The 144,179-nt window shown below is 35.7% G+C and overlaps 5 protein-coding genes and 4 non-coding genes across 14 annotated transcripts in view; 7 read left to right on the top strand and 2 right to left on the bottom strand.

Moving 5' to 3' along the window:
* The window catches only part of LOC131160556 (uncharacterized), an 18,682-nt gene extending 15,683 nt beyond the window's left edge, over positions 1 to 2,999 (top strand). Inside the window, exons 3-6 of one of the 2 annotated variants that reach the window (XM_058116368.1) lie at positions 473 to 599; positions 782 to 855; positions 2,245 to 2,348; positions 2,689 to 2,999. In XM_058116368.1, coding sequence (XP_057972351.1) covers positions 473 to 599; positions 782 to 855; positions 2,245 to 2,348; positions 2,689 to 2,727 — 344 coding nt within the window. In that variant the 3' untranslated portion in view covers positions 2,728 to 2,999. Of the gene's footprint in view, positions 1 to 472; positions 600 to 781; positions 856 to 2,244; positions 2,349 to 2,453 lie in introns of both variants that reach the window. The other variant, XM_058116369.1, reaches the window with a different exon arrangement.
* A 45,823-nt stretch (positions 3,000 to 48,822) lies between these two features.
* LOC131160555 (cytochrome P450 94B3-like) lies at positions 48,823 to 50,686 on the top strand. The gene has a single exon (XM_058116367.1). It carries the CDS (start codon positions 48,913 to 48,915, stop codon positions 50,449 to 50,451), a length of 1,539 nt encoding a protein of 512 aa, XP_057972350.1. The 5' UTR covers positions 48,823 to 48,912; the 3' UTR covers positions 50,452 to 50,686.
* A 10,548-nt stretch (positions 50,687 to 61,234) lies between these two features.
* On the bottom strand, positions 61,235 to 80,674 carry LOC131160554 (SWI/SNF complex component SNF12 homolog). Of its 4 annotated transcripts, none has more exons than XM_058116365.1 (4): positions 80,503 to 80,652; positions 78,618 to 80,286; positions 77,782 to 77,850; positions 61,235 to 61,570 (listed from the first exon to the last, which is right to left on the bottom strand). In XM_058116365.1, the coding sequence occupies exons 2-4, from the start codon at positions 80,186 to 80,188 to the stop codon at positions 61,561 to 61,563; spliced, it is 1,650 nt and encodes a 549-aa protein (XP_057972348.1). In that variant the 5' UTR covers positions 80,189 to 80,286; positions 80,503 to 80,652; the 3' UTR covers positions 61,235 to 61,560. The 4 variants fall into 4 exon arrangements, with proteins under 4 accessions (XP_057972348.1, XP_057972347.1, XP_057972346.1 ...); XM_058116364.1 differs by lacking the exon at positions 61,235 to 61,570 and adding an exon at positions 65,308 to 65,484 and having other exon boundaries at positions 80,503 to 80,674; XM_058116363.1 differs by lacking the exon at positions 61,235 to 61,570 and adding an exon at positions 65,319 to 65,484 and having other exon boundaries at positions 78,618 to 80,330; positions 80,503 to 80,574.
* Positions 80,675 to 99,332: 18,658 nt separating this feature from the next.
* LOC131160553 (large ribosomal subunit protein uL22y) lies at positions 99,333 to 103,448 on the top strand. Its single transcript, XM_058116362.1, has 7 exons — positions 99,333 to 99,558; positions 99,708 to 99,744; positions 100,169 to 100,209; positions 102,518 to 102,748; positions 102,840 to 102,942; positions 103,019 to 103,086; positions 103,223 to 103,448. The coding sequence occupies exons 1-7, from the start codon at positions 99,556 to 99,558 to the stop codon at positions 103,289 to 103,291; spliced, it is 552 nt and encodes a 183-aa protein (XP_057972345.1). The 5' UTR covers positions 99,333 to 99,555; the 3' UTR covers positions 103,292 to 103,448.
* LOC131161167 (small nucleolar RNA snoR74) lies at positions 100,412 to 100,542 on the top strand. The gene has a single exon (XR_009138324.1). It is a non-coding gene; the product is annotated as a small nucleolar RNA snoR74 (small nucleolar RNA).
* On the top strand, positions 101,138 to 101,270 carry LOC131161165 (small nucleolar RNA snoR74). Its single transcript, XR_009138322.1, has one exon. It is a non-coding gene; the product is annotated as a small nucleolar RNA snoR74 (small nucleolar RNA).
* On the top strand, positions 101,742 to 101,873 carry LOC131161168 (small nucleolar RNA snoR74). Its single transcript, XR_009138325.1, has one exon. It is a non-coding gene; the product is annotated as a small nucleolar RNA snoR74 (small nucleolar RNA).
* LOC131161166 (small nucleolar RNA snoR74) lies at positions 102,167 to 102,295 on the top strand. The gene has a single exon (XR_009138323.1). It is a non-coding gene; the product is annotated as a small nucleolar RNA snoR74 (small nucleolar RNA).
* A 1,194-nt stretch (positions 103,449 to 104,642) lies between the features above and the next one.
* On the bottom strand, positions 104,643 to 114,618 carry LOC131160552 (UPF0235 protein At5g63440). 2 transcript variants are annotated; one of them, XM_058116359.1, is made up of 7 exons: positions 114,378 to 114,618; positions 113,519 to 113,633; positions 112,063 to 112,216; positions 111,598 to 111,694; positions 107,365 to 107,453; positions 107,190 to 107,258; positions 104,643 to 104,917 (listed from the first exon to the last, which is right to left on the bottom strand). In XM_058116359.1, the coding sequence occupies exons 1-7, from the start codon at positions 114,490 to 114,492 to the stop codon at positions 104,858 to 104,860; spliced, it is 699 nt and encodes a 232-aa protein (XP_057972342.1). In that variant the 5' UTR covers positions 114,493 to 114,618; the 3' UTR covers positions 104,643 to 104,857. The 2 variants fall into 2 exon arrangements, with proteins under 2 accessions (XP_057972342.1, XP_057972343.1); XM_058116360.1 differs by having other exon boundaries at positions 113,519 to 113,619; positions 114,378 to 114,577.
* Positions 114,619 to 144,179: the final 29,561 nt, after the last annotated feature.

The raw sequence follows: 144,179 nt of genomic DNA, 5'->3' as shown, positions 1-144,179 counted from the left end.
TTTCCCAGTTTTTTTTGGATATATTATTAATTTTTATCTTTAAAAAGTTATCGTGAAGGTTTGTTTTAGACTTTTCTTTTGGATGAATGTGTAACCTTTTGATGCTTTTCTTTATCATCCGTAATTTTTTGTTTTTTTGGTTTACATGTAAATAAGGTTCATTTAATTTTATGATGAACAACTTCCCTGCTTGTACTCCCTTTAGCTTTATATTGTTGACTTCTCTGACCGTGTTGGAACATATTGGCCTTCAGTTTTTATTTTTAGCTTACTGTAAACTCTACTTGTGATTTAAAATTTTGAGGCATTCAATGTGCATGCACACATGCATGCATGCATGAAATATGCTATTCCTGTTGGTCCACTAAGCATTTTAATTTTTGGCCGATTGGAGCACAAGCATGTGGAAGTTGGTTTGGAGGATTCCTTTGATTGTGAAATTGGAACGTCTGACATTGCCCTGTTTATCCAGGGGACCAGCAAATACAGACAGACAAAATGAACATTCTGATTAGAGCTCTCACTCTTAAGAAGAAAAAGGGTGAGTCAGGTGTGAAGGATGCAAAGGCTATAACCACAACTGATGGTGCAAAGAAAAGGTATTTGTGCCATCTATTATCAATTGAATGATGTTTGAACTATCCTAGTATGATTTTTGGGGACATGCTTTATCTAAATTTTTAAGATTGCGTTGTACATTTATTTCGAGGGATAGAAATGTATGTTGTTTGTTGTATTCTTTTACAGTGTTATTTATGCCTCCTATCTTGTATTCCTTCAGGGCTGCCGATAAATCGTTGGATGGCAGGGCTTCAGCTAAGAGAGCTATGACTAATGCTCAAAGTAGTTCTCAAGGTAAGCCAGAGAGTTTTTCTTGAGTGAGTGGTTGGTTAGAGGTGCATGATGAAGAAAATCAATTTTTCAGGAAACTGTCTTCCTTGAATATGTTCTGATTTTTGGGCAAATGCCTGTCAGCATAGTAGCTATCTAAAAAACTCTTGTCCATTCTCATCAGTGTCGTTATATATTTTGATCTTACGAGCTAGTAGTTGGGTGTCCTGGAATTTTTATTCAGGTTTCATGATATACTTGCAATTTATCCAATCTGATTCCTTCTGGTCAGTTCATAATAGATCCTGATCGGATCAGTCATGGTACCATATCTTTGCAGCTGAAAATTGGTTTAATGAGATTTTGTGAATATGCTCATGTTATGTCAGTGCAGTGTTCTTATAGTTTGCTGGGAAAAACAGCTCAATTCAAGTAAACTTGACTAAGCCTTAATCTCGATGGTAAAACCATCCAAATTGTCCTCTTTAACTTGTGCTCGATATGTGACAACCCCTGCCTTAAATAACTTCATTACATAATCATCTCTCTTCTTGCATGACCTCACGTCCATATGAAGATCCTCATTTCAAGTGTGCTTGTTATGACATTGTTGTCCTCTATTCCCCATGCACAGGATCAGAACTAGTCTTATGGGCCACATTTCTTTTCATCTAAAAAAAATTACCTGAACTATTTTAAATATTTTATTGGATCATTGTCTTGCAGCTGTTTTGTGAATTTTTTTTTGACTTCCTTGAATTACATGGTACCCTGGTTACGCTTTCATTACATCTTAATATGCATGTGCCTATGTAAGCATGTTCTGTGCATCTAGATTTGTGTGTGATTCTGCCCACTCTTTTCATCCTAAACCTTTTCAACAAATGTGGCTTATCTTTTTGTTATTAAATCCCAAATCAAACACAATGGTAAAAGAGAAGCAAGAAAAACGGTGAACCAACATGCAACACACCTAAATTTTATGCATTTTGCTTTGAAGTGTGGGAGAGAATTTTCATGAATTAAACAGAAGGTGCAGTGAGAGTCACTAACAGTTGAATCCTTACTCCAAATACACCCAACCTCATGTTGATGAAGAGCCTAGGAGCATAACAGATGAGTATGTATATAAAGTATAAACCGGCAAACAAAAATCAAATTGTCTGTTTGGGTCGTGTTCATACTCCTGGAGGCTCCTCCTGGCACCCCGGAACTCTGTAGCAGCAAACATAAGTGAGTGAAACATGATGGGTTTTGCTCCTTGGGAAAGAATGGTCCAGATTTGAGAGGCTCTGGAAAGGAATTTAAGACATGCTGTAACAGTTTAATTGAGTGTTTTCTATGCATCCAAATTTTATAGAACTATGTTACAGTGTATTTTTGTATCTCTCTAACAGCTTTTTGATAATGCAGATGGGGCAAGCACTCGCACATCAGATAGGGATTTCAGCAGTTTGACTGTAGAGAGGCTCCGTGTCCTTCTAAAGGAGCGAGGTCTTTCCCTCAGAGGAAAAAAGGCTAGTACTAAAACACCTTTTTTTTTTTAAAAAAAATTTTTATTGATTAGTTTCCTTCCCCTTTGACCCATTTGATGATATTCTTATGTCATGTTTGGTTTGCAGAATGAAATGGATTAGGAATAGAATGGATTGAAAATTTGCATAGAGAGACATATGATGAAATCAATTGATAAATTCAATTTAATTCTGTCCGACTCCATTCCAATTCTACACACCAAAAATGTAGTTAGTGGTTCCTGTAATGGTTCACTGGAGCTTCACAGAGTCTTCCAACTGCATCTCATATGCGATTCATGGAAGTTTCTTTCTCATTCCTTCCCCTCATATTTGCGTGCAGGATGAACTCATTGCTCGATTGAGAGGTGTAAATGGTTGACTTTAGTTTGGGAGGTGGGAGGAAGGCAGGAAATTAGATGGTACCTTCACCCCTTTTGATGTCCCCTAAACATGAAATTATGTTCTTGAACTAGTTTGAGTTGTATGTTGACTGCTAGTTATTTAATATTAGTACCAAATATTTTTGAAGATAAACTCAAATCCTTTTCGTTGTTTTGAATTGACCCAAATATCTTTTCTGTTGTCAATGAGGATAATGAATTTGTAATGGCGCATGCCTCCCTATCCTTACTTATTAAAGCTTTTTGACCACTGATTGTTCACAATTGTATAGTTGAAATTGAATTCTTAAATAGTAGTTATTTATTAAAGCTTTGACCACACTGCTTTTTGACAATTGTATGGATGAATTGAATTCTCATATAGTAGCCTACTCATTGGAAAGGTCATCACATTGAATCTATCAGCGCAGTTCATTCTTTGAAGTAGCTTTGGCAGCTTTCTCCCAAAAATAAAAAATAAAAAATTATGATGGTGCTAAAGTGGTTTTTAGAGCCTTTGCCAAAGAGGGAGTAGTTATAATTTATCCATTTTGTTTTCCTTCTCTCCAAACAAATTCGTTTTAGGCCATGGAACTGTAGTTTCTCAACATGTATAACTATTACTGCGACGGTTTAAAATTTGTCTTTAGTAGGTCAAGGGTTTAAAGTTCAAACTCAAATTGGGTACGAGTAGCTTTTTCTTTTTTGGTTTTGCTTTTGTTTCAGCGTTCCTACGATCCATCAGTTGTGCTATATAATATGGGCATGTGATAACAGAGTTCGTGTTGTTTAAGTATATTTTTTTGATTTATATCTTCTTGAGCATAAATTACTCTCATTACTCCTATTACCATTTTTTAAAGAAAAAAAAGGGATGAAAGGACTTTTAAAAGATTGAAGGCTTCAGGAGGAAAAATCTCTTTATTGAGCAATTGTGATCGCCTTTAACCTAAATTTTTGCTATTCTTTAGGTTAAAAATATGATAATGTAGGATGAAATAGTCTTAGCTCACAAGAAGATGAATATCAAAAGTAAAGGATAGAGGAGATGAGTGTACAATCTATGATTGAGTTGAAATATCTTTTTGTTTTTATATCTTACATTATCATTTTTTTTTCATAAAAAGACGAACATAGAAAATTAAAAATGAAAGGGGTTGAGTCTTCACTCTTTCAAATAAATCATGTTATGTAATGCGGTCAGGTGATCATATAAGTTTTTAATCTATGAATGAGTAGAAATATATTTTTTGTTTCTATGCCTTACATTATCATTTTCTCGTAAGGAGCTGAGTCTACACATTTTCAAATGAATCATGCTCTGTGAGGTGGACCCATGATCATTTTTACATTTCATCATTCTTTCCTCACGAGAAGATTAGTATCAAAAATTAAAGATGAAAGAAGATGAGTATGCAATCTGTGATCGAGTTGAAATATCTTTTTATTCCTATACCTTACAACATCATTTTCTCTTCATAAAAAGACCAACATAGAAAATTAAAAATTAAAGGATCCGAGTTTGAATTTTTTCAAATGATTCATGCTATGTATTGGATCATTTTTACGTCTCATTATTCTTTACTTATAAGAAGAAAAGTATCAAAAATTAAAATAAAAGAAAATTTTCAAATGTTTATTCATCTATATATATATATATATATATATATATATATATTTGTATATATATTTTTTGTTTTATTTTCAAATCGGTATTATTAAAACCTAATTAAACAATAAGACAACATATTTTTAAAGTACTTTTCAAAAGTCAAAATCCAGATATTGTTTTTCTTATGGCCAACAACCTTGAAAAATCAAACCTAACAATATTATATTTATAAATTTATTATAAAGTTCATTGATTTAGAGAATCTCTAGAAAATGAGACCATAAAAATTTCTAAACATATATTATTTAAAAAGTCAACAGAAAATAAACAATACAAAAAAGTGCGCACGCATGCATGTGTGTGAGAGAGAGAGAGAGAGAGAGAGGATGTAGTTTTTAGTTGGGGAAGACAAATTAAATGAGGAATGGAAGCAAAGGGCATGGATTAAAGTAATGCATGGTATGGTTAGCTTGTATTCTAGTTACTAATTGTGCTGTTTATTGATATAGTAACTTTTACCATTTTGATTCGATTTGGGCTTAAATTTGATGAGTATATTGGTAATTAACATATAATGTTGCGTTGCAATATAACTTTATTTCATGTTTTGTCTCAATCTAATACAAATATAAATTCAAAACATCTCCAAACATAAATTAAGTTATATTTCTAATCCTATATAAGTGATCCTATTCTATGGTCTTGCACCAATACTTTAAATGCTTGCTCATATAAGAAGATATGGACATGATGTAATAGTTTCAGGTCATTTCTACGTGATAATAATGTCCACTTTTGACCCGTCGAGCCTTTCGGTTCTATCATAAAAGATATCTTTTAAGGTTGATATCTAATCTGTCCTTACAAGCTAAATTATCCACTTCTTAACAACTAACATGAGATCATGATGGACTTGTCCACCTAATCTCTAATACCTTCATTAAAATGACTCAAACAACTTAGATTTTTGGAGAAACCAAAATCGATCATAGTTAGTAAATCCTACAAGCACCTGGCCTGAACTTGTCTCTAGTTATTTAACGTTGCCATTCGCATCATCGAGTCATCATTGGCCATCTTCAACTCTCTCTCTCTCTCTCTCTAAAATAAAGGAGCACTTTATTTGGCCTAATTGTCACCACAATTTTAGCTCATAAAAGGTGATCAGCTTGTATATATAAAAGACACTGATAGAAAGGAAGGCTTTTGTATGTTTTTAAAAACTCAAAAAAAGCCTCTGAATTTTTGAAATTTCAGATTCCTAAAACTTTTAAAATCTATTTGTACCAAATTTCAGGAGAGTAAATATATATATATATTGCCCTGTAGAAATATTAATGTATATAATATATAACCTACCATATATAAGTTTGTGTGGGCGCATGCGGGACTCAATCCCATATGCTGGAATGCATGCATGGGCCGTGGGCCGTGGGCCCAGGGCCCCTACCCATATCTCGCGCAATGAAGTTGACAACGACTGACGGACGAGTCCACGCTACTCGCGTGGTTTAATGGGTCACTCTCAACTGGAGGTGGGCCTGAGGCCCATCTTATGAGTAGTTGATTAAGCATATGTGAAAAAAATAAAAATAAATCATTGCGCATGATGAGCAATAAGGGCAAAATGTTGGATCTGTCAATCAGATGGGCCCCCAAATTCCATCCCTCTTTAACGGACTCCTTCGCACAAATTATGAAGAGGGCCAACAAGTCTTTAGGTATGTTAAATATTTTTGGATTTGAATTTTAAAAATAGTGTGAAAGAGAATTAATCCTTTATTAGTAGGTATTTGTTATTCGAATTTTGTAATTCAAAATTAATTCATTTTCTAGATTCCTTTAAAATTTGAAAAATATCAGAAAAATAAAAGTGAATCAAATTTTTTTGGTTTGTTTGGTTATTAAGAAAAAGGAGAAAGAAAATCAAAAAATGCATCAAATCAATGAATAAAAAGATAATTTTATATATCATCAATGTTTTCTTTTTCTCAATGTTTTTATCAAAGTAGAATAATTTTTTTTTTTAATAACATTTGTACAGAGAGTGTCATAACGTCATGGAGGAGGGTTTTGAAAGCGAGAAATAATAATAATAAAATTTCGATAGAGTCACCACTAACCTATTTACTTAGGTGCAATTATTTCACCTAATTACTACTGGTTGATTGGTCTCTAAACTAATCTTAAGGTCAAGGAACCAGTAGTCTTGATTTGTATTTATTAGAATTGAGATCAGAAATTCAGTTATGCAAGAGAAGGTACTAGTACCCCCAATACACCCGTTCTACAAATGAGACCTAATTAATTTTGAATTATTCTTGTCGTGACGATCCGGACCCGGCCAGATGACCAACTCTGGCAAATATGGGATGTGGTTGCGAATTAGGAAAAATGGATGTGTGATTTTGAAAAAAAGATATTTTCGTAAAAAATAATGTGTGATGAAGTCGCCACTAACCTTTTGAAGTCGCTACCCTGTTAGGGGTATTTAAAACAATCCTTATTAGATTTAAAACAATTTTAAAACAATGGTTAAAATTGGGGTGACAATCCTTAAATTAAATCTAATGGTATTTAATTAACTCCTAAAATAAAAATAAAAAAATACTAAATTTTTTTTTTTTTTAAAAAAAGAAATGTAAAATAAGGTGCGATTTTAAAATGCCTAATAAAACCTTCAAAGAAGGGGATCTTATTAGATAAATTAAACCATTCTCAGAACTAATATGGTTAAGATTTAAAATACCTCTTTACCCTTTATTTAATCATTAGGATGCACATACAGTAAAATAGAATATACACATATGATAATCAAACAAATTTATCAAATTTGTTTAAAAAAGAGTTTTTAAAATATTCTTCAGATTTTTCCAATTTTTTTTTTTACAATTTTATGAAAATTTTTCAACATTTTTATTCAATTTTCTAAGACTTTTAAAGACCATTTTCCTTCATGTTTGATAATTTCATTTTCCCAGTTTTTGTTATCCGAGTAAAAATAATTCAAATAGTTTTCTTTATTTATTCTAATTTTAAAATATTTTTTTTTTGATTTTTTATACTATTTTCCCAATTTCAAAAAAATTTAAAATTAATGAAAAATAATTTTTAAAATTAAATAAATGAAGGTTGGCTGGCCATGCGTCAGCCAGTGATAGTGACACGTGGCATTGTTTTTTTTTTTTTTAAAATTATTATATTATATTATATTTTAAATTTTCTGTAGTAGGGTGACGTCAGCATGAATATTCCAAATAAAGTTAAATACCTGAATCCTATTTGGTATATTCTTTGAAAATAAATTATTTTCTATTCTATTTAAATGATAACTATAAAATTTGAAACTCAGCATCTGCTATAAATTTTAAAAGAAAATAGTGCAAATTTAACTACTAACCTATTTTGAATTCTCTACTCTGCAGTTTTTTCCTTTTATCCAAGCCTCTAGAGTTCCCTTTTGCCAATATTTCACCTCCTGCAATTGAAGCCTATGAATTCTCGATTTTTCCTCCTTCTCAATTCCAAATCTTCAGACCTTTCTTTCTAATCCTCACAATTATTTTTCAAAACTCTCAATGAATAATTTACTCTTCTTACTCTTCGGATCTCAATCTTTGTGCCTTTGTCTGTGTCCTTTTGAAGTTCTCTATTTATAAGCCTGAGGAGTAACTGGATTTAAATTTGATTGATTAATCAATTTTAAATTGATATCAAACTCAAAACTAATTGACTAATTATACTGATTAATAAATTTAAATTATTCAATCACATTTAAAAAAAATCAATAAACCTTTATTATAATTTCTTAATTGACATTCTTTTGTGTGTGTGCGGGTGCAAGCATGGAGAATCTGACCCATCTTTTTATTTCATTTTTTCTTTCTATTTTTTTTTAATTTTCAATGTAAAAATTCAATTTTCCTTGTATTTTTATTTTTCATGTATTTTCTCACCTTATTGCATTAAAAATTTTGCCCTATTTATGTTATATAAGCCTCAGATAAAATGGGGTGTATACAATTATCTTTCTTTATAGGTTTGTTACTTAGGACAATATAAAGACTCTCTTGACATTCTGTAATAATAAATCTATAAAGACAAGAGACATAAATTTTGGACTGGTCTTATATAACAAAATCCTAACAAAAGAAAATATATGGATTTACATATATGCATGAAATCTAAGTCAACTCAACAAACTTATAGAATAAGGTGTAAATTGTCCTAATTTATGAAAAATCACTACCACGGTTTTGGGATCTATGCCACATACCACTAAGGTAGATAAATCATTACAATTTTGAAAACAATTGCTTAGATTTGGGAACTAATGTCACGCGACAACTTGAAAGTAACTACTCAGATTTGAGAACTAATGCCACACGCCTCTGAGACAACCGAAACAACTTGGAAGTGAACTACCGCCACATGCCTTTGAGATATCCATGACAATTTGGAAGGGTCTTCTTGGATTTGGGATGCCACATGCCTCCGAGGTAGCCAAAACAACTTGGAAGGGACTTCTTGAATTTGGGAACTAATGCCACATGTCTCCGGGATAGCCAAAACAACTTGGAAGGGACTTCTCAGATTTAAACTAATGCCACATGCCCCTAAGATAGCCAAAACAACTTGGAAGAGACTACTCAGATTTGGGAACTAATGGCACACACCTCCGAGATAGCCAAAACAATTTGGAAGTGACTACTCAGATTTGAGAACTATTGCCAAATGCCTCTGAGACAACCAAGACAACTTGGAAGGGACTTCTCAAATTTGGGGAATGAATGCCACATGCCTCTAAGATATCCAAAACAACTTGGACACGACTACTTAGATTTGGGAACTAATGTCACATGTCTCTGAGAGATGGCCAAAATAACTTGAAAGCGACTATTCGAATTTGGGAACTAATGTCATATGCCTCTGAGATAGCCAAAACAACTTGGAAGGGACTTCTTGGATTTGGGGAACTAATGCCACATGCCTCCAAGATAGTAAAAATAACTTGGAAGATACTACTTAGATTTGGGAACTATTACCTCAAGTATCCAAAGTAGACATAACAACTTGGAAGTGACTACTTGAATTTGGAAATTAATGTCTCAAATATCTAAATTACACAAAATAATTTGAAAGTGACTATTTGGATTTAGGAACTAATATCACAAGTATTCGAAGTAGATAAAACAATTTAGATGTGACTACTCGGATTTGGGAACTAATGTCCTAAGTATTTGAAGTAGACAAAACAACTTGGAAGGAACTACTTGGATTTGGGTACTAATGCCCTCCATACCCTAAGTAGAACACAAATTCCAATTTATGGAAAACAATGAATTGAAATGTGAGAAGTGGAATGAACACTATTTATAAAATCTATGAAAGAAATTTATATAATATGAACATTATAATGCGTGACATGAGGACACATCCAAACTTTACTAATGCAATGATTTTTACAAAATGCATATGGATTGCTTCCTATCACTATTGATGCTATGCATGCATGCATGAAAATGCACAACTTTCCTCTTCTGGTATGCTTGTGAACCAATGTCTATCCAGTTAACAGACAAGATTCTACAAACAATTTTCAATTTCGCTCATCATTTTTTCAAATTTCAATATGTGGAAAAGAAAGTTCATGTTTTTCCAATGATGCCTCTTCAAGAAATTATAATCTTGAGTAGAAAATACTACTCGCGTTGTTTGATGTGAGTGTCCTTAGAACTTGGCATGACATTTGCCCTAGACCCTCTCAAGGACTACACTTTTAATGTTTAAATATTTTGAAGTTAAATGAATAAGTATACAATCAGATAATACAATCTCATTAGGGATACAAATGAATGCTCAAACCTGTCTATTTTCCTGGTTTTCATACTTGTTTAATAGGAAGTGACTTTACCAGTACTCTATCGCTGTGCGACCTTGATGTTAACTTCGAGAATCAAATCAATGAGCAAACACCTTAGACTTTAATTCACCCCTAGACTTGCTTTTTTTTTTTTTTTATACCCGAAACTTGCTTTCCTTATGGGAAAAAAGTAAAACCGACACTGCCTACCTTATGCATCCACTTCATCACTATTCCATTGTAAATTTGATGTCAACTTCCAATAGTACCATCTCGATTTGTGTTCCATAGGCCATTTTAGTATTTCCATCCTAAATTACAACAAATGTTTTATCGGGTATTTTGATTAAGATTCCAATCTTAGGGTGGATTTTAAGACACATGACAAAACGTATGCTAGGATATAGGTTTCGAGAAGAACAGGGAAACTAAGGCTCAAAAAACCCTTCCCAAAATGACATTTATGCCTGTTAATCGTCCTAGCCCCTGGAGTCTATAGTCTAGGGGGGGGGGTGAATAGACTCTTTTCGCGGAATGCGTATTTATCTACAAAATAAAAACTCTTGGCAAGATATAAGAAATTATATCACAATAAAAGTAGATGTAAATCATGCACAAGACAAATAAAATGAAGAGAAGGGTATAGAAAATTAACAACTGTATTTTTACGTGGTTTGGCACCAAGCCTACGTCCACGCCTTGGGACCAACCCAAGGATTCCACAATCCACTAAGGAACTCCTTCACCGGCGGAGAAGCTTTACAACTCCTGATCAAATCCCTACCACACTCACAAAGAGCCTTCACTCGGGAAAAAATCCCTACCTGCTCGCAAAGAGCCTCTTCGGTTTACAAAGAACTTTCACCAAACGGTTCACAAAAAACCTTTACAAGAAGATGATGGAAATACAGTATGATGCTCCTTAAATGAGCAAATATTAAATACAAAGTGAACCTCACACTATCTCTCAAGTAATGAATTAAACACAATTAAAGAGTAATAGAAAATGAGCACTTGTGAATGAAGAACAACAATATAAAGTGCTAGGTGCATAGGTTTTGGTATAAAAAAATGTTTTTCACTAAGAATGATCAAAAGCCTTCAAAATCATATTAATACAAGTCTAATAGCTTGTATTTATAGTCCAAGAGCCAAAGGAGCTGTTAACTAGTTGTTGGGGGGAAGAAAATATATTTTATTTGGTAAACTAGCCGTTTTCCGCTCGTTAGCGTCATTGTGCCCGTTGGATTCGTTGACTAGTCCCTTGCACTCGTCGACTAATCACACACTGCAACTCGTCGACAAATCCCTTGTGTTCGTCGATGAGTAACCTGAATTAGAAAAAGTCATCAACATGAAAGTTGTGTAATTTTGTCTTAACTTTTTAGGGACCCAAAGATCATCCTTTGTGGACTTTTCTAACAAAATTGATGCCCAAAATATCGAAAGGTCTTCAGGACTCAAGGCTACACTACGGTAGTGACGATTGCTTTGTTTTTCCTTATCAAAAAGCATTTTAATGGCTCAAAACATTCTTGGACAAAAATATATGAAATATATTAAGTATAATGAAGATTAAAACTTGTCCAAATGAGTTTTCTTTTGAATATAAGTTATCTTGATTAATAAAACACGTTTGAAAACCCATTTTGATATCTTATATGCTTAGTATGTCCTTTTATAAATATACTTGACTTTCTTTGAACCTTTAGGACATAAGACTAATTTTGATAAAATCGGGACTAGGTATGAAGATGTTCAAAATACCAAGTTGTTTGAAAATTTGTCTCTTTAGAAAACATATTTGAGTTTAGAATTCATTTAACAAACTCTTTAAGTTTAACTTTGAAAGCCATGAAAGGTGAGTTTGTGTTTATGTCTCTAGTACAATCCTATAAACTCATGTGTGTAAAGCCCCGAACCCTTAACCCTGGATCCGGTGTGTTATACCTGATAATCCATAAGTCAACATATACACAGCGGAAAACATGAACAAAATCTCCATACAACATAATCCCATAATACCATAATTTCATAATACCAGAGTTTACTAATCTTATCTAAATTTCACAATATCTATCCAACACTTGCATTTCCATAAATACACAAATCTCCAAAACATTTCAGTATGTTCACAACCATCCGTTTCTCAAAAGACTTAAAACATAAAACATGAAACATAAAATATTTACATCCCAAAATATTATCAAAAATTATACCCTTTATCTCAAAAGTGCTATAACAGTTCGAGCTCTCTAAGCTTGATCTCGTGGAGGTCCTGAAAAAGATGAATTCATATTCGGGCGAGACACATCTCAGTAAGGGAAGAAACATACATATTAAAATAACGTGTGGCTAACATGAGGTATATAGATATCATTTTAAATAAATTTGCAAATCATTATCATAACATTAAAACCATTTTCTGAACCTAACAATCACATGCAAAGATTTACCCATGAGATTACCCAAGGATAGGGCTGATTACTCGCTCATACAAGTAGCACCCCTCTGCTCTGATACTTAGGTAACCCTAAGGTCACAATTAAAACATACCAGAACACTCACCTTACTCAGTAAGCCCTCAAGTATAAGATTAATCTCGTACTCACACAATTCAACAATAGTTTACCGGCAAAATTCTAAGGATAGGGAAATCTACCTGCCCATACAAGTAGGTTCCCTTTGCCCTAGTACATTATGTGGCTGCTGCCACATCTGTAGCTACTAGTGCACTCGTCTTACTCGACAAGCCCTCAGGCGAAAGGTACGCCTCGCCCAATCGTAACATGTTCTACGTACATACATACTTCTAATATCATAATACATCATACTTTCTATCATTATTCAATCATACACATATATTCATATTCATAGCTTAACATTACATTTCATTTCACTTTAAGTGATTCTTTCCCATTTATATCATTCACGTTTCACGTTTCATTTCATTGCATTGTCATTCCATTGTCATTCCATTCCTTTTTATTACAGCTGGTCTTTAGCCATCATTTGTTAGTCCACATCGCTAGAATCTACTACAGTTAGTTCACATAGAAATGCGCTAGAATCTGCTAACATGGCTGTCTTTCAGCTGTCTTACATTTACATGGTTGCATTTAACATACACAGGCAACGTAATCCATATCATATTTTGTTCATAGTATTTTACTTATTTAACCTGCATCTCATACATTTAACATATATATGCAAAGAATCTCATGCCACACAATTTAATAATAAAATTTATATACATTCCTTACAAAATAAGCCAACCCATAATTAATATTTATACACTGTAAATACATTTCATTTCTTATTTAATTCATTAGAAAATTCTTTTCACTTTCATTCGTTTACTTTCACATATACATAACTATATCGATAATCCTAGGCTTAGAAAACATCAATTTCATGGTTGGCATTTTAAACCCACATAAAAACATATATACATAATTAACACATAATCATTTTTAATTCATAAAAACCTGATTTAATACATAAATTTTCCCCTTACCTGGTTTCTTGAACTACGCCAACAAGGACTCCGAAAAATACCTGCGGCGCTCACCCGGACCCTGAATCCAAAATCCTAATTCCATGTAATTAATCCTGAATAAAATATTATTTTAATATTTCCTAAACCTATAAATTCTAAATAAATAAATATACCCGTAAATATAGCCAAATTACCAAATTTTCCAAATTAATTAATTCATTTCCCCAAAATACTATCCATCTAGCCTTCCCTAGGCTCCACATACCTCAAATTAACATTTAAACTAATATTTAACACCTTCACTTAATTTTTTGAATTTTGCATGCGGGTCCCAAAATTACACCTGCGACGCTCACCTGGGCCCTAAATTCTGAAAATTCTACTTCAATTCCCGATGCTCAACATTTTAACATTTCTAAATTAATCCTAATTAATTAAAAATAAGCCCCTTAATAACTCCCATACCTCAAATTTGGGGTTTTACCCACGATGGTCCCACGAGAATTTCATCTCGCTAGACTTGTAGAGAATCACTCCTAGATTCTCGTGGTGGTGTTCGTTCGTCAATCAGACTTATAATTTGCAAGAAATTAAAGAAAAAAAAAAGAAATTGGCTTACCCCAAGGGATACGCCTATGCTGCTGCTACCACCGATCCGCTCTGGTAGATATGACGGCAGCGGAGAATGAAGTTCAGCGATATCTTCCGATTTTTAATTGGGTAAAAATTCATCACGAAATCGAGGAGAGAGGGAGAGAGAATGAGATGAGAGAGAGAGAGTTCAGAGAACTTTGGGGGGGGGGGGTTTGGCGCTACAGAAGGAATTAAAATTCCTTTCCTTTCCTTCTCTGATCCTTCTTTCAGGAAGGATCCTGAAGGTTAGATAATAATAATAATAATAATAATAATAATAATAATAATAATAATATTATTATTATTATTATTATTATTATTATTTAATTAATATTAATTATAATATATTTTTTTAATAAAAATTAAAAATAAAATTTAAATTTTTTTTTTTTTTTTAGAATCACTACAATGTGTCCTAGTATGCATGTGCTTTGCTCAACTCTTGCTCAAAAATCATATAGGAATAAAACACAAGAGTTACAAACTGAACCTACCACTCACACAACCCTTATTACAAATAATTCAACAATTATAAAACATTTGGTTGTGCTTGGGTCCTTCCGAGTATGTGTACATTTGATCTTTCCTTCTTGATGCCTACTCGGTCCGATCATTGCCTCTCACTTGGTACTTCAAGCATTTTCCACTTGTACCTCTACTAACCATAACTGCAAAGATAGGAAAACACTAGGAACACACAAATAGGTTAATATCATCAAAACACTTGAAATATGATATTGCAGCTAATAAGGCTAACATTCTCCCCCCTTTTGATGATATCTAACCTATTATTAATTTACTTAATCTTTACATTTGAGTTTGACTTACCATAGCTTATATGCAAAGATAAGCTAACCTAAAACCACTAAATGAGTTGTTATCATCAAAATTATGCAATTAAGTTCTCATAACCTCTAAGGCTAACATTCTCCCCCTTTTTTATGTTGACAAACCATTGGTGTTCTCCTAAAGGGTATATATATTAAAACTCCCCCTAAAAATATGCATATTGTTAAATGATTAACATTTGCTCCCCCTTACTATATGCATATAAGGCACAATAAAAACATTTCATATTCATGGAGCTTTAACGTGCAATTCACAAGATAGAAAGTTCATGTAAGATAAGACAAGTAATAAGCAAGTTGAAGTTTTCATGCAACCATATGCATTCTACCCCAAATGCATTTCACTTCTCCCCCTCAACCTCATATAACACCACACATCATTCTTTTAACAAAGAGGACACCAAATATCTTCTCCCCCTTTGATCATCATAAAAAAGAGAGGTACAATATATTTAACTAAAATTTCTCTCCCTTAAGATATGATTCCATGGTGGTGAGGCGAGTGTGTGCAAAACACATATGCCAAAAAAAAAAAAAAAAAAAATTTGGTGCTAAACCATAATATTGGAAATGCGAAGAAGGACTTCCTTCAAAACTCATGAATGATGATCATTAAGAAAAATACCATATGATGTTGGATCAAGCATTCAATGCAAATTTTCAAAATGTTGTTATGATTAGCTTTCACTAAAGCTTAAATCCATGAATAGGATATGATATACAATGCTTAGCATATATCATCAAAACAAATCATAGCATGTGTAACAACCCAAAAAGTACGCCACTTTTTTTATATATAATTTACTCTGATACCCTTGTAATACCTACTATAACATCTCAGGGCCTAGATGGCACTAAGGTATCCTTGTACATATTCTATGTAGCGGAAAACATAAAGTCATACATCCATATTTACAATACCAGAATTTAGTGTTTCCAAACTATGCATACATGTTTACACGTCACCCTGGTTTCATCTACTCCACAAATACATTCTCCTAAACACATTTACCCCTTAAAATAAGGCAGTACAAAAGATCTCTTTATCTGCGAGCCTGATCTGCTCGCCTAACTAGATCACCTGAAAAATGCTAAATCACTGAGATGAGACAACGGTCAGTAAAAGGAAATGTGCTATTACTAGTGTGTGACAAATGAGTTTACATAAATAATTTACTGATAAATAACTGTACCGAGATACCATGTAAAATATAACACTGTGTAACTCACACCTATGTGACTTAAAATACACTTGTAAAATTTGAGTTTTTTATTTTATCATACTGCTAGTATTATAATATATCTACCGATATTCTGTAAATCTATAATAAATAACCGTGAGAACTACCCTGAAAATCTATACGTCATGATTTAACCCCTCATAATAGGGTTGTGGCAGAACTTAATCCTGGTTGGCCTACTAGGTAAGTCATATGTATTCTACCAATCCTCAGTCCGGCCAAACTACAACCTCTCATAGGCTCAGAATTGGTAACTATCTTATCAAACCGGCCTCCTCAACCCATAATACCGAGAAGACTGCAATCTCTCCATAGGCACAGTTGACGGAATTCATATACTATCTGAGATATGTGGTTGCACTTTAATATGAAAATAGCAACGATACCATACTCTGCTAACTGAACATAATTGAATTCATCAGGGTTTGATACTGTATATACTATTTCTATAGATATTCTACTATTTTCATCATGATTCCAAAATAATCGTAACACTATAAATTTGATTTGAAAATACTATAATATCTTATTAAAATAACTATGACATCTGACTGTAATAACTGTAATATCTGACTGTAATGTCTGATTGGATAATCTGTAACATCAGAGTGTTATGGTTTTGAAAAGCATGATATTCTGTAAATACTGTAAAATTCTCGTCTGTATAAATTTGTAAAATATCTGTCTGGTAGATATTTGTCTGGTAAATATGTGTCTATAAAATATATCAGGTCACACAATTAATAAAACTCATGTTCTGAAATCTGTAAAACTATATAAGTTACACCCTGTACCTTAATAAACAAATGCTATAATTGTAATGACCTGAATTTAGAATGGTATTTAAATAATAAAGAGACAGAAATGGAGACTGGAAATAGAAGGGGGCCGTCGACTTCGTCGACGACATTGAACTTTGGGAGGAAAAAATAAAAAAAGGGGATCAGCAGGACTTCGTCGACGAATACAGGGGATTCGTTGATGAAGGCTTCAGAGAATTCGTCGACGAACACAGGGGGCTCGTCGACGAGAAAATACCGAGAGGGGTTTTTGAGCCGACTGAATTTCGTCGACGAGGGGTGGATTTCGTCGACGAAATTTATGAAGGACTCGTTGACGAAGGACGGGCTCGTCGACGAAATTCCCTGTTCTATAAATATGGGAAAATCCAGATTTTTAAAGCTTCATTAAGAAGCTTACTCAAACTCTCTCTCTCCCCTTCGGTTCTCCCTCTTTCTTTCATTGATTTCGGGCTAGATCTTCGCCGGATCGACAATCCAAAGTCACTATGACGCTCCTAGGGAAGTTCTCTCCAAGTTTGCCGGAGCGGATCGTCGGTGGAGTCAAGTTGGAAATCATCCCAAATCCAGGGTAAGACTTTCTACTCAATATATGGAGTTGTGACAGTTGAGAAAAGTGTTATACACGTAGAAATATTGAAGTTTAATATTAGGAGTTTCATTTTCATGGGTGTTGATTGTGGATGTCGGGAATCATCCCTAAGTTGAGGTAAGACTTTTTAAGCCGAATTTGACTTAATGGTAGTTATAAGAAATGTTACACACGTAGAAATACTAAAGTTTATTACTGGGGTTTTTCATTTTCAGGGTGTTGAGTTAGGAACTCTACGGGTGTGGGGAAGATTTTCTTAGGGGCTTTTCAGGAATCAGGTAAGGGGATAAACTAAGCTAGTTGTTTTGAGAAAATGTATGTATATATATATATATATTTAGCATCTGCTTTACGGAAAATGTATATATTTATATATATGTTATATATTTGCAAAATATAGTGAAAATGATTGTATGGTCGAATATGTGAAAATCCGTTTGTGTGGCATGAGTATAAAATGTTTTGAAATACTGTTTTCTGTGAATGTGGATGATATGGATTTGTATGATGGAAAACCGGTGTACGGGCCGAGATTTTTACATGTTTTGCCTGCATACGGGTCGTGCTATGTGACTGTGATTTGCCAACGTATGGACTGTGCTATGATTTGCCGACGTACGGGCCATGCTATGTGGATGTGATTTGCTAGCGTACAGGCTGTGCTATGATTTACCAGCGTACGGGCCAAGTTATGATAAAATGTGTAATACCGACATACGGGCCGATGATTTTCATGATATATGTGTATGTGCAAATTGATATGATTGGTTTGGTAATTAATGATATGAGATATTTATGTATCACGGTTTTAGTATATGTATATGATATCAGAACCTGGTTGGCTTGGTTTAGGCTAGCACTTGCACGATACCGTTGCTATGTGTCCATGGTTTTCGTGATTATGATATTTGTGTTAACGCCGCTGTATGAAGTGGTGTGATATTGGATGGTCGATGTGGTTATTTTTCAAGAAGTGTGCTGTTATCGCCCCTAGTGTACGGACTAGGTCTGGCAGACCCATCGGACTTACAAACTAAACTATTGACTTGGCAGTGGTCGGCCAACCATTGTCGGGTCCCGCCTTCAGGTCACACAATCCAGTCATGTGGGGGTAATACATGACAATAGTCAGCTAACCTACCAGGATTGTTTTATGTTATTATTATGATATGAGATGAGATATGCTCATGAAATGCAGTATGTTCTGCCATGTTTTGATATACATGTTTTCCTAGATTTGATAAACAATACTGAATATGATATGTATGGTATATGTTGAACACGGTAAACTCATGTTGCTACACACTGGTATATTATGATATATGAAATGATGAGATGCATGTTATTGTATGTTTTCTGCTGCTAGGGCTTCTGCTGTATGTTCTGATATATCCCTGGTACCCACGGGTCCAGGTGGATTGTGACCTACTGAGTTGGGATATGAGATGTGTGGTAGTGATTTTATTATTATGAAAATGAAAAAAAAATGTGGAAAATGAGCTAGTCGTGACAATAATTTATTAATAATATTTCTAAATTTACTAGCATAACATATTTTCCTTACCTAACTGGCTGGGAGGCTCGCCTCCAACTTTATCCTTACTCTCATTGTGTACTATCCCCAAAATCCTGAAATAATACATATATACATATTTCAAATAAATCAACCATATTTTTCTGAACCTACATACTCGTAAATTTTTCAAATTATAATTTACCTAGGCTCCTGAAAATATTTTCTGGGTCCTTAACTCATACTTGCAGGGTCCCAAAAACACTCTAGTCCTGAAATCATAACATCCTAATTTATTCCACAAAACTATAGTATATTCCCATATAACTTAAAATCTAAACTCAAATAAGCTTGATAAAACTGAAAATACCCAAATATTCAACTTACCCAAATTTTGGGATGGTACCCAAGTTGCCCAAACCAACAATTTATTCCAACAGACTTGTAGAGAATCTCCCCAGGCTCAACGTAGCGAGTTCGGATTGTCGAAACGAGGAGAGATGGAGCGAGAAATGTGAAGAGAAGTGAGAGGAACCGAGTAGGAGAGAGAGGAATGAGAGAAAATGATTTTCTCTCGCTGAATCTTGATTTTTTGTTACTTATAGACCTTTCACCACATGATCTCGTCGACGAGTCACGTCACCTCATCAACAAGTTTAAGAAAGGAGTTCGTTGACGAGCACCTAACCCTCGTCGACGAGTTTCAGGCCCTGAAACAGTCCCTTGGTAACCTTCGGTCGATCGACGCAGAATTTTTGGGACTATCTCAAAGCAGCCCTTGAAAAGACCTTAGTGAGACTTTAGGTCCCCACACATATGCACTAATATATCCTCACAATATCTTGTCAAAAAGGGGATCAATTTGAAATGGGCTGAACAAGATAAGCATAAAATGAGAGGGCTCGGATGACCGAACCCCAGGGGTTCATTTCACCTTGGGTGCCCAAACTGTTGAGAAGTAAACAGTTTGACCATGCTTCGGGCGACCGAACACATTTTGATCATATCATCCCCGGGCGACCGAACCCCTAGATGTGAACTCCTCACCAACTCGGGCTACCGAGAAATTTAGTTCAAAATAGGCCTTGGGCGACCGAACACGTGCGTTCGGGCTACTGAACCTAGGACCAGGCACCCGAACCTACGAACTAATGTTTTTGACTTTTGTTCGAGCTACCGAACCTACACTCAAGCTGCCGAACTATTTTAAAGGGTTTTTAAAAATGTGATTGTTCGGGTGACCGAACCTTGGTTCAGCCACCCAAGCCCTATCGGGTTAAAATTATTTTAACTGAGGTAGACACAGGTTAATGAGGGTTAATATTTCCTAAACACTTTAAAACTTTTCTAATAATACCCTGAAGGTCTCAAACGGTATTTTTTACCTTGCCTATAAATACAGGCTCATTTGTGAGGATTAGTAGGTGATTAGTAAAAAATCATTAGTGGAAAATCATCTCTTTTTCAAAAACTCATATTGCCAAAAATACTCTCAAATACTTATTCCCTTGATACATCTTAGTATTGTGAGAGCTTACTGAGTGGGCTAGTGCTTATTAGAGGTTGCTTATACTCCCATTATTTTTCTTGATTGATTGTCATTATTTTTGGAGAGTTAAGCAAGAGTTTTTCCATAGATTTTTATTTAATAAATCTAGTATTGGGAAAAACTTATTAACTTAACGATCTTTACATTGTCATTGCAAAAATTCCTATAGTTTGATTTTGTTGTGCAAAAACATTTTTCTACAAGCTATATTATTCTTTCAAACAACTCTTGAGCATATGACATTGAAGAAAATATTTTGAATTGTTCTGAATATTTGCAGCATCTTTGAAACCCTGATTTATTATTGAGATTTGATATATACTGTTTCAAAGAAATAGCTTGATTAGAGCATTCTTGACCATATTAGTGATAATAACTTGTTGAGTGTTGCTTGCACAAAATCGCGTCACTGAGCTTACATTTCCTATATTGTTGATGTGTGGTTGATTAAGTATACTATGCGTATTGTAGTACATACCTGCTTAGTTGAGAAAACACATTTCCGTGTACAAAATTTTTATACCATTTGTTGTATTCCAAGGGTGGGTTTGAAGAAGGAGACTAGCCCTCTTGAATAGTCCTGAATTGACTTAGACTCGGTTAGGAAAGTTAGATGCACCATCCTGGTAAGGCGTGTTGGTTGAGGTCAGCCCTGTTAATTAACCTGGTTGTAACCGGTGCTGCTCCACCCGTTAAATGAGCTTTAGTGGAATCCTCGGGTTTGCGAACTAGAGGCGGGGACGTAGACACAGTTGGTCGAATCCTAATAATATATCGGGTGTTGATTTTATTTTCCGTAATTTATTTTCTGCACCTGTATGTTTATGTTTATCGTTTAAATATTTGATTAGGATTATGAATACATAGAAAGACCCAAGGTTTGTGAAATACTGCTTGCTAGATTAGTTGAATCTAGGGGATTAATTTTTAAATACTCAATTCACCCACTACTTGGGATTACACCAAAACTAATAGGTAAAACAAGTTAAGGGGCTGAATTGGGTTGAGCCTAAATTAAGGCAAAGGAATCAGTTAACCCACTCGGTTTGGTTATTCGAGTTTGGGTCAACAGGCCAATGGTCATAGACCCGGGTCAATCTGACCCAATTATTTGGGTCGAATCTAAGGGCATTCGGGTATGGGCATTCAAATGTGGGGTAATCGAGTATAGACATTCTAAATTTAAGTTAAATACCTGAATCCTATTTGGTATATTCTTTGAGAAGAAATTATTTTCTATTCCATTTAAATGCTAACTATAGAATTTAAAAATCAGCATCTGCTAAAATTTTTTAAAGAAAATAGTGAAAAATTATCTACTAACTTGTTTTGAATTCCCTACTCTACAATTCTACCTTTTATTCAAGCCTCCATAATTCCCTTCTGCCAATCTTTCATCTCCTCCAATTCAAGCCACTGAATTCTCGATTTTTCCTCCATCTTAATTCCAAATCTTGAGGCTTCACTTCCTAATCCTCACAATTATTTCTCAAAAGCTCTTAACGAATAATTTACTCTACTTACTCTTCGAATCTCAATCTCTATGTTTTTGTTTGTGTCCTTCTGAAGTTCTCTATTTATAGCCTTGAGGAGCAACTGGATTTAAATTTGATTGATCAATCAATTTTAAATTGATCAATCAAACTCAAAACTAATTGGCTAATTAAACTGATTTATCAATTTAAATTGTTCAATTGCATTTAGAAAAAATCAATTAACCTTTATTATGATTTCTTAATTGACATTCTTTTGTGTGTGTATAGGTGCAAGCATGGAGAATCTGTTGAATCTATTTATTTCATTTTTGTCTTTCCTATTTTTTTATTTTTTATTTTCAATGTAAAAATTAAATTTTTTTTCTGTATTTTTATTTTTCTTGTATTTTCTCACCTTATTGTGTTAATAAATTTTGCCCAATTTGTATTATATAAGCTCCAAACAAAATGAGGTACCTACAAAGAGAAAATATAGTAGAAAATGAGTTTCTTTCCTATCTTTCTTTTCTTTCCCTTCCTTACTAGCAAAATCCTTTATCCAAATGAACCCTTAATTTACTCAACAAACTTAAAAAAATCACAAATAAGTCTTGTTAATTTGCTGCTATGATTAAATAGAAGATAAAAAAAAAGGTTAAAAACACATTCCCTTTGTTTGGAGAGATCTTGAATTTGAAGTTATATTAAATTTGAATAAAATATAATAGAAAATTATATTAAAATTTGTCCAAATCCACCTAAATACAACCTTTACCTATTAGTGGGTCTGTTTAAACCATTTAAACTAATTTAGTTGTAAAATTATGGAATTATATAGATATAACTTGAATGAGAAAGTAACAGGTCTATAATCTGTGCTTGAGAGTATGAATTTCGAACAATTAATTTGAATTTTGATGAATTTAAATAAATTTTAATATAATTTTATATTATATATTATCTAAATCAATGCAAATTTAAATTTAATTCAACTCCAAAGGTACGTGAATTCTGATTGGCCATAGGCAACCAAAAACATGAAGAAGAAGAAGAAGAAGAAGAAGGTTTGAGTATGTGCTCTTGCAAATGGTGGTAGCTATGGAAGCTCTGCATTTGGCCATGGACGTGGAGGGGGTTGTGCATTGTACCGTTGTACAGGAAGAGACGTGTGGAATTTTTTTAAGTGGTTTGAATAAATTCACGTACGTATGTGAATAACATGTGTAATCGTTCAAGGAAATCATGCTTGTGCTATTTGTACTAATTGAAATCGCATGCCCATAAAATGAAGTCGGCTAAAACCACAAGTGGCCAAATGTATTTAACCCTAAAATTATTTTAAATATGCGTTGTCCACATTGTTATTCTGCTCTACGTAATGAAGAACAGTATTTCTAAAAAAATAAGTATGAATAGATTAGTCGATGTTATGTGGTATTATAATTTAACTTTTGAATGTGATTATTTTATTGCATTCAATTAAATTGAATAAAAATTTTTAAAAAAAATAAATTTTTTTTTTTCCTTTTTATAATCCAAGGACTTTAGCCACTATCGCGTCACTTTGTATACTATGATGTGACGCCAAACTCGTGGTGATTCACCGAAATAAACTCTGAACTCTGAAGGAGGAATTTTTGGCTTGAAGTATGAGAAGTTGAGAAGAGAGAAAAAAAAAAAAAGTAGAAATGAGAAGTTTCTTTTTTTGCAAAGCCAATTTCTTTAAGGGTCCATTTGGATCAAGATTTTTCTTGAGAAAAGGAAATGAAAGGAAAAGAAAATAAGGAGAAAACTCATTTTTCTTTATATTTTCCTTCTCTATTAAATATTATAAAAAATGAAAGCTTATTTTAATATGATTAAAAATTAAGAAAAACTAAACATTCATGATGTGTAAAATCAAAATTTTGTTTATAGATTCAATATTTTTTTAATATATTTTCTTCTCACTTTTCTTGATAACCAAATAATGAAAATGTAGATTCCTTAATATTTTCCTTTCCTTTTTCTAACATTTTTTGAGTTTCAAACTGAGCCTAAAAGTGGAAGAAAAGTGGGTGAAATGAGATTTTAGTATCTATTAAATAATAACTATTTATTAATTTTCCACCCAAACAAAAAAATATATTATTTTTTTTTTCTATTTTTTTTTTGCATTATTTCCCTCTTCTCTATATTATTTTTTTCTCATTTTCTAAGAATGTGCGGCCGATCCACGATAGGCTTAAACTACAACTAATAGGTAAGTCTCACTTCGATCTCATAAATATATATATTTTTGTATTCTTATATCACCCACGTAAAAGCTAATTAGATTTGAAAATCGACTGAATTTCATACCCACGAAATCTTATCCTAAAATTTCAATTTTAATTTTAGTTAGAAAAAATTAAAATAGTGATGATTCAACTATAAAACCCTTTAGCTGAAGAAGCTTTTAGCTTAATAATATATTAATTAAAGAACCAATTTACTTAAAAATTTAAATCACCAAGTGGCTACTAGCACATTAAAATTTTAAAACTACGATTTAAACCTTATTTAAAGTTTTGAAAGTGAACTTACATCCGAAAATAAATATATCAATATGATTGAAGAGACTTACAAAAATATGAAAACCGGACTATCAAATATTGAGAAAGAAATTGATGCAACTATCTAACACAAGCTCAGTCGAGTTGACTTAAGTGGTAAATGTGATTTGTGATTTTGGTGACCCCAAATTCACGGATTTGATTTCTCCTTGAGAGTTTATCCCGATGAATTACCAAGGGTGTATCAATGGGCGGACGGATTTCACCGCCTCAGGTTTGGTGTCGTACCATAGGATCTAAAGTGGCGCGTTGGTAGCTGAAATCCTCATATTATATATATAAAAAACTATTAAACACAAAATATAAACTTTAATACCGCACCATAGTGTCCAAAGTAGCGCGATAGTAGATGAAGTCCCCTAATTATAAAAAAAAAAACTATCAGACACAAAATATAAACTATTTATTTATGTAAATAAGTTAAAATTAATATAAAAAAAATGGCATATAACACATTTGAAAAACTAACATGCACTTTCAAAATTAATTAAACATAAAATATTAAATTAAAATTAGATTAAAAGTAAAAATAAAAAATATTAAATTAAACTCAACAATTTGACTTTTAGTAACCTGTTGGTATTGGTGTAAAATTCAATTAATCAAATTCTTGTCAATTATTAATTTAAAACAATTCCATTTCGATTTGTATTTTGTCACAAGCCACTGGACGGTGCACAAGGCAAGCGGCAAGCGCGCCGATTATTGCTCAGGGACTGTTTGCCCCGCCCTTTTTCCCAAACTCGAAATGTCACATCTTATCTTATGGCGACGACAAATCAATTAAGACCCTTGAGCAGCAACCACGCAACAATCCAAGTCGTGGCGGCGGGAGCGGCAGCGGCAGCGGCGCCGGTGAAAATTGTCAAAAAACGGCGCCCATAATTTAGATTTGAAGCAGTCCACCATTAATTCTATCTTCATTTGTAGAATTCATATATATCACACGTTGGTGCTATTGGAAGATTTTTTTTTTTTTTTTCTGACGAACTACTGTTTGGAATTTAAAAAATATTTTTAAAAAAGGAAAATAAAATATGAAATATATTAATTTTTCAATTATGGTTTGAAATTGAAGTGAGAAAATATATATATATATATATATATATCAAATAAACGAATAGAATTTTAATTTTACACACCCTTAATGCTCAATTTTTTAAAAGTTTTTTAATTATATTAAAATAATTTTCATGTTTGAAGAGAAAATAAAAAGGAAAATAGATTTTCTTCTTCTTTTTTTTTCCATACAAAATCCTTGAATTGGCTTGGCTTTTACGCCCACCCACTTGGCGTGCGCCAATTTGCAGCTTATGAAAATTATTGGGGAAAGAAAAGGAAAGTAGGAAGAATTTCACCTTTTACATTCAGAAAGTGAGAAAGAAAAAAAAAGTACTAAATAAATAAACAAAAATCTGATTTTTTATTTTTTCTAATATTTATTTTTTCTTAATTTTTACAATTTTCATTTCTAATGGTATTTGATATAGAGAAAAAATATAGTAAAAAATAAATTTTTTTTTTCATATTTTCCTTTCTTTTTGTTTTTTCAAATAAAATCTTTAATCCAAATTTATACTTAAATTTATTTAATTTTTTATCATCATAATTATGTATTTAAATAATTTTTAACCACTTCAAGTAAGTACACACAAGCTACTGCAAAAGAGAGAAGGATAGTATTGCATCTTTGGGAATTGAAAATGGTGGGAAGCTATGTGGATTGTTGAAAGGCCTAAAGGAATATTACAGCTTAGCCTATACTTAGAGGAAAATCTCAAAAGAAAATTTTGTGGGCCCCTATTTCATTGCTAATGCTCTATCCTCATTGACAATATTTGAGTCACGTCACTAATCTTATATAATATTTTAATATTAGTGACACTTCAACTTCGTCACTAATATTAATGCTTTTTCAGCAACATCTTTCACTGCACTATTAAAATAGTTTTGCTATTTTAAAATACATATATATATATATATATATTTTCGTATCGGTAGTAGTTTGCATGTTACATGTGTTCATTATCATCTCAAACTAATTAACTATCGATTTTGATACTATTAACAATGATAAGCTCAAGAGAAACCCTAAATGACAAAAAAAAAAAAAACCTAGGTTTCATGAAACCCTATAAGGATTACTTGAAGAGAAAAGATAATGATTGTTTAAATAATAAATAGCCTATAGCACGATCAAAATCCAATTTGTGCAGATTCTTCTCCAACTAACAAAGAGATCTTGTTAGAATTATCGCATAAAAAATTAAATAAATTTTTTTTTGAAAGAAAGGCCTATAGATAACACGCCAACTATAATATGCATAGAATAATATTTTTATTGATTCTAAGCAGAGTGTTTTTCTTGTTCTCTTTACTATATATTAAAAAAAAAATGACAATTCTATATGTCCTTAATTATTCTCCAAAATATTTTAAAAAAATTAAATTCTTAATTTTTAAAGAACACATGGGTTCTTTCTATTTGCTTATATATTTAATACACTTAAGAATCCTAACTACTATTTCAATTTTTTTTCATATTAATTTTTAATTTACATTCAATAAAAAATAATTAAAAATGTTTCTTTTTTAAAAAAAATTAGGAAAAATGTATGTGTAAAAATAAAATTTAATAGAAATCATTTAGTAATTAAATAGATCAATGACTTATAGCTTTTTTTAATTAATTAACCAATCTATAAATATTTGAAATTATTCATTTAATTAGTTGCCTAAAAAGGTGTGGTTTGTTTTTTTTTTTTTATTAGATAGGAACTTTATCCACCAATGAGTCCTTCGAATCCCCTGGTGCGACAACAAACCTACTGATCAGTATCCTCCACCCCTAGGTCTCGCTGATCAGGATAAAGTCTGAATGCGGACACGACTTCCGTGCATCAGTTGGACATTCGGCAAACCTGACCCCTGGGACACATCTCCATTACCATCCACGGTCCCCGCTGGCTCACAAAGAACTCTCACCATCCACGGTCCCTACTGGCTCACAAAGCGAACTCTCGCCATCCACAATTCCCACTGGCTCACAAAGTAAACTCTCACAATCCAGAGGTACCGCTGGTTCCGTGAGTGTATCTACTTGGAATTGAATCATCGATGCTCCTTCTGACATGTTAATGTCTTTCCACCATGCCATGCTTGTGGAGGTGTGACTTGGCTTACGAAAAGGAGAGAGAGAGACAGAGAGATGTTATAAAAACTAGAAACTAAAAGCTATTATCATTTAATTTTTGGAAATTATATTGTTCATTCAAAATTTAACAATAATTTAAATAAAAAAATGTATCCTAGCTTGATACAACACTAGAAACTATTTTATATTTTAAATATGCCTACTATATAATTCTTGTCATAAAAAATTTTTGATTACTTTGTTCAAACTTAATTCGTACTTGCATAAATATAGTTAATTAAGTTCATAATTTGTATCATATAATTGATTATTCTCTATATTAAAATTGCAAATATCATAACGTCTTGTTTCTTTAGAAATTATTTTAATTTATAAACCTATTTTATGGGTTATCATGCATGATTGCTAATAAATTAAGTATTTCATTTAAATTATGTACTCTTATATATTATAAATTTTAAATAAACATATTTTTTCAAAATACTAATATAAAAAAAAGTATGCATGTGAGGATCTTTCTTTTTTTATAACCCGGGTTGTAGAGACCCAGAAAATTATAATAATTAAATAATAAAGGAAAAGAGAGAAAAATGATTTTTCCAAGGGGGCTCAGTAGGGTCTCATCGACAAATGCAAAATATTTGTATACAAGTGGCCTTCTTGGGAACTTCGACGAGGACACATGTCTCGCCAACAAGGAGAAACCGAGAGCAGGTTTAAGGACATGCAGGCTCGTCGACGAACCCATAGCCTTCGTCGACGAACTTTCTTCTTGGGTTCGTTGACGAGGCCACATGTCTTGTCGACTAGGCCACGTGGACAACACTCTATATATAGGCCAAAATCGGGATTCAACGAGGAAAAGTTAATTGTTTTTCACATTTGCTCTCTCTAGCTTGGTTTCTCTTACTTCTCTCTAGATTTTCGGCTTCGATTCTCGCCGGTTTGACGATTGAAAGCTGCCACGTTATTTTTGGAAAGATTCTCTACAATATTGTCGGATCAGAATTTTGATTTGGGGGATTTGGGTACCATCCCAAAATTTGGGTAAGTTGGTTATTTTAAGTTTTATAAGTTATTAGGTATTTCTGAACTGAGGGGAATGTGTAGAAAAACATTTTTGAATCCAAAACCTAGCACTTTGCATTTAGTTCATATTCACGAGTGCTTATCTCTCTTACTTATCTTGTATGATTCTTTCCTTAAGAGATTAGATGTGAGGTTTGCTTTGTATTTGATATTTGCTAAATCAAGGAGCATTTTCATTATAATCATCTTCTTCTTGGAAGGTTCTTTGTGAACCATTGTGAAGGTTCTTGGTAAACCCCTTGGTGAAGACTCTTGGTGAGCACGGTAGGGATTTGTTCTCGAGTGTAGGGATTTATTCCCAAGTTGTAAGGCTTACTCCGCTGGTGAAGGAGTATTTTAGTGGACTGTGGAATCCTTAACTTGGTGCTAAGGCGTGGACGTAGACTTGGTGTCGAACCACGTAAAAATACCGGTGTTGATTTTATCTCCCTATACTCTTTACTATTTGTCTTGTGCCTGATTTAAATTTCATATATTATGATATAATTTCTTGCATCTTGCCAAGAATTTTGTTTTGTAGAAAAAATCGGTTATACGCGAAAAGAGTCTATTCACCCCTCCTCTTGACTCTATATACTCTTGGGTGGGATGTTTAACACCGAGGACTCCAGCCACCATCGCGCCACTTTGGACACTATGGTGCGGCACCAAACACGGGGGCGTGAAAGTCGCTCACCCATTGATGCACGCCTAATAATTCACCGAGATAATCTCTCAAGGGGGAATCAAACTCGTTACCTTGGGATCACCAAATTCACTAGTCACCCTTACCCCTTAAGTCAACCTGGCTAAGCTGCATGCTCGGATGTTATTATAAACATATTAACTATAATATATGTATGTTAAAGTGTTAAATGCAAAATTTTCCTAATTAAAATTTCAAAATTCAAGTCTTGGGGGCTTCGAGTTTTTGTGGTTTTGGCTTTCTACTTAAGATAATACTTTGGTATTTTAGTAGAAAATGGTAGAGAAGCAAGCTCACTACATATCCTTAGTGGATTGGTTGAGTAGTACCCAAAAGATTTCGGAAACCATCATTTCAAAAATCAAAAATAAAAATTGAAAGCTTTAATTGTAACGCCCCGATCTGCCACATGGGGCTCGGGGTGCTACTTAAGTAATATCTATATTCTTGATAACATAATCATCATATAAAAGTAGCAGAAATAATTTAAACATCCTCAAATACATTATTAGAGTTCTAAACTACCATCATACATAAATGTTTTCAAATACCCATATTACAAACCAGAAAAAAGAAATAAAATTATCTTAGTCCATACAAACCACTTACTACTAGTAGATAATCTAAACTCAGCCCCCTTAGCCTGCTAAGCACGATCCCTGGTATTTCCTTAAAATTCAAATTATCATTGGGGTGAGACACCTCTCAATAAGACAGATTAAGTTAATATCAGGGTGTGACCAACATGAGTTTTAGTAGAAGCAGAAAACATTCATTTCTCCATTTAACCAAAATTAGCATTTGTAAATTATACTCACACCTATACAACTGAAAATACACATTTATTCCCACAGTATAAACCAGTCCAATGAATAGATAACCCCATTTACATAAATTCACATATATGTGTAGAAGACACCCCTTGGGACAAACGACATGATTAACCTCTAGGATGGGTTGTGCGGCCCGAAGGCTGATCTTAGCTAGGGTGATCAACCCAAACAAAGTCAAATTAATCATCTGCAAGTACGTCTATAGGCATCTACCAACCCAGCTGTAACGCCCCAACCTGGGTATGCCAGAGAGCACTGCGTCTCTCCTCCTCCACCTGAACCAGACAATAGGGACGGGCCTTATCGGACTAATGACTGACCTCACAGTCCAATACATGTCGTTTTTAATATGTTTTGTCCTCACTCACACACTTCGTGAGAAAACTTCCTAGAAAGTCACTCATCCCAAAATTATTCAAAGTTAAGCACGCTTAATCATGAAGTTCTTATGGGAAAGCTCCTAAAAAGAAAGGTGCACCTAATTGATATGGGTAGTAACATCTAATCCTTTTAAACCATTCTTCCACGGGGTATTACATTCTCCCCCACTCACAGAACGCAACGTCCTCGTTGCGAACCCACATTTCCAAACGCATGCGATGTGAATCTCATCACACTTCCGGCTAGGTAATGGCTCTAATACCACTTGTAACGCCCCAACCTGGGTCTGCCAGGGGCACTGTATCTCTCCTCCTCCACTTGGACCAGACAACAGGGGAGCAGGCCTTATCGGACTAATGACTAGTCTCACAGACCAACACGTGTCCTTTTCAGTATGTTTTGTCCTTACTCACACACTTCGTGAGAAAACTTCCCAGAAGGTCACCCATCCCAAGATTACTCCAAGTCAAGCATGCTTAACTATGGAGTTCTCATGGGAAGGCTCTCGAAAAGAAAGGTGCACCTAGTTGATATGGGTAGTAACATCTAATCCTTTTAAACCTTTCTTCCACAGGGTATCACACCAGCTGCAGGTCTGATTGCTTTACCACTTCTTGGTCCAGACCCCAAGGATGGTACAATGACACTTCGCAGGCCAACCGACTGAAACCACCTACACTTCCATTACAATGTGGTTGCACCTAGACAAACAATTCACTAGCAACGGTACCGTGCTCTCAATACAATCGGTCATCGGGGTTCTTAAACCATATCATGCAATTTAAGTAATAAAAACCATGATATATTGTCATTGTTGTCATTTCATATAAAACCTACCATCATATCAAAACCTGGCATATAGCCGTCATATTAAACCCGGCTCTCAGCCGTCATATCAACCCCATATTTTCCATTTCACGATATATTCTCACAACCATACTTAGGTTCAATTATTAAATAGACCATATAGATTATTCTCATGCCACACGATTTTAGTATTAAAACATTATCAGATAACCAACTAGGAAAATACCTCATAGCATATTTAGTTTGTATGATGAAAACCACAGCCTGATCATCTCCTCCTTTTAAACTACTCACAGCACACACACACACACACACACATATAAACATACATATAGGTTTTATAGGAAAACTAAGATGATCACCCCATACCCTTAGGTTTTTTCCCAAAATACGTGTATATCAATCAAATAAAGATTTCGACCATTCGAATAATTCAAAAATCACCGTAGGATATTCCTATATTTTTAAGTTCAGTTTTTTGTACAATTGGATTTCAAAATAACCACTGAAAACATGAATATGCATACATATAACGTAATTTAATTGGTTCAATTTCAATAAAAACCTGGCATAACTTAATACCATTACCTATTCCTGAAAAAAAAAAAAAAAAGTCGATTATGCTTCGGAAACAAAAACCCTAGCTTTTCAAACTCGCTGGCAAGCCGAGAGAGGAGAGAGAGATGATCGGAGATTGATGACAGGCTCCGAGTGAGCCTATGGGTGAGAGAGAGTCATGAGAGAGTGAGAATAGAGAGAGAGTCCAAAGAGTCACTTTAGAGAGACAAAGGAAATTTAAGTTATGAAAATAGAAGTTATCTTAGCCCTTTTGGAAGTGCAGGGAAAATCGTCGACGGTTTGGCAGTTCAAAGCTCTTGGTTGTTTGTTGCTATCGACGGTTTTTCCTGAGCTCAGTGAAACCGTCGACGGTTTGGGGTCTTACCAAACCAATTTCCTCTTTTTTCTTTTCTCTTCCCCTATTTATTTCTTCTTTTATTTATTTTATTTTCTTTTCCGAGTTCGGGTTCCTACATTAATACATACTTATATCCCTTCCCTTAACTTCTCAAAAGGAAAATTACAAAAGGAACCAACCCTTATGTGTGTCTATGTGCATGTCGTCTAGACATATGGCAACTAAGTACTACTCCTATTGGCATCATCCCTTGAAAAATTACACAAAACTTGCCCTTTGACATGCCTGTCTACCTATTATCTAAACATGCATGAGACAAGTCATAGATGGGAAGAAAATGAAGGTTTGACATTCACTAAATTTGAACAAATTTAGTAACTACAAAATGCTCTATCTTTCTTTGGTTAGCATCAAATAACATGATATTTACCTGCAACAACTTGCAAATAAGGGGATGGTCTCTTGCTTCCATGTGTGTGTGCTATGCTATGAGTAACAAGAAACAAGTGAACACGCATTGCTCCATTGTGATTTCAACATACTGAAAAGTTTGGTATATTTTATTTACTTACATGAAACTTTATTAGGCTGCCCCAAGATCAATCAATTAAAGAGCAATTGTAACTTTGGAGTTTCACAAGAATAAAAGGTAGTCACAAAAGCTCAAAAATTTCATCGTGGTAGCTATCATATAAGAGTTATGGAAGGAGAGAAACTACAAATTATTTCAAGACAAAACCTCCACAGCTCATTGTCTCCCGTCACTAATATGTTCTAATGGATTAAATTTTCTTTTTCCTAATCTCCATTGGTAGCAATTTACTTCTTTGCTTCCATGCATTGGTCTCTAAATTACATGTTGCTACTCTCTATACTGTTGTTTCCCCTCAAAGATTTGGTTTGGGTTTTTTTTCAAATAATACTTTTATTGTTTTTTTTATAAAAAAATAAAAAAAAGACACAAATAAGCCCTATTTTTATCGACATATATCATACCTTCAAATGTATCATCCTATCAGGAGCAAAACTTACTAGCTATACATGTCACATTTGATGATGAACAACAACTGTACTAATAGCACAAAGAGACTAACTCCCTTTCATAACTCGTATTTCTAGGTAAAATCCAAAACTTAGATCATATTAGCCTGAAGTTGAAATATGCACACCCCTATTTTCAATGAATTGTTGAAGTTCAATCACTTAATTACTATTTATTATTTTATATGGTTAAAAAGCATTAGTTAATCGTAGGAATCTAGATAGGATCTTCAAATTTCCACCCCAACTACCGTACCACCTAAACTCTACTTCTTAAATTAATTAATTTATTAAATTGTTAGCCCGTCCAAATCAACATGACAACATAGTAAATATAAATATAATGTATCTATAGGAGAGAGAGAGAGAGAGAGAGAGAGAGAGAGAGAAGATGTGTAGGTAGGTGCCAGTTAGTCTTCAAGAATGTGGGGGCTACTTAATTTGGGTGGGTGCAGAGCTAGCCATACATCTAGGTATGGTCTAAGTAGGTTGTGTGGTCATCAAAATGCCGCACCGTCATCCGTTCATGCGTGAAATAAAACGATCAGGATAAGCTTACCCCCCCCCCCATTCTCTCTCTCTCTCTCTCTCTATATATATATATATATATATATATATTACTAGGTCATTTTCGTTCGTAGGTGAAAAAAAAACGTGATGGAACTAAGAAATGACACGTGGGGGTTTGAAGTCCGCCGCAAAAGGAGTGGGCAGTCGACATTGGTCGCCACGTTCAAGTCTTGAGCGCATGCCAGCAAAGGTAGCGCCAAATGTTGGCCAAGTTTATAAATCCGTGGCAAATTTTGCAGGAGTGGGCTGTCGACATTCGTCGCCGCGTTCAAGTCTTGAGCGCATGCTCGCTAAGGTAGCGCCAAACGTTGGCCAAGTTTAAAAATCCGTGGCAAATTTTGCATGCATTGTTTTGTTCTCCGCCGAATTTTCAACAGTTCATTCATTCAATTCATGCGTGCTTTGTATGAGGACTCATGCAAAAGTTTTTTTGTTAATATTTCGGGTAGTGTGAGTTTAAGATTTAAATATTTTATATATTAATTATGTAGCATTTTGTGATCCATCAATAACAAATTTTATAATCTTTCTAAAGTAGTAACTACTTTTTTTTTTAAAAAAAAAAAACAAATGTAAAGTTGATCATAAGTAGGATTTACATTATGCAGTATTATTTAATTGAATTTTGGTAGTCGACGATGCCTAGCTTTTTTTTTTTTCTATAACAAAAGATTCTAATTATTGGAAACAAGAAATAAGATAATTTGTCATTCAAAATATTAAAAGTACCTTTTAGTTCTTTATGTTTTGAGATTATACTCAATAAATATCTAAGTTTATATATATATATATATATATATATTATGTACATATGTTCATATTTTTTCAAGTTGAATAACAATCATATAAGCTACATTTGGAACTTGAAAAATATATTTTTTTAAAAAAAATAAAGAATAATATCTATATTTTCATGTTTGGTTATCAAGAAAAATGGAAAAGAAAATAAAATATATATCAAATCCATGAATAAAATTTTGATTTTACATATCATTAATACTTAGTTTTTCTCAATGTTTAATTATATTAAAAAAACTTTCAATTTTTATTACATTTAATAGAGAAAAAAAATACAACAGGAAATGAGTTTCTTCCTTATTTTCCTTTCTTTTCCTTTTTTCAGGTAAAATTCTTGATCCAAACGGACCCTTATTGTAAACTAAATAGATAGTTAACCCACATAAGTCTTTATTAGCTTTTAGCCTCTAACTAGGGTCAAGCAAGTAAATTCTGAATCCCTGATTTACAATGTGTATTATTTGTACAATCTCTCTAGTGGATAGAGACGAGCTTTCCAATCCAATTAATCTTTTGAAATGAAAAAATTTTAATATATAGAATTTTTTTTTCTATTTCACATATTTTAGAATTAATGTTTTGAAGTAGATTTCAATGTCACTTTCATATCGAATATTGCATAATGATTTTGTAAAGTAATATTTAAAAATTTTGGTGGTGACTAAAGACAAAGACAAAAAGAGTACCACCTTGGCTTAGAGGCAAACACATTAGATATAAAAAATCACAAAGCAATTGAGTGACACTAAGATCAACGCCGCTTAATTTTTAAATTCTACAATCATGAGTGGGAAAAGAAGGAGAATTCTTAATTTTTTTTTTTACTGTGAATTAGGTGGACGTATAATGCTCAACTCCTAAACTCAATTAAGTACACCCACTTCTTAGATTAAAAAAAAAATCAAAAGTCTAAACTCTAGAAACACAACATATATTACATGATCTTTAGATTCTCATATTGAAGAAAAGCTTGGGCTTGAGATATTAGATTGAATTCAAGACATACTTAATGTTAAAGTTGTTCCAATTGTAATATAAGTGAGAGAAGAGAGGTTTTCTAAATATTTGCCCCCCCATAAGAAGTTTTAAAAGAATTGGAATAGATTATAGCTAATTTCATCACACTAGTTAAAATGGAGTTTGAAGGAAAATAAGTGGATCCAAATAATTGAATATAATATATATGAATAATTATATTTTATATGTAATAAAGACCTTATATTTGAAACTAGTTTTTAAATATAATAATTATAAATTTCAAACAACATGTTCAATGTTACAAAATAACTGTCAATTTAAAATTTGATCAAAAGCAACAGTCTTTATTATTTGAAGTGGTATAATTAATAACTATTTAAGTAGCAGTGCCTATTTAGAAGCATATTATTAGTATCTCTTCATGTTTATAGATAAAAGGTCTTAATAATTTAACTTACTTCATAATCAAATACATACGAAATTATTATATACTTAATATATACCTAAATGATCACCTTATCTTTACCTACATGATTTCCAGCGCATATTTTTTTAGCCGAACAATAGTCATACTAATAAAGATGAAATAAATATTTAAACCACATACATCTTCTACTTGTCTTTCTCTTCCCTCTGTCTTTTTATTCATTTCTCATTTTACTTTATTCTGGCTTTCAACGCTAACTTAGTTAGCTTACTCTAGCTAGGGGCAAGTAGAGAAACTTTGAATCCCTAATTAGCAATGTGTACTATTGATAAAGCTTTCAATATAATTAATCTTTTGAAATTGAAATTTGAAAAGAAAAAAGAGACAAATTTGATTTTCTTTCTTCACGTATTTCGAAACATGTGCAAAAAAATTTACATTCATATGGAATACTACATATTATTTTTACATAATACAAAAAATCATCTTTTTTTCTTGTGGGCACGGGAGATTAGAACACAAAAAGAGCACTATCTTGGTTTGGAGGCTCTAGACGAATTAATTACATTCTTTCAGTTATGGTTAAATCTCAAATTAAACGTAACAACAAAGTAGATAAGCATCCAATCAGGTCAGCTTAGGTGGTAAGGGCGAACTTGTAACTTTAAAGACCCCAAGGTTATAGGTTTGATTCCCCTATGAGGTATTACACTTGTTGTAACTAAGTGCCAAATAGGATAAGTTAGCATCATGTGCCAGCAGCATACAATCTCAAGTCAGCTTCAAGTCAGTTACAAATCTGTTCGTAAAGTTGGTATAACAGAATGAGATCAAGGCTTGATGAAGTAGTCACATGGCATCAAGCTGAGGGGTATAAATAGCTTGTTGAAACAACAATGCATATACATTCAATAATTAAGCAAGAGATCAGATACAGAGAGAAAGAAAAGAAGCCTGCAAAACCTTGGGAGCATACTTCTTGTACCCGAGAGAAGATCTATGAGGGAGGCTTGAGTTTTCTGTTGTGTACTCTTGGTGTTTTGATTTTAATCTTCAATAAAGAGTTACCCTTGCTATGTGGATGTAGGTCATCTTGGACCGAACCATGTTAGTTGCTGTGTGTTTTTCCCTTTATTGCATTTTTCAATTATGTCATTCTAGATATTAGGCATTTTCTTAAATTCTTGGCTAATATTCTGGAATTGTGCTGATATATTCAATACACAAGAATTAACAATATTGGTAAATTACCAGGGGTGCGTCAATGGACGGGCGGCAATTCTTCACTCCCGTGGGGTTTGGTGTCCCACCGGGGGGTCCAAAGGACTCGTCGGTGGCTAGCTGGAGTTGCCACGTCATAAAAAAAAAAAAAAAAAGCAAATAAGCACTCTGAACAAAAGTCACACGTATTAATATGGATGAAATAAATAGTTAAACCGCATGCATCTTCTACTTCTATTTCTCTTCCCTCTTTGTCTTTTTATTAATTTCTCATTTTAATTTATTTTAGCCACTTTATTTTTCAAAGCTAACTTAATTAGCTTAGTCCAGCTAAGAGCAAGTAGGTAAACTTTGAATCCCTCATTAATCATGTGCATAGTTTATAAAACTTTCAATATAGTTAAATATTTTGAAATGGAATTTTTAAAAATAAATAAATAAATTCCTTTTTTCAACTTTCACAAATTTTAAAATTAATAATATTCTAAACATGTGATAGAAAACTCACTTTCAAACTACATATTACTTTTATATAATAATAAACTTTTTTTTGGGGGGGGGGGGGTAGGGACACTAGAAGACAAAAAGAGTATTATCTTAATCTAGAAGCATTAGACAAGTTAATTACATACTTTTTGTTAGGATTAAATTTCAAATAAAGCAAAATAGCATATAACATATAAGCACATTGAATATAAAAAAAATTATGAAACAATTAAACAATACTACATTGTTTGACTTTTAAAATCTACATCCATGAGCAAAAACAATTGAGATTTTCTAGTTTTTTTTATCATAAATTGGGCGGAGGTGTAGTAAGCATAAGAATCATATAATGCTCAACTCCTAAGCCATTTAAATAGACCTAATCTTACTCAAATAAGGGGGGGAAAAGTCCAAACCCTACAATCACTACATATATAATATGATCAGCATATCCTCATGTTAAAAAAGCCCTAGTGGGCCTAAGATATATGATTGAATTTAAGACATATCCTGTAACGACCTCAAATTCTTAATATAAAATATAGCATAATAAAGAGAAAAATCAATCCGAATCCGTGGGTGGCGAGGATAGCCTGACATAAACAGCGAAAACCTAAGCAGCAGTAAAAATAAATTACATCTATCAAACCATTAATTACATCATACCAGAGTCTACCACATCATCAAAATACTATATATATACAATCTCCAAAAAGTCAAAATAACACTAGGATCATAAAATAAAAATCTTCTAATCCTAGTTCAAAATCTAACCCTCCTAGTGGGGTATATCACTAAGCTCAACGGCGGCCACGACCCGCAGGTCTCTCAGGGACTCCTGAAAATCATTTAATGTTCGGGATGAGACACTTCTCAGTAAGGGAAAATAAACTAAATACAACTGCATGGTAACATGAATATTTAAGGCACTTATACATATACAGTACATTTCATAACTCTGTAAACATTCATCATATCATACTGGATAATTATATACTTTCATATTTGTTAATAAATCATAACATACATAAAACATCTGTTATAACTGTAATACTGAAAACATACTCAGGATGAATAGTTAGCTGGTGTCATGTATTATCCCCCATCACAGGTTGTGCAGCCCGAAGGCGGGACCCGACAATGGCTGGCCGACCACTGCAGAGTCAAATATGTTTGTAAGTACGATGAGCCCGCCACACCCTAGTCCGGACTGCCAGGAGGACGTCCACACTCTACTAAAAGCCACATCAACTATCCATCTCCCACCCCCTCGTGGGGTGGTTAACACTAATCTGATCATAAACATTTGATCTATAAGCTACGGTACCGAGTCCCTAAACTGAACTAAACTAACATCCGGGTTCTAATAACGTATAATACATGATCATATATAACATCATTACAACCTCGTGCCGAACATATCGTAATTACGGCCTCGTGCCGAACATAACATAATTACGGCCTCGTGCCGAACATATCATAATTACGGTTTCGTGCCGAACATAACATAACTACAGCCTCGTGCCGAACATAACATAACTACAGCCTCATGTCGAACATAACATAATTACACGGCCTCGTGCCGGAATCATTTCAGGTATATACATTCAGAAAATAAATCAATTATCATGTATTTATCAAAATCATCATAACATAACATATCTTTTCATAATACCTGAAAACATACTTTGTTTATAAAATCTTTCATATCATAATACGTTTCACGTAAAATAATATTCACGCCACACATGCGCTGTATAAAATCATACTTCTTATTCTAAAATCGTAATTCTCTGGCATCTCATACATACATATACATTTCAACATAATAGTAGTATTTCCCAAACATACATTTCATCCATAATATACAAATATAACATATGCTTTTCTGAAAATAAATTTGCTCATAATTAATAATAATTTGTATGGAAAGTAACTGCTTTAATTTATTCCCTTACCTGGCTACTAAGAAAGCCCCCCAAAATATCCTGATCCAACCACCGTAGGATTTCCTGATCAATACCCTGAAACTGAAAACTCTCAGTATTAAACTTTAGTTCTACGTGTACATCATTTCTTATAACTACCATAAGACCAAATTTGACTTAAAAAAACCTTACCTCAACTTAGGGATGATTTCCAACTTACTTTCACCAATGATTCACTCCAGCAGATTTGGAGAGAACTTCCCCAGGAGCATGGTGGTAGCTTCAAATCGTCGATGCGGCGTAAATTTGGCCCAAAATCGAAGAGAGAGAGAGAGAACCAAAGGGGGGAGAGAGAGAGAGAGAGAGAGGAGAGAGTTTGCTTAATTTAGAAGTAAAAATTCAGATTTTAAATACTTATAGAACTGGATTCTTCGTCGAGCCACGTCAATTGTCGACGAGTCCTTTGATAATTTCGTCGACGAAATTCAGTCCTCATCGACGAAATTCAATCAGTTCAAAACCTCTCTCGGTATCTCTTCATCGACGAAATTCAGTCTTCATTAACGAATTCTCTTAAACCCTCGTCGACGAATCCCCTGTGTTCGTTGACGAGTTCTCTAGTAATTTCCTTTCCTCCTTATTATTTACATTTCATTTTTATTTGGGTTGTCACATATCCAATGATGCAATTTTTTTATAGTGTAATGTAAAGAAGAGGGAAAAGGCCTTAAGAAACCTTTTGTCTTATATTGAAAGTTTTGAATGAATTGGACAGGATTATGAGGAATGAAATATTCATTCCTCTAGTTAAAATTGAATTTGAAGAGAAATTAAGTTTAGACAAATATTTTAATATAAATATATAAATAATTATGTTATCTATATGCATGTAATTAAGAATTATATTCAAAATTAATTTTTTTGAATTTAATGATTAAATTTTAGATAGCATTACTTTTTGTAAATGACTATCATATTGAATTTTAAATACAATAGTCATGATCATTTGAAGTGGTATAATTCACGGCTTTATCTTTAATTGATAGTGGTGTTTGTTTAAAAGATAATTATTTAAGTTTTTGTGTCTATAAGTAAGAAGTTCTAATGACAGGTTTAATCGTCAAAAGACTCATTTTTTTTTTTTTTTTGGTCTCTCTCTTATTCCCTTCATAGTCAGCTTTTCGATTCGGCATAAATTGGACGTTGGGTGCAAAATGGGAGATTATCTATTTTTCATCTCACACTCTTTCCTATCTTTCTAATCAAGATTTAAACTCTAAACCAATAACATTTATTTCTCAAACTCTTTACTTCTAGAATATATATTGATCTCCTAATAAAATCAATAAAATATAATTAAATTTATCATTTAATTAACTCACATTCTCTATTCATATTTTCATTTTATTCCATTTATATTTCATTTTAGGACAGAAGACACTCACTGTGACAACCCAAATAATAATGGGATTTAAGTAATAAGAGGAGGGGAATTGAAAACGGTAACTGAAGGAGGAAGTCGGCTTCGTCGATGAATCCCCTGTATTCGTCGACGAAGAGATACCGAGAGGGGTTCGGGTGCTGACTGAATTTCGTCGACGAAGACTGAATTTCGTCGACGAAGGATGCGGCTCGTCGACGAAATCCCCTGTCTATAAATATGAAAAATTTGATTTTTACTTCATTATTAAGCAAGCCTCGTCTCTCTCTCTCTCCCCTTTGGCTCTCTCTCTCTCTCTCTCTCTTCATTTTTGAGCCATTTTTACGCCGGATCGACGTTCCAAAGTCACCATAACGCTCCTGGCAAAGTTCTCTACCAGTTTGCCGGAGCGGATCGTTGGGAAAATGAAGTTGGAAATCATCCCTGAGTTGAGGTAAGACTTTTTAAGCCAAATTAGGCTTTATAATAGTTATAGGAAATGATGTACGCATGAAAATACTGATGTTTAATACTGGGAGTTTTGAGTTTCAGGATATTGATCAGAAATTTATACGAGGGTCAGGCTAGGATATTTTAGGGGCTTTTTCAGTAATTAGGTAAAAGAATAAACTAAAGCAGTTATTTTTCATGCAAATTATTATTAATCATGAGTAAATTTATTTTCAGAAAAGCCTATGCTATATTTGTATATCACATATGAAATGTATGTTTGGAAAATACTATTATTATGATTAAAATGTATATGTATGTAACAACCCGAATTTTTAAATGAAATTTAACTAATAAAGAAAGGGGAATGGAAACAAAAATAAAGAGGGAAGCTGCCAAGCTTCGTCGACAAACACAGGGTTTCATCGACGAAGGCTTCAAGGATTTTGTCGACGAACATAGGGTTTCCTCAACAAGAAAATACCAAGAGGGGTTCTGAGGCAGTCTGAATTTCGTCGACGAATACAGGGTCTCGTCGACGAAATTTGTTAAGGACTCGTCGATGAAGGTCGGGCTCATCGACGAATCTCGCTGCTTTATAAATATGGAAATCTGGGAAATATCTCATTTTTTTAAGAAGCCTCTCTCTCTCCTCTTTGGCTCTCTCACTCTCTCTCTTCGATTTTGACCACAACGCTCCTGGCGAAGTTCCCTACGAGTTTGCCGGAGCGGATCGTTGGGAAAACGGAGTTGGAAATCATCTCAAAGTTGAGGTAAGGCTTTTGAAGTCAAATTAGACTTTATGGTAGTTATAGGAATTGATGTACGCATGAAAATACTGATGTTTAGTACTAGGGATTTTGAGTTTCAGGGTATTTAGTAGGAAATCCTACGGGGGTCAAGCTAGGAAATTTAAGGGGCTTTCTCAGTAGCCAAGTAAGGGAGTAAACTAAAGCAGTTCTTTTCCATGCAAACTATTATTGATTATGAGTAGTTTTATTTTCAGAAGAACATATGATATATTCGTTTATTATGAATGAAATGTACGATTGGGAAAATACTGCTATGATGCTTAAAAAGTATATGTATGTATGAGATGTCAGAAAATCATGATTTTAAAATATGAAGTATGACTTTTAATAGAGCATGTGTGGCATGAATATTATTTTACGTAAAATGAGATATGATATGAATGCTTTTACGAGTAAAATACATTTTCAGGTATTTTGGAAAGATGGGTTATGTTATATTGAGTTGACGAATATATGATAAATGAGTTATTTTCAAATGTAAATACTTGTAATGTATTTGGCGCGAGGTCATATTTATGTTATCGGCACGAGGCCGTATTTATATGATTTTGGCACGAGGCCATGTGTTTATGCTATCGGCACGAGGTCGTATTGATATTATTGGTGCGAGGCCATATTTACTATGATTTTGGCACAAGGCTATACGTATGATTTCGGCGCAAGGCCGTATCTATGTTTTCGGCACGAGGCCATAATGATGTTATGTATGATCATGTATTATATGTTATCACAACCAGGATGTTAGTTTAGTTCAAACCAAGAGCTCGGTACCGTAGCTATGGGTAGATCAGATTTGGCACGAGACCGTATTAGTGCTAACCATTCCATGAGGGGATGGGAGATGGATAGTCGATGTGGCTTTCAGTAGAGTGTGGACGTCTACCTGGCAGTCCGGACCAGGGTGTGGCTGGCCCATCGTACTTACAGACATATTTGATCCGGCAGTGGTCGGCCAGCCATTGTCGGGTCCCGCCTTCGGGCTGCACAACCCGTCATGGGGGGTAATACATGACATTAGCTAGCTATTCATCTTAAGTTGATTTTCAGTATTACGAGTTATAACAGATGTTTATGTATGTTATGATTTATTAACGAATATGAAAATACATGACTATCCAGCATGATATTATGATTATTTCCATAGTTATGAAATATAATGTATATGTATAAGCACTTTAAATATTCGTGTTGCCACACAGCTGTATTTAGTTTACTTTCCCTTACTGAGAAGTGTCTCACCCCCAACATTATTAAATTTTTTAGGAGCCCTAGAGAGACCGGCGGGTCAAGGCCGCTGTTGAGTTAGTGAGATTACCCATGAGAAGGGTAAGATTTTGTACTAGGGTTAGAGTTATTTTGTGTGACCCTAGAGATATTTTGATGTATATGGATATGTACAGAAGTACAGTATTATAATGTTATAAAAGCTCTGGTATTATGTTTTATGGATGGATGTATGGATTTTTATGTTTACTGCTGCTAGGTTTTCCGCTGTGTATGACAGGCGTCCCCGTTACCCACGGGTTCGGGTTGACCATTTATTTATTATGTTGTATTTTTATTGAGGGACGTTACAATGTATGTATGAGATGCTAGAAATGATGATTTTAGAATATGAAGTATGACTTTAATGGCACATATGTGACATGAACATTATTTTTATGTGAAGTGAATCATGATATGAATGATTTTACAAATAAAGCATATTTTCAGGTATTTTGAAAAGACGAGTTATGCTATATTGAGTTTGATGAATATATGATAAATGAGTTATTTTCAGAATGTAAATACCTGAAACGATTCTGGCGCGAGGCCATATTTATGTTATCGGCACGAGGCCGTATTTACTATGATTTCGGCACAAGGCCGTATTTACCATGATTTTGGCGCGAGACCATATGTATGATTTCGGCACGAGGCCGTATTTATAAAATGTTCGACACAAGGCCGTATTTATGAAATTATGTACTATATGTTATTAGAACCCGGATGTTAGTTTAGTTCAGTTCAGTTCAGGAACTCAGTACCGTAACTATATTGTAGATCAGATATCTACGTCAGATTAGTGCTAACCATCCCACGAGGGGATGAGAGATGGATAGTCGATGTGGCTTTCAGTAGAGTGTGGACGTCCACCTGACAGTCCGGACCAAGGTGTGGCGGGCCCATCGTACTTACAGATATATTTGATTCGGCAGTGGTCAGCCAGCCATTGTCGCGTCCCGCCTTCGGGCTGCACAACCCATCATGGGGGGTAATACATGACATTAACTAGTTATTCATCCTGGGTATGTTTTCAGTACTATTCAGCTCTAACTGATGTTTTATGTATGATATGACTTATTAGAAATTATGAAAGTATATAATGATTTATTATATGACGATGATTGTTTATAGAAATATGAAATGTACTATATATGTATAATTGCATTAAATGTTCATGTTGTCACACAGCTATATTTAGTTTATTTTTCCTTACTGAGAAGTGTCTCACCCCCAAACTTAATTAATTTTTCAGGAGCCCCTGAGAGACCGACGGGTCAGGGCCGCTGTTGAGTTAGTGAGATTATCCTGTGAGAAGGGTAAGATTTTGTAATAGGATCAGAGGTATTTTGTGTTTGTTCCTAGAGATATTTTGATGTATATGAGGATGTATAAAAGTACAGCTTTATAATGTTATAGAAAGCTCTGGTATTATGCTTTATGGATGGATGTTTGGATTTTTTTTGTTTACTGCTGCGTAGATTTCTGCTGTAATTGACAGGTGTCCCCGTTACCCACGAGTTCGGGTTGACTTTTCCATTTATCATGTTATATTTCCTATTTAGAAATTGAGGTCGCTACACTCACCTCTCTTGGAGTTTGGTAAAAAATAGAACTTCCCTTAAGGTTTCAAAAATACCACAAACCTCTCATGAGATTTCAAAAATGTTACAAATCTCACTTAAGATTTGTCAAGAAGGCACATGTCTTTCCTCAAAAAGCTTATCTTTTTATAAAATATAATAGGAGATTTGTATTTTTTTGACAAATATTAGGGGAGACCCTTGGAATTTTTTAAACCTTGGGGGAGGTTCCTAAAATTTTGAAACCTTAGTGAAGGTTCATTATTTTTTGTCAAACCTTAGAAAAAGTTAGTGTCTTTTGCCCAACCTAAAGGAAGGTCACTATCTTTTACCTTTGACAACAACTTTATATGTGAATTTGCAAATCAAGCATAATGACAATAACCTTTTAGCCCAATTAGGTTAGTTCAAGTGATAAAGGCGACTTGTGACTTTGGGAACCCCAAGGTCACGGAATCAATTCCCTTTTGAGAGTTTACCCCAATAAATTACCAGGGCTGCGTCAATGGACGGGTAGCTTTCACCTCCCCGAGTTTGGTGTCACACCATTGTGTCCAAAGTGACGCGATAGTGGCTGGAGTCTCCGGCTCATTAAAAAAATAAAAAAAATAAAAACCTTTTTATATGAATGATAATTGCTTGACAGTTGACAGACATGTATTCATTACAATATTGTTATCCAATGAAATTAGTTTTAAAAGTTTATGAGGATGGTACGTGTGATGGGTCTTAATTAATTAGTCACGTAGTTTTACTTTTTTAATATATATATATTATCACGTACGTAGGCAAGCAAACTAATGTGCATATTGCCTCATCGCATGCATCAAGCCATGTACACTTAATTTATTAATTATTCAAGGCAAACTTAATTAATTAATGCTCCCATATATGAAATTATTCTTAATCACTTAATTAATTAATATACAAGCCATTGACGAGCCCTGCAGCTGGCTCATACACATATATATATATATATATATATATATATATATATATTAATCAAGCCCCCGCCGGCCGGCACGTATATATACAAATATACATTAATTACTACTAATTAAATTAATTTTAATTAACTGATTAAAAATTAAAAATTGATAAATAATAATATAGAATTATGAATAAATATTAAAGAATGATAGAAGGGCTTGGGGAGCGCAGGGGGATACGTGTGTGTGTGTGTATATATATATATAATATCATATCACGTGCGTGCATGCGCTGACATACCAGTTGACTATTTTGTTAATTAATTATTCACACCAATTTTGATTTCCCCCTGCATGTACGTGTCATGAGAAACGACTTCATTAATTTATGTTATATATATATATATATATATATGTAGAGAGAGAGAGAGAGAGAGAGAGAGAGAGAGAGAGAGAGAGAGAGAGAGAAGAAGAAGAAGAAGAAGAAGAAGAAGGTGAATGTGTTTCAACGCCTCCCCAGCCACCCCTAAGCTTAATTAATTGATCCTCCGTCCCTATTTAGGTGTTAGGTTAATTTAATTCAAGAGATTAATTCATTTCCCTATGAAGATTATATTATAACAATACATACGCAGTACTATATATTAATTATAATAATACATACATATAAGTGTTAGGTTTTCAGTATAGGAAAAGAAAGGGTTAGTTAATTACTTAGTTAGAGACTTCATTATTTATTTTTGTTTCTTAATTTGTTGCGAGATTTGGAAAAATTTGTGAATCGAATCATCTTTTAAATTTTTGTTTTAGCAAATTAAATCCAATATTATATTTGAGGTATAGAAAACGGAATCAGTGAGAATTGTAATTTTCAAAAATATATTTCGTGATGAGAATCACGAGTCATCTAAAAAGTAGTTGAATTTTGTGAGAATGTGTGAGAATTAATTAGGAATGAATATTGTTATTAAATAAATTTATAAATCAATACTAGAAAAGTGAGTAAAAATATTTTGAATTTAAAATACCAAATATAATAATTTTATAGAATTCACTTATAATTTTATAATTTTAATTTGTCTTCGGGAGTGTGATGCTAAGATTTTGATTGGAATTATGCGTATTTGAGAAAAAAAGTTATACACACAAAAAAAAATTCCTAAATCCAAAAAATTTCAAATTTAAGGCCTTAAAATCATGTTAAATCTATATTTTCAGGCCTTGAATTTTTGCCTTCAATTTAAATTATGGATGAAATGTGTACAACATTAATTTCAAATTTGTTTAAATTTATGTAATTATATTAAAATTTAAGATTTAAAATTCGTCTGAACCCACCTAGGTCACACGAAGTCGAGAATGAAAATATTGCTCTCTACCCATTGATGCATCTCTGATAATTTACCAAATAAGATACAAGTGAGAAATCGAACCTGAAACCTAAGAATCACCATAATCCAACTTCAACCTTACCACTTGAGCAAAGCATGAATTTCAATATTTAATTTTTTATTTATGAATATATATATATATAATTTAGTACAAATTTAATATTATGTTTATTTAAATTCACGCCACTCTAATTTTAAATTTTAAATTTCATACAAATTGCAAACCAAACGCTAGAAAGTGTCTGTGTAGAGGATTGGTCGTAGTTACTAGAAAGACAAAAGACACTTTGCCAAAACTTACTTTCACACATTCCACAATCCCGACTCCCTAACTTTTCCTCCAGCCTATTCTCATTTCACATTCCATTCCTCCACTTTCTCTTGGTCTCAAGTTCAGCTATGTCTTCGGCTAGAGAGTCTCTGCCGTCACGAGGGACACTGACACACATGCACCCCCTAATAATTCCCCACAACTTTCGCGTGCTCCTTTTCTTTCATCCCTTATATTCTTTCTTCTCCCTACCACTGCAACATTAATTCGCATGCCAAAAAAATAATAATAAATGATAAATAAAAAGTCAGACCCTCAACTCAAATTAATGTCATTGGCTCTCTTCCAATTCTCCTCTCTCTCTCTCTCTCTCTCTCTCTCTCTCTCTCTCTCTCTCTCTCCCCTATATAAAAACCTCCCCAACCCTCCTCTCTTTCAACCCCATAACCCTCCACTGCTCTTACCCAACAACTCTCTCTCTCTCTCTCTCTCTCTCTCTCTCTCTCTAGAAACACTATAGTTAGAATCAATCATGTTATTATCCATGATCCTGTACGTCTCTACTGTGCTTTTGCTCATCTCTTTCTTCCATCTCCTTCATTATTGCCACTTCGCTAGAAGAAGAAAATACTCTGCTGCCACTTATGGCCCTCCTTCCTACCCACTCATAGGCTGCCTCATCTCCTTCTACCGCAACCGCCGCCGCCTCCTCGACTGGTACGCCGACCTCCTCTCCGAGTCCCCAACCGGGACCATCTCGATTCGGCGGTTCGGGGCGCGGCGCACCATCGTCACTGCGAACCCTGCCAACGTCGAGCACATCCTCCGCACCAACTTCCACAACTTCCCCAAGGGCAAGCCCTTCACCGACATCCTCGGTGACCTCCTCGGCTGTGGCATCTTCAACGTCGACGGCGACCTCTGGACCACCCAGCGCAAGTTAGCCAGCCACGAGTTCACCACCCGGTCGCTGCGCGAGTTCGTCATGAAAACCCTAGAAGAGGAGGTGCAAACGCGCCTCTTCCCGCTGCTTCAATCCGCCGCGCGCGGCGGGGAAATCGTAGACTTGCAAGAGGTTTTGAGGAGGTTTGCGTTTGATATTGTGTGTAAGGTCTCGCTTGGAACGGACCCTTGTTCGTTAAACCTCTCTCTTCCTCTTCCCCCAATTGTAATTGCGTTTGACGCCGCCGCCGCAATATCTGCGATGCGGGCGGCGGAGCCGATTTTCGTGGTGTGGAAGATAAAACGCGCGTTTAACCTGGGGTCTGAGCGGAAGCTGAAGGAAGCAGTGCGGCTGATTCACGACTCCGTTCTCGAAATCATTAGAGGCAAGAAGATGAAGCTAGCGAAGTGCGGCGGAAATGACGGCGGCGATCTCCTGTCGCGGCTTTTGGCGGCGGGGCACGGCGAGGAGGTGGTGAGGGACATGGTGATAAGCTTCATAATGGCAGGCCGGGACACAACGTCGGCGGCGATGACATGGCTCTTTTGGCTTCTCTCGGAGCATCCCGAGGCCGAGAAGACGCTGGTCGACGAGGTGGTGGATCTTACCACAGCCGCCGCAGGCGGCGAAATGCCGTTAGGGTTTGAAGCACTAAAGGAGATGAAATTCACGAAGGCGTGCTTGTGCGAGTCAATGCGGCTGTACCCGCCGGTGGTCTGGGACTCGAAGCACGCCGTCGTCGGTGATGTGTTGCCGGACGGAACGCCTGTGGGGAGGGGGGACAGGGTGACATACTTCCCGTACGGAATGGGGAGAATGGAGGAGTTGTGGGGGGAGGACCGATTGGAGTTCAGACCAGACCGGTGGTTCGAGGGGGAAGATGCCGAACGGGCAGGGGAATTGAAGAGTGTGAGCCCGTACAAGTTTCCGGTTTTCCAGGCGGGTCCGAGGGTCTGTTTGGGAAAGGAGATGGCGTTCATTCAGATGAAGTACGTGGTGGCTTCGATCCTGAGGAGGTTTGAGCTCCGACCGGTCGTGTCAGATCGACCGGTTTTTGTCCCTCTTTTGACGGCTCACATGGCGGGTGGGTTGAAAGTGGCGGTCCGGGAAAGGGAAAGAACAATTTGATCTTTCAGCACTGCACAGCTAGACTAATCAAAGTAATAAACCGGGGAAGAAAATTAAAATATATAAATAATCTTGGTACGAATGAAACAAATTTTCTTGCCCCAAAAAAAAAAAAAAAAAAAAAAAGAAACAAGAAATTAACTTTGTGTGCAAATGGTCTTGTAAGACTGCATGTACCAACCATCGAGATGATGGACCGAGACAAGTGACAACTATACATTGTGCTTTTTGAATAGTCCCCATGCCTCCCTTCTCTCTCTGTTTTTTCTTGGTTTTCTTTTTTATATTGCTTGTAATTAATATTGTATAATTATATATGTAAAAAGTTTAAAAATTTTGTCTCATCATAACCATGTTATATATATATATATATATACACGAGATGAAATAATGAACTATGAATCTATTATAATAAATCGAAAAAAAAGCTATTTGCGAGTTGTAGACAAGGGCACTATTTAGTTGTCTCTATGACGAAGTTATACTAATAAATTTTTATTTAGATCCAAGCTTGAATTCTTGTTGCATGTGTGTGCTTCTCTTGTTTTATTGGCATATTAATGGAGATCAAGATGGGGTGAATAGTTTATATCATTGTTCAAGTAGGCAATGATAGAAATATTATTTATTTGCAAACATATGCGACTAGGTGCAAAGAGTAACAAGGATCGAGCAGGTGTATTGTTAATTTCAATTTAAGTTTGAGAAAGTTTTTAAAACTTCTCTCATAATAAATTCATATTATAATATATATAGACACACTAGTCGAGTTTTGCCTTATTTAAACTCGAGTATGACTAGTGCTTGTTATGATCGAGTATTTCAAGTGTAACTTGAGAATTTTTGTCATAAATATATGGAGTAAATTTTACCAATCTTTCTCAGCAGAATGGGAGAATTTTCTTTCGGTGCTTCCTCCCTAGGTGTTTAAAAGGTAATTTGCTAAGCAAGTGTCGACGTTTTGACTCAAAGAAGTTGCAGAACCAAAAGACTTTCTCTCGGTGCTTCCTCCCTAGGTGTTTAAAAGGTAATTTGCTAAGCAAGTGTCGACGTTTTGGCTCAAAGAAGTTGCAGAACCAAAAGACTTTGTCTCAGGGCATTGTTATGTTCTAACCCCCCCGACTCTTTTCTTTTTCTTTTGTACTGTTGTATTGCTCTCTCGAGTTCGCTTTATTTTCTCTGGTTCGACCCTTCAAGCTCCTTATTTGAATGTTTGTCCCTTTGAATAAATTTCTCTTTTACATCTTAAAATATATACATATTGTTGCTACCAAAATTGTCGATCTGACCTCCGGCGAGCTTTCCGATCCCGATCACTTGAAAAGTATGAAAATAAAAGTGGCTTGGAGGACCCGAGGTGTACTTCGGGGGATCACTCTGATGCCTAAATCAGGGATTGGCTTTGAGAGGTATGATGCAACAACAAAATATAATTTAGAATGAGATACCTTTGTCTCTCCTTTGGACCCCTATTTATAATAATGGAGTTTGACCTTAAGGTGATATGTCATTATGGTGCCTAGCGTGGATCACTCCGGCCACTATTGGGTGGGCGTGGATCACTCTGGTCAATATATGGCTAGCATCAATGGCTCTGGTCGAGCGGTTGACTTGGTAGGTGATTTTCCCCATTAATGCTAGGAACTAGTCTTCTTTTGACTTTAGGGTAGGTGATATATTTATGGTATATCAGTTCCCCCCCCCCCCCTAGTTTCAAAGTTTTGAACCATATTCCCAAAGTTCGAAAGTTGTCCCTAATGGGCTTTGTGGAATCTAATTATGTGTTAATCCGGGTGATGATCCGATCTGGAGAAATGATGCGTGGTTTCTTAACGAGAGACTTCTTACTCAGGCTTAATCCATGGAATGAAGGCTTGGGCCAAAAATTTTTTGTGACTGTCTTCTTGTGTGCACCTCATTGAGCCGATGTTGGTACATTATCGGCTTATCCGAGCCGATTTTTGCTTTGCCGAGCCGAATTCTGGGGTATCGGCTAGTCCGAGCTGAAGTTGAGGTGCGCACAGCTGTGCCAAGCCTATGTTACTGCGTACATGACTTCACCAAGCTAATATTGACGTGGGCATGGCTTTGCCAAGCCGATGTTGTTGTGTACGTGGCTTCGCTGAGCCGATATTAACGTGAGTGTGACTTTGCCGAGCCAATGTTGCAACGTACGCGGCTTCGCCGAGCCGATATTGACTTGAGTGCGCTTTGCTGAGCTAATGTTGTTGTGTATGCGGCTTCACCGAGCCAATCACTTCAGGTCGTTGACTCATCCGAGCTGCAGCTACTATGTGTGCGGCTTGCCGAGCTGAACCCTTTGGGTTAACAACTCATTTAAGCCAATGATGCAGTGTACGCGGCTTTCCGAGCCGATACTACTTGCGTGTCTGGCTCATACGAGCCGATCTTCATGTATGGGTAGCTCGTCGAGCCGGATTCGCAGGCTTGCTGGCTTATCCGAGTTGATTTCGTCTAAGCTTGGCTTTTGCCAAGCCGAACTCTTTAAGAGGCATCTGTGTTGAGCCAAACCCTTCAAGAGGTTTTCGTGCCAAGCTGCTCTTCAAGGGGCATTTTCTGGCGAGTAGCTCTTTGGGAGGAATTTCTGTCGAACAGCTCTTGCTAAGGCATTTTTCATGACGAGCAGCTCTTTGTGAGGGATTCTGCCAAGCAGCTCTTGCTAAAACATTTTTTTCTTGCCGAGCTGCTCTTTGTGGGGCATTTCTATCGAGCAGGTCTTCATGCGAAATTTCTGCCAAACAGCTCTTACTAAGGCATTTTTTCCAACCAAGCAGCTTTTCGTGAGGGATTCTGCCGAGCAACTCTTGCTGAGGCAATTTTTTCTTGCCAAGTCGCTCTTTGTGGGGCATTTCTTCCAAGAAGCTCTTCAGGCAAAATTTCTACCGAACAACTTTTGTTAAGGAATTTTTTTTGTCAAGCAACTTTTCGTGAGGGATGTTGTCGAACAGCTCTTGCTAAGGCATTTTTTCCTACCAAGCCACTCTTTGTGGGGAATTTCTACCGAGCAACCCTTCGAGCGAAATTTCTACCGAACAACTCTTGCTAAGGCATTTTTCTTGCCGAGCAGCTCTTGTTAAGGCATTTTTCCTGCCGAGCAGCTCTTTGTGAGGCATTTCTGCCCAAGAGCTCTTGCTAAGGCATTTTTTCCTATTGAGCCACTCTTTGTGGGCCATTTCTGCTAAGCAGCTCTTTGGGTAAAATTTCTGCCGAGTAACTTTTCTTGAGGAATTTCTGCCAAGCACCTCCCTGTGGGGAGTTTGTCTAGCCTAATAAGTTGTGCTCATCTTTTAAGCTGTCTCTTGGCCTAATTAGTTGTGCTCATTTGTTGGGCAGTCTTTTGGCCTCACGAGCTTTACTTGTCAGTTTGGCCGATTTCACCTAATGAACTGTGCTCACTTGTTGGGCAGTTTTCTAGCCTCACGAACTTTCCTCGTCAGTTGGGTTGATGTCGCCTAATGAGCTATGCTCATTTGTTGGGTGGTCTTATGGACTCACGAGGTTTTCTTGTCAATTGGGCCGATTTTGCCTAATGAGTCGTACTCATTTGTTGGGCAGTCTTCTGGCCTCATGAGCGTTGCTCGTCAGTTGGGTCGATTCTTCTTTGCCTAATGAGTTGTGCTCATTTGTTAGGCAATCTTCTAGCCTCACAAGCGTTGCTTGTCAATTGGACAAATTTTCTTTTACCTAATGAGTTGTGCTCATCTTTTGAGCTGAAATCAAGTAGCGTGACAGAAAATGCACTTATAGATAGGTACGTTTGATAATTTAATATAGGAACACAAAATGTTTGAAGATATGACTAATAGAGGTGCAATTTTATGAAACAATCTCCTTTCTGGGCATGCTAGATTGGGTTAGAGCCCCCTAGGGCATTAGTTCGCGAGACGTTTAGGGGAATGTAGGATTAGAACTTACTTATATGTCCTAACCCCCTAGGGCTGTTTTGTAGCTTGTTACTCTCTTACTTCTTCCCTATTTTGGAGGCCTCCCTCGTATCCCTTAAGTTCTTTCTTTTCAAATCAACTCGGTCTCTCCTGTTGTCCATTACTTCTTCCAAATTGATATACTTCTGTGCTCGTGCCATTAGTTCCCCCATGTCAATTGGAGGCCTTTTCCCCAGGGAGTACAAGAAATTCCCTGGCTGAAGAGTCGTGGTCAGGGCTGCCAATGCTACTCCCATGTCTAGGTTGCGGATCTCCAGGGTCGCAGTGAGGAAGCAGTGCATGAACATTTTTAAAGTCTCCCATTCTCCTCGAACCAAGCTCATCAGATGAGCCAAAGTTTTGACAATTCTCTAGCTGCTAATGAAATGGCCGGCAAACTACTGTTCCATCTCAAAGAAGGAGCCGATTGATCCAAGCCAAAGGGTTCGGTACCAGTCCTTGGCACTAACTTTAAGGGTGGCTGCAAATGCCCGACATATGATGGCATTAGGTGCGCCCTGCAATTGCATCAACACCTTGAAGGTGTCCAGATGATCGATTGGGTCAGTCAAGCCCTCATACCTTTCAAAAGTCAGCATTTTGAACTTGCTGGGCAATGGGACCTCCATCACTTCTTTGATGAAGGGTGGATTTGAAGACTTCAATGAGGTCTTCCTGCAGGATGGGTTGGAAAGAGTCTCCTTCATCATCTTTTCTATTTGGTCAATCTTCTTGATTCTCTCCTCCAGTTCGTTCGTTTATTGTTCATTAACTCCCACGCTGTTCACGTCCTCCACCTTCTTTGTGAGGTTGGTTTTTCCATTACTCTCCTTAAAGTCTTTCGCTTTCTCCTGTGAGTCAGGATCAACCTACCACTAGCAGGAGGCAAGTTCTCCATGACTCATTTTCTGTAAGAGCATGTTGAACATGTCTTCCATCTTCTTCTAGGAGGCTTCCATTCTCCTTTGGAAGATAAGGAATTCTTCCCTTGTCACTCCCGAACAGTCTCCGGGTGCAAAATAAACGGACTAGGGTGATTGATCACCCACAGCAGGGTCGGACCTAGAATTGGTGGTTGTTGTCATGATGTAAGGATCGAAGATCAGAAATTTAAAACCTCTCATAAGCATTCCCACAGACAGTGCCAACTGTTGCTGCCAAAAATGTTGATTTGACCTCCGACGAGCTTTTTGATCCTGATCACCTGAAAAGGATGAAAATAAAGGTGGCTTGGAGGACCTGGGGTGTACTTCAGGGGATCATTCCAATGCCTAAGTCAGGGATTGGCTTTGAGAGGTATGATGCAACAGTAAAATATAGTTTAGAATGAGATACCTTTACTTCTCTTTTGGACCCCTATTTATAATGATGGAATTTGACCTTGAGGTGATCTGTCATTATGGTGCCTGGCATGGATCACTCTGGCTATTATTGGGCGGGCATGGATCACTCTGGTCAATATATGGCTAGTGTCAATGGCTCTGGTCGAGCGGTTGACTTAGTAGGTGATATTCCCCATTAATGCTTGGAACTGGTCTTCTTTTAACTTTAGGGTAGGTGATATATTTGGGGTATATCACACACACACACACACACACACACACACACACACACACACATATATATATATATATATATAAATGTATATAATAAAATTTTATTTAAAATAGTTTAATAATATAAATAAAAAGTTAGTTGAACTTTATTCTTGGCATAAAATGTGCGGTGGAATTGCTCAAGCACAAATAATAAAAAAATATATAATGAAGTACCAAAGTCCAAAACTACAACTACCAATATGCACAACTACTCATAGATTTGGTCCATGATCTAACATCGTAAAGAGTGTATCTATATATATAATTTTTTACCAATGACTATAAATGTATATATAGTATAGTATAGTATATATATATAACATTGATCTAGCTAAAACCCATAGAATCTATTTAATTAGGTAAAAAGAAAAGGTTATAAGAGATGCTGTGGAACTTGAAAAAAATACCAACTCGTGTTGAAACGCTTAAATGATTAATCAAATTATTCGCCTCTAAGGCTCGGACCAATTAACTAGGGTATACTAGGTTAGAGATATTGAGATAGATTCGTTTTACCTCCACAAATCAATTATCCATTTACACTATTTAATTAATAAATGAATATATTTTGTGAACAATGTGTAGAATACGAATGAATGGATATATACGTTAATTTTATTTAATTGGAATTTCAACAAAATAAAACAAACCAAACAATCAACTAGACAGCTGTCTAAATATATAGCTAGCTAATAATGAAAGAAAATATTTGATTTATAGAGAGACAATGGATGCAAGAGAAAGAAGCAAGAAGATAAGGGTAAAAGAATGTATCATTCCTGTAGTACTTTTAGCATAATTAAAAGTCTCATTTAAAATGAATTTGTATTTTTTATATATATAAGGTATCTTTAAAGTGTATATTTTCAAAAATTTATGTCCAAAAATATGTGATTTTATCGACCTTCGAAACAAACGAGTGTAAAAAGTTTAGTATATTTTCCCAGTTATGAAGAATACATATATTAAAAATCTACTACTAAAGTTAGTCTGACAGTTAGCAGTTCGTGCACAAGCTTAATTGGTTCTAACTTGTTATGTGTTATGAGTGAAACCTAAATTTAATCCAAGAGAATTACACAAAAGTCATGTGGTCCAAGGTAGGTTAAGTTCGCCATGCATAGACCACATGACTAAGGAAGTCTACCTTAAGTGGGGTGGAAGTTAGGTCAAGCAAGTCACATAACCTAAAGTAGGTCATCTCTTCCACATGCAAGCTAGCCAACATCTTGAGATTGGTTAGGTTTGTCATGTGCAAGTCATGCATGACCTAAGGCAAGTTAGTCTACAGTGCAAAGATCATGTAACTAAGGAGGCCAATCTAGAACAAGGGGCAAGTCAAGTCTGCTACATACATACATTGAAGTAAGTCAATTCTACCATATGCTTTATCACTTAGCTTGAGGCAAGTTAGATCTTCTGTGTGCAAGCCAAATGACTTGATGCGGGATTTTTCATGTACAGATCACATGATCATTTCAAAACATAGGAATACAATCCACAAACCATAATTAGGGCAATTTTATCAATGTAAACAAACCTACCTAGATGTGTAATATAACCAGGAAATGGATAATTTTGACAAGAACCATGCACAAGGGAGATAGTTACACTCTACCAAAGCGAGCCATAGGGCAACTTTAATGGAAGATGAGTATAGAAGGTGTAGGGGCACCCCCCGCCCCCCAAACAAGATAAGCATGCATATAACCCAACACGAAAATATGTTCTATTATTTTTGTTGAAAATTGTTGATAAAGGATAGACAATTGTAATTACTATCCAAAAATATTGGTGATGGATAAACAATTGTTACTAATACATATTTGTCACCAAAGTTAATTTTATATCCAATATCAAACACTCACTACTACCAACAACTTTATATATATATATATATATATATATATATATCATAACTAATTAGTAATAGATATGATCAACAAAATTACCTAATTTTGCATATTTTTTGTTAGCAATAGATTAAGATTTGTCATTATATATTAATAAGAAAAGTCTCACAAAAATTTTGGTGCATGTACATATTCAGGTGCAAATTTTGTTTTTCAATGACGAAATTATTAATGACGCATTCAAATTCATTACTAATGACCCACTATTACAAGCACATTTAAAATATGTCACTAGTAGTTAGATATTCGTTGCGAATTCAATATCCACCACTAGTAGTTGGATATAGTGACAATTTTTAACGGTTCATTAATATTTTCATCACTAATAATAAGACTTTTTGTAGGTCTTTCTCTCTAATTGTATTCATCTTTCAAGATACATAACCTTATGATTTAGGTTTTGAAGAGATACTTCGGAGGCGACAGAGACCTATCAATGACCTAACTTCATTTTGCAGATATCTGAAGTGACTTTGAGTTCCATCAATCATCCACCAAATGAATCATTATGTTCAACCTCAACACTATGATTGACCTCAAATCAAATTCAAATAACTTGATCCCAAACATTTTAGTACATTTGTTGTTTCCACTTCTCTAAATAAATGCACCAAAAAACTTGAAACCTTTCACCCAAAAGAAGAAAAATAAATGACAAAAAGTGTCAACTCCATTTCCTTATATTTTTATTTACCAATGAAATTTATTCAAAAATAGCCTAATAATATATAATAAATGTGTTTAGAATATTATTATTTGCCTAAAATATGCATAGGTGGAGCATGCAGGCATAATGAAAACTAAAATGTCAATGAAATTAAGTACTAAAGTCTAAAGCTATACAACTACCATCCACAATCACTGATGATATACACCATTCAAGATCTAACATTGTAAAATGTGTATATAAATGGTTATGACTAATAACTACGAACATATATTATACTATATTTAGATTATACTATATGGCATTCCTCTAGATAGAACTCAATAAAACTATTTAATTAAAAATAATAATTTTATTTTACTATGCATACAGGAGATTCTTTGAAACTAGAAAGTATGTCAAATCACAGTGAAACTTAAATGAGTAAATGATTGGTTACATTATTCCCTTAAAGTCTAGGCCAGGGCAGTGTAGACTATATATAGACTAGGTTTAATTCAATTCACCTTCACAAATTCAAAGTCTACACTTCACCCTCTCATAAATTTGAGTGTGAATCTACATGATCTTGTTCAATCTAGAACAATTTAATAATTTATAAATGCTTGTGTCTTCAATTCTATCATTTAATTGGAGACTTCCTAAGATTAAAAATGTGGTTTGAGAATGAACATGGTGCGAAATATTTAGAAGAGATGATTTACGCATGCAAAATTCATGATTCGCCAATCAAATAATGCATGTGCATAGACCGATAGATAAGTGAATTTCTTTGTTAATAAGTAAAATTATATTAACCCTAATTTATACATTTTGTGTATCTAATAATTTCTCAAATTTTCTTATTGAAAATAATACTTGCACAAGAAATACTTGTCAGTATGAAATTTTTTTTTTTCTTTCTAAAGCTCTATTCATATATATATATATATATATATATATATATATTACATTTTGAGATGATGAAGTATATGTAACTCCCTTTTCCCAAAATGTTTAATAACTTTGCCTAATTAATTAGCAATGAAAGAACAAGAACAATTACCTCCAATGCATGAAGGATTGCCCCTTGTATGGGTTTCAAGTTCAACCCCCACCCCCCTCCCCCCCCCCCCCCCCCCCCCCCCAAAACCAAAAAATCTACTAATTTTGCCTAATAAATTGGCAATTGAAGAATAAGAACAATTAACTCCAAGACATGAAGTGTTGTTCTTTGTATGGGTTTCAAGTTCAACCTTATTATTCTTTTTTTTTTTTCAATAAAAAAATATGGCAAAAAAGGTTAACGCTATTTTGTTTACGTTTTTTAATTTTTTAATTTTTTGCGAATTTTCAAGGCTTGAATATTCCTTTTTTCTTCGGATTAGGGTTTGATGATTGAATGTAAGATATTACGTTTCCTACCCCACCTTCCTACCACTTGACCTAAGATTCCTTCTTGATTTTAAATTATCATTCCACGCAGCATTAAGAATGTGTTATTTTTTCCCTTTTTCTAACCCTACCTATCTATCTTTTGATCAGATTGGTTCCATAGGAACTTATTTTATTTGCTTTATTTTGGATTTTATAGGCTAAATCCGAGATGTCACATTCCATCTCACCTCCTAGCTAGCGCCTCACCTAGATCGATATCCCTTATTTTGTATTATCATTCCATGCAACATAAAGAGTACCACAACTTTGTAATAAATCTAAGATGTCACGTTCCCTATCCCATCCTCCTACCAACTAACCTATTATTCTCATTGACTTTGGATTATCATTCCAGGCAACACAAAACGTATATTTTTGCCTTTACCCTTCAATTGAAAAGGTTCCAAACGTTTCATTTAATTCACAATAATGGTCTTCCTCCCTTGACTTTTTTGGGGGAGGTAATTTGAAATCTTCCCTCTACCAATAATGTTTTTTGTCCCTCTCACAGAAAGTCCTTAATATCTCATAGCATGTGAGATGGACGATGAGAGCAGAAAATGAAAGAAAGGTATTTGCAAGCAAGCCTTGAAAGTGATTTGCATATGAGTGGTTCTATGTTTGGAATGAGATGTTTACTGCATATAAACAAAAAGTATTTTTACATCAATATATTTATAATCTAGGACAAAGACACTAACCTAAGTTTGGTAAAACCAAAAACAAGTTTGTTTCTAAAATCTTAAAGACCTCCTTTGAGGTTTTAAAAATTTTAGATACCTCCACTAAAATTTATCAAAACGACACAAACCCCACTCCCCCAATTAAAAAATTAGTCTTTTTCTAAAATGTAAATAGAGATTTGTATCTTTTCATCAAAGGTTAGTCATTTTTTAAATTCTACAAGAGGTACGTGGCATTTTTGAAATCTCAAGAAAAGCCTCCGTCAAGAGATGAATGTATTTTACCTATAATCTACTATATGCTTCTATTGCAAACCATCAAATAATGTGTTCAAGTTAGAAAAAACAAAAAAAAAACACAACATAATAAGTTATGCCAGTTTAGAAAAATAACAAAATAATAAGTTATGTCAGTCTAGTGATTGTAATCCACACATTTTAAAAATCAAATTCACAAACACATTTGCCTACTAGTTTAGAAGAATCGCGTGATCCAAGGAAGCCTTCTTGACGAGTTTCCGTGCTGGGATGAGTGACCTCCATGGTTTCCCTAATGAGTATAGAACAATTAATTTGCCTACCTCCTTAAAAGTTCACTGTTTCAAATTAACATTTCCAATGTGCTACTAAAATGCACATAACATTTTTAAAAAAAAAGATCCAAAGAAGGGGGCTTCGAGAATATTAAGAGCTCTATTTCACTCCGCAAATCTGAAATCTCAAACCCAAAATTAAAAACATCAAACTAATGCAGAATTTCTAATTTATATATTACAATACAACATCAAAACCCTCTTAAGCAATGGTAAAGATTTAGCCATCTGTTGTTCTTGCCCATCTTGCCTGGCAATCATCCAATTGACAACGGACAGCAAACTGTCCCACATCTCAAATCGCTCTGGAATCACCAAAAACAAAAGAATAACAGTTGCTGTAAGAAATGTCAAAGATGCGCTTTCTGCATGCCACAAAATAAAAATGGCTTCAATGGAGAGAGCAATTCACAAAGTAGTATAAATTTCCTTCTGAGGAGATTATGGGGTAGAGGGCCAGCCTAATAGTATGTACTCTAGTTGTAGCATAGGGCATCAATTGCTCAAGAGGAGACCAAATAAATTGTACTTGAACTATACACTGGAAAGTAGAACATGCACATCACAGATGATCTCCATCTGCATATAGATTCTATCAGCCTATGAAAAATTAAACTCGTGCTTTATGCATTACATGGGAACTTCATCCACAAATTTAACTGTAGCTCCACTAGGAATGCAAATGCACAATGACAAGTCATTTAGACCAAAATGAGAACAGTACAACCCTACAGCTACATCTAGATGCCCTAGTTTTCTTATGAAACAAGCAAGGGATAGAAGCCCACATGGCCAAGTGGGGGCGTATGGGACGCCAGCTTTATTGCTTTTGTTTTATGGCATGTGATCAGCACTTTCAGTTATGTTCCATTCATGGGGAAACGGGGAAAATGACAAGTCTCGACTATTTCTGAAGCCTAGGAACTAAAATTCAATGTGTTTGGTACACGCCAATAAGGAAAAAGACAAGGACAAAACACGTTTAGAGCTGAGACAAATACCAAAGTTGTCACAGTATAGTCATGTCAAGCATTAAAAACTGAGTGGCATAGGGCACCAGTTTGTAGAGTAACAAATGGCAGCCCCACCACCAAACCTACAATCCTGCAAGGCGAGGATACTGATACATACAGGTTCCACGATCAATACATCAATCCTCTGGTGGTTTCCGAATTCCAACCGTAGTAGTCAAAGAAGCAAGGCACACTGAGGCGCAGAGGGTACCTAGAGCCTAGATGCAAGGTGAAGGTGTGTGCCTCACAGAGGTGAGGTGCACATTTATTAAGATTATAAAATACCATACATAATGGATTCTTCATTGTAAACACATTAGTACTAATAGTTGAATTCTAAAATGTCACATTAAATACAAGGACATAAAAATGATATAGGACACATTTTCATTAACATGTTCATGACATAAGTTCCACAAAATAGAAGCAGAAATATGCAGCAGGGAAGTAAAATAACAGCAAAAGAAGCAGCCAGTGCAGCTCTAATTGAATTGCCAGCAATTCCTGACCACAGAAGCAGAAATGCTGAGAAAAAGCAATGCTTTCATGACAGAAAACAGCTCAGTATAAAAGTGGCACAGCAGTTCAGAAGAAAAAGATCGAGGAGCAGCAGAGCAGAAATTTCAGGAAATGGAACAGAAATTCCAAAAAAAAAAAAAAGGGAAAGCAGAAGAACAAAATATTAAAAAAAGGGGGTTCGCAGCTTTGATTGACAGCAGCACTGTAGGCCAGAAGAAAGTCAGAGAGCAGCTGAGTGTATATGTAACGTAAAAGTGGCAAAAATTCCACAAAAACAGCAAAAAATAAGGAAGAAAAACAGATGGCTGAGATTAAAGAGAAGGAATATATATATATATATATAATGTGAACATGTGAGTGGCTCACCTCGCGCCAGTGTGCCTCACTGCACCTCTTAAAGATCACCTCACCTTGAAGGACAAGCCTCATCGCATTAGTGCACCTCGCGCCTAGGCATATCTGTGACTAGGGTTCGAATTAGGCAGCACTCCCGAGCTTAAAATTGGTTCTCTTTATCCAACAGAAGTTACAGAACACACTAGCTTTACTGTCACCAGTGCCTTCATCTTAAATCAAAACAATCCTCACTAATGCAATCACTTGCCTTCTCTACAAATAACCAATCTTATGACTGCCTCTACTCTAATCCACAACTGATGCTGCCAACAGCTACATTCCTACATTAATTTCTTGCCTTACAACTACATGAGGGTGCAGCCTGTCAATTTCAACAGCCACATTTCATACATGGTCATTTTGGCATGTTGTTTATTAATTGTACTAAGAGCATAGTTAGCCTAATACAATTAAAAAATTAAGTTATACTCACTCCATTTGATGGTATTCCACAATCTCACAACACCCTGAAACACTCTTTCACTAGATTTTTATCCAAATCACTTAAATAGTATCCTCTTCTCTTCATGGTCAAGGATTTCTGCCATTCCCTCAGTTATATTCATGGTCCTACAAAAGTAGCATTCCACATTTTGTTTTAAGGAACCAAAAAGCGTAAACATTCAAAACAGGTTTCAATGGGACTAGCTTAAAAATTTAACTCCAGTTTCATCGACAAGGAACTATCATTCCAGTTTCATCGACAAGGAACTATCTGCAGTAAACTATTTATATGTTGCTGTTTACTCAATTGTCCAGTAAGTTCATGTGGTAATTAATGTGAAAGAGTGACTGCACGATGTGAGCATAAATGGATATAAATTTCTCTAATTTAATTGTTACCATGACTGCAGACAAATATTTTTTTTCTCCGCATAAATGTCTAGTCAACATTGTTTTTTGAAACCTACCAATTTTTTTGCTAGAATCCTATCATGTGTTTTTCTAAGTGCATAACTACCAAATGCATGTATTTCTTCCTCTATTTGGATCACTCAGACAATTGTCAAGACAAATGGCTCCAGTCAATATTCTTCGCAAGAAATAAAATGAATTTTCATGTCTCCATCTTTACATAATTATTCTCTAGTGAAGTTTTCTTGTGTGACTTGATGTTTTGTCACCTCAACATGTTATTACCAAGTGCTATAATGTTCCTTCTCCATTCATATTTCAGCATTTTCTTGGAGTTCATTATCTTGCTATTTAATTTAGTCAAATAAAAAACAAAACAAAACAAAGCATCATTCCTTACACACTTTAAGCTACATAGTTTTTATTCATTAATTTACCAGAATAACTCCTCCATCTGAATTGCTTTCATCATTCTTTACTAAAACACTATTAAATTTCTCCTATAGACTCTTATCCCATAATCCCAACAATTTTACATATATCTTTGTCACATTATTTATACCAGGCTTACAAGAATAATTAAGTTCTAATATGTAGCCTTACTTTCCACTACTTTTTCCTATAAATAATTTTTTACAATTTCTGCAGCAAGTGGCTTTTTGCACTAATAGTCATATGAACATCATTCCACCACACATTCGACATTGAGGGTGGACACAAGAAAAAGGGAGGGGGCGCACAACCAAAAGCCACATCACTGATGTACGAGGTAAAGGGGGAGCTCATGATACTGACATGAGTGCCCTGATTGTTGCAACAAAAATATTCCTCAGCAAAGCAGCAAAATGACTAGATAGCCTATTCAGTCAAGATAATATATGCTCTCTTACTTTAACCCTGCTCTCTTACTTTACCCCTGGCCTTAAAAGGTGCCTCATTCAAGCAAGGACCTTGTCCCACCATACGTAGGTGGGGAGCTAGAGTAGCATATAAACCAGATTCCACACCTCTTAAAGCTACCTAGGCTTTTGGAATTTGGAGTACACCTATCCCTCTAATGTACTGCTTCATCACCATTCACCTCCATTCAATCATGCCAGTGTGTGGTGTTGACTTCCCCTCCCACATTACATTTAGTATGTTAAATAATAAAATGCTTTGAAATACACATGATGAGTACTGGATAATATTAAACAAGTTGTCACAAAACATGTGCTCTTAAATTTTATACCAACGATAGGTCCACCACAGTCGAATACTTAACTGATACATGGCATGAATAAAGAATGCAAGTCAGGACTCCAAATTATGTCTCCAGCTACAGTGAACTCCTTCTGAGCTTGCAAGAGAATGCCTGCCACTGCCAGGAGGGTCTATGGAATATTACCAGCCCTCCACCTTACTGCCTTCTTTGTTGAAGATTGTGAGCAATAATCCTGTTTGTCTCAAAGATCAAACACAAACAAAAACAATATTTCACCAGGATTTTGTCGACAGTCAAAAAAACCTCCCTCATAGCCTGTTATGCCTATTGGAAAAAAAAAAAACTGGGTTTCCTACCATGATAAGTTAATTTCTTCAGGTTAGTTAGGTCATAACAGAGAAATCCACAATTATGATTGAAGCATTGATACTTGTACAGGGTCAATGCATTTAAATCATATCCATATTGGATAGTAATACAACTTGATATTCTACAGACATATTAGAAACTTCAAAAACAGAACAACATACTGAACATGTCCACAACAAATCCTAATCATGTATAATCATTAAAAATATATAAAATGCCTTTTTAACATGGAATTAGAAAATCACACATATTTGCATGGCATACTTTTCAAAAATTACTTAATACTTAAAAAAAAAAAAAATCAATACAACTTATGATGAAGAAGAAGTCTCAATACATATCTTCTCTTTTTCTTCTTCTTACAATCTAAATCTACACACACACACACACACACACATATATATATTGTTGTGTTTTGTGGCTCTTATACTTGGTGCAGTTCATAAACAAAGGAAGAAAGGCAATTGGTTGAAGTCTTTGGTGCTCTGCAGCAAGCATTTGTCGACGAGTGGGCCTCATTCGTCAACGAATGGAGATACTGAGAGCAAATGAAAATTCAGACATTCAGAGTCGTCGACGGATAGGCCTCATTTGTCAACGATTGGAAATACCAAGAGTTCAGACATTCAGAGTTATCGACAAAAAGGCATCATTTGTCGACAACTGGACAGCAATCGTCAACGAATCGACCCTTTTCGTCAACGATTGCTCTTGGGACTGCAAGCAAGAATTCAAATTTTGAATGTGAACGTTGGGACGGTTGGGTATTTGGAGGGAAGCCTCCGAGGGGATGTTAAATATGTCATTCTGGGCATATTGTGGAAGAGTGGAGATCATTGTAACCATTGTATTGTGCACTTTGATTTTTCATAGTGAAACCTTTGCCGATTGCTCCCGTGGATGTAGGTTTTGCCAAACCATGTATATTTTCATGTTGATTCTTGTTGCTTTCAGATATACTGCGTGTGTAAATTATATTTTGGCGCTTCATTGTTTGCTACATTTATAAATTTTGTCTTGCAATCCAATAGTCTTTTCACAACAATTGGTATCAGAGCGTTGTTGTCATAACATTGGGTACTTCTTCTACAAAGTTAGACGTCAAATTTGATGGAACCAGAAACTTTGGTTTGTGGTAAAGGAGAGTGAAGGATTTGCTTATGCGGCAAGGGATGGTGAAGGCCTTGCATTGTGTTCAACCGAAGAGTATGGATGAGGCAAATTAGAAAGAATTGGAGGCAAAGGCCGTTTCCACAATACGTTTGTGTTTGGCCGACGAAGTGCTCTATCATGTTATGGAGAAGGATTCTCCAGCAGCTGTGTGGCAAAAGCTTGAAAGCCGGTACATGTCCAAAATCACTTTCTAATAAACTATTTCTTAAGCAGCGTCTTTATTGGCTTAAAATGGTTAATGGTTCGAACTTAAATCAACACATCAATGCATTTAATCAAATCATAAGTGATTTAATGCGTGTTGATGTTAAGTTTGAAGAATATGATAAAACTTTGATGTTACTAAATTCCTTGCCACCAACTCATACTTATAAAAATTTGGTTACCACTCTTACATAAAGGAAAGAGACTCTTAATTTAGAAGAGGTGACAAGTGCCTTGTTGGGTTTTCATCAAAAGCTGAAAAATTGTGATGAAAACTCACACGGAGAAGGACTTGTGGTGAAAGGTAACTATGAATGTGGGAAAGGAAAATTCAAAAGTGGATCGAGTCAAAAATCCCATACTCAATCCAAGAAGAAAAAGGATATTCGGTGTTATAAGTGCAATAAAAAGGGGCACGTTAAACCGAAGTGTCCGGATTAGAAGAAAGGTAATGTTGAAAAGCATGAAGGGACTTCAAAATCAACGAATGTAATTCAAGAAGAAAATTCAGTTTGCAGTAATGGTGATATACTTTCAATTTCGTCAGGGTCGGGTGACCTTACGGACTCATGGATTCTAGACTCGGCATGTTCATACCATATGACTCCAAACAAGGAGTGGTTCAGCACTAAAAGGTTGATAAATTCAGGTTCAGTTCTTATGGGCAATGATGTTTCTTGTAAGATCATTGGCATTGGAAATATTAAAATTAAAATGTTTGATGGTGCTGTGAGAACCTTGAGTAATGTAATACACATACTGGAGTTACGGAAGAGTCTAATTTCACTTGGCACCTTGGATTGTAATGGATTCAATTACAAGTTCGAAGGTGGGGTTATGAAAGTATGGAAAGGTAATCTGATGGTGATGAAAGGGCAAAAGCTAAATGGGAATTACAGGGAACTACTATTGTAGATGGAGCTGCAACCATAGATACGGAATCTAATGAAACCGTCTTGTGACATATGCATCTTGGGCATATGGGGGAACATGGTATGAAAGAACTTCACAAGAGGAAACTTTTGAAAGGTATGAAAACATGTAAGCTAGATTTCTGCAAGATTTGTATTCTTGGGAAACAAAACAGGACAAAATTCAAATCAGCTATACACAAGACGGAAGGTATTCTTGATTATGTCCATTCCGATATTTGGGGTCCAATTAGAGTAGCATCAAGGGGAGGATATGTTTATTATGTGAGTTTTATTGACGATTACTCACAGAAAGTCTAGGTATACTTCATGCGACACAAGTCCGATACGTTTGTTAGGTTTACGTTGTGGAAAGCTTAAATGGAAAACCAGACAAGAAGGAGAATCAAATGTCTTAGGTCAGACAATGGGACTAAGTACACTAATTCTAGGTTCGTGGAGTTTTGTGAGTAGCAGGGCATTAAGAGACACTTCATTGTTCGCCGGACACCTCAGCAAAACGATGTGGCTGAAAGGATGAACCAAACTCTAGCTGAAAGAGCTCGGTGTATCAAGCTTAATGCAGGGCTATCGAACAACTTCTGGGCCGAGGCAGTAAGTATGGCTTGTTTCTTGATAAACCGATCACTAAAGGCATCACTAAAGGAGAAAGTGGCAGAAGAGGTATGGACGGGAAATGTAGTAGACTACTCCGGATTAAAGGTATTCCATTGTCCAGCCTATGTTCACGTGTCTAGTGAGGAGAGATCAAAACTTGACGCAAATTCTAGACGTTACATCTTTTTGAGATATCAAAAGGGTGTGAAGGGGTTCAAGTTGTGTGATCCAGTGGCAAACAAGGTGGTGATCAGTAGAGATGTAGCTTTCGATGAGAAAACTATGGTGAAGCGTTCTCAAGAATGTGATTAATAGAAACAGGAACCAAAAAACTGGAGCAGAGATGAACATGTTGTGCAGGTAGAATTGGAAGCTCAGGGCAACGGCAGTGATTTTGGTCCTTTGGTTGCAAAGAGTTTTAACTCGGAAAACCAGCAAGTCGACAATATTCCTATACAGAGATCCAGACGCACTATCAGATCATCACCAAGGTATGGATTTGAAGAGTTAGCGTCTTATACTTTCCTTACCAGTTGCAATGATCCAACTACATTTCAAGAGGTAGTGCACGGCTAGGAGAAAAGTAGGTGGATAGGTGCAATGATTGAGGAAATGGAATCACTATATAAGAATCAAACTTTGGAATTGGTGGAGCTTCCAGATGGGAAGAGAGCGATAGGCTGCAAATGGTATCTAGGAAGAAGGAAGCAATTTCAGAAAAGGAAGAAGAAAAATTCAAGGCACTGTTAGTGGCAAAAGGGTACTCACAGAAAAAGGGAATAGACTATGATGAAATATTTTCAGTCGTGGTCTGACACACTTCTATCAGGATAGTGTTGGGGTTGGTAGCTCATTATGATATGCATTTGGAACAAATGGATGTGAAGACGGTGTTTCTTCATGATGACTTGGAGGAACAAATTTATATGGTATAGCCTGAGGGATTCAGTGAACCTGGGAAAGAAAACTTAGTTTGCAAGTTGAAAAAATATCTTCACGAGTTGAAACAGTCTCCAAGGCAATGGTACAAAAGATTTGATTCCTATATGATCAAGATTGGCTACAACAGATGTGAGTATGACTGCTGCATGTATGTGAACAAACTTAATGATGGTTCTTTTATTTTCTTGTTGTTGTATGTCAATGACATGTTAATAGCTGCTAAAGATTTAACTGAGATAAATCATTTAAAGGAACTATTGCATAAAGAGTTTGATATAAAAGATCTTGATTCAGCCAAGAAAATACTTGGGATGGAGATTCGTGGGGACAAAACTACAGGAAGGTTATGGTAATCTCAGGGCGGTTATGTGGAGAAGGTGTTGGAGAGATTTAGCATGACTGATGCAAAATCGGTATGTACACCTCTAACGAGTCGTTTTAAATTGTCTACTGCAGATTGCCCAAGTACGAATGATGACATCCACAACATGCTAAAGGTCCCCTATGCTAGCGCCGTGGAGAGTTTAATGTATGTCATGGTGTGTACAAGACCAGACTTAGCACATGCAATGAGTGTAGTGAGTAAGTTTCTTTCTAATCCGGATAAACAACATTGGGAAGTCATCAAATGGATTTTCATATACTTACGGGGTACATCGGGTTATAGCATCATTTTGGGCAAGCAACGGGATAGTCCATCAATTGTGGGGTTTGTTGATGCTGATTATGTAGGGGATATAGATGACAGAAGGTCTACAACGGGTTATGTAAGAGGACCTATATGTTGGAGAACCATGGTACACCCTGGTGGCATTGTCTACAACTGAAGCTAAATATATGGCAGTTGCCAAAACTATAAAGGAAGCCTTATGGCTTATCGATTTGGTCAAAGAGCTGGGCTTAAACCAAGACGGAGTTGTGCTGCGTTGTGACAATCAGAGTGTTATTTACTTAGCAAAGAATCAAGTGTACCATGCTAGAACCAAGCATATTGTTGTGAGGTTCCACATGATCTGGGAGTGTATTACTTTAGGTGAACTTATATTGGAGAAGGTTCACACATCTGAGAATGCAGTAGATACTTTGAAAAAATCGGTTACTACTGAAAAGTTCAAACATTGCTTGAACTTATTCAATGTCTGTAAGTGCTAGAAGGAAGACAAACCCAATCGAACATTCTAAGGTCAAAGTGGAGCAATCAGATATGTTTTTTCAGTTTCTCCTAAGGGGCGTATAATCGCCAAGGTGGAGATTGTTGTGTTTTGTGGCTCTTATACTTGGTGGAGTTCATAAACAAAGGAAGAAAGGCATATGTGCTAAAGTTTTTGGTGCTCTGCAGCAGCCATTCGTCGACGAGTGGGCCTCATTCATCGACGAATGGAGATATCGAGAGCAGATGAAAATTCAGACATTCAAAGTTGTCGATGGATAGACCTCATTCGTCGACGACTGGAAATACTGAGAGTAGATAAAACTTCAGACATTCAAAGTCGTCAACGAAAAGGCATCATCGACAACTGGACAGCAATCGTCGACGAGTCGACCCTTTTCATCAACGATTGCTCTCGGGGCTGCGACGAAGAATTCAGATTTTGAATGTGAACGTTGGGACGGTTGGGTATTTGGAGGGAAGCCTCCGAGGGGTTGTTAAATATGTCATTCTAGGCATATTGTGGAAAGAGTGGAGATCATTGTAACCATTGTATTGTGTACTTTGATTTTTCATAGTGAAACCTTTGCCGATTGCTCCTGTGGATGTAGGCTTTGCCGAACCACATATATTTTCGAGTTGATTATTGTTGCTTTCAGATATACTGCATGTGTGAATTATATTTTGGTGCTTCATTGTTTGCTGCATTTATAAATTCCGCTGTGCAATCATATACTCTTTTCATAACATATATATATTGGTTTATATGTATATATAGGATTTTTTGAGCATTTTTCCTACTTTGTTGCTTAAGGGTTTAGCTTCTTTTCCAATAGCAATATTTATTTTACATATATAAAAGAAATCCACATATTGGTATTCACTTTTCGTTTTCCTAAAATACACCTATATCAATATAGTTGGATGGCACATAAGATTAATACAACAACAACAAACCATGCCTAGAGTCCCACTAGGTGGGGTCACATAGAGTTAGAAAATCACACATATTTGCATGGCATCCTTTTCAATGTGAAAAGTATTTTATTTGCAAATTACTAAATACTTAAAAAAAATTCAATACAGCTTATGATGAAGAAGAAGTCTCAATACGTATCTTCTATTTATCTTCTTCTTACAATTTAAATCCACACACACACACGCACACATATATATATATTGGTTTATATGTATATATAGGATTTTTTTAGCATTCTTCCTATTTTGTTGCTTAAGGGTTTAGCTTCTTTTCCAATAGCAATATCTATTTTACATATATAAAAGAGATACCCAAATTTTGGTATTCACTTTTCATTTTCCTTAAATACACCTACACCTATATCGATATATAATTAGATAGCATGTAAGATTAATACAACAACAACATATTTTGGTATTCACTTTTCCTTTTCCTTAACTACACCTATATCAATATGGTTAGATAGCACGTAAGATTAATACATCATGCCTGAAACTTAAGTCCACTAAGTGGGGTCAACAATACGAATCATTTTCTGGCAATTTATGTGATCATGGTCAATTTCCTTCGACAAATTTAAAGCGATTAAATTCTTACTCACTATTTCATTCCAAGTTATTTTAAATCTACCTCTATCCCTTCTATTGCCCCTTACAGTAATTAATTTATTCTTCCACACTGGTGCGTTGTGGCCTATGTTGCATGTGCCCAAATCATCTAAGTCACTTTTTACTTATCTTCTATAGGAGTTACACCTAACCGCGAATATGTTTATTTCTTAATTTATCTTTTAACGTTATACCACTCATCCATCTTAGCATTCATCTTGACAACTTTACTTTTTGGATAAGTTGTTTCTTAGTCACCTAACATTCTGATCAATATAGCATAGTTGGTCTTACAGTCGTCCTATAAAACTTCCCTTTTAATTTCTAGGAGCATTCTACGATCACAAAATACACTCGAAGCACTTCTTCATTTTATCCAACCTGTTTTAACTATATGCATTACATCTTCTTCAACTTCTCCTTTAGCTTGCATAATAGATCCAAGGTATCAAAATTTACTAGTGCTATTGATTTCTTCATCATCAAGTTTAACTTTGTCTCCAATATTCCTCCTACTATGGTTGAAATTACATTTCATATATTTTGTCTTATTTCTACTTATCCTAAAGCCTCTAGATTCTAAAACTTCTCTCCATAATTCTCACTTAAATTCTACTCCACTCCTAGTTTAATTAATCAAGACAATATCATGTGCAAATAATATGCACCATGGAACCACATCATGGATACTCCTAGTCAATTCATTAATCACTAAGACTCAAAGCAGATCTTTGATGTACACCTATTGTGATTGGAATTCTCTAATCTCTCTACCTATAATCCTAACACTAGTCATTACTTCATCGTACATATCCTTGATGACATATGTGTACCTCCCTTCTTTTCTAAAACCTATCATAGAACTTCCCTAGGTATCCTATGATACGCTTTCTCTAAGTCAATAAAAACCACATGCAAGTTCCACTTCTTTTACCTAAACTTTTCTATTAATATTCTTAAAAATATATTACTTTTAGGTATTTTATAACCAATCCATAATTACTTTTAACAAATGCATTAATATTCCATAACTAACATGTAACTAGTTATAACTTATATCTCATTCCTTGGCGCATATTTCTTGACATCACAACATATTCTAGTACAAATTCTAAATTTCAATTAAAAATATTATTACTTGACCATATTTTCCTCAACAATTTAAAATAATTGATAGTGAGATAAAGAGTATATCTTAGTGACATTGAAAAGGAATTTAATTAAATTATAAAAACAAAAAAAGGTAAAACATAAAGATTGGATTAATTTTATAAAAAATAAAAGACGACATATTGGAGAATTTTTTAAGAATTATACTACAATTGTCCTTATAGATGATTTTTGTAACTAAAATGAAAGTTCAGCCTTATCTTTTCTTTCTTTCTATTTTTCTGATAGGGCCTTACTTTTACTTACGTATACATAATGTTAAAAGGAAAAAAAAAAAAAAAAGCTTTTGATTCTTTTCTTCCAATACCACATCCAAGCCCCTTAGGGCACCTGGTTAATCCACTAGTTCTCCACCAGATTTATTGACCAAATGAAATGCTTTTGTATGTTTTTGTCCCTCTTGAGATGAAATTCTGGCTTTGTCCTTGGCACCCCTGGTTGATAGATCCTAAAAATTTGACTAAGGTCAATGTTGCTAACTTTTGGTAGAAAAACCCCAACAAATTCAAAGAGGACATTTGGTTCTCAAAATCTTTCAAGATTCTTGAGAAAGTGATGCCCATGACATCTCATTCCCACATTTGTTTGAGCATGGGAATATAACATGGCAGAAATGTTCAAATTCCTAGGAATGAAAGGATTCTCTTGAATCATGAGCATCCTATTCCCACTCTTCCCCATTGGAAATTTTCATGGGAATCCCATTCCCATGGGAATCCTACTTTTTGGACCAAATAGCCCTATGTCAACAGATTGAACAACAATGTCCCTATAACATAGTATTATCGCACTCTAATATTATTTAAAATAATAAATTATCAATAAAATAAAAGTAATATATTGGTTACACACACGTCAAGGTATGTATAATTGTCATTTTCTTGAGATGTCTACCCAGATTCCGATTGTTAATTTAGGTGTAATCCCAAAAGGAGGGAGTGAATTGTGTATTTAAAAATATTTTGGTAATTCAATCATTAATTGAAAACCCAACCATACATCCACAAATTTGGATATACACCGATTTCAGTATTATGCAACTAAATTGATTTAATCAGTAGATATCTCAATTAATTCAGTATTACCCAATTATTCTCACGTATTTTAGATATTCATACATACCAACATGCACAGCAGATATAATATGAATATAAGCATGGAAATATAAAAGAAATAGAGAGAGAGCGCCGACACCGAATTTTTAACGAGGTTCGGCCAAACTCGGCCTATGTCCTCGCCTTGGGCAAAACAACCAAAGATTCTACTAATCCCACTCCTTTAATTGGGACGGAGCTTCCCGTTACAAACCCGCTGCTTACAAGAGGCACAACTTCCTCCTACTCCGCTACTTACAAGAGGTACAGCTTCCTCCTACTCCACTACTTACAAGAGGCGTAGCTTCCTCCTTCCCCAATACACAACCTGAACCGTCAATACAATAGATTGATAAAATTCCTGAACACTCAGATGCTTCTCAACAAGCTATTGAATACAATAAAATTCCTACAACACATTCATAGGATATAACTTGAAGCTCAATGAGTATATGAGATGTTTTCAATAATATTTTTACAATAATCAAATATACGATCTTTGTATATAAAAATATATATGATAAGTTTTCTCAAAGATCAACACCCAATGCAATATATCTCAAAATTTTGATTTTTCAAATAATATGTGTTGGAGATCTAGGGTTTTCTCAAATAACTTTTGGCACGAATAAAAGATTATTTAATCTTTGAATAAAAATAATATTAAGAATGCTTTCCTAGAATGAACTTCTACAAAATTTTTCAAACAAAGATATAAAACTTAGGGTTCTCGCTCTTTTAATAAAATGTTAAATAACAATATAAGAGAACAAAAACTTTTACAATGAAGATTAAATGCCCAAATATAAAATCTTGTATATCAAACCTCAATATCAAACGTGCTTAGCAAGATGTGTGTGTGGATGCCCTTTGTGAAGCTGAGTGAATGCCCAAAAGATGTTTGAACTTGATAGTGTAGGTAAAGGAAGCAAAAGTTCTCAAAAGTATGCTAAAAGTGATCTCTTTTTGTCTTGTTCTGTTCTCCTAGGGTTTTGGGAGTGTTTAAACATGTATTCTCGACATTGGATCAATTCCTGGCCGTTGGATCATTTAAAATAAACTATTTACGTCCGTGTCCGCGTTGGACCGCCATTCTACGCCAAGAACTCTTCGACAGGTGGATACATTCGTTGACGAATGTTCAACACTCATTCGTCAACGGGAACATGGGTTCGTCGACGAGAGACCTGTCTGGGATTTTTGAGTTCTTGGTATTTTCTCGTTGACGAGAACAAGGTGTTCGTCGCCGAGTGGCCTTCATACGTTCGTCGACGAGGCCATGGGGTTCGTCAACGAGGCCTCTATATTTCAGAAAAAATTTGCCTCTAAAATTCCATCCAACCTAGAACTAATGTAAATGAGTTTTTCATAAAATGCATGAGTCCTAAAGTTAGTCTAGGGTATATTTGAGCTTCCAACTATATCTTATGAAATATGTAAATACAAGTGAGACTAAACACACATTACAACTGAAAATTTGATGTGTCTTCATCCTTTTGCTCTTTTAATTTCATGGAGTATGTCAGGTCGTATGTGCTTCAAGTTCCTCATGGCTTCCATAGCATTCGTACCATCCGTGCGTGCTAAATAATGATCCTGCTAAAAGACTCAATGCACAGATAAGATAATTGTGTTTTGTCATTATCAAAACGAGATCGGACTCAAAAAGTCAACACCCATGTTGAACCAAACATTGACAAAGGAATTTTGTGTACATTCCTAAAAATCTTATAATGCAAACCAAACAAAAATATTCCCGTGAGATAGGCATTCCATTCCCATGAATGAGATTCTCAAGGATGTCATTCCATGGGAATTTTTTTTATGCCGCGAACTAAAGTCCCTAAGGGACTGCCATAACCCAAACTGTGATTATTATTTCTTTTGATGTAGTTACCTAGGTTGATTTAGATAAGTTTCATTCCTGAGAAACACAGTCCACCTGCATCTTCCCCTAACTCTAAGATTGGAATCATTCCAATCTCAATATCTCAACCTCAACGTTTGCATCTGTTTGATAGAAAATCCCTCTAATTGAACTAGAATTGAATATATTCACAAGAATAGGAAAGTATAAAATCATTGTTGCCAATAGAAGGGGAAACATGAAAATTTTCATCAATTCAATGCAATGGCTTGGCCAAGTACAATAGGTCCAATGACACTAGACAAAAAAATTTGAGAAAAAAAAAAAAGTGCAACACGACCAACAACTACAGCAGCTAGGAGTAGGAATGTCATTTAAAACATACAAGCTGCAAAGGAGGTGAAGACAAAGGACAACACAGAATGACAATATTAAAAATACATAGGGATACAACTGAATATGGCCTTAGAGAAAAATGGAAAAACAAGGTTCATGTTGCCAAACTATATGCCAGGAATAAGGCTTTGTTTACTTGACCTTGGACAGAGTTTAGACATGGATAAATCAAGAATATGGGACTTTTAATTCCATTTGTAAACAGTGGAAAAGAAAAAGACAAAAGGTCGTGAGATTGGTTTCCAAAACGAAAGAAAATAAATGAGCAAGCAAATTACATCTCAGTCAGTTTACATGATATTGGCAACTAGCTTACAAAATAAACTGGGGAAAAAAATATAGAACAACTAAATTACATTTAACTCATTCAGTCCTTGGGAATTTGGAATGGAAAAAAACATCAAAATGTGCACATAAAATATCCTTAGCAACAAAAAAAAAAAAAAAGCTTTAAGCCTCACGACATGGGGTAGCTATGTAAATGTGTTTCTCCAATCTGCTCCATCAAGGCAACATCTACCAAAATTTGGGAGCCACCGGCACCAAGTCCTTTCTTACTACCCCAATCCAAGATTTTTACCACTCCCACGCCCACCCAGCACGGGAAACAGAAACCCTCGACTATTACTTCTCAAATCACTCTGTTACAAGTTCATGGTATAAATTTTTCTTTAAAATGGGAAGAATTCATCTCAGCTCCAAGTGTGTGTGAACAAGCCTGCTCTCTCACTCTCTCTCTCTCTCTTGCGCACACACACACACACATTAAACATCTGTTTGAATCTATGGGCGTAAATTTAATCAAAACTCTAGAAACAAAGCAAAGATTAATAATGAAATCATTTCATTTCCATAGTGCACAATCACCATATTATGAATCCTCCAACCTCAACAAATACTTGAAGCTTGAAGCAATTGAGCATATCGTTGTATATGGGATTCAAAAGCACCATATAACCAACAACAATAAGCAGATAAGCAGAAACAACTAATACCAAAAAAGTGTTGACCTGGAGATAAATAATAGCAATTAATAAAACTTATTTACGTGCTTCCAATAGCATCACTTCCAGCAGCAGTCTTGCGGTTTAGGTAGTGAACAACAGCATCTTCAAACCTGCAGAATTACCAGAAAACATCCAAAAGTTTAACGTCACTTGCTTTTCCAGATAAATTTTCCCATTCATGCTCACGAACAAGCCATAGATTTCTCAACAGCAAAACCCTAATGCTCCATAACCCTAAGGATCACAAAATCTTTGACATGATTTTGTGATCAGAAATGATATTGTTCTGGGAGAACTTGCTGAAGTGGTCACCACTTCAACAGAACTTTACCCAGTAAATCTACATTATTTATAATATATCATTGAATGGGGATTCAATGAAAAACAAAATTATATGATGTTTTTGTCATGTCATTTCAATAAAATATTTGGTTATAAAAAAAATTATAATTAAAAAAAAAAAAACAAACAAACAAATTGCTGAAAATGCTTTCCAGAAAAATTAATACATGAATTGAGTAATCAGATCCTAATTAATTGTCAACAATTGAATGGGACATATTCTATGGTAAGCTCAACACATTTTCAGGATAATGTGTCAAGATTCCATCAGTAATTGGTTTATTTTCCCATGGCACATGGGGATTTAATTGAGACAAGCCAATCGTGAATAATAAATGAGTGAAGATTGCATCACCCTTGCAGGATCTGACTTAGTCACCTGTGGATTTTGATTCAAATGACATGGGAAGAGCATGTTAACACTTCACTATCTTCTTTCCATTTTTATTATTGACTAAGCTATAGGTCCAAAAGATAAATGATAATGAAACGTGCTAGTCATACTCATACAACAAACAAGTTGATAAAGGCTTACCATGATTGATTATAAAAGTCAGATCGATGCTCTTTTTCAGAATTACGACTGGCATCACCAGCAGCAAGCTTCAAATCCCTGCTCTGAGAAGCAATTAGAGCATTAATGAACTCTACTGGAGACTGGCTGAACCCAAGAAAGAAAGCCCGCCTCCGACAATGCTCATGAATCTTCTTTATTGAAGCAGTAATAGTATCATCATAAGCATCAATCTCCGCATGCCTCCCAGTGTTTGCCAAGAAAGCAGACATTTCCTTCTCTAATTGAAAAGGGACATCAACCAACACATCGTAACAAGTAGTTCCAGCTGGACAATTCCCCGAAAGCTTAATCTTATGCACCAAATGTATAGGAGGTGGTGGAGATAAATGCTGTGATATCTTCTGTGAAACCACAGCAAATTTCATCTTCTCTTCCCCAAATACTTTCCGAAGAGGTGGATCACAAACAAAAATAGAAGGATCACTTGGGTCCTGTAACTTCTTAACCTTCACATAGTGCCAAAGTGCAGCAATAATTCTCGGGCGAGTATCTACATCAATGCCGAGAACATCCACCAGCACTGGAGAAAGTTTGAGTTTCTCGGGCATATAATTCATTTCTAGCCTCACCATAGCGGTGAACTCCTTATCCCCTTTTCTCTTCACTTCAAAACCCTCATGAAGTGCAGATGATCGTGCCTTCTCCCATAAAATTACATGGTTATTTGGATAGAGGCTCTGGTCTAAGTAAATGGTAATCCTCTTGAAAAATGATGAGAATTTTGGGTACCAAGAATTAGGCTTGTGGAGCACCCCATCTGGGTCAGGCTCCACTACATTTTCCAAGATCCTCCCAGTTAATTTAAGCACCCAAGAAGGGGGCTCCGCATTTTCGTTTTCCGGGTTTGATCCTAAGTGGTTGATAAAAGTGTTGAAAACATAAATCCTGAGGGTTTTCTGAACAGTGGGAGGGTCCCTAAGGGACTCCTGAATATCACTCTTCTTTCTTGCAAGAGCAGCATCTATCCGGGCCTCTAATTCAAGCAAATGGGTGTAAAGTGCAGACTCTGGCACAAGTGCAGCCACCTTATCAGGTATTTGCTTATCAGGAAGTTTCTGCTTCTTCCTCCGAGCAGCTGGGGTTAGCTCCATAGTCTTAAATGGCAATCCAGTGTTGCTAGCAGCAGAACCAGGAGGTCGAGAAGGCGGTTTTGGCTGAGCCCTCTTCACCCCTCCTGTTACTGGCACCGAAACAGAAAGTGAAGACGCACTAATAGAACCACTCCCAGGGTTCTGCACACGGGACGGGTGAACTTGAGCTTGAGCCTGCAATTGAGCTTGGAATTGAGCATGAGCCGCTTGGGCTTGAGCTTGGGCATGAGCCTGAGCATACTGTGCCTGAGCCACCGCCTGAGCCTGAGGCTCAGACAACTGAAAATGTCCCGAAAAGATAGACCCACCATGTGTTTGAGATTGTGTCTGTGAGAGGAGATGGGACTGGTGGTTTATCCCCGCATTACCGCCAAAAGGAGTTTGGGTTTGGGTCGGAGCACCAACGTTCTTCATTGAATTGTTATTGGTGTTCGCCATCTAAAACAGTGCTTATTCCATCAATCAACAAGACTCCGCACACAATTGTCTTCAAACCCTAACCTCTTGTGTACTCTTTGAGCTCAAGAACCTCGACTCTGAACCACAATTCGGTTATTATCAATTACGAAACCCTAAGACACTGAAGATCGTTTCATTTGCAATCTAGGGTATGAAAGTGTAAAAGGGATTTATGTATAAAGATGAATGAGAGGAAAATATTTGAATATGCGTATGCATATGCATATATATATATATATATATACATACATATATATATATATATAATGAAAGAAAGAAATAAATGTTCTTACGGGATAGATGCTGCTGCAGATTGGGTTGGCTTTGCTTTTTTCTTGATACCGGCGATTTGAGGTCCGCGATGGCGCGAACTGATTCGAGCTCTCCTTGTTTCTGTGTTTCTCAGTCGTCGAAATTACGGAAGTGCCCTCGATTCTTTGAATGGACAGTATATGGGCCGAAACCAGGGAAGATGACGAGTTGCGGCCCATTTAGCCCAATCAGAAATTGGGTTTCTCAAACACAATTTCTTCTACAACAGTTTTGAATTTTTAATCATAAAATTTATTGTCACTTAAAGATCCACGATTACTAATCACGCTTTTTTTTTTTACTTTTATCAAAAATTACATAATTTAATATTTGTTCCAAGTTACCTTGCATACTTTACCATTGTTATAATTTGTTATAATTATTAATAGTTACATTATTTTTTTTTTTTTTTTGGATTACGTCCGGGTGTCCACCTACCGTCAACGACGTCCGTTTTACGATCCGTCGCACCGGCCAGTGACTATTCCCACGCCCTGTAGAATGGCCCCACACACCACAGGGAGGTAAAATCAGGAGCTCAGGCGCTGAATCGAACCTGGGTGGGGAGGAAACCCTGACGCCATGAAGCGCACACCCGAAATCCGCTCAACCACCTGAGCTGCGCCCTGGGGGCTTAATAGTTACATTATTGTTGTTATTTGTAATTGTAGTTGTTAGTGGTGAAAAAATGTTGATTGAATTGCACTCAAAATTTTTTTTTAAAATAATCACGAATAAATATCTTAGAAATATTAGCCATAACAGTATTTCTATTTTTGGACAATTCATTATTTTTATTTTAAAAAGTGCTTCAATCATAATTAATATAACTCATTCACTTTTATATTAAAATTTTATAAAATATAATTACATATTTATTAAATATATTAATTTTACCTATTCTACAAATAAGCTTATGCGGACTCTTATACTTGTGTTCTCTTGGATAATAATAATAACTCATATATTATTATTTTTTTCATAAATATGTCATTTTGATTTCAGATAATACATTGAAAAAAAAAAATAGTCTTAATGTTATGATTAGACAAAAATAAAATTACAATTAAATTAAAACCGTATGTTTTAATTGAAACTTAAGACATAATATCTAAGCCATCAAATTATCAAACTATAAGCAATTTCATTAAAAAAAATACTCACATTTATTTTATGAAACTATTTCTAATGATGAATCTTAATACTCAAACTAAAAACTACACAATGTATCTATCTAAAATTTTAGGATAACAAGGTAGAAAATGAGATCAATTAATGTCTTCACTCAAATACAGCAACATAATTTTGTATTTTAAATGGATGTGAAATCATTGGTAACATCTTAAACATGTTTTGCTAAATCTTAAATCACTGGATGTGAAATGTTTTTTAGGTTATTGAATTGTAAGGAATATCAAATTTTAATAAAATTATATACTGTCACTTTCTAAAGTTCCACAATAATTAGCATTTACATATGATTGTTTTTTAAAATATATATATATATATATATATATATATATATATATATATATAAATGTTAGTTGTTGATAGCATAACAAATAACTTGTACATGCCAAGTGTTTTATGCTTTCTAGGAGTGGAAAAATCAATCGAAAATTCATGAAATTGATCAAATCATATTAAACTACATTGAACTAAAACGAAATAGATTGATTTTTTAGTCATTTGATTTGGTTCGATTCAAAAAATTAGCAAGTTGAATCCTTCGGTTTGATTTCAACTTTGTGTTTTATGAAACCAAAAAGATTGAATCAAATTGAGAAGGGATGCTCAATTATTAACTTTGGAATTTCTAAAAAATATAATTGATAGAATTTTTTTCATTTTTTGAATTTCTCCTTGAAAAATCAATTCAATAATTTATTTTTAGAAGGAATATCCAATTATATTTTAAATTAGAATTTTGTTAGGCAAATTTTATAAATAAAATAGTACAAAATATTGAGGTTCACTCTAATTTTTAGTAGGCATAATCAACATAAAATGAACCAAATTAAATAAGCACAATCAACACCCATTATTTTGGTTTGGTTTGATTTTGGATCGTGATTCAATTCATGAATTTTAGGAATTGAATATTTTATTTTAGATGTGGGATTGTACAAAAGACCAACTTCTAATCAGAGATGGTCCATACGTGCATGTGTGGGCGACCATAACATAAGGCCCTCAGTAGGGGCGAGCAGTATGATTAATTAAGTTAGTTAATCAAATTAGTCAAAATTTTTCAATTAAAGAAAATATTGTTAATTGAATTAAACCAAAATTCTATGTTAATCTTACTCAAAACTTATCAAACTAGATTTTAATTACATCAGTTAACCAACTGATTCAAGTTTTGATACATATAAAATATAAACAATATAGATAAAATGTGATAATCTCAAAAATGGTTTTATAAGATTAGTGGGGTGATTTTAAAAATAATTAATTAATTAATTAATTAAAAATTTTAAAAATAATTAAAATTTAGTTTAATTTTTATTTTTATTAATTAAATAAATTATCATTAATTAAATATTATATAATTATTATTTTATATTATATATATACATATATATATATATATATATGTATATATCACCTCCTGTAGTAGAATCTTTGGTGGGGATTTCAAATAACGTAGGCAGGGGCCCCCTTTCAGCGTGGTCTCGCCCCTCCATCTCTCTCCCACTTTTTTCAATTTCTTAGTTGATATTCGCCTGATCGAAAATCAAAAAATATCGTTGGACTCCCATTCTCCACCACTCACATTTCTATCGGAACAGATTTGTCATAAGAGCGGCGTAGGCATATGCCGCATATCCCCTAAGCTAAAGTAAATTCTCACTCTTACCCCAATTTTTCTTAAATCTTAAGTCAAACTGACGATTGAACGTCATTACGAAAATTTATGGATGATTCTCTACAAGTCTAGTAGAGCAGATTTCTTGTGAGGTCATCGTAAGCATAACCTCAAATTTAGGATAAGAGAGTTATTAAAAGATTAATTAATATTTAATTAATGTAGATTTAGAATATTAGAATATTGGGCTTTCTGAGGTTGAACTTGGGTTATTGAATTCAGGATTCAGGTGAGCGCTGCGAATATAATTTCGGGATCCCTATAGGCGTAGTTCAGGAAAACCAGGGTAACTGGAGTATTTTTGAATTGTAATGTTAATTTTGAGTATACGAAATCTAAGAAGTGATAAATGGAAATTATTTTGGGAGTCGAGTTGAATAACTTGGGATAAATGTGAATTTCAGGTTTTTGAGCTGCGAACGCCGAGAGGCGTAGGAATTTGATATTTTTAGCGAAATCTTAGTAAGTCAGATAAAGGGAATAAATTATTACAATTATTTTTTAGAATTATTAATGTAGTTAAAACGTGAAAATGAGAATATGTTATTTTGCCTAAATTATTATGATATAAATATCAGATAAAATTGTGTGACATATGACTTATATTGAATTGTGGTGTTTTGGTATTTGAAATATAAGAGGTGATGAAAAATGATAAATGCTAATGAGTATTTTTCTGAGAAATGTTAAAATACATGAAACATGGTATATACTATTATGGGATGACGGAATGTGCACAAAAAATTATGAGAATATTTTTATTGAGATAAATTAAAATATACTGATATAAGAATTGTTTTATTGAGAAACGTTGAAACGAGGATATATAAATATAGATAAAATGTAATAACCCCAAAAATGGTTATACAATATTAGTGGGATGATTTCAAAAATAAATAAATAAATAAATAATTAATTATTATTAATTAAATAATATATTATTATTATTATTATTATTATTATTATTATTACCTCACTTCAGGTTGATTTGAAATCACGCAGACAAAGCCCCCCCTTTTAGCTTCGTCTCACCCTTCGTCTCTCTCTCTTACTCTATTCAATTTCTCGACTAATATTCGCCGGATCGAAAATCATAAAATACCGCTGGACTCCATTCTTCGCCACCAACATTTCTATCGGAGCGAATTTGTCGTAAGAGTAGTGTAAGCATATCCCTTGGCGTAAAATAAATTCTCACTCTTACCTCAATTTTTCTTAAATCTTAAATCAAATTGATGATCGAACACCACTACGAGAATTTAGGGTTGATTCTCTACAAGTTTAGCGAAGCGGATTTCTCATGGGTTGTCGTAAGCATAACCTCAAAATTATGATAAGAGAGTTATTAAAGGATTAATTATTATGTAATTAATGTAAATTTGGAATGTTAGAATATTGGGCATTCTGATGTTGAACTTGTGTTATTAAATTCAGGATTTGAGTGAGCATCACGGGTATAATTTCGGGATCCCTACAGGCGTAGTTCAGGAAAACTAGGGTAAGTGGAGTATTTTAGAATTTTAATGTTAATTTAGAGTATACGAAATCTAAGAAGTGATAAACGGAAATTATTTTTGGAGTTGAGTTGAATAATTTGAGATAAATGTGAATTTCAGGTTTTTTGGCTGCGAACGCCGAAGGGCGTAGGAATTTGGTATTTTTAGCGAGATCTCAGTTAGTCAGATAAGGGGAATAAACTATTACAATTATTTTTTAGAATTACTGATTTAGTTAATACGTGAAAAATGAGAATATGTTATTTTGCCTGAAATTATTATGATATCAATATCAGATAAAATTGTGTGGCATATGACTTATATTGAATTGTGGTGTTTTGGTATTTGAAATATAATAGGTGATGAAAAATGATAAATACTAATGAGTATTTTATGAGAAATGTCGAAATACGTGAAACATAGTATATACTATTATGAGATGATGGAATGTGCAAAAAAAATTATGAGAATATTTTTATTGAGATTAATTAAAATATACTGATATGAGAATTGTTTTATTGAGAAATGTTGAAACGAGGATAAATAAATATATTGAAGAGTATTTTTCGAAAAATGATGAAATATGCAGTATAGAAATGATTCACTGGGAAATGTTAAATAATGTGAAATAAGATATATATATATATATATATATATATATGTATTATTATGAAATGAATTCTAAAGTGTGAATATTAAAAATGAAAATATTGTAATGTAAATTCTGCAATATAAACATTGAAATGTGGAAATTGAAATGTGAATATTGTAAAGTGCGAAAGCTGCAATGGGATCGTTGAAATGTGATTGATAAAATGTCCATATTGCATAATGATTGTGGGCATATGATAATGATAACCCCGAGGGATGGATATGGAAACCCTAATGATAGGTTGTGATATTGAATACGGTACCGTTACTAGTGGTGTTAGTGTAATCACACGAACTTGTGGTGCATGTGGCGTAACAGTCGACTGAATTGTTTAGTAAAGTTGTTGTGCCCCTGAGTCCGAATCAAGGTTATAGGTCGACTAGTCATACTACGGATACGGGATATGTGATATGATACTTTTGAGACCTGCCATTTAACTTGGGGTTTTTTTTTTTATATATACTATAACATTTAAAATGCTCTAATACCATACTAGATTAAACTCAATCATCAACCTAAGCAGCAAGAAGCATAATTCAAATAAACATAACCATACGTAGCTATATACAATACCAGAGTGCTAAAGTGTTTCCCAAAATATACATATATGTTTGTTTTTTATAATACCCTCAACTGGTTAGGGCTATACAAAAATACTTCCAAAAATACTCACACTACTGTCAGGGCAATACCAAGGTCCCTTTATCTGCGAGCCTAATCTGCTCGTCTACCTAGATCACTTGAAAAATGTTAAAGTAATTGGGATGAGTCAACACTCAGTAAGACGAAATATGCTATTACTAGTGTGTGGCAAATGAGTTACAATACAGTGAAAATCTATTACTATATAATCATGTATCACTTAATCTGTAAAGTATAATACCAGTAATATAAATCTTCATCTTTTACCTATTGCTTAACATTTTTATACTTTAGGTTTCTACTCAAAATACTGCTAATATATATATATATATATATATAATTTCTATTTCTGTAAACCTGTATAAACATAGTAATAACTGTAAATGTAAGAACCTGAACCATGATAGAGGGGTAAAAATGGAATTTGCACAAAATTCGTCGACGAGGCCATAATTCATCGACGAAGGCTGAAGGCTTCTCGTCGACGAAATTCAGAAGCTCGTCGACGAGTGAATGCCAAGAGGTTTAGGAAAAGTTGAAATATATGACTCGTTGACGAGGCTGCCGATTCGTCGACGAGGCTAATGAAGAATTCGTCGACTAGGACACAATTCGTCAACGAATCCCCTCGAGTCAAAGGCTTATAAAAGGATATTTTGGAATGCTTTGGGGCTAAGTTTCCCCAAATGCTCTCTCTCTCTCTCTAGAACTCTCCCTACACTCTCTCTCTCTCTCTAGTTTTATTTATTGATCGTTGCCTGGTTTGTAAATCCAAGGTTACTACGAGGATCAGTGAAGGATTCTCTACGTTTCTAACAGATCAGAATCTTGTTTTGGAGGATTTCGGGTTTCGAGCTAAAATCGAAGTAAGGTTCGGTTTTCATTTTTGATTTGGTATATGTGTAGTAGTACGGATTGTAAGCATGTACTGTATTGTGCTATAGTTTGTAGGTTTTGGAGTCTCGGTTCATAGTTTTGAGGATCGTAGCGTTCGTAGTTGGAATTTGGGTTAAGGTAAGAGAATTCTGTTTATATCAATTCATTTTCGAAATCAGGATAGATAAGCTTATAAGCTACAATCGTATATATGTTTTAACTACTTATTTGGGGAAATCTATCGGGTAAAAATACGGGGTTTTTGGGTTACAATTTTCAGGGAAAATTGGGGATTTGGGATATCATCTCTACTTTGTTTGGAAAACCGTTTGTTTTGTTAAAACTGTATTATTAAGGTGACCGTAATCCATATTTGCATAAACTGTATGCTTGAAATTGTAAATGATATGATTTTTCGTAAACCAAATAGGTGTAGTATGTATGGTTGTATGTATTTGTTCCCGATATTTATAAAATAGCTATGTGGCGGCTAATTACCATATGCTGAAATTTATAGGAACGTGAGTTCCAAAATGATTCCAGGGATTTGTAAAACAGCCATGTATCGGTTAACTACCGTGGGCGAGAGTGGCTGGCTCTATATCCAGGGTGTGAAATATCGCTAGTATGCTCCGGCTGGTCGCCGAAGGGTGTGTTCTACACCATATGTAGCAATGTAATCACTGTGAGCCTAGGTCGTCGCAGCGTAGTTGTGCATGTGGCAATGTAATCGTTGTGAGACTAGGTGACTTTGTGTAGTTGCGTATGTAGCAATGTAATCACTATGGGCCTGACTCGTCGCTTCATAGTTGCGTGTGTAGCAAAGTAATCGCTGTGGGACTAGGTGACCTTGTGTAGTTGCGTATGTAGCAATGTAATCACTATTGGTCCTGAGTCGTCGCATTGTAGTTGCGTATGTAGCAATGTAATCGATGTGAGACTAGGTGACCTTGTATAGTTGCGTATTGAACAATGTAATCACTATTGGGCCTTGTTCGTCGCAGCATAGTTGCGTATGTAGCAATGTAATCGCTGTGAGATGAGGTGACCTTGTGTAGTTGCGAACTAGTGTGACGACACTGACCGTATGTATGTATGTATGTATGTTTTAGGTATTGTATGTACTGGAATGGTTTTTATGAAAATACTGGAACTGTATGGAACTGTATGTATATGTATGAAACTGTAATGAATTGTTTCTAATTGTATCACATTTTATAGTGTTATAAAGTATGTAAAATAACACTGGTATGCCACACACTGATATAACCTACTTTCTTCCTTACTGAGAGGTGTCTCACCCTGAATGTACGTACAATGTTTTTCAGGACCTTCAGGTAGCGGTAAGTAGCATCCTAACGTTCAGAAGTAAGGGGTGTCGTAGCTACTGCTAGTACCTTTTTAAGTACGAGTTTTGGTATCCAGGTTGTTAGGATAGTTTTGTAGACACCTGGGATATGTGTTGTAATTATGGGAATATATGTCCTAACATGTATAGACTCTGGTATAATCTTGTTATGTATAAAAGACCGTATTCCGCTGCATATTTTGGATGAGTATGAATTGGTATGTGTATGTGTATAGCGCAACCGTGTACCCCACGGGGTCGGACCCTCTTATTATGTTGTATCATGTATGTTTAAATTGATACAGAGATAGGTTAGGTTACTTTATTCACACTTGGGACCCACCTGCGGGTTCGGAGCGTGACAGCTTGGTATTAGAGCTAACCAGGTTGTTAGGTCTTGTAGACTTGGTTAGGAGTATTGATGTGTACATACCAGAGTATAGGATGTAGGAAATGGGTAGTGTTGGTCGAGGGTTGTTCTGTAGCTAGATTGGGTTTTGTTGACGGTATTTCGTGTTTTTCCTGGGATGACGATTCCAGTAAAGGTAGGGCAGACCATTGACAACTTTCGTGTCGGTGTGATGGGATAGGTTTAGACCTGTGAGAGTAATAGTTGACATGATTAGGTCTATGATTGTGTTAACTGCGTATGATATAGGAATTCTAACCGATTCCTATTCTGTTTTCAGAATGGAGCCCAAGGATAATAACTTGGAGAGTGGCTCCGAGGAGATGGCAAGCAATGAGTCTCCTTCTGTGTCTCGTGGTTTGGCGAGACAGGTGATCCGAGAGATTGGGCGGAGTGTTAGGAGACGCGAGAGCTCTCCTATTGATGTGGGGTGTACCATCAAGAGGTTCACACGCATGCACCCTCTGACATTTACGGGAAAACCTGATCCAATAGTGGCGGAGGACTGGGTCAAGAAGACCGAGAGGATTTTGGAATTCCTCCACTGCACTGAGAAGTAGAAGGTTTTGTATGTTACCTTCCAGCTAACTGGGGAGGCAGGGCGATGGTGAACGGTAGTGAGCCTGCTGGAGAGGCAGAGAGCTGGTCTATTTTGTATGACGTGGGGCCGTTTCAAAGAGGTATTTTTTGAGAGATACTTTACGGTCTCCACTCGGGATGCGAAGGCCGATGAGTTTTCGGGCTTGATACAGGGTACTTTGACGGTGCGGAAGTATGCTGCCAAATATATCGAGTTATCTCGATTTGCGTCGTACTTAGTTCCAAACGAGCACGAGAAGGCTCGGAGGTTCAAGAGGGGTATGAGGAAAGACATCCGCCGTCTTATGGGGATGCTGCAGATCCATGAGTTCTCTATCCTGGTGGATAAAGCCACTATAGTTGAGACTGACCTTCGGGGAGATGAAGTGGTATATGATCAGGGGAATATCACTAGTAAGTATGTTCCGATTGGTGAACGAAGGGTGTGTTCAACACCGTATGTAGCAATGTAATCACCGTGGACCTAGGTCGTTGCGGCGTAGTTGTGCATGTGGCAATGTAATCGTTGTGAGAAGAATTACCCTACACATGATATGGAATTGGCTGTTGTAGTTTATGCACTGAAGATCTGGTGACATTATCTGTATGGGGTGCAATGTGAGATCTTCACAGACTATAAGAGCCTCAGGTATTTCTTCACACAGAAGGAGTTGAACATGAGGCAGAGACAGTGGCTATAGTTGATTAAGGATTACGATTGCACAATCAGTTATCACCAGGGGAAGGCTAATGTGGTGGTTGATATGTTGAGTCAGAAGTCAGGGCCTACAGTTGTATCTGCGGTTGTAACTCAGGGTCACATTAGACGGGATCTGGAGAGCTCAGGTATAGAGTTGGTGACTGGTGATCATCAGGCCTTCTTTGCTAGCTTGGTGATCCAGCCGACTTTGTTTGAGCGTATAAAGGTCGCGCAGGCTAGTGATGCAGAGTTGGTAGAGGTTAGGGAAAAGGTACAGCTAAGATGGACGGAGTTTAACATCTATGAGGGAGGTGTACTGAGGTTTGGGACCAGACTATGTGTTCCGAACAATGATGAGATCATAAGGACAATTCTATAGGAGGCGCATCGTTCTATGTATACATTATATCCCGGTAGTACAAAAATGTATCAGGATCTGCGTGAGACCTTCTGGTGGTCTGGTATGAAAAGGCAGATTGCTCGGTTCATGGAGCAGTGTCTAACGTGTCAGTAGGTGAAAGCTGAACATTAGAGGCCGGTAGGGCCGTTGCAGCCTTTGTCTATTCCAGAGTGGAAATGGGAGCATATTTCCATGGATTTTGTGACCGGATTGCCACTAACGCTTCACGGGCAGAATGCTATTTGGATGATCGTGGATAAATTGACGAAATCTGCTCATTTCATACCGATGAAAATTTACTATCCTTTGAGTAGGCTAGCAGATTTGTATGTGCAGAAGATTGTGAGAATGCACAGAGTACAGGTGTCCATTGTGTCGGATCGAGATCCGAGGTTTACTTCTTGATTTCAGACGAGCTTGTAGGAGGCATTGGGGACGAAGCTTACTTTCAGTACAGCGTTCCACCCCCATACTGATGGATAGTCGGAGAGGATGATACAAATATTGGAAGATGTGTTGCGAGCTTGTGTGTTAGACTTCGATGGTAGCTGGATACAGTTTATGCCACTTGTAGAGTTTGCTTATAACAACGGCTTCCAGTCTAGTATCGGGATGGCACCGTTTGAGGCTTTGTATGGTCGGAGGTGTCGATCTACTTTGTGTTGGGATGAGGTTGGCGAATGTCAGGTGTTAGGACCTGAACTTGTGCAGCAGGTGTCTGAGAAGGTGGGTTTGATCCGGGAGAGGATTAGATCAGCTCAGAGTTGGCAGAAGAGTTACATGGATGTTCACCGCCGTGAGTTAGAGTTCGAAGTGGGAGGTAAGGTATTTCTGCGTATCGCTCTGATGAAAGGGGTGATGAGATTCGGAAGGAAGGGCAAGTTAAGCCCAAGGTATATCAAACCATTTGAGGTGCTTGAGCGAGTGGGTCCAGTAGCCTACAGAGTTGCATTACCTCCAGTACTTTCGAGGGTCCATGATGTGTTTCACGTCTCCATGTTGAGGAGGTACGTGTTGGATCCTTTGCATGTTATTAATTATGATGAGTTGGAAATTGGAAATACTTTAGCGTATGAAGAGATACCAGTTCAGGTTATGGACCGTAAAATTCAGAAGCTTTGTACCAGAGAGATATCGTTAGTGAAGGTATTGTGGCGAAACCACGAGGTTGAGGAAGCTTCTTGAGAATTGGAAAACGGAAATACGTCGGAAGTATCCACAGTTATTTTGAGCACTTGTACATGATCCTACTGTGGGTTGGGATAGGTGGTTAGTCGTCGGGAGTGTGTGTATTGTGAACTCTTGAGACTGTTGTATATGTAATCACGGTATTCCTCCGCCATATGTGAGGGTATGTATGTGTATATGTATGTGTATGATGGGACTGCGTTGTGGTGATCGCCAGTTCGCTCGAGTTGTGTTTATGTATTCGATTGTATGCATGAATCTGGGAATGAGAGATGACCAATTTCGGGGACGAAATTTTTGTAAGGAGGGGAGATTGTAAAAACCCGAACCGTGATAATGGGTTTATATATATATATATATATATATGAGAAGGACATTTTGGTAAAGAGCAGGTTCGTCGACGAAGCCGGATTTCATTGACGAAGCTTGTGTTCTTCTCGTCGATGAAATTCAGAGCCTCGTCGACGAGGAGAAGCCGATGTGTAACGTCCCTCAATAAAATACAATATAATAAATAAAATAGTCGACCCGAACCCGTGGGTAACGGGGACACCTGTCATACACAGCGGAAAACCTAGCAGCAGTAAACATAAAAATCCATACATCCATCCATAAAGCATAATACGAGAGCTTTCTATTAACATCGATATACTGTTCATATGTACAATCTCCAAAAAGTCAAAATAACACTAGGACTATGCAACAAAAATCTCCTAGTCCTAGCTCAGGGCTTACCCTTCTAGTAGGGAAGCACCAATCACTCAATGGCGGCCCTAACCCGCCGGTCTCTCTGGGTTTCCTAAAAAATATATTAATGTTGGGGGTGAGACACTTCTCAGTAAGGGAAAGTAAACTAAATACAGCTGTGTGGCAACATGAATATTTAAAGTGTTTATACATATATAGTACATTTCATAACTCTGGAAATAATCATAATATCATGCTGGATAATCATGTATTTTCATATTCGTTAATAAATCATAACATACATGAACATCTGTTATAACTCATAATACTGAAAATATACCCAAGATGAATAGCTAGCTAATGTCATGTATTACCCCCCATGACGGGTTGTGCAGCCCGAAGGCGGGACTCGACAATGACTGGCCGACTACTGCCGAATCAAATATGTCTGTAAGTACGATGGGCCGACACACTCTGGTCCGGACTGCCAGGTGGACGTCTACACTCTACTGAAAGCCACATCAACTATCCATCTCCCATCCCCTCGTGGAATGGTTAGCACTAATATGGCCTCGTGCCAAATCTGATCTACCCATAGCTACGGTACCGAGCTCCTGGTCTGAACTAAACTAATATCCTGGTTGCAATAACATATAATACATGAACATACGTAACATCAACACGGCCTCGTGCCGAAAGTATAGATATGGCCTCGCGCCGAAATCATACGTATGGCCTCGTGCCAAAATCATAGTAAATATATATATATATATATATGGCCTCGCGCCAATAACATAAATACGGCCTCGTGCTGATAACATAATAATACGGCCTCGCGCCGATAGCATAATAAATACGGCCTCGCGCCGATAGCATAATAAATACGGCCTCGCACCGTAGCATAATAAATACGGCCTTACGCCGATAACATCAATACGGCCTCGTGTCGAATCATTTCAAGTATTTACATTCTAAAAAAAATAACTTTTTTATCATATATTCGTCAAACTCAATATAGCATAACTCGTCTTTCCCAAATACCTGAAAATGTGTTTTACACATAAAAGCATACATATCATATCTCATTTCACGTAAAATAATATTCATGCCACACATGCTCTGTTAAAAGTCATACTTCATATTCTAAAATCATGCTTTTCTATCGTCTCATACATACATATATGTTTCATCATAATAGCAGTATTTCCCAAATGTACATTTCATCTATAATATACAGGTATATCATATGTTTTTTTGAAAATAAATTTACTCATAATCAATAATAATTTGCATGGAAAATAACTGCTTTAGTTTACTCCCTTACCTGGCTACTGAGAAAACCCCCCTAAAATCTTAGCCTGACCCCCGTAGGATTTCCTACTCAATATCCTGAAACTCAAAACTCTCAGTATTAATCATCAGTATTTTCATGCGTACGTCAATTTCTATAACTACCATGAAGTCTAATTTGGCTTAAAAAGCCTTACCTCAACTTTGGGATGATTTCCAACTTCGTTTTCCCGACGATCTGCTTCAGCAAACTTGCAGGGAACTTCGCCAGGAGCGTTGTGGTAGCCTCAGATATTTGATCCGGCGTAAAACCAGCCCAAAATCGAAGAGAGAGAGTGAGAGAGCCGAAGAGGAGAGAGAGGAGAGAGAGAGGAAGCTTAAAATGACATTAAAATCGGATTTTTCATATTTACAGGCGGTGGAATTCGTCGACGAGCCCGATCTTCGTCGACAAGTTCTTCATAAATTTCGTCGACGAGACCTTGTATTCGTCGACGAAATTCAGGTTGCCTTAGAGCCCTTCTCAGTATTTTCTCGTCGATGAAGCCATATGTTCGTCGATGAAATCTTTAAAGCCTTCGTCGACGAAACCCTATGTTCGTCGACGAAGTTTGGCAGCTTCCCTTCTTTTCCCTTTTTCAAATTTTCCTTTCTTTATTATTTAAATTTCATTTAAAAATTCGGGTTGTTACATGATGAGTTTTGGAAATCAGGAAAGATAAGGATTCGTTGATGAGGCCATCAATTCGTCGACGAATTTAGTGAAAGATTCATCGACAAAGGTACCATTTCGTCGATGAAATTGGGCCGGGTCAAAGGGTTGTAAAAGGAAATTTCCTTTATTTCTTGATTAAGTTACTTCAAGTTTATCTCTCTCACTCTCTCTAAACTCTTCCTACTCTCTCTCTTTTCTAGATTTCTTCAACGATTGTTGCTAGAATCGGAAAATGGAAGTTTCCACTAGGATCGTGGAAGGATTCTCTACAACTTCAACAGATCGGAATCTCATTTCGGGGGTTTTTGGGTTTTGGTGAAAAATCGAGGTAAGGCTTGGTTTTTAATTCTGATTCGGTAGTTTTATAGGTATTAGTCTTATGAGTATATTTTGTACTGTGATTTGTAGGTTTTGGAACTCGGTTCACTGTTTAGGAGCCTTGGAGTTCGGGATTTATTATACGGGGTTAAGGTAAGGGGAAACTGTGTTATATTGGTTATTTTTGAAATCGGATTCGGTGGAACAATGATCCACGGTCCTATGTGTGTTTTGGATACTCATTTAGGGGGATCTAACGGGGAAAACTATGAGTTTTTCATTATTGCAGTTTTGGGAAAAAGGGGGCGACGGGCTGAATCCCGGGTTTTGTTGAAAATCGAGTATATGTGTGCTTTATACTGTGATATTGGGATGGTTGTGCCTTGACTTTATTTAAACTGTATTTGTTTGGAAAACCATGATCTAGATTATCAAATGAGTGTGGTTTGTTTGGTTATATGAGCATGTATGTGCGTGTGATTGCAGAATGGCTAATGGGAACGCAGTTCCAAAATGAGTCTAGGTACCGAGAGTGTCCGACTCTATATTCGAGGGTGTGAGCCTTGTCCGGTAGATCAGGCCGAAGGGTGTGGATCCACCATTTAGCGCCGATACGATGCCATGGGAGTCGAGGACTAGCCATGTGCCGGTGGCGCCGTGCTTCGTGAGTTGGCTCCGGGCCAACGCCAGATTGTCACAGACTGGCTTCGAGCTGAAGGGTGTGACGACACCGGGTTACTGATTATGTGTGTGGATTGTGACGGGGTTGCTTATAAATGACCGCCGTATATGTGCGTGTATGCACTGTGTAAATTAGTGCTGGATTCCATTCAACTGCATGTATGTTTTTTTGTCATGATAACACTCAAATACCGCACATCGATATAACCTGTGTTCTTCCTTACTGAGAAGTGTCTCACCCCTATTGTACGTACATTTTTCTAGGTCCTTCGAGTACCGGAACTAGCGTTCTAGTGTAGGGAGCGTAGTGGCTGGTGTACTGCGTTAGCGCTTGGGTAAGTGCTAGACTGTAGTTTGTTAGGTTGCCATTTTGAGTTGTATTTAGGCACCTAGTTTGTACGTTTTGTTAGAGCCATGTTCTGCTTTTGTATAGACTCTGGTATTGTACTGTGTATATTGATATAGAATGACTTTTTACGCTGCGTATATATTGTGATTAGATGTGTTTAGGGTGCCTGGAAACCTGACGGGGTCGGACCCTCATTTAGTGTAGTGTATCTTTTGATGATTTGTTTGATACAGGGACATGTTAGGTTACATTCTCACCTCTGGGTCCCATTTTGGGGTTCGGGGCGTGACACCTAGACTCCTATGGCATTCTACCAGCGCAAACTGGTGGATCCACACCCTTCGGTGATCAGCTGGTAAGGCTCACGCCCTCGGATATAGAGTCAGACACTTTTTCCAAACATGGCCTAGCGATTTTATACGCCCACGGATATAGAGTCGGACACTCTCAGTACCTTGAACAAATTTGGAACCTCGTTCCTACTCGCATTTCGACAAAACACAACTATGCATGCTCATATAACCAAACAAACCACACTCATTTGGTAATCTAAAATCATGGTTTTCCAAACACATACGGTTTAAACAAGTCAAGGCACGATCATCCCTATAACACAGTATAAATCATTATATAGATACAGTTTTCAACAAAACCAAGGATGCAGCCCGTTGCCCCCTTTTTTCCAAAACTGTAATCATGAAAAACCCATAGTTTTACTCGTTAGATACCCCTAAATGAGTAGTCAAAACACACACAGGACCTTGGACCACAGTTCCACCGAATCTGATTTCAAAAATAACCGACATAAACCGATTCCCCCTAATGATCGAATCTCGAACTCCGAGGTCCCTAAACAGCGAACCGAGTTCCAAAACCTACAAATCCCAGTACATAAAATACTCACAACACTGTTCTCTACAGAACTACTAGATCATAATTGAAAACTGAGTCTTACCTCGATTTTGGGCTAAAACCCGAAAACAGTCGAATCGAAAATCCAATCCGTAGAACTTGTAGAGAATCCTTCCATGATCCTCGTGGTAACTTCGGATCATCGAATTAGACGATGCACGACGAATAAATCTAGAGAGAGGGAGTGTATGGTGAGTTTTTAGAGAGATGGAGAAAGGATATTTAGATTTCTTAGCTGATAAGTAATGGAAATTCCTTTTTATAGCCCTTGACCCAGCCGCCCTCGTCAACAAAATAGCGTCCTCGTCGATAGGGTCATATAGACAGCTCGTCGATAAGACGGTAACCTCATCGACGAACTTGAGATTCCCAGTTTCTTGAAACCTTGCGGCTTCTCCTCGTCGACGAGCAAAACAAAGCCTTCGTTGACGAAATCTGGCTTCGTCAATGAAGCCTGCACAAATTTCAATTTTACCATTCTTTTTATTATTTAAACCCACATATCACGGTTCAGGTTCTTACAAAAGTGGGAAAATCGTACTTCAAAGCATATTATGTTGACCTAGCAGTGGTCGACCGGCCAGATTGCTTGGTCTAGTCTTCGAACCGCACAACTCGATCATGGGGGTTATTCACGATGTTATGATGGACCAATAAGGAAGATTCTCTATCCATATATGTTATTTATGAAAAATGGGCTATAATAAGCCGAAAGTATATTATCAAGAAAATTATGTATTTTCAGTTATACAGGTGTGAGTACAATTTCAAATACCATTTCAATTACAGTTAAATATATGAATGTTTTATGATCACACTAAAACTCACGATAGCCATACATTGATGCTAATCTAATCCGCCTTATTGAGAAATGTCTCACCTCAATATTCAACTCATTTTTCAGGTCCCACAAGGAATCAAGCCTAGCGTGCTAAAGGGTTGGGTTTGGTTTTTGGTAGTTATTGTAAGTGTAAATGAGACACTTGTTTATTATGTTTATGTTTTATTTTGGGATGTAATATATAACATGGAGACACTTATGTGTAACTGAGATGATCTGGGACTTTGGTAAAGTGTTTTGAGGTTTATCTATCTTTCACTGCATGTTTATACTGAGTTATGGACAGGAACACCCAGGACCCCTTGTTTGGATTCGGGTAATTATAATCATGGTATCATAGATATATGTGTAGGAAATGGCACTCGAGGCCCCACCGGGTTCGGGGCGTGACAGGCTCATGGTATTTGTGATGTTATGTGGATTAAAAGAATGTTAGAAGAGTTGAAGGCTTCAGATTCGCTGCCCATAAAGTTATATTGCGATAACAAGGCAGTAATTTCAATCGCCCATAATCCGATTCTCATGACAGAACAGAGCACTTAGAAGTGGATAAACACTTTATCAAGGAAAAACTTTACAAGGGGCTGATTTGTATGCCATACATCCCAACTACTGAACAGGTTGCTGATGTATTTACCAAGGGGCTGCACAAGAAGCAATTTGATGTTTTGGTGGGCAAGCTGGCTATGATATCTTCAAACCAGTTTGAGGGGGAGTATTAAAAAATTAGGAAGATATTCGACAGTAATTAGGCAAGTTTGTATGACTGTAAATTAGGCAGTAATTAGTCAATGATTATAAATTATGAATGTATCTTTATTAGGTAAACTAATTAGTGATTATTTTCATAGTCTAGAACCCTTGTAATTTCTATAACTAGGAATCAGTGTAAGTCAGAATTATAATCCAATGAATAAGAAAATCATTCCCAAACTATTCTCTTTGTTTTTCAGTTGTGGGATTAATTATGACCTCTCTTAGTTTGATACTATATTAGAAAGTCTAAAGAACTCATATGAATTGAAGTTATGAAATATCCAAAAAGTAAAAAAAAAGTTGATACTATAGAAAGTCTAAAGAACTCATACGAATTGAAGTTATGAAATATCTAAAAAGTAAAAAAAAAATTGATAAGTTTATTATGTATGTTAAAAATTAATTCACATATTTGATAGGACAAAAAACACTGACCTCTCTTAAAATTTAGTAAAAAGATACTGATCTCTCATGAGATTTTCAAAATCCCACGAACCTTTTGTGAAGTTTCAGAATTTCTACACACCTCCCTTGATATTTGATTTTTTGGACACTTACACCTATTAAAAAAATTGCCTTTTAACAAATACAAGGAAATGATAGTGTCTTTTTCACAAATCTCAAGGGAGGTTTGTGAAATTTTGAAACCTTAGGGAAGGACATTAGAATTTTTGAGAGTTTAGGGAAGTCATATTTTTTCCATTTTTTTTTTCTTTTTATTATCAAAATTTAGGACATCAATGTCTTTTACCTTATTTAATATTATATTGATTATTTTAATTTTATAACACTTTAGTTTATGTTATAACGAAATTGAACTTAATCAATTGAATCTACATTAAATTTTAATTTTCAAAAAATCACAATCAACCGAAACTCAAATTCAACAATTATGAGATCACTTTAGGTATAGTTTAAGCTTCAAAATTTAAATTTAAGCGTCCTTTTTTTAGATTAATTTACTTTAAAAATGTTTGTATCAGCATAAGAAGCTTTAAAAAATTAAAAAACAAATTGTTAAATTTTTTTTAAAAAATCAAAGAAGAAAGAAATTTCATACAAAGGAAAAAATGGGGAGGGGTTGGCAGGACCCCAGCTCGGCCCACGAGCCCACGACTCCAGAGAATGCCCATAAGAAAGCTGGGCTGGGTCACATAAGAAACCCACTGGCCAAGCCCAATACTAACGCTCAAAACCCTAGCAGCCGACGCCATCGTTAGGGTTTCCTTCTCTTATATACTGCGCAATCCCCTCTCCCATTTTTCACTTGGCTGTGGGCGGAGCATTATCATCATCAGCAGCACAGCAGCAGCAGCAGCAGCAGCCATGGTTGGTTGATCTGTTAATCGCTGAACCATTCCTCTCTCTCTCTCTCTCTCTCTCTCTCTCTCTCTCTCACGCACACACGCACTGTGATTTTGGTTTCGATTTCGATTTTTAATTTTTTCCTTATGGTGTGCGCTATGTTGATGTTCTAGGTGAAGTATTCGAGGGAGCCAGACAACCCCACGAAGTGTATGTATAGATCCTACACATTTAAAAAAAAAAAAATATATTTGTTTCTTTTGCGGCTGCTGTTTCTGTAGGTGTGTCGATAGTAGTTTTTATTTGTTGCTATAAACACATTCCTTTTGGTTGCTGAGAAATCGTGGAAACTAGATGAAAAATGCACTTTTTTCTTTCAATTGAGCCTAATATAAATGACATTTTTAAGTTCTTTTCCCCCGATACTAAGTCAAAACTCCACAAATACACTCCAGTTGGTTGCAGAGACAAATTTTCAACTCCTCAAAAGAGGATCTCTCGGGGATCTTGATCCTTGATCTCACCCCCTTGTTATTTTTTATTTCCATTTCTCAGCCATTGAACTGACGATATGGTTTTTAGAATTTCTGTCATTGAAAAGTGATTTATTTTGTGTTTGTTGTGAATATTTCAGCCTGCAAAGCAAGGGGTTCCGATCTTCGAGTTCATTTTAAGGTATTTGATGCAATTTTTCCTTTGTATCATATGATTGTGAATGCGTGCTCTACGTTTCTGTGTGCTTTCTTTTTGTCACCTTTTAAATGTTCTTTGTAGCGGGTACCCCTGTCACAATTGTCTTAGATATACTTGCATCAAAGGGTTTATAATTTATGAAAATTATCATAATTGTGATCCCTCCTTATTGTTAAGCCTGATGAAAAAAGCAGGGAGTTATTATCATTAGTGAGTGGCCCCCTCGTAAACATCAGGGAAAGTATTTTCATTGTTTTTGGGTGAGCCTCTGGAAATGTTAAAATGAAAGAAGGTTCAGTAAACAATGACACATTGTTACTGTTTTTGAAGCTGTTACTAATTTTTATGCTATTAGGATTTTATAGTTGGGAGTTTTTTTCCTTGGATTGAATTTTGCTGGTTGCCTCATTAAAATGCACACAACTTTGTTATCTACAGTGAGGAGATTTCTTTTTGCAAATAGTTAACATTTGCACCTCACTAAGTGTTTTCAAACTGCCTTAGGTCTGAGTGAGACAAAAAGAGATACGTTAACTGAAAACTATATTGTAGATATCTCAACCCTCTTAAAATTAGACGAGAGACACAAGAATAAATGATAATGCCAGTCTGTTTCTTTGCCTAAGGAAAAAATAAGTTGAACAAATTAGCAGGGGAAGAATTATAACTTGGATATGACATATTTTGTGTTGTTTCTTTGTGTTCTTTGTTAGACTAGAAGTTTGCTGCCAATTTGTCAATCATGAAATCAACTGGAAATGAAATTGAAAGTCATCACTTGCTTTGATGCTAATTGTCTTATGAAAGACATTAAGATGTGCAAGCCTCCCTACTTTCGAACTATCATCTTTCTACTGGTTTTAGGAGTAGCTTTTGATTAATTACATTGTGGTTTATATTGAACCTGATGAAAAAAGCAGGGACTCATTGCCTCTGTGAATGGGTCTTTCGTAAACTTCAGGGAAAGTACCTAACATTGTTATTGGGTGAACCTCTGAACTTTTTTTTAGTGGCAGCAAGGTTCAGTAAATGATGTCACATTTTAACAGCTACAGCTCCACATTAATGTTAATTTAAAAAAAAAAAAATTATTTTCATATTATGCAACTTCTAAAGGCCTGTTTTCTGGTTTAATATGTTAAAGACTAGAAGCAAAACTAATCAAATTTTCTTCAAAAAATAAAAATTTAATCAAGATTTTTCCTAGGAAAAAAATACAAAAAGAGAAAAAATACTAAAAAAGGCATTGTAACCAGTGAAGTACTGCCGATTGGGGATATAACATATTTTGAGGAGTATCTTTGCATTTTCTATTAGCCTTGAAGGTTGCTTCCAATTTTCCAATCACAAAATCTTCTGGAGATGAAATTAAAAGCCATTATTGATTACCATGTTTAATATGTAATTAATAAGATGTCCAGTCTCCAATTTTTGAACCATTATCTTAATAGCTGTTTTGGGATGGCAATTGAACAATTATAGTTGTGGTTTATGCTTAATATTTAACCTGATGAAAGAAAGTAAGGACTCATTGCCTTTGTGAATGGATCTCTTCGAAACATAAGTGAAAGTACTGAACTTTGTTATTGGGTGAACCTTTGAACTGTTGTTAGTGGCAGAAAGATTCAGTAAATACTGTCCCATTTTGACTTTTAATTTTTGCAAAAAAGCAGAAATTTAAGAGTGAGAAGCAGGAGAATAGTATTAAATGCAGATAACAGTTTTTGATAAGTATGTATTTTTTAATATATTAGCCTTGAAGATTGCCGTCAATTTGCCAATCATGAAATCAAGCAGAAATGAAGTACTCGATACCATATTTAACATGCTAATATAATATGAGCAAGTCTCCAACTTTTGAATCTTCATCTTTATGGTGGTTTTGGGGACAGATATTGATCAATTAGATTGTGGTTTATGTTTAGAATTGAACCTGATGAAAAAAGCAGGGACTCATTGCCTTTTGTGAGTGAGTCTCTCGTAAACTTCAGGGAAAGTACCTGTCATTGTTATTGGGTGAACCTCTGACCTGTTGTAACAGTAAGGTTCAGTAAATAATGAAACATTTTAACTAAACATTTTTGTTTCTGCACAGGGAACCAATTGCATTGAAATATTATGTGTTTTTTAATTATATCAGTTTGTAGGAAAGGGTGATTTGTGTTATGTAACTAAGTCCCCTGGCATGGGGGTGTTTTAGATTGGTGGTTTAGATATCAATAAATTTTCATGTGCTTTAAAGTCTAATGCATTCCATTTATAAATATTGTTTTTTATATGCTCTACTCAGAATACACGGGAGACTGCCCATGCAATTAGAAAGTTGCCTTTGGGCAAGGCTAAAAGGTATTTGGAGGATGTCTTGGCCCACAAGCAAGCCATTCCATTCCGACGGTTTTGTGGTGGTGTTGGGCGAACTGCTCAGGCAAAAAACCGCCATTCGAATGGTCAAGGACGCTGGCCTGTTAAATCTGCAAAGTTTATTCTTGATTTACTCAAGAATGCTGAGAGTAATGCAGATGTATGTATGCTTTTAGCTGTTAATTTTGTTATGTTAAGCTTCAAGTTTTTAGCCTCTTAACTGAATGTGTTGATACCTACCTGTTCTGTAGGTGAAAGGTTTGGATGTGGATTCCCTTCATGTATCTCACATCCAGGTAAACCAAGCCCAGAAGCAGAGGCGTCGCACATACCGTGCCCATGGAAGAATCAACCGTGAGTCTCACTTGTTCCAAAAATTTATTCCCATTTTTGTGTCATCTTTCCATAATGTTTATATTTCTTCTGGCAGCCTACATGTCATCTCCGTGCCACATTGAGTTGATTTTGTCTGAGAAGGAAGAACCTGTCAAGAAGGAGGTAATAATCTAAAGAATGTTTTATAAAATTTAATGACTGCCTGAAGTTGGAAGTTGGTGTTTTGTATAAATTTGTGATGTTGTACTAGTTGGGATTTTAGTAATTAACGTTGTTGAATATTTTGTGATTCCTGCAGCCTGAGACCCAGCTGGCGCCTAGAAAAGGAAAGAAGTCTCAAGCGCTAAGGAGTGGCGCATCTTCCTGAAACTGCAAGGTTTAGAATTACTAAGATGTTGCGCCGCATGTGCTGTTTACTATGTGAACATTTTTGTTTTGCTTTTTTGACATGGTTTTTCATTTCATCAGATGTTTAATTTCAAAGTTGATGGAATCATTTATAAAGTATTTTATTTTTGGATTTTTGGGGGAGGAGTACCCTAGCTTGGTTACAGTAGATTTTTCTGTGGCATGATGGCCATGTTATGTGACTAAAGGTTGTGCTTGTTTTAGGTTTATTGTTTTCTGTCTGCTTTAGCCATTCAAGTGTTGTTCTTGACAGTATGCCGCAGCTGGAATCGTTATATTGATGTTCTGTGGGAAACTACCTGATATTTTGATTTCTCTTGAATAATGTATTTGACTTTGAAAATTTTCATTTCCCACTTTTAGAACCCCTTGCTGAGATTTGGGATGCCAATTCCTTCCGTTTTAGCTAATTGGTTCCTTTAGGGTAGAAGATCTTATTTGAACGAGGGAAAAAAGGTAATATAGAAATGCTCTTTTTTTTTGTTGTATTTTCTGTCTACATCAAATAGGGTTGGAAATGAATTTTTGTTTTAATAAAATTTTTTTTTTTCAATACATAAACATTAATTGTTTAAAAGTGTCGTAGTTTTAAATAGCATAGTTTTTACTAAAAAAGCAAAAATTTTTGTATATTTTTAAAAACATTAAAAGTAAAGTTTAGAACTTTGTATTTTTCTTTTTCTACCAGAAAATAGGGCCTTGATCAATGTGTAACGTTAACTTTTTTATAAAATAATTTCTTTTGCATAATTTTTAATTAAACTTAAATTAAAATGATTTTATGAATATAAAAAAATCTTTAAAATTTCATTTCTTAAAAAATAATGTCATTTGAATAATAAAATATTCTTTTGCATTTGTACTATTCTTTGTGTTTTATGCGAGATATAGTCATTAAGGAGAATTATTTTTATTTTATATTTTAATCACTCAAATAATATTGTTAATTGTTACTTGATTGAAGAATAAAAATGAAAATTCATTTAATCAAAATTTTAACTTCTATTAGGTTTATAAGTATTAACCTTTATAATTTTTAATTTTTACTGGGTTTTTACTTTATACGTAAAGTAAGAGTCCCATCTTTATATCATATTCTATCTAAATTTACACATTTAAATTAAAGTTATAAAATCCATGCTGCTATAGGCAAGTAAATGATCTTTCGTGGCTAATCTGGAGATTGAGTAAAGCCTTATAAATGCATTGTCATCCCTTACAATCCTTACAATCAGATTTCTCTAAAATTGCTTATGCAGGGAACCATCCTTGTTTTAAGCAATTTTAACCACAATAACAACAACGAAGCCTTAATCTTAATCTTATCGAGACTTAAAATACATGCCCCCATTTTTGTCATTCCACAAAATATTGGACCATAATGGTAATATGGCAATGGAATCAGACAATGCATTGCCAAGTATATCAAGTTGAATTAGTACAATAATGCACCAACTCATTTAATAATTGCACAAGATTGTAAAAAAGGTCGTACAGAAACAGAAAAGGTCATATAACTGAGTTTTCAAGGTTGTACAGCCTCCAAGAGTTTCTCATACACCTGTCTGGCAGATAAATCCTCCACCTGATTCAATTGACACCCTAGTTAGCAGGATAAAAATAAAAATTCAGAACTCAAAGGAGCCAACTCCCAGACAAATATTCAAAACTTCAGAAATTCCCTAGCCATTCACAATATGTTAACCCTTCAAAATATATTTCTTAGTGGTGGAGTGTATGATCCTGTGCAAAAGGAGTGAGAAAATTGACGATATTCAAGAAGGTAAAACTATTTGCAATCGAAATTTCATTGAATGTGCAGGGAGTTGTGGACTTGAATAAGCATGGTACAAAATTGTATTTAGTTTTGTGCAAATACACAGATCCAAACCCAGGGCATGAAATCCATGTTTCTATGTACAACCTTAAGCATTGGGCACCATTATGTCAATTAGGCCGTCGCATCAGTTTTTCAAGTATGATCTTACTGACTTGTTTCATAAAATATGGTTCCCCTCGGTTAAATCAGTAGATAATGATATGTTCTTCAGAAAAATCATATATTTATCTACCTCAATAATGGAGAAGATATTTGATATATTTGCTGCCCACACTTGATATGGCATTCGTGGTGTAAGCATGATTCCTTGAAGTAGCAAAAAGTGACATCAATAATTTTTTACTACTGAATCCAGAAATATAACTTCCAACCATGTTCGCAGCTTTATATTAGCAGTTCACTAAAACCAGAAGTTGCAAATCCATCTCCTTGGAAAACCAAAACAAAGTGGTACACAACATACAACAACAAACAAAACCAAGCCTTAGTCCCACTAGTGGGGTCGGCTATATGAATCCCTTTCCACCAATTTATGTGATCATGAACCATTTTTTTTGATAGATTCAAGGATATTAAATCTTTACTCACTATCTCCTCCCAAGTTATTTTACGTCTACCCCTAACCCTTCTATTGCCCCCCATAGTAACTAAATCACTCTTCCTCACAGGTGCACTATGTGACCTACGTTGCAAGTGTCAATACCATCTGAGTCGTCCCTCCCTTATCTTATCTTCTATAGGAGTTACATCTAACTTACCATGAATATGTTCATTCCTTAATTTATATTTCAATGTTATACCACTCATCCATCTAAACATTCTCATCAGCAACTTTTACTTTTCGGATATTATGTTTCTTCGTTGCCCAACATTCCGATCCATATAGCATAGCTGGTCTAATAGCTTTCCTATAAAACTTCTCTTTCAATTTTAAGGGTATTCTACGATCGCAGAGCACACTTGAAGCACTTATCCATTTTACCCAACTTGCTTTAACTCTATGCATTACATCATCTTCAATTTCTCCTTCAGCATGCATAATAGATCCAAGGTATCGACATCTACATGTGTTATTTATTTCTTCATCATCAAGTTTAACTGTGTCTCCAATATTCCTTCTATCATTACTAAAATTACATTTAATATATTCCGTCTTATTTCAACTTATCCTAAAGCCTCTAGATTCTAAAACTTCTCTCCATAATTCTAACTCAACCTCTATTTCGTCCCTAATTTCGTCAATTAATACAATATCTGCAAACAACATACACCATGGAACCTCTTTTTGAATACTTTGGTCCATCATTAAAGCAAAAAGATAAGGACTCAAGGCCAATCCTTGAGGTACACTTATGGTGATTGAAAATTCTCTAGTTTTTCCTAGTCATTACTCTATCGTACATATCCTTAATGACATCAGTATACCTACTATAAACAACTTTTTTTTTCTAAAACTCACCATAGAACTTCCCTAGGTATCCTATCATATGCTTTCTCAAGGTCAATAAATATCATATGCAAATCTCTCTTTTTTTCCCTAAACTTTTCCATTAATCTTCTTAAAAGATAAATAACTTCTATGGTAGATCTCCCAGGCACAAAACCAAATAGATTTTCTGAGACCTTCATTTCTAACCTTAATCTTTGTTCAACTACCATTTCCCATAGTTTTTCATCGTATGACTCATAAGTTTAATTTCACGATAGTTATTATAATTTTGAATATCTCCTTTGTTTTTGTATATAGGTATTAAAGTACTTTTCCTCCATTCATTTGACATTATCTTAGTTTTTACAATTGTATTAAATAAATTAGTTAACCATATAATTCCGTCATCACCTAAGCATTTCCAAACTTCAATTGGGATTTTATCTGGTTCCATAGCTTTCCTATTTTTCATTTTTTTAGTGCAAACTTAACTTCGTTAACTCTAATTTTTCAAATAAATCTCATATTTTTAGTCTTTTTCATAACATACAAATAACTAAAAATAATAAACTTATAAGATTAACTCACCACAAGGAGCTTTGATTTGTTATTCCAGCCTCTCTGAAGAGTCATCTGACTCAATCTCAGACCCAACACCTAAGTCAATTGTAATAATATTTAGGTTTAGTTTGATGGTTTACAAAATTAGCAACCCAAGATGTGGGCTCAAGCACGGTAGCCAAACAAAGGATATAAAGTATACTTTGCCCATGAATTCCAGGAGTTCATTGTTAGCTTCCCCACGGGCTGCCGGTGCAGCTACAGTCACCCGAACATCATCAGCATTCACTCCTGGCACAAAATAAAATGCAAAGATGAGGTTTAAGTATATTAAAAACAATGCATAATAATAAAGGAAACCATAATATGCAACAGTTATTGAAGCTTAGCTTGTGAGACCAGTGTGCATATTCTTTTTTTTTGCCTTTTGGTAGTGTGAGGTTAAAAGTTCTACACATGGTGTAATAAAAAGCGAATATGTGGTGTACCACCTGTTGTGTAGCCTAGGCCTAGTTTGGGCTTCTGATTGGGGAAAAAGAAGAGTAAAGGTCATCTCTTTGCCAGCCATAAGATCATCGCTGCCATGAATAATCACCAAAAGTGCAGCATGTTGTACTTACCATAAATAATGAGTACCTATGGTGAGATCACTTCGGTGAGAAGCATACTTGGGAAGGGACAGCCACCGTCCCGTACTTTGAAGAAACACACTCCTTAGTTCTATCAAGCTTTTAATTTTCTTTTTTTAAATGCATGTTTTTTTATTACAATTTATTCTACAAACCACTACTAAAGCAGCTCAGCACCAAGAATCTGCTGCCAACAGAGAGGGAGAAATTAGAAGAAATTGGGGAGAGAAGGGAAGGGGAAGAGAAGGAAGAACAGGGTGGGGGGAGGGGGGGGGGAGTTGGGGGAGAAGGAGATACACTTCGTGGGGGTGAAAAGAGCAAATGTGTCATCAATTCTACCCCCAGCCCCAACATGGCTTTCACACACCATCAATAAGAAAGCCAATGATATAAGAAATTACACATGTACCCCTAAACAACATGAAATTAGAAAAACAACCCTAAAATACACAAATATCACAAACAAGCCCCCAAATACACATAATCCTATACTAACCAAACTAAACACACAAAAACTATTAATTAAACCCAATAATCCTTTGACCCAATTCTTGTCAATGAATCTACAAGGGTGTTCCTATGGTCCGGCTTCATGTACTACATCAAATCCTATCCCAGTTTGAAAAAAATTGGCCTCAAATTTTGAAATGTTGGAAGATCATAAGTACGAAGCAAACTTGGACTTTTTGAAAGCTGGTGCCTGAGTGATGCAAGAAATCACGTTCCATTGGCAGAACTATAGACTTGAATTGAGAATGGGCATCAATGAAGACATTGGCAATTACAAATTCAACAATAGGAATGTTTGAAAGAGTTTGGATGTCTTCAAACACATGCATTTCCATGCTTGTAATGTCTTCAAATTGAGTAATTTTGATCTTCTTAACACTGTAGGAAATGCATGTTGTTTTCATGTCCTCAAGTCACACCTAAATCATCCAACTAAGGAGAACCAAGGAGTATGTGGCCAATATTCCTGGGTATGATATCACACCAAACATTATCAAAATAGTCACCCATTTGAATAGGAACCAAACATCTCTCACAAACATGTAAAGTAGTGTTATCAATCCAAGATATCTCATAAAAAAGGTTCAAGGTGAGGTTCCAGATCAAGTTGCATTTAAGTGATCCCATTAATAGGTATCGCATTCAAAGGGCAACTTCCACCAATGATGATTTTGCAAACATTTTCTACGCACTTAGAGAATGGTATGAAAAAGCTTGAAAATGTGCCTAACGTATGACAAATGACATTCCTTTTTCCAATAATCTGTCACCATGTTGCTGGATTTATACATATATATACTGCAAATATAAATCACTATAGGCCATTGCCCACAATTCTCAATCTAATCATATAAAACCACAAATTTGACTCCCAACTTTCAAGAACTAAGTTTGCCTATCTTTAGGTTTTAGTACCTTCGCAGTAGAAGCACTTCTAGAAGCACTTCCTTCCAACCCTAGGTGAAAAAGGCACTCGAAGGAATCATGAGACCAACCATCACTACCATAGGGCTCTAGTGATAAATCCTGTCACCCCATCTTCCTATTTCTCCTCCAGTGTCAACAAGCAAGTTGGATGCTCTCCCTTAACATCGTAGGACTCTGTTGCAGGTCTTTAATTCACCTTTGATCTTGAGTATTGTGCAGAAATGAAACAAATTTACTTAGACAAAATTCACAATGCAACAATAAAACCTGATTCTTGATGCTGGCAATGACAATTTCTAGATTTAAGCATAAAATTTATTACACTTGCTTGCAATATCATGTCAAGAAGCAAAATATCATGCTGCAGATTAAAATATCAAGGAAAAGCCCAAAATATTGTAGCTGGAACAATTTCTCATGAAATTGGAAAATCAGGAGAGACTGACAATTTTCCTCATGCGCATCTCTGGCATGTGGGGCATGTGCACCACTGATCAGGGTCCTCCGGTGGTGAATTTTTGGGTAGTAATAGATTGAGGGGTGCTTGCTCCAGTGGCGGGTGCAGTGTGCAGAAATAATCCCATGAGCCTAGGGATTTTGAAGTGGAAACAGCTGGGGGACTTTTCTCCATCAAGGTGCCACATGGCTGATCGGAAGGTGATGAAATTTTGAGGAAGGGCCTTTCGAGGGTTTCTATTTTGTTTGATGATGGTGTTGTGAAATGAGACTTGGAAAGTCGTGTACAAAATTTGAGGGCAGCAGCTGTTATTTAGGGTTTATTTTTTTGGTAATAAACAGTACAGCAGTAATAAATGTCTGATAAGCAGCAATGAGTACGTATAAATAGGGAGAGCAATAGAATGAAGAACAGAAAAGAAGAAGACGATAGAAGAAGGGAGAAGAGAAGAAGACAGAAAGACAGAAGTTAGTTACAGAACCAGAACAGAATAGAACAGCAGAATAGGTACTTGGAGGGGGGCGGGGGGGAATTTGGGGAGAAATAGAAAGAAGACATGGGAAGGAGAAAGGGAAACTTTACTCAGAAACTAAGTCCAAATGGTAGGTTTCAAAATTTTCTCCTTTCACCTTTCTTTATCTTTGGCTTCAATTACAGAGCATTCTGCTTCCCGGCGAGAAATTTTTGATTCGTTTGAGCGGTGGCTTGTGGGAGGAGAAAAGGAAGAAGAGTTCTCTTGAGGATTCTGCAGAAATCAGAAATAGTGAGAGAAAGAAAGAGAATTAACAGAGAGAATTGGAAAGAAGAAGAGAAAAAGTGAGAGGGACAAATGGCGTACTGAAATGGAAGAACAGAGATTGACTTTGGGCTCCGATACCAAATGATGCGAGACAGCATCAAGGATCTCCTGCCAAGGGAGAAATTAGAAAGAAGGGAAAGGGGAGAAGAAGAAGAAAGAAGAAGAGCAGAGGGGGAAGGACTCTGAACTCTGAAGGAAATACACTTGAGGGGAAAGAACACGCATTCACTTCAATCATCAATAACTACCCCCATAAATTGCATTCACACACTATTTATAGAAAATCCAATAACACAAGAAATTACATATATATCCCAAAACTACATGAAATTAAGAACGCCCCTAAACTACACAAACAATAACCCCTAAACTTCATGCAACAATCGTTTCATGCCCCACTTTTCCTTTTCAGGATCCAACTTCCTGCCTCTACTTCTAGTACCACCTTAGGGGTCCATTATCCACATTTTCTGTAGCAACTACAATAATTTGTAGTTATGGTAAGACAAAGGGAAGTTGGGGATTTTTTTGGGGGGGGGGGGAGGTTACGTGGGAGTTGGGGTGATCTGTTTCATATAATGGCAGAATATCATAATCATCTTTAGGCCACAACCAGGTCACTATTTTTTTACAAATTTTGAGCACAAGTCAGGGTCACTGTAGGCAACCCAAAAGAAAGCGTTCCTTTCTTTAAATAAAACAAATTCAAGGCATTCAATGTTGCATGAACAAGAGAATATTAAAACACATTTAAAAAAAATAAATGATAATATTGCTCAAGAAAAATGAGAACCTTAATTTATAAGGAAAAAGATCAAATCCAAAATCTTTAAGCCAATATAACACTAATCACAGTCATTTAGTAGGAAATATATGAGTTTCTTTTCATGGCAAATGCAACAACAGTTCAGATGAAGTGAATTCTGTGTCTCTGAGCAAACCAGAAAAGAAAACTTTAATTTCCATACTAGCATGTTGCTGATTTGATAAAACTTCTAGGCTTCTGACTAAAGATTGTGAATGGGCTTTCCCAGCACACAACATGTCAAATCCATTCAGAGTAGGTGATGCATACAAGGCAACATAACAAAGCAATTCAAATAATCATATTACTCGTAATTGCTGAGCGTTGAGCACGGTCTTCAACTTCTATTGCCACTTGTACAAGCCCTCCTTCTAACTGTGATATGCAGGGAGGCACAGGAGCGTCCTATGCACATATTGAAACACCAAAGTAAAAAGTCTATATGCTGCAACTTCAATTGATAATCATAAGTAACAGATGCAAACCATACTGTAATAAGTACAAAAGGTTATGTTACTTGCATGGCAAAGGCATATGTGACTCATTTGTGAACCAAATTTAATGATTGAAAACCAGCAAAGAAAAGTTGGAGACAGTTCTTTTTCTGTGGGGGGGAGGGGCCATTAGAAATCATATACCTTCGCACAACTGCAGTTATTCAGTTCTGAAACTGCTTATTTTCCCATTTTCTTATGAGAATGACTTGCATTTTGAAGCAAGATGGAGCACAATAAAATGAAAGATAATGTTATATGATTAAAAAGTTACTATACCTGTGGGTTGGTTTCAGCAGCAACTGTACTTAGTGCACCATCAACAACATAAATGAAAGAAGCAAATTCCAGATCTTCTTCTGAGCGGTAGCAAACAAACAGCCCGCAACCCATACAGCTCATACGGAATTGCTTTTCTAATTTACCTTCACCACTATAAAGAAAGATTCAGTGTCATATGTGTAAGTTTCAATTCAATTCAAATTTACAAACAATATAGAGTCTTGATGAGCAAATATGACAATTGCCCAGATAGGAATATAATGTTGTAACCCACTCACTCCGACAGGAGCTCATAGAAGAAATTCCATCAGAGGCAAACTAAAAGGAAAATCCAAAGGGAAAAGATGAACAAAAAGGTAAGTATAACAATTGCTCAGGTAAAATATAATGCTGTTACCAACTAATTCTGAGACATGAGCTCATAAAAGAAACTCCACCACAGAAGCAAGCTGAGCAGGAAATGTAACCTTGAATGAGTGTGAAACACTGTATGATCATTGTAAAATCTAGTCGCTTCTACATTTCCAAATCATGACTTACCAAGTGCCGTAAGCTGTGTATAACTATCATGGAACTTAGCAATCAACCTGGCCCAAATTTTACAGGAGAAGCTAATTCCAACAGTCACCTGTTGTAACAAACACAACAGTTATGGGAATTAAAGCTCAAAGTGAAGCCTCCTAGACAACAGAGAGTTGAAGTATATTTCAACTAAAGCATTCAATTCCTTTCCGCTAAGCTTCTGCGACTACCATACTTGTGAAAGATTGCAAGACCAATTCTCCCATTCCAGATGAAATCACCACCCTCAAACTGCTTACGGAACAGTCAGTACAAAGATTAATATGGGTAGAGGAGTGTTCATTTTTGACGGGAGTGTAGGAATCCAACATTCTGCATCAACAATTCTTAATGTGAATTTGAACTAGCATCTACCTGATTCAAAATCTACGGTAGCAGGATTTCATTGCTTCACCAGACCAAAAACAGAACTTGCAAATCACTGCTTGAAGACATTGTCACGTCAATGAGAATAGGAAAAAAAATAGGTCAATATTTGCATTTCTTGGATGTTATATATCCTAAAATACATCACCATGACTTCTGGATAGAATTTTCCTCTCAAAGAACAACATAATGGCAGATGAAGGAAAAAGGAGCAGGGAATGGATTCAAGTTCTATGCATTTTTAATGCAAAGCTTGAAAGTTTCTGTAATTTTTCCGTACGCATTTAGAAGTAAAACTGATAGGCATTGCAATGAGCTTGAATATGTTTAACTTATATAAGAGAGGAGTCCATGCAATTCTTCTTTTCTCAATTATCTTCATATGTTTCTCACCGTCACCAATTAGATATAAAAAATGAAAAAAAGTTACAAAACATAAAAAACGTGACATACAAACCAACAGGAAAGTGGCAAAATAAGTAAGTTGCACAACAGTTGACTGTACCGTTTCAAGAGAACTTTCCCTCCCTCATCAATATTTAGCCTTGCAAGATGCTTCTTCTTGTCCAACACATACGCTCTGTCAGTTTTCCTTTTGGGCATTTTCTGCAATTGGGTATCTTATAACAAAAATATTTCAGCATAGAATAATTTCCAAGATCAATGAATAATGCTGCAATCATCTTAAATGCTTGACACAAAAATGGTAGGGCTTTGTTTGGAACTTGGAAAATGTGAATTTTGCAAATGAAAATATGAAAGAATCTACTTTTTCTTGTTTGGTTGTCAAGAAAGATGAGAGTGAAAATATAATATAAATGGTAAAAGAATAGGAAAATTTTTTCCCATTTTTCATGACAGTAACCTTTGAGTTTTCAAAATTTGAATCATATTTTGATAAATTATCATTTTTTAATAATGTTTGAGACAGGGAAAAAATACATAGAAAATTGATTCCCTTCTCATTTTATTCCTTTCCTTTCATCTCAAAAAATTCTTTGCCATAACAAGGCCTAAAAGTGAAAATCTATTTTTCAGGAAATTCCAAGTAATTTACTCGCTTATAATTCATCATATCTTCGGAAAGAATCAAAATCAGAAGCAATTTATTTTACCAACAACTTAAGTGGAATTTAGAAAACTGCTATTACGTCAGCTGTAACAGAGGCAAAACAGAAGCAAAAATTATTTGGGTATATTCCATCATCAATCACTCCATACTTGCTCAATGCTCAACCTAGATAATTCAATCAAGCCTTTTTATATCAAAATCCCTCTTTTCTTCAAATCCGCCATACAATTTCATTTTTTTAACAAAAAACGAAAATAATCAGACATGGAGAAGGAGAAGAAGAGAGAAGCACCAGTAATAAGGACGTGAGATCCACAGTGCTTGCAGTAGTAGACGAAGAGATCGGAGTCGGGGCCGTCCGGTGCTGCATCCTCGCTCGAGTACGTGTGTGTCGTTCTCTTCGGCATAGTAGCTCTTCTCTCTCTCTCTCTCTCTCTCTCTCTGTAAAAATTGGGCGATGACCGTAACAGGTTTTCTGGGAGCTCGGCAAAGCGCTAAAATGACGTCGTTTTTTCCTTCTGACGAATTCTGCTGTGGTGTTGGTAGGCTTTTCGTAATTAAATAATTCCTAAATTTTTAAAAATAATGGGAAAAATAGGTTATAGCAGGAAAGTTATAAATTTTTGACCCATGAGTAATTTTATATATTTTTTGGATCAATAATTTTATTTAAAAAATTAATAATAGTAAATAATTTTTTGTTATATTTTTTTATCATAAAAACAATATTTAAAATAAAAATATATTCTAATATGTAATATGTTGGTATCTAATATAAAAATTTTGTTTGTTGATTATATAAATATTTGATTTTCATTTTTAATTTTATTAGTAAGTAAATATTAAAAAGTATTAAATCTTCTATATGCTTTAAAAAAAATATTCTTCGAGCTCAAAACAAATTAATTAAGTCTAAGGCTTATTATTTGACATTTCTTCTTTCTTTCTTTCTTTTCTTTTTTCTCAAATGAAAAAAATATATATAGAGCCTTAAAAATATTAATTTACTAACAAATTAACTATTATTCAAAATTTTTTTTTATTTTAAACTTTTAAAAACAAAAGAATGATTTAGGAAAAAACAAAAAAAATATATATAAATTGAAAATTACATCAGCTTATTTTAGTTAATATATAATACTAAATTTAGACTATTTCAAATAGTTAATCGAAAAGATCGATTATAAGACAATTTGATTTTGAACGATCATTCAAATCCAAACCTTAGATTAGAAAGTGTGGAGGGAAAAACTTGGAGTTCTAACTAGTGTGAGTTCTTTACAAAAACTCAAGAAAAACATTTGATGTTAGTCTATTATATCCATATAATTTGTAGTTTGATATTATAAATGTGACACATTCTATTTTTAAAATCTAATCGTGAAAAATTCTCAACTTAAGTTGATTAGATCACATATAGCCCATGTAAGATTTGGAATTGACAAAGCACAACATGTTATATTAACATTTGGATCCACAAAGTTTTGACACAATATCATATAATTAGTGAATTCTAAATTCAACATAAAATATTCTTTCCTAATATATTTCTCATATAAAATTTTAATAAATGTGCTAATTTTATCATACCAAACAAATGGGGCCGTTAGTTTTTGCAGTTCTATTCTGTGAGAAATTATAAAAATTACAAAGGATCTGTCCCTTCATGTAAACATGCATTTATTTTTTAAATTTAAAAAATGTGGCAATTGATCCCACACTCACTGGCATTGACATATATAAATCGAGTAGGATCCAATATCACATGTTTCAAATATAAAAAGAGTAGTGTTATGTGACATGAACAACCATGATGACATGAGCCCACGTGGTAGGGTATCAATGGGTGTAATGATGTGGGCCCATATTGTTGCACCCATTGTTACTTGTAGGGGTGAGTATTCAGTCGGTTCGGTTAAAAAATTTCATTAACCGAATCGACCGAAATTCCATATTTAATTGAATTCAAAACCAACCAAACCAAATTCCAGTTAAATCGGAAAGCCCGTGACATCATGTACCCGCATCCTTTAGCATTTTCTATATAAAAAATAGTTGCACATACACTTGAAAAGGGTAGATCCCTTTGGGTGATTTATGCTTTTATTTTCTTCTTCTTGTTGATTGATTGGTACATTTTGGTTAAGTTTGGTTCATTTCTATTTTTTTAAGAACAGACAATTCACTAAATTTAAGAGCTTACTATTTTAGGGATCATTAAGTGATAAATACTCAATACAATTTTAGATCTGTGGATCAGCTTATAAATATAATTAGAATTGTCTTTAATTTGAATGCTTATTATTTTTTTGTCATTCGATAACTAACCACTAAATACTTATGTGAGATTGCATGTGGGAGATTAGAAGAAGTGTGTCGTCGAATATTATAGAATTTATATTTTTTAAAGGGAAAAAATGTTCATCAAAACGTTAAATAGACCTTTTGTTGAATAACAATTGAAAGATTTCTAATTTAGTCAAATTTAATTCAACTCTAATTCAAATCTTACCAAACAAGATCCACCCATTCCCATTACCTTAACTAATGCATCTGGTGTGATATCCATATCTCTATAACTTTTAATATCTCAAGCGAATGCATTTCGAGTGACATGTTATATATCTCAATTAGACACTAGCATAAATCCCACACCGTCCAACAACCTTACATTTGTTTTTTGGACAACATATTTTTAATATCTCGACAAATGCATACTCTTTCATCATAGGTTCGTAATAAATAACATGGTCATCCTAAATAGTATCTCAAGAACATAGAAAGATAGAGAGTGACCCGGTCCCTAGAATAAAGCAAATATTTTAATTTTAATCGAAATTAATATAATTAATAAGAACATTTTATATCCTAAAAATCTCCTTAATCAGAGTTAGTGAGATGAAGCTTCTATATATATACACACACACAACTGACTATAAATGAACTAAATCCCAAAAGCGCCAACTCAACTGAATATATTTCACCTGAAGAGTCTACATGGTGGCTAACAAATTTCACCAGAAGAGTCTACATGGTGGCTACGACTCAGCTTAAAGCATCAATAGCCTTGTTCTTAACACCAGCTCGGTGTTTGAGTACAAAGTGTACCGTTGTATGTACTCAACCCATTTAATATGTCTATGCCCTAGCTTCATCTGAGTATGTAAATACCTAAGGGCTTGGTGGTCTGAGTACAAGACAAACTCCTAAGGAAGGAGATAGTGTCTCCAGTGTCGCAGTGACTATACCATAGCATAAAATTCCCTATCATAGGTAGAATACCGCTGTTTTGCCTTATTCAACTTCTCGCTAAAGAAGGCTATGGGGCGTCTCTCCTGACTAAGTACTCCTCTAATGCCTACACCTGAGGCCTCATATGCAACCTTAAATAATTTATGGAAATATGGTAGGTGATGCAATGGTGTCTTAGTCATCAAATCTTTTATATCAAAAAAGGCTTTTGTCGCAGATTTCAACCATCTAAATTCTCCTTTCTTGTGGTAGATTGAAATGGGGGTCATGATAGTGTTAAATTTTCTGATGAACCTCCGTTGAATGTGGCTAACCCATGAAAACTCCTCGCAACATGTATGTTCCGGGGAGTATGCCAATCTCTAATAGCCTTGACATTATCAGGGTCAACAGAAATGCCATGCTCAAACACAACAAAACCAAGGAAGATGATATGACAACCCAAATAAATCTGGAATTAAATAATAAAGAGGAAAGGAAATACCCATAGCACTCGTTGACGAATACAGGGAATTCATCGACGAAGAAATACTGAGAGAGTTTTGAGCTGACTGAATTTCGTCGACAAAATTATTGAAGGATTCGTCGACGAATGATGTGGCTCATCGACGAATCCAGTTTTATATATATCAAAAATCCGATTTTTAACTTCTTTATTAAGCTAACTCTCTCCCCTCTCTCTCCCCTTTGGCCCTCTCTCTCTCTCTTATCGATTTTGGGCCAGATTTACGCCGGATCGACAATCCGAAGTCACCATGACGCTTCTGGGGAAGTTCTTTCCAAATCTGCCGGAGCGGATTGTTGGTGAAAGTAAGTTGGAAATCATCCCAGAGTTGAGGTAAGACTTTTTAAACCAAATTTGCTCTTGTGGTAGTTATAAGAAATGATGTATACGTAGAAATACTGAAGTTTAATACTGAGAGTTTTCAGTTTCAGAGTATTGATCAGGAAATCCTACGGGGGGTAGACAAGGATATTTTAGGGGCTTTCTTAGTATCCAGGTAAAGGAATAAACTAAAGTAGTTACTTTTTATGCAAATTATTATTATTTACGAGTAACTTGATTTCTTGAAAATATTTACGATATTTGAATATTCTGGAATGAATGTATGTTTGAGAAAAATACTGCCAATGTGATGAAACATATATATATGTATGAGATGCTAGAAAGTATGATTTTTAGAATAGAATGTATGGTTTTATACAGCAAATGTGTGGCATGAATATTATTTTTCATGTAAGAATATCATGATACGACGATGATATGAATGAAATATGTTTTGTGAAATTATGAAAGAGTACAGTATATTATGATGATTTTGAAGTGCATGGTAATTGATGTAATTTCAGAACGATATTATGATAAGTTCGGCACGAGGCCGTAATTATGATATGTTCGGCACGATGCCGTAATTATAATATGTTCGGCACGAGGCCATAATTATGATATGTTTGGCACGAGACCGTAATTATGATATGTTCGGCACGAGGCCGTAATTATGAAAGATGCTATATAATCATGTACTATATGTAATAACCCGAAAAAAAAAATTTATTAAAAAATTTATTAATTAATTAAAATTATTAATCAATCAATTAATTAAACATTATTCAATTAATGTATTAAATAAACAAGCAAAAAGAAATAGTATGAAAAAAAAAGTAATTATTAATTAATTAATGAATTAATTAAATATTATTAAATTAAATTAAATAAATAAATAATAAATAAAATAGTAAAGAAAAAAATGGAATAAAGATATATATATATATATATATGTTAAGTTAGGCAAGTAAGTAAGGTTTAAAAAAAAAAGAAAAGAAAAGAAAAGAAAAGAAGATGAAAGCGGTCGTCTCTCTCTCTCTCAATCTCTCTCTGCATTTCTCCAGCTTCTCTCTGCGAGCCACCGTCTCCATTTTCACTTCTCGTTTTCTCCTCAGTTTCATTTGTTTAACAAGCACCGATCGGGAAAGGGAAGGTGCCGTTGGGTTCCTAGCTCCGCCACCGACATTTCTATTGGAGCAGATTTGTTGTGGGAACGACTTAGGCACTGCTCCTGGGGAAAGGTAATTTTTCTCCAATTTCTCAATTTTTGGTTAAATCTGCTGTTGAATCGACAATCAGGCACCACCACGGGGTCCTAATCGTCATTGTCATCATTTTGACGTAGATAATTTTTTAATTGAGGTTTTTTAGGTCCTACTCCAAAGCGAGAGTGGGATTTGAGAAATTTGGCAATTTGGCTAAATTTAAGGGTATATTTATTTATTTATGAATTATGACCCTAGGAAATATTTAAATAATATTTTATTCAAGAATAATTTATTGGAACTAGGAATTTAATTTCAGGGTCAGGGTGAGCGTCGCAGGTATTTTTCGGAGTCCCTGTTGGCGTAGTTCAAGAAACCAGGTAAGGGAAAAAATATATATTAAATCAGAATTTTTATGAATTTAATGAAAAAATAAATTGTGTTATATGTACGTGTATATGTTTCAGTATGGGTAAAATGTCAGCCATTTAAATTATATTTCCTTCGAGTTTAGGACTGTTTATTAGATATGTATGTGTGAAAATGAACTGATGAAAGTAGAAACATATTTTCAGAATATTTATGTAAGACATGAAAAGTATTTTTGGTATATAAACGTTAAATATTGGTTGACTTATTTTACAGGCAGTGTATGAATTTTACTATTAAATTGTGTGGCATGAGAATCTGTGCAAATATATGTTAAATGTATGAGATGCAGGATAAGTAAGTAAAACCATGAAAATAAAATATGATATGGACAATGTTGCCTGTGTGTGTTAATGCAACCATATAAACAGCTGAAAGATGTTGGGTAAACAGTTGAAAGATACGGGGTAAAACAGCTAAAAGTGGCTGGGTAAATGTGTCACAGCTAAAAGTGGCTGGGTAAATGTGAAACAACTGAAAGTGGCTGGCTAAATGTATAACAGCTGAAAGATGTTGGGTAAAACAGCTGAAAGACGCTGGATATGAAATGAAATGAAATGGAAAGGGAAATGAATGAAATGGAAATGAAATGTGCAATGTGAACAATGTAAAATGGGAAAGAGTCACTTAAAGTGAAATGCAATGCAATGTTAAGCCATGAATATGAACAGATGTGTATGATTAAATAGTGATAGAAAGAATGATGTATTATGATATTAGAAGTATGTATGTACAAAGAACATGTTACAATTGGGCAAGGCGTACCTTTTGCCTGAGGGCTTGCTGAGTAAGGCGAGTGCACTAGTAGCTTCAGATGTGGCAGTAGCTGCATAACGCGCTAGGGTAGAGGGAACCTACTTGTATGGGCGGGTAGAATTCCCTATCCTTAGGGCCTTTGCCGGTAAACTATTGTTGAATGCGTGAGTACGAGATCAATTTAACACTTGAGGGCTTACTGAGTAAGGTGAGTGCTTTGGTATGTTTTAATTGTGACCTTAGGGTTACCTAAGTATCAGAGCAGAGGGGTGCTACTTGTATGGGCGGGTAATCACCCATATTCTCGGGTAATCTCGTGGGTTAAACATTTGCATGTGATTGTTTAGGTTCAGAAAATGATTTCAATGTTATATGATGATTTGCAAATGAAATAAAAATGATATCTATCTATCTCATGTTGGCCACACGCTGAGTTTAATATATTGTTTCTTCCCTTACTAAGACGTGTCTCACCCGAATATGAAATTATCTTTTTCAGGATTTCGCAAGATCGATCTTTGAGAGCTCGAGATTTGATAACATTTTTGGAAGATATAAGAAAAAAGGGTATATTTTTATGTTAATTCTGATATGTATATTTTATGTTTTATGTCTTTATATTTTAAGTCAGTTATGAAAGGTTAGTTGTGAAACTTACTGGTATTAGTGGATAATGTTTTGGAGACATGTATATATTTGAACACTGGTGAATGATTAATTTATTATGGTTGGTAGTTAGAATTAGTAAACTCTGGTATTATGTTATGTGGAGACTATGGTTATGTTTTCCGCTGTGTATATTATGGATTATGAATTATCAGGGATTTTATCAAGTATAACGTGCTGGACACGGGTTTAAGGGTTCGGGGTGTTACACTATATGTTATTAGAACCCAAATGTTAGTTTAGTTCAGTTCAAGGGTTCGATACCGTAGCTTATAGATCAGATGTTTATGATCAGATTAGTGCTAACCAGCCCACGAGGGGGTAGGAGATGGATAGTCGATGAGGCTTTCAGTAGAGTGTGGACATACATCTGGCAGTTCGGACCAGGGTGCGGCGGGCCCATCATACAGACATATTTGACTCGGCAGTGGTCGGCTAGCCATTGTCGGGTCCCGCCTTCGGGCTGCACAACCCATCATGGGGGGTAATACATGACACCGATTAGCTATTCATCCTGGGTATGTTTTCAATATTATTAGTATAACAGATGTTTACATACGATATGATTTATCAGCAATTATGAAAGTATATGATTATTCAGTATGTGATGATAAATATCTACAGATATATGAAATGTACTGTATATGTATAATTACATTAAATATTCATGTTGCCACACAACTGTATTTAGTTTATTTTCCTTTACTGATAAGTGTCTCACCCCCAAACATTAAATGATTTTCAGGAAACCCAGAGAGACCGGTGGGTCAGGGCCGTCGTTGAGTGATTGGAGCTGCCCTACTAGAAGGGTAAGCGTTGAACTAGGATCGAGAGATTTTTGTTATACGATCCTAGTGTTATTTTGACTTTTTGGAGGTTGTATATAATAACAGTATTTTGATGATATAGTAAACTCTGGTATTATGTTTTATGATTGAATGTTCGAGATTTTATGCTTACTGCTGCTTAAGTTTCCGCTGTAATTGACAGGTGTCTCCATTACCCACGAGTTCGGGTTGACCATCTTATTTATTATGTTACATTTTATGTTAAGGAAATTGAGGTCATTACAGATGACATGTGTAGTCATGAAAGTGCACTTCTTTAAGTTGACATACAACTTCTGCTCCCTCAAAACCTCAAACACTCTCCTCAAATGGATAAGGTGCTCTTTCCAAATCTGACTATAGATCAATATATCATCAAAGTAGACTACAAAGAAGTGTCCAATGAAAGGCCTTAATACCTGAGTCATAATTCTCATGAAAGTGCTCGGTGCATTAATTAGTTAGCCCAAATGCCATGATTAATCACTCATATAACCCATTCTTCGTTTTGAAGGCAATTTTCCACTCATCTCTTGGTAGAATCCTAATATGATGGTATCTACTTTTAAGGTCTATCTTTGAAAAAATCTTGGATCCTACCATCTTATCAAGCATATAATCTAGTTTAGGTATGGGAAACTTATTCTTGACGAGGATCTTATTTATTGCTCTACCATCGATCCACATCCTTTATCCACATCCTCTAAGTGTAACGCCCCAAAGGGAGCACTGAGTCTCTCCTCCTCCACCTGGGTTAAACAATAGGGGGTGGACCTTATCAGACTAATAACTGGTCTTACAGACCAACACGTGTCCTTTTTAGTGTGTTTTGTTCTCACTCACACACTTCCTGAGAAAACTTCCCAGAAGGTCACCCATCCCAAGATTACTCCAAGCGAAGCACGCTTAACCGTGAAGTTCTTATGGGAAAGCTCTTGAAAAGAAAGGCGCACCTTATTGATATGGGTAGTATCTAATCCTTTTAAACCTTTCTTTCACGGGGTATCACATTCTCCTCCATTTACAGAACGCAACGTCCTCGTTGCAAACCCACATTTCCAAACTCAGGCGATGTGAATCTCATCACACTTCTGGCTTGGGTTGTAACGCCCCGACTTGGGTCTGCCAAGGAGCACTGCGTCTTTCCTCCTCCACCTGGACCAGACAATAGGGGGCAGGCCTTATCAAACTAATGACTGACCCCACAAACCAACAAGTGTCCTTTTCAGTGTGTTTTATCCTCACTCACACACTTCTTGAGAAAACTTCCCAGGTGGTCACCCATCCCAAGATTGCTCCAAGTCAAGCACGCTTAACTATGGAGTTCTTATGGGAAAGCTCCCGAAAAGAGAGGTGCACCTTGTTGATATGGGTAGTAACATCTAATCTTTTCATTCTTTCATCAATAGGGTATCACATTCTCCACCACTTATAGAACGCAACGTCCTCGTTGCGAACCCACATTTCTAAACCCAGGCGATGTGAATCTCATCACACTTCCGACTGGGTGTTGGCTCTAATACAATCTGTAACGCCCCAACCTGGGTCTGCCAGGGAGCATTGCGTCTCTCCTCCTCCACCAGGACCAGACAATAGGGGATGAGTCTTATCAGACCAATGACTGGCCCCACAAACCAACACGTGTCCTTTTCAGTGTGTTTTGTCCTCACTCACACACTTCCTAAGAAAACTTTCCAGATGGTCACCCATCCCAAGATTGCTCCAAGTCAAGCATGTTTAACTATGAAGTTCTTATGGGAAAGCTCTCGAAAAGAAAGGTGCACCTTGTTGATATGGGTAGTAACATCTAATCTTTTAAGTCTTTCATCCATGGGGTATCACACATAGCTCAGCCCGTACGCCGGCAAACATATCAAAATCTCGGCCCGTATACCGATTTTTCCATTATAAAAATTCGTATCATTAACACATTCTCAGAAACAGTATTTCATATTAATTTCTACTTATGCTACACTAAACAGGTTTTTCGTATATTTAACATATCATCACTTTCAACAGCATTTTCCCAAATATATTTATTTCATATTAATTTCTACTCATGCCACACTAAACAAGTTTTTCGTATATTTAACATATCATCACTTTCAACAAAATTTTCCCAAATATAAATGATATATAAATATATTTATTTTCCTAAAATCAAATGCTATAACAATATACATATTTTTCATAAAATATTAGCTTAGTTTATCTCCTTACTTGATTCTTAAAAAGACCCTAAGAAAATCTGTCCTGCACTCGCAGGGTTCCCTACTCAGCACCCTAAAAATAACATTCCCCAGAACTAAAGTTCAGTATTTTTACGCGTACTACGCTTTCTATAACTGTCAAGAATTCAAATATTGAGTAGAAAGCCTTACCATGGATTTGGGATGGTTTCCACCTTAACCCCACCGATGATCCGCTCTGGAAAATTTGCAGAGAACTTTCCCAAGAGCGTTGTGGTGGCTTCAGATCCTTGAACCGGCGGAAATCCAACCCGAAATCGAAGAGAGAAGGATAGGGAACCGTAGGGTAAGAGAGAGAGAGAAGTTCTGCGCAGGAAAATGACTGAAAAATCACGTTTAACCCTATTTATACTGCGGGATTCGTCGACGAGCCACGTCACCTCGTCGACGAGTCTTGTAGAAAGTTCATCGACGAATTTCAGGTTTCCACAATCTCTCTCTCGGTATCTTCTCGTCGACGAATCCTATCCTTGTCGACGAGCTACTCTTATACCCTCGTCGACGAGGAGCTGAAAAATTCCTCGAGATTATCCTTTCCAAAATGCAACATCGTCGACTGCCTCCTTTTGTTTTTAGTTTCCATTCTCCTTTCTTTTTATTATTTAAATAACATTATTTTTCGGGTCGTTACATGATGAGATACGTGAACAGTAAATTTCGAGGACGAAATTTTATAAGGATGAGAGAATGTAGTGACCCGAATAATTATAATATTTAAATAATATTAGAGAGGGAGGAAATAGAAATTGGAAGGGATAAAGAAAGAGGCAGTAGGTCTCATTGACGAACGCGAAGTTACAATTGGGCTCGTCGACGAGTGTATGTTTCGTCGACGAGAAAATACCAAAGAGCAATCCTCTCATTTCTGAATTTTGCCGACGAGAAACAGAGTTTGTTGGCAAACTCTCTTCATGATGTAGTAACCGGGAAAAAAAATAAAATTTTAAAAAATAAATAAATAATAAAAATAATAAATAAATAAATAATAAAATAAAATTAATTAATTAAATTAAACAAGTAAAATTAATAGTATGATAAGGACAAAAAAAATGTATATATATATATATATATATATATATATATATATATATATATATAAGTAAGTAACTATGATATTATATATATATAATATCACAAGCTTTTTCAAGAAGCTTTGAAAGTCAAAAAAATCCAATTTGAATTGGATTTCTTTTGGTGTTGCGGTCAGTGCACTCTCTCTCTCACACACACACACACTCTCTCTCTCTCTCTCTCTCCTACGACTCTCTCTCTTCGATTTCGGGCCAGTTTTACGCCGGATAGACAAACCGAAGCCACCACGACGCTCCTGGCGAAGTTCTCTACAAGTCTACCGGAGCGGATCGTCAGGGAAACAAAGTTGGATTTCATCCCAAATCCACGGTAAGGCTTTATACTCAATATTTGGATTTTTGACAGTTGAAGAAAGTGATATACGCATAAAAATTCTGAACTTTAATACTGGAAATTTTCATTTCCAGGGGTGTTGATTGGGAACGTTGGGAATCATCCCTAAGTTGAGGTAAGGCTTTTTAAGCCGAATTTGACTTAGTGGTAGTTATAGAAAATATTATACGTACGAAAATACTAAACTTTAATTCTGCGAGTTTTCATTTTTAGGGTATTGAGTTGAGAACCTTGTGGGTACGGGGAAGATTTTTTTTTGGGGCTTTTCAGGAATCAGGTAGGGGGATAAACTAAGCTAGTTTTGTTTTGAGAAAATGCATGTATATATATGTAGCATCTGGTTTCAGGAAAAAAATAAATATATTTATATATATGATTTTTATTTGGAAAATACTGTTTAAATGATGATATGTTGAATACGTAGAAAATTTGTTTAGTGTGGCATGAGTATAAAAATGTTGTGAAATACTGTTTTTTGGGAATGGGGACGATATGGATTTCTATGATGGAAAACCGGCGTACGGGCCGAGATATTTATATATATATATATATGTGATTTGCCGGCGTACGGGCCGTGCTATGTGGATATGTTTGCCGGCGTACGGGCCGTGCTATGTGGATGAGATTTGCCAGCGTACGGGCTGTACTACGTGATTTGTCGGCGTACGGGCCGAGCTATGTGATTTGCCAGCGTACGGGCTGTGCTATGTGATTTGCTGGCATACGGGCTGTGCTATGTGATTTGCTGGCATACGGGCCGAGCTATGATAAAATGTGTAATTACGGCGCACGGGCCGATGATTTTCATGAAATATGTATATGTGAAAAATGATATGATTGATTTGATAATTATTGATATGAGATATCTATGTATCACGATTTTAGTATATGTATATGATATCAGAACCTGGTTGGCTTGGTCTAGGCTAGCACTTGCACGGTACCGTTGCTATATGTCCATGGTCCTCGTGATCATGATATCTGTGTTAATGCCGCTGTACAGAGTGGTGTGAGATTGGATGGTCGATGTGGTTTTTTTCAAGAAGTGTGCTGTTATCGCCCCTGGTGTACGGACCAGTCTGGGTAGACCCATCGGACCTACAGACTACTGTTTGACTTGGCAGTGGTCGGCCAACTGTTAGGAATATACGAACAAATTCCTGAAACCTGTGAGAAACAAATAGAGAAAGAATAACGCCAAAGAAAAAATTCAATCACACGCACAAGACAATATTTACGTGGTTCGGCAATTTTGCCTACGTCCACGGAGTTGCAGGGATTTCAATATTATCAGGAAGAAAGCACAGAGAGTGCGGCGATACAATTCTCTCGCTCTCGCTCTCTCTTAAGAATACAACCACACAAACCCTAATCACCCGAAAGCACCCTTTTTATATGTTGCGCCTAGGGTTCGGTTCCGAATGGGCTCCAAAAATTTTCCATGGACTAAGCCTTAGGATAGAAATCTCTAATTAAACAGAGGTCGGGTTGTCATCCAAATTAAGACACAACTAGGCTCCACAAAAGCCCAACAAATCTCCCACTTGGAGACTAGTTCAATCACCAATATCAACTGCAATCCTCCTGAAAAACAATCCCTCATCCTTGCAACTCAACCTCCTCTCCTTAAGCTAGAAGACCAACTGAAGCTGCACACAGCTTCAGTTTCTCAATAGTAACACCCTTAGTCAACATGTCTGCTGGGTTCTTAGATCCACATATCTTTTCAAGTATTACCAGCTTATCTTCAACAAGGTAACGGATAAAGTGGTATTTTGTTTGTATGTGTTTCGACTTTGAATGAAAAGCCGAATTTTTGGCAAGAAAAATTGCACTCTGACTGTCACTGTGTAGAATGCCCATCTTCTGCTTCTTACCCAGTTCCTCTAAGAAACCATGTAGCCAAATCATCTCCTTTCCAGCTTCAGTTGCTGCAACATACTCAGCTTCTGTAGTAGACAAAGTAACAATCTTTTGCAAATTAGAAGCCCAAGATATAGCTGTACCACCCAAAGTAAATACAAATCCAGTAGTACTCTTTCTACTATCATTATCACCAGCAAAATCAGCGTCTACATAACCCTGCAGTTTCAAACTTGCACCAGTGAAGCAAAGACATGTATCTGATGAACTCCTCAAATATCTCAGAATCCACTTTACTGCCTCCCAATGCTGCTTTCCTGGCCTACTCATGAATCTGCTCACGACTCCCACTGCATGTGCAATGTCTGGCCTTGTACACACCATAGCATACATCAAGCTGCTAATAGCTGAGGCATAGGGCACCTTGCTCATATGGTCCCTTTCTTCTTCTGTCTTCGGTGACTGTTCCTTGCTTAGTTTGAAATGACTCCCCAAGGGTGTGCTCACTGGTTTAGATTCATTCATGTTGAATCTGCTGAGAATTTTCTTCACATACTCTGACTGTGAAAGCTTCAATGTACCAGTAGCCTTGTCTCTAATAATTCTCATTCCAAGGATTTGCTTTGCAGCTCCCAAATCCTTCATTGCAAACTGTTCTGACAATTGCTTCTTTAGATTATTAATCTCCTCAATGCTAGACCCTGCAATAAGCATATCATCTACATATAGCAGTAAAATGATATAAGAATTGTCAAAGAACTTAACATAACAACAGTGATCAGTTTCACATCTCTTGAACTCAATTTTATGCATAAAGCTATCAAACTTCTTATACAACTATCTTGGAGCTTGTTTTAGACCATACAAGCTCTTTTTCAGTTTGCAGACTAAATTCTCTTGTCCCTGGACAATGAACCCTTCTGGCTGAATCATGTAGATGTCTTCCTCCAAGTCACCGTGAAGGAATGCCGTTTTCACATCTAACTGCTCAAGATGTAGATTTTCTGCAGCCACCATTCCCAGTACCAGTCTAATTGTTGATATCTTCACAACTGGAGAAAATATTTCTGTAAAATTAATGCCTTCCTTTTGCTGAAACCCTTTGACAACTAATCTGGCTTTGTAGCGCTTGCTACCATCATGTTCGTTCTTTATTCTGTATACCCACTTGTTGTGCAGAGCCTTCTTCCCTACTGGCAATTCAGTTAGTTCCCATGTCTGATTCCCCAACAAGGAGTCCATCTCATCCTTCATGGCTAACTCCCACTTGCTTGAACTCTTGTCCTGCAAGGCTTCATCATAACACTCTGGCTCACCACCGTCAGTTAGCAAAAGATAATTTAAAGCAGGTGAATAACGCTGTGGAGGTATAGTGGCCCTGGAAGATCTACGGACCGCAGCTACAGGTGTAATTTGAATTTCCTGCGATTCTACATTCTCCCTATTATCTTCACCCCTTTCCTGGACAGTATTTTCAGTCAACTCATCTAAGTTAATAAACTCAGAATTTTTCTGATCTATCGCTGTGACATCTGACACTACAGTTGACCTGTCCTTGTACATAACCTGTTCGTTAAATATCACATTTCTACTTCTGATGATTTTCCTGTTTTGTTCATCCCAAAACCGATAGCCAAATTTCTCATCACCATAGCCAATGAAATAACATATTTTGGACTTTGCATCAAGTTTACTACGAGCATCAGAATCAACATAAACATAAGAAACACAACCAAAAACTTTTAAGTAAGAAAAATTTACCTCTTTATCGCTCCAAACCTCTTCAGGAAGTCTAAACTCCATGGGAACTGAAGGTCCTCGGTTTATCAGATAAGCTGCAGTACTGACAGCATCAGCCCAAAAAATTTTTGGTAATCCAGCATGTAGCCTCATACTCCTGGCACGCTCGTTGAGAGTTCTGTTCATGCGCTCAGCCACACCATTCTGCTGTGGTGCCCTAGGAATGGTCTTTTCCATTTTGATTCCATGTGCAGCACAATACTCTTTGAACCCTCCATCTATGTACTCTCCTCCGTTGTCCGACCTCAAACACTTTACTTTCAAACCTGTCTCAGTCTCAACCATAGCCTTCCACTTCTTAAAAGTTTCAAATACATTATATTTATTTCTCAGAAAATAAACCCATACCTTTCTGGTTGAGTCATCAATGAAAGTAACGTAGTACCTTGAACCCCCAAGGGATGCAACAGGAGAAGGACCCCATAAATCTGTGTGCACTAACTCCAATTTTTCAGCCTTCGGTGTTCTGCCACTTTTCAAGAAACTCACCCTTTTCTGCTTTCCTAAGATGCAGCTTTCACACAATTCAAAATCAACAGACTTCAATTCCAGCAGTTTTCCTCTTGACAGCAATATCTTCATCCCCTTCTCACTCATGTGACCAAGTCTGCGGTGCCATAAGCTTGTATCAGTATTTGCTTCAGCAACTGCAATTGTATCTCTTGGACTTGACGTCATGTATAAAGTACCAGATTTCTTTCCACGAGCCAATACTCTGGCTCCCTTTGTAACCTTCCAAGTGCCACCAGCAAACAATATCGCATGCCCTTCATCATCAACTTGTCCGACAGAAATCAAATTCCTTCTCAGGTCAGGAATATGTCGTACCTTCTCTAGTAACCAAACAGACCCATTTGGCAGTGACATCCGGACGTTTCCCATACCCACAACATCCAAGGCTGTACCATCAGCCAAATATACCTTACCAAAATCTCCTGCTACATAATTCTGTATGATTTCATGGTGTGAAGTAGTATGAAATGAAGCTCCTGAGTCCAAAACCCAATCATCAAGTGGACTGTCTACTGCAAGAAGTAGTGCATCTTGTACCTCTTCTGTTACAGCTTTAGCGGAATCATCCTCACTCTTCTTCTTAAGACTTTTGCATTGTCTCCTAAAGTGACCTGTTTTCCCGCAGTTCCAGCATTGTCCCTTTTGGCCAGGTCTGGACTTACTTCTGTTTCGATTATAGTTTCTGGATTTTGATCTACCCCGATCTGAATTTCGGTTATTACCTCTGCCTCTGGTCTCAAGATTTAGGGCAGAGCCAGATCCTGAGGTTTCGCCTGCATCTCTTCTGCGAATCTCCTCAGCCAGAATTAAATCCCGTATATCATTATACTTCAGTTTTTCCTTTCCAGTAGAATTGCTTACTGCCATCCTCATTGCCTCCCAACTGTTTGGCAACGAAGCCAAAACGATCAGCGCACGAATCTCATCATCAAAATCAATTTCTACCGACGATAATTGATTTGTGATAGTATTGAACTCATTCAGATGTTGTGCTAAGATGCGTTTTCTATCATCTTTAAATTAAATAATTTCTTCATCAGATGTACCTTGTTATTTGCTGATGGTTTTTCATACATACCTGATAGAGCCTTCATCAAATCTGCTGTAGTTTTCTCCTTCACGACGTTGTGTGCAACAGACCTGGACAGAGTTAATCTTATAACTCCCAGTACCTGTCTGTCAAGGAGAGTCCATTCCTCGTCCTTCATAGTAGCAGGTTTTTCTCCTAGAAGCGGTAGGTGTAACTTCTTCCCATAGAGATAATCCTCGATCTGCATCCTCCAGAATCCAAAGTCTGTGCCATCAAACTTTTCTATTCCAGACGCCCTTCCTAGTTCCTCTGCCATTGCTCCCACTCGAACCTAACCCTAGGCTCTGATACCAGTTGTTAGGAATATACGAACAAATTCCCGAAACCTGTGAGAAACAAATAGAGAAAGAATAACGCCAAAGAAAAAATTCAATCACACGCACAAGACAATATTTACGTGGTTCGGCAATTTTGCCTACGTCCATGGAGTTGCAGGGATTTCAGTATTATCAGGAAGAAAGCACAGAGAGTGCGGCGATACAATTCTCTCGCTCTCGCTCTCTCTCAAGAATACAACCACACAAACCCTAATCACCTGAAAGCACCCTTTTTATATGTTGCGCCTAGGGTTCCGTTCCGAATGGGCTCCAAAAATTTTCCATGGACTAAGCCTTAGGATAGAAATCTCTAATTAAACGGAGGTCGGGTCGTCATCCAAATTAAGACACAACTAGGCTCCACAAAAGCCCAACACCAACCATTGTCAAGTCCTGCCTTCAGGCCACACAACCCAGTCATGTGGGGGTAATACATGACAATAGCCAGCTAACCTACCAGGATTGTTTTATGTTATTATTATTGTATGAGATGAGATATGTTTATGAAAATGTAGTATATTCTACTATGTGTTGATATATATGTATGTTTTCCTAGATTTGATAAACAGTATTGAATATGTTATATATGATATATGTAGAACACAAAATACTCATGTTGCCACACACTAGTATTAGTTTATTTCCCTTACTGAGAGGTGTCTCACCCCTAAATCTTATTAACTTTTCAGGAGCCCCGGATAGGAGAGCGGGAAAAGCCCCGCTGATATAGTACGGTCTATCTGCCCTTTTTGAAGGGTAAGTTTGTAGGGACAGTTAGATTTTGTGGGAAATGTCTCTAGGTTTTATTTTTGGGATGTATATATGAAAATATAGTGATTGTAGTAACTCTGGTATATTGTGGTATATGGTATTGAGATGTACATGTTTGTATATTTTCTGCTGCTAAGGCTTCTGCTTTATGTTCTGATATATCCCTGGTGCCCAAGGGCCCAGGTGGATTGTGACCAGCTGAGCTGGAATATGGGATATGTGATATTGATATTATATAAAAAAAAAAATATGTGAAAAAATGAGCAGGTCGTGACACATGACCTCTTCAACGAGGTGACATGGCTCGTCGACGAAGGACATAGTATAAATAGTTCTAAACGTGATTTTTTGATAGAAATTCGGCACAAAATCCTCCCTTCTCGCTCCCTTCGGTTCCCCAACCTTCTATCTAGTTTTCTGGTTCCATTCTTCATCAGATCGACGATCTGAAGCCACCACAACACTCTTGAGAGAGTTCTCTTTAAATTTGCTGGAGTGAATCGTCGGTGGGGTTGAGTTGGAAACCATCCGAAATCCAAGGTAAGGTTTTCTACTCAGTATTTGGTTTCTTGACAGTTGTAGGAAGTGTAGTACGTGTAGAAATATTGAACTTTATGTAACCACCTGAAAAATAATGTTATTTAAATAATAAAGAGAGAGGGAAATGGAAATAGAAATAGAAAGAGGCAGTAAGGCCTCGTCGACGAAGACGGGGATAATAACCCGAAAGATTTTTCCATAGGGCCTCGTCGATGAACACAGGGAGTTCGTCGACGAGCGCATAAGGGGACCTCGTAGACGAGAAGATACCGAGAAGGGTTTTAGGGACAGTCTGAAATTCGTCGACGAGGGAGGAAGTTCTTCGATGAAATTATTAAAGGACTCATCAACGAGGTGATGTGTCTCGTCGACGAATTCGGCTCTATAAATAGTCAAAAATTGGATTTTAGATAAATTTTCAGCATAGAAGGGTCTTTCTCTCTCTAAAAATGTCACTCCCTCCTTCTCTCTTTGTTTTCGGCCCCGTTTCACGTCGGATTGACGATCTGAAGCCACCACGACGCTTCTGGCGAAGTTTTCTACAAGTCTGCTGGAGCTGATCGTTGGTGGAGTTAGTTTGGATTTCGTCCCAATCTCAAGGTAAGACATTTTATTCAGTATTTGTCTTTCCTTCAGTTATAAGAAATATAATACACGAAGAAATACTGATGTTTTATTCTGGGGGATTTGATTTTCAGGGTGTTGAGTGGAGAACCCTGCGGGTATAGGGCTAGAGTACAGTAGGGACTTTTCAGAGATAAGGTAAGGGAAATATGCTATGTTAGGAATTTTTATAATGTTAACAGAGATTTTACACATATTCATATACCAGCTTATTACCTAGTTTTATAATATATGAGTTTTAAATGCTTGTATGGCCTGAGTAGATATTTATGTGATGAAGAACTTATAGAGTTTTTATAGTATATCATACTATACTAAACACGCAAATATAGACAGTATATACAGTTTATATAGTTTTTCCCAGTATATGGAGTTATTCAGAATATACAGATATAGCCATATATTCATAGAGATTATACAGAAAGATATACATACATATACAACTTTTATTCGAATAGTTTCATAAAACAGATATATATACATATACATGTATATAATACATGTATATAGTTTTACTCAGATCAGTATATTATAACTTTATTCAGAACAACATATATAGTGTTTATAGTATGCCATGTTTTCTATTACCATAACATACAGAGTATACAGACAGAGCATATAGACAGAGTATACAGACAGATATATAGAGATAGCATCTAAATGCTATAGATACATTATACAGAGATTACATTATTTACAGTACAGAAATATTGCATTATGGTAATTTTGAAAACATTATGAAAACAGTAAAAGAGTATATATGTATATATATGGTATTAGATCCATAAGAAAAGATTACAGACAGATATAGATAAAGAATACAGAGCACAGTACCGTTGCTAGATACAGATAGAGTGCAACCACATATCTTAAATAGTGTATGGGTACCGTCGACCATGCTCGGAGAGTATGCAGCTCCCCAGTTCGTTGGGTGGAGGGGGCCGGTTTGACAAGGTAGCAGTCAGTCCTGCGTCTAGGAGAGTATGCAGTTTGGTCGGGCTGAGGTAGTGTAGAGTATATTGACTTATCTGGAGGGCCGACCAGATTAAGTCCCGCCTACGGGTCGCACAACCCTATCATAAGGGGTCAAATCATGACATACAGAGTTCCAGGGATAAAGCACATTTATGTATATGTATATAGTTTTACAGTATATGATGAGTATAGTATGATATTAGCAGTATGAAAAGTAGAAAATACAGATGATATAGTTATATTTTAAAATGTGAAAAGAAAGATATGCTTTACAGATTTATTATTGTATTATAGTTCAGTTGTTATTTAAAAAATATTCTTGACTTAGTTGCCACACACTAGTAATAGCATATTTCCACTTACTGAGCGTCAACTCACCCCATGACTTTAACATTTTTCAGGTGAGCTAGCTAGGCGAGCAAATCAGGTTCGCGGATAAAGAGTATATTGGTTACCCTGGTTTAGAGGGTATATTTTGGGATAGATATTGTGGAGAGAGATGTATTTTATATAGTTATGGTTGAGAAAAACAGATACCTGGTATTGTATGATGTGTATGGATGTATGGATTACGTTTCTGCTGCATAGGTATGATTTTATATTCAGATTTATCCTGGTGCCTTCTGAGGCTCGAGTTCCATAGCAGGGGGTATCAGAACAGTTAATATATATATATAAATGATGTAAATTTTGAGGTCGTCACACTTTAGTTCTGGGAAATATCATTTTCAGGGTATTGAGCGCGGAACCCTGCGGGTACGGGACTGAATATCTTAGGGGCTTTTCAGGAATCAGGTAAGGGGATAAACTAAACTAGTTATTTTATGAAAATGTATGTATGTTATTACAACATCTGATTTCAGGAAAATAAATATATTTATATATGCTTTATGTTTGGGAAATACTGTTGTAAAAGAAGGTATGTTTAAATATGTATGAAACCTATTTCGTGTGGCATGAGTAGAAGTTATAATGAAATACTATTTTCTGAGAATATGATAAAAATATGGATATTTTTGCCAGTGTACGGGCCGTGCTATGTGTATGATTTGCCAGCGTATGGGCCGAGCTATGGATATGTTTTTCCAGTGTACGGGTCGTGTTATGTGTATGATTTGCCGATGTACGGACCGAGCTATGGATATGTTTTATCGGCGTACGGGCCGTACTATGTATATGATTTTTCGGCGTATGGGCTGAGCTATGGATATGATTTGCTAGCGTATGGGCTGAGCTATGGATATGATTTGCTAGCGTACGGGCTGAGCTATGGATATGATTTGCCAGCGTACGGGCCAAGTTATGGTAAAATGTGAAATACAGGCGTACGGGCCGATGATTTTCATGATATACGTATATATGCAAAATGATATGATTGATTTGATAATTAATGGTATGAAATATCCATGTATCACAATTTCAGTATATGCTATATGATATCAGAACCTAGTTGGCTTGATCTAGGCTAGCACTTGCACGGTACCGATGCTATGTGTTCATGATTCATAATGATATTTATGTTAACACTGCTGTACGGAGTGGCGTGAGGTTGCATGGTTGATATAGTTTTAAGAAGTGTGAGCGCCACTGGTGTACGAACTAGGTCTAGTAGACCCATCGGACTTATAGACTGTACTTTTGATTTGGCAGTGGTCGGCCAACCATTGTCAGGTCCCGCCTTCGAGCCACAACCCAGTCATATGGGGGTAATACATGACAACAGTCAGCTAACTTACTAGGATTGTTTTCGTATTATATTATATGAGATGAGTTATGTTTATGAAAATCATGTATGTTTTGCCATGATATGATAATATATGTTCCTAGATATGATACAGACAGTTGTATTGATATGTTTATGTATGATTTTATATAGAACATGAAAATACTCATGTTGTCACACACTAGTATTAGTTTATTTCCCTTACTGAAAGGTGTCTCACCCGAAAATTTTATAAACATTTCAAGAGCCCTTGATAGGAGAGCGGGTAAAGCTTCACTGATTTAGTATTGTTGCCATCTCTGAAGGGTAAGTTTTGGTAGGGACGGTTGGATTTTGTGGAAAATGTCCTTAGGTCTTTCTTTTGGGATGTATATACTTAAATATAATGAATGTAGTAACTCTGATATTGTGATGGATGATTTTGTATTTATGATATTATGATTGTATGTTTCCTGCTGCTTAGGCTTCCGTTTATGTTTCTGTTGTATCCCTGGTACCCACAGGTCCAGGTGGATTATCATCTGCTGGATTTATTATATGAGTTTTATTGTATTATGGAAAAAAAAATTATGTGGAAATTAAGCAGGTCGTTACAAATTTTGTATGGGCTACTATTATTTTTTTCATACTTTTCTTTTTAGACTTTAGTTATGGGTTTTTACGAAAATGATCATTAGGCAAAGTAGTATGTTTGGAAGCAGTTAAATTTATCTTTGTGGTGCTACCATTATTAGTATTATCATTGCTTTCCTATATAAGGACATCTTGCCCTCTTGCCTCCTCCACTACATGGATTCGAGTTATCAAAATCTCAAAAGACATATCCTTCTTATGGTGGCACATGCTTTCTTGGAATTCTCTCCAAGATGGATGTAACTTGTCAATGATTCCAGCCATAACAAGATTGTCTCCAATTTTGATGCCTTCGGATGTAACTTCCGTCACTATCATTTGAAAATCTTGTGCTTACTTTACAACCAATTTTTCATCCATCATGCCATAGTAGAAAAATCGGCTAGCTACATATTTCTTTGCCCTTACCTCCTCGATTTCATACTTATTCTGCAAAGTCTTCCAAATTCTTTTCGCAAAGGAAAAAGTAGTATCATAATAATCATTAAAATGATCAGCAAGACAATTTAAAATATAAAATTGACATTTTACCCATCCTTTTGCATTGTTTCAACTTTTCATGGTGGTTATGTAACACCCCAACCTGGGTCTGCCAGAGAGTACTGTGTCTCTCCTCCTCCACCTAGACCAGACAATAGGGGGCGAGCCTTATCGGACTAATGACTAACCTCATAGACCAACACATGTCCTTTTCAGTATGTTTTGTCTTCACTCACACACTTCCTGAGAAAATTTTCCAAGAGGTCACTCATCCCAAGATTACTCCAAGTCAAGCACGTTTAACCATGAAATTCTTATGAGAAGACTCCCGAAAAGAAATGTACACTTTGTTGATATGGGTAGTAATATCTAATCTTTTAAGTTTTTCATCCATGGGGTATCACAGGTTAACTAACTAATCTTCATTCATGTTGTCGATATTGATTTTGTTGGGATGTTTCTCAGTGAGAATATAGGCAACCTTGAGAAGATTGAGGTAAAAGAGCACCTTACATTTCCATCTCTTGAAATGAGCTCCTTTAAAACGAAAGAGCTTGTTGAGATCTCTAACATTTTCATTGGATTTTTCAACTATAGTCTCTATATTTTTAATTCTTCTTAAAATTGTTTATAATAACATAGATATTTAAAAAAAAAACAAAAAACTTAAACACAAATAAAATATAAACACAATTCATAATTAGGTTGATACATGAATATCTTGCTCTTTTTAAGGAGATTTAAGCTTTTTACGGTATTTTTGGCTTAGCCCATGACTAAAATAAATAAAAATCTAACTTCGAGATACAAGTCATTTCTAAGATGATTAATCAACTTTTATAATATAATATTATAATAAACTAACATTTTTGTCATTTGATAATTAACTAACCACTAAATATATATGTAATATAGGAAGTGGGAGAGAAGAAGTATCATCAAATTCACATTTTTTAAGGGTAAGCATGTTCAACAAAACATTTAAATAAACCTCTTACTAAATCAACTATAGGAAGATATATAGTTTAGTCAAATTTTTTAACACTAACTCAAATCTTACCAAATAAGATTCACCCGTCTTCCAAATTTTAACAATTACATTCCGGATGGTATCTTAACCAGATAAAAGAGTAGAATCCAAATCCCTATATCTAACTAGCAAAGCTTATATCTACATAAATACAGCACCCATGTGTCCAACAACCTTATTTTTCTTGAAAATTGATTTTCAATATCTCGACAAATGCATCTTGATTGAAAAGACACAAAAGTAATGAGTCGTTTGGTATCACTGACTAAAATTAGAGAAACGAAAACTAGCAGTAGAAACAGAAACTAAAAATTAAAAATTAGCAACCTATTTGATTAATATTAATAAAACTAATATAATTTAAAAATACTCATTTTCATCTCTAAATGAAATAATATTATAGAAATATGATTAAAACAATAAAATTACAAATAATATGCATTGAAAAAATTAATATAATAATAATAAAATTCATTATAATTATTTTATTTAATTGTTCTACTTTGAAATTTTACTAACAAGAAAATTTTTATTGAACACGAAAATTGAAAAATAATGAAACCATTTTGTAATTAACTTTATTATTATTTTTTAAAAAATTTATATATATATTTCTTTTAATTATATTTAAATTCTATCATTATTAATTTTTATTTTAGTTTAAAAGCGTATAAAATAAATAATTTACTAAAAAAATTTATTTTTGAATATTAAAACTTTGACAATAGGTTGTTCGAAAATCATAAAAATTGATTTTCAATTTTTTTAGCAAACAGCTAAAAATCCATTATAAAAATAAAAAACTGATAACATAAATAAACACGTTTTAAAATCTGACAAATAGAAAACTAACAACATACCCAAACATGTTGTTATAATTTATTTCTTTATTATAGAGAAACAAAAACAGATCTTAAATTAACCATGAGTAGTGTTCAAAAGTTTTTCAGTAAGCACCGACCCAATACTACTAAAATACTTAACAAACTTATTCCCCATCAGAATCGTCGGATCTTGAACACCACCCACAGACCTTAAATTGTTCTCGCAGTACACAATATTATCCCCCGCAACTCTGGCGTCATAGTTCGCCGCCTCCACCATACGCCGGCGAACCACTCTGGTGCCGTTGACCTCTCTCAGCGCGCTTCGGAACGAAGCGGCGGAGACTTTGTAGAACGAAACGCACATTTCAATGGCGCCCTTTACCTCGGGCTTCGAGCTGAAATTGGTCAGGTACCTGAGGGTGTTGGTGGCGTTGGAGGCTCCCAGGTCGAGTGCCACGGCCGTCAATTGCCGGAGATAGGAGGTCGCGTTGAGATTTTTGGTACGACGGTCGGACGAGAGGACGCGGAAGCAGAAGGTGGCGTTCTCGGTGGGATTGCAGGCATTGCGGATGAACTGGTAGCGGGATGAACCGCGCGACGGCAGGGGGCGCGCCGCCACTGGTACTGCGGCTGTTGGGAAAGAAAAGGTCGGTGAGAGTGACAGGAATATGACGGCGGCGGCGGCGGCGGCGGCGGCAAGGATCAATGGGTTAGGCGCCATAGAGGTAAAATTATCCATTGATGTTAACAGTCGATGGCAGCGATGAATTCGTAATTTGGTTTATACGCAGTAATACTGTAATAGTGGCACCCCGTCACACCAGGGCCGTGCGGTGAAATTGATAATTTTTGCAATAATAATATAATTTTTTAAATTTATAATAAGAAATTGATAAGTTCCGTAACTTAAAATTTTTAATTTATAGTATACTTTTTAAAAATAAAAGATTTATTTTTTCTTTTTAAATGGTACGAGAAAATTAAGCTATATTTTACATTAAAAGAAGTTTCACCTTGAATGGAGGATAAATTGTTTAACATTTCACATTAATAAAAGAGCTGAATTTTAGTGTATATATATATATGGCTTGATATATAGCACGGTTTAAGTTAAAGAACTCGACCTCAACTCATTTCTAGTCTCCAACAAATGATATTGAAAGATATATGTGTGTGTGTGTTCACGCGCGCGCAAAATAACATTAATTTACATGAGTTTTTTTTTTTATTACATAAAAACTTTAGCCACTAACAAATCCTTCGAACCTCTTGATGCGGCACCAAGCCTACGGACCAGCGACCTTTGCCCTCAGGTCTCGTTAATCAGGGTAAAGTCCGAATGCTAACACGGCTTTTGTGCATCAGTTGGACAAATATTCTGGTGAGCACAGTTAACAAGTTGACCAATGAATGTAGAGCTATTAATGAGCTAGCTCATAATCTAACAAAATGAACCATTAAACGAGTTAGCTCATAAGCCTAGCGAATGATAATGATTAAGCTCGATCTTAATCTTGAATCATTGTTTTAATAATGAGTTTGAATGATTCATTATCAAACTGAGCATTAAGCAACTAATAAATGAATTGACTTGTATATAACCCTAACGAAGCCCAAATCAATCCGAGTTATGATCAACTTAAGCTTCAATCGAGCTTTATTACTCAACTGGAATACATATATTTCATATATGAGTCGATCCTGAGATCAGCTTGACAACTCAACTAACTAAATAAACCATTAAATAAGTTAGCTCATGAGCCTAGCGAATCAATTAATAATGATTAAGTTTGAGTTTAATCTTTACTCATTATTTTAATAAATGAGTTTGATCGATTCATTATTAAAATACGCATTAAGCAACTAATGAACGAGTTGACTTGTATACAGTTGTATAATCAAGCCTAATTCAATCCGAGTTATGATCAAGTTAAGCTTGAATCAAATTTAAGAAATATCCAAGCTTGACTTAGTTTGAGTACATATATTTCATGTATGAGTTGATGTTGTGTACAACTTGACAACTCAGTTTAAATTTTAAAAATATTTTAAAAATGGTGTTAATTTAAATAAGTTTTAGGGAAAAAAGACACTGATATATCCCCTCTGAGGTTTAACAAAAAGATATTGACCTTTCATGAGGTTTCAAGAATTTCAAGGACCTTCCTAAGATATACCAAAAAGACATAAACCTCCCCATAAAAGACTTGTCTTTTTACAAAATATAAGAGTAGACTTGTGTCTTTTTAACAAACCTTAGAAGAGGTCTGTGACATTTTTGAAATCTCAGGAAACGTCAATGAAAATTTTAAAATTTCGAAGGAGGTTTCTACCTTTTTATCAAATCTTAAAGGATGTGAGTATCTTTTGTCTTAAATTTTAAATTGAGTTTTTTAACACAAAATATTAAATTAATAGGCCCACAAATAAGTCAAATACTAAGCCTATGTATAAACACTTCACACGCTTATTTAATGAGTTAGCTTACCAAGATTGTCAAACAGATATACTGTTGTACAATTAACAAAGTTGGATTCCAAACTAATTAAACAACTTATTAAACAAGCCAAATTACGACCCTAACAAGTTGAATATGATCTATTTCGAGTTCAATTAGTGTTGCGGGATAAAATTGGTGATAACCAATAAGGCTGCTCCTCGATCTCCGACGACCTGAAAAGGATAGAAACAGAAGGACTTGGAGGACCCGGGGATGTACTCCAAGGGATCACTCTGATGCCTAAGTAAGAGGAATGCTCTAGAGAGGCTGAATGCAATAGTAAGAATGGGTGATATGACTTACCTTGGCCTCTTCCTCGCATCCTTGCTTATTGTGGCTAGGGTTGACCTTGGAGTTGATTTGTCTTTATGGTGCGGGGGCGTGAATCGCTCTCGGGTCATAAAGTGCCCACATGTATTGCTCCGCCCATTTAAGTTACTGGCATGGATCTCTCCTCCTCTTTGAGTTGATTTGTAATGATCTAAATAATAATGGAATTTAAATAATAAAGGAAGGAAAATGAAAATCGGAAACAGAAAGAGGCAGTAGACTTCGTCAACGACATCGCATTTTGGGGGATAATCATAATTTCAAGGAAATGGCCAGGACTCGTAGACGAATACAGGGCCTCATCGACGAGTGCATCGGAAAATTTGTGGATGAACACAGGGCTTTGTTGACGAGAAAATACCGAGAGAGGTTCTGGGGCAGCCTGAATTTCGTCAACAAATACAGGGTCTCGTCGACGAATTTAATGAAGAACTCGTCGATGAGGTGACGTGTCTCGTCGACGAAATCCCCTATTTTATAAATATGGAAATTCGGATTTTTAAGCTTCTCTAAGAAGCTAACTCTCTCTCTCTCTCCTCTTCGATTTTCTCCCTCTCTCTCTTCGATTTTGGGCTTGTTTCTTGCCGAATCGAAGATTTGAAGCTACCACGATGCTCCTGGCGAAGTTCTCTACAAGTTTGCCGGAGCGGATCGTTGGGAAAACGAAGTTGGAAATCATCCTTGAGTTGAGGTAAGACTTTTTAAGCCAAATTTGGTCTCAGGGTAGTTATAAGAAATGATGTACGCATGAAAATACTAAAGTTTAATATTGGCAATTTTCATTTTCAGGGTATTGGTCAGGAAATCCTACGGGAGGGTAGACCAGATTGTTTTGGGGACTTTCTCAGTAGTCAGGTAAGGGGATAAACTAAGTTAGTTTCGTTTTGAGAAAATGCATGTATACATATATATAGCATCTGATTTCAGGAAAAATAAATATATATATATATATATATGATTTATATTTGTAAAATACTGTGAAAATGATCGTATGTTGAATATGTGAAAATCCATTTGTGTGGCATGAGTAAAAATGTTGTAAAATATTGTTTTCTAGGAATGTGGATGATATGAATTTTTATGATGAAAAATCGGCGTACAGGCCGAGATTTTTATGATGTGTTTGCCAGCGTACAGGCCGTGCTATGTGATGTGATTTGCCAACGTATGGGTTGTGCTATGATTTACCGGCGTACGGGCCATGCTATGTGGATGTGATTTTCCAATGTATGGGACGTGCTATGTGATGTGATTTTCCAGCGTACGGGCCGTGCTATGATTTGCCGGCGTACGGGCCGAGCTATGATAAAATGTGTAATATCGGCGTATAGGCCGATGATTTTCATGATATACGTATATATGCAAATGATATGATTGATTTGATAATTAATGATATGAGATATTCATGTATCACGATTTTAGTATATGTATATGATATCGGAACCTGGTTGGTTTGGTCTAGGCTAGCACTTGCACGGTATCGTTGCTATGTGTCCATGGTCTTTGTGATCATAATATTTGTGTTAACGCCGCTGTATGGAGTGGTGTGAGATTGGATGGTTGATGTGGTTATTAAAGAAGTGTGCTGTGATCGCCCCTAATGTACGGACCAGGTCTGGCAGACCTATCGGACCTACAGACTACTGTTTGACTTGACAGTGGTCGGCCAACCATTGTCAGGTCCCGCCTTCGGGCTACACAACCCAGTCATGTGGGGGTAATACATGACAACAGCTAGCTAACCTACCAGGATTGTTTTTATGTTATTATTACTATATGAGATGAGATATGCTTATGAAATGCAGTATGTTCTGCCATGTGTTGATATATATATGTCTTTTCCAGATTTGATGAAATAGTACTGAATATGTTATGTATGGTATATGTAGAATACAAAATATTCATGTTGCCACACACTAGTATTAGTTTATTTATCTTACTGAGAGGTGTCTCACCCCTAAATCTTATAAACTTTTCAAGAGCCCCATATAAGAGAGCGGGAAAAGCCCCGCTGATCTAGTATGGTGTAATTGCCCTTTTTGAAGGGTAAGTTGTCACGACCTGCTCATTTTCCACATAATTTTTTTTTTATAATAATATCAACATCAATCAATACCACACATCACACATTCCAACTCAGCAGGTCACAATCCACCTGGGCCCGTGGGCACCAGGGATATATCAGAACATAAAGTAGAAGCCCTAGCAGCAGAAAATATACAAACATGTACATCTCAATACCATATACCACAATATACCAGAGTTACTACAATCACTGTATTTTCATATATACATCCCAAAAATAAAACCTAGGGACATTTCCACAAAATCCAACTGTTCCTACAAAACTTACCCTTCAAAAAGGATAGATAGACCGTACAATATCAGCGGGGCTTTTCCCGCTCTCCTATTTGGGGCTCCTGAAAAGTTAATAAGATTTAGG

This window comes from Malania oleifera, chromosome 7 (assembly GCF_029873635.1).
Source record: "Malania oleifera isolate guangnan ecotype guangnan chromosome 7, ASM2987363v1, whole genome shotgun sequence".
Classification (NCBI taxonomy): Eukaryota; Viridiplantae; Streptophyta; class Magnoliopsida; order Santalales; family Ximeniaceae; genus Malania; species Malania oleifera.
Note: the sequence above shows the minus strand (reverse complement) of the source record. Positions and strands in the feature narration are given on the sequence as shown.

Excerpts from the sequence above, each read along its gene's own strand:
- LOC131160553 (XM_058116362.1), top strand. Across the intron at positions 100,210-102,517 it reads ATCTTCGAGTTCATTTTAAG|AATACACGGGAGACTGCCCA; the intron begins GTATTTGATGCA and ends TGCTCTACTCAG. Across the intron at positions 103,087-103,222 it reads AAGAACCTGTCAAGAAGGAG|CCTGAGACCCAGCTGGCGCC; the intron begins GTAATAATCTAA and ends TGATTCCTGCAG.
- LOC131160555 (XM_058116367.1), top strand. The coding sequence starts at position 48,913 with ATGTTATTATCCATGATCCTGTACGTCTCTACTGTGCTTTTGCTCATC.
- LOC131160554 (XM_058116364.1), bottom strand. The coding sequence starts at position 80,188 with ATGGCGAACACCAATAACAATTCAATGAAGAACGTTGGTGCTCCGACC. Across the intron at positions 77,851-78,617 it reads GACTTTTATAATCAATCATG|GTTTGAAGATGCTGTTGTTC; the intron begins GTAAGCCTTTAT and ends GTAATTCTGCAG. Across the intron at positions 65,485-77,781 it reads AGTGATGCTATTGGAAGCAC|GATTATTGCTCACAATCTTC; the intron begins GTAAATAAGTTT and ends TGAGACAAACAG.
- LOC131160552 (XM_058116359.1), bottom strand. The coding sequence starts at position 114,492 with ATGCCGAAGAGAACGACACACACGTACTCGAGCGAGGATGCAGCACCG. Across the intron at positions 113,634-114,377 it reads ATCTCACGTCCTTATTACTG|ATACCCAATTGCAGAAAATG; the intron begins GTGCTTCTCTCT and ends TTTTGTTATAAG. Across the intron at positions 107,454-111,597 it reads TCAACGCTCAGCAATTACGA|GAGTGAATGCTGATGATGTT; the intron begins GTAATATGATTA and ends ATTTTGTGCCAG.